Source organism: Lytechinus variegatus, chromosome 1, assembly GCF_018143015.1.
Source record: "Lytechinus variegatus isolate NC3 chromosome 1, Lvar_3.0, whole genome shotgun sequence".
In the NCBI taxonomy this organism is placed as follows: Eukaryota; Metazoa; Echinodermata; class Echinoidea; order Temnopleuroida; family Toxopneustidae; genus Lytechinus; species Lytechinus variegatus.
In genome coordinates, this window is record NC_054740.1 from 50895565 (window position 1) to 51017719 (window position 122155).

General features: G+C 37.0%; 3 protein-coding genes across 6 annotated transcripts in view; all 3 read right to left on the reverse strand.

The window, feature by feature from the left end:
* LOC121415947 (phosphatidate phosphatase LPIN3-like) overlaps positions 1–23386 on the reverse strand; it is a 40751-nt gene extending 17365 nt beyond the window's left edge. The window contains exons 1-6 of one of the 3 annotated variants that reach the window (XM_041609367.1): positions 23272–23386; positions 7715–7958; positions 5017–5109; positions 3571–4352; positions 2797–2929; positions 1061–1120 (exon numbers count right to left, since the gene is read on the reverse strand). In XM_041609367.1, coding sequence (XP_041465301.1) covers positions 1061–1120; positions 2797–2929; positions 3571–4352; positions 5017–5109; positions 7715–7894 — 1248 coding nt within the window. In that variant the 5' untranslated portion in view covers positions 7895–7958; positions 23272–23386. Of the gene's footprint in view, positions 1–1060; positions 1121–2796; positions 2930–3570; positions 4353–5016; positions 5110–7714; positions 7959–13581; positions 14150–23271 lie in introns of those variants that run through there. The other 2 variants (XM_041609359.1, XM_041609374.1) reach the window with 2 other exon arrangements.
* Positions 23387–30196: 6810 nt separating this feature from the next.
* Positions 30197–50562, reverse strand: LOC121415977. 2 transcript variants are annotated; one of them, XM_041609392.1, is made up of 2 exons: positions 50258–50562; positions 30197–31773 (listed from the first exon to the last, which is right to left on the reverse strand). In XM_041609392.1, the coding sequence occupies exon 2, from the start codon at positions 31623–31625 to the stop codon at positions 30732–30734; it is 894 nt and encodes a 297-aa protein (XP_041465326.1). In that variant the 5' UTR covers positions 31626–31773; positions 50258–50562; the 3' UTR covers positions 30197–30731. The 2 variants fall into 2 exon arrangements, with proteins under 2 accessions (XP_041465326.1, XP_041465335.1); XM_041609401.1 differs by lacking the exon at positions 50258–50562 and adding an exon at positions 33102–33294.
* Positions 50563–57813: 7251 nt separating this feature from the next.
* Positions 57814–121438, reverse strand: LOC121415989 (transcription factor HIVEP3-like). The gene is made up of 3 exons (XM_041609413.1): positions 120719–121438; positions 100556–100612; positions 57814–73921 (listed from the first exon to the last, which is right to left on the reverse strand). Exon 3 carries the CDS (start codon positions 73824–73826, stop codon positions 66732–66734), a length of 7095 nt encoding a protein of 2364 aa, XP_041465347.1. The 5' UTR covers positions 73827–73921; positions 100556–100612; positions 120719–121438; the 3' UTR covers positions 57814–66731.
* Positions 121439–122155: the final 717 nt, after the last annotated feature.

Sequence of the window (122155 nt, forward strand, 5' to 3'; positions counted from 1 at the left end):
TAAAACATGCAAGGCTACTGCTTAATAGTCAGACAGGCAATGAATAATCTTTTTGTTGTCAAAAAGAAAAGAACAATGAACAATTGTGGAATACTCTGACATTCATTGACCAACGAATCAAACCTTTGAAAAACAATTAGATTTTATCAAGACAATTCATATTTTTCTGATATTGAAAATAAACAACATAAACTACGACTAGTTGAATAAAAGAAACAAGGCAACACCTAAACTACGAAAGTACCTTTTGCAACTGAATATGGGGGAATTATGCAATATGCATGACTGTGCAACACTTGCTTTCTATATACAATGCACATTTATAGGGTTGTAGCATACAGATGGACATGGAATGGGTAACTCAATGTCAAAGACTTTAATCAAAACCAGATTATTTAATAAAAGAACAGTTTCATAGAAAGAAAATTCAATACAGCAAGCATCATGTCAACAAGTCTAACTGAAATAACAAACATTTCAAAGTAAAGATAATAATCACATAACGTTCATGCAAACAACCATTGCTGGCAAAAGAAAATTTAAAAAAAATGATAACAATGAAAAAGGGAAAAAGAAAGGAAATGAAATGCAGTCTGACTTGAGACCGAAACAAAGGTCTTGATTTCAGAAAGCAATAAAAATATAACTCACAATGAGAAAAACATGTCCCGCAGTCTAATGGGCCATAAAAAAATATTAATTATGTTAGGATGTATTTCCTCATCTTCTTATTTCTTTCTCCATCTCCTTTTCCTTCCTTCAATTGTTTTTTTTTATAATTCTTTAATTCTTCTTTGTTTACTCCTTCTACCTTCATTCCTTTCTTGTTTCTTTCTTTTATTCCTTCCCTTCTCTATCTCCTCTCATTTTATAATAAGTACATGTATCTTTATGACAAATTAAACTTCATATAATCAGATACATGAAGTTTAAAAAGATTTTCTTCAAAACAAAATTTCCATCAATGTAAATTAATAAACACAAAGCAAGATAAACTCCACAAGCAGCAAGCAGGAACGTAGCAAGCAAGCAAACCACCAAGGCTGAATGAATGATGTACCTTAGAGATGGATTCGACCGCAGATATCTGAATACGAACGGTGGGCTGAGAGACCGTTCGCTATAGGATATTACACACATGATCAGGTTAAAATGAGTATATATGATGGTTATGCAGTATGAGAGAAAGAATGCCATGCATAAATGGTGGTGACTGTTAGGCATTTGTGCAAATCAACCTTCCACTCCCCTGTATCCATAGAACATACATGTACCTAATACTTTACAATATTAAGGAATTATACTCTGCCTCAATTGAATTGGAAATTAGTTGAAGGATATGTTCTAGGAATCATGTTGCAGGGAAAAATTACACTAAAGGCTTTGGTGAGGTTTCCCCAGAAACGCTCAATAGCCCAAGAAAATAAAAAGAGAGTCCCCGAAAAATTCCTGTTCACTGCAATGTTAAAGCTTATCGTATGTTGAAGATTCAGGCAGTAGGTTGTAAAACAAAGCCTCCCGAAAATGATTTTTTTTTTTACATGATTTGTGATTTTCACCAAGTAATGAGTTCTCAACAAATGAGCTACAGATATTTCGGTAGCTTATAAAATAACAATTGTCAGTGAAAGTCACTGGGACTATTTTTTTTCCATGAAATGCTCCCAAGGCATTCTAGATTAAGATTGAAATGCATTTGTATCATCCAGTATATATGTTTTTTTTCTTCATCTGTGTTTTATTTTTCTCTTTCCACATTAAGTTCATCAAAATAAATAAATTAACCAAATAACTATTTAATAGAAATTGTGTCTGTCATACAGGGGAAAAACTTAGTTTTAAAAAGGGTTTCATCAACTTTTGTTACCTGACAAGTCGTCAGATCTAAATACTTTCCTTGGTTTTGATTGGCTAAAGAGCAGGTGTATGACTGTTGCTATGGTAACTGTCAGACAGTGACAACTTGTCAGTGCTAAAAGCTTTCATGTAACAAGCAGTCCCCTGACTGCTCACAATTCTATCATTAAGTCACTGCCATAGTGCAAAATGTATTGAAGCCAGATGGGTATTAGAAGCATGAAATGAGGATTTTTAACAAATGTTGAGAGCGATTATTGTATGAATTTCCAACTCCACTCCTATTAAACATATCTCTTTTTTTAACAGTCACATCCACAAATATGATTTTAAAAAAGGCAGAAATTACACAATGCCTTTATGCCTTTAGTTTAGATTTGTCCAATTCATCAGAACACACTGCCCTATTTGAGCATTGTCAAAGAGTATCCAAGAGCCTGTAACACAAAACTTAGCAATGATCGTACATTTTTCTACGATCAATTCCATTGACTACAATGTACAATCAATCTTGAAAATCAAGTGTACGATTAATAGCTAACCTTTGTGTTACGGGCCCAGGGGAAGATTAGGGCAAGGGGGCATTTCACAGGGAATTAAAAAAAATGTTACCCATACATCACTTTCCCCATGTTCATAACCTATTACCATAATTTCCCATCAACAACGCTAATTCTAAAAAACATATCATAAAACAAATAGTAACTTTCACTGACTATTTGTTACAAACTACTGAAATCCTTGCATACGATTGGCTCAAGGAAAAATAGTCAGTGAAACTGAAAATTTACTAATTGCTTCTTGGAATGCTTCCCTGATGAAGTGCCGACTTTTCCCATTTATTCATGTTATTTAAAGTAGAGCAATTAGAATTTAGATCAAAGATGGGTGAGGAGACAGAGAATGTGAGGGTGGGGGCTAGCGAGGGTGTTTATTTACCTCTGGCAGTTCTCCCCAGTTCCACTCAAACTTGTCCACTCCGGCTGCCTTGTTGGCTTGCCTGAGGTTTGACTGCCGTAGATGATCGGCTTCTGTGTCGCTCTTTGGTGTGGATGGACGGGTGGCCTGGGGGCTGTGTGACACAGGGAACAGTAAAAAAAAATGTAAATTCTTGCTATCGGCAATAACCAAAAGTTATTGCATGAAGTGCATGGCGTAAATTTGCCATTTACTTTTGTGAAATGAAGAAGAATATCTACTTTCTTTGTTCAGTGATTTATATGACCAAACAACTTCCTGTATGCTTGTACTGTAGTTACAGCTAGTCTAGTTGCATCCACTATCGCAACCATTCTTAATCTCCACTTAAATACATTTCAAGGAGGAACATTGTAAAACCTGCTACTTGTGTTATCCCTCTCGTTGTATACTATTTTTACCTTCAAGCTAGTAGAAGTTACTGGGTCACACCAGTACACAACATTAGCTACATCCAGGAACTTTTGGTTATTGTGGACAGCAAGGATTGGAAAATCAAACAGGCTTCATAACGCATTACACAAAGAGATCTAACGATATTGAAAGACAGGCAGTTACAGGAGAAAAAATAGAAATACCAAAAACGCCAAACATGAAGGGAATTTCAGCTCGTCATCGTGATCTGAAAATTTACACAGGTATAATTTGCCATCATGTACTTGCATAGAATTGCTTTGTATTACCTTTCTTTCTCAAAGGAAGTGAATTCAAAATGATACTATTAAAAACACAAACCTGACGATTGGTGTGTAGTCTCCGTCAGAGAAGACATGGAAAGGTCTTTGAGTTGGGGTAGTGAGATTGTTCCAATCCTCACGAGATACAAATTCATCAGCCACCAAGCTGACGGGACGATCTACCTGATGGTCGTCATTTTCATCACCCTCGACATCATCGATGGGAAAGATGCCTTCCAACTCTTCATCGGAATGCTGCGAAGATGACGTGCTGGATTCTGACATTGTAGCCACTCTCCTGACGTTACTGTTTTGCGGCGGAGTCTTCTCGCTCTTGCCGCCCTTCCCGCTTTTCCTCCGCCGCCTTTTTGCACGGATCCTGCTCCTTGAGTTGTTCGCTTTGGTTTCAGTTTCTATTGCAATGCTCTCCGTCGTGTGAGGGCTTGACCCAGCACCGAGTCTTTGTTCAACTTTGGACGACACATCCTCCTCCTGGCTCGAACCTGCTTCCACATCCTGAAGGGTCTTCAAGGAGTTCTTTGTCTTTGTCAGCTTCTTCTCTTTTGCTTTTATACCCGACCCTGACGCTTCGAGGCTGATATCAGCAAGTTTTTCTCCCACTGAGTGCATGTCCACCTCTTTACCAAGAGGCTGGGAACTGCTTCCCCGCAGACTGGCTGAGCTCATGGTCTTAATGGTCGGCTCTGATTCACGACTGCTCTCTGTCTCGGAGCGGGAGTGGCGGGATGGTCTCTGGATGTGAAGCTCTTTCATACCCTCTTCAAAGAGGTTCTCTGAGGTGGGGATAGGGGAGGTTGCAAGGTGTTCAGGGACAGTATCCTGCAGGATAAACAATACAAGAACAATATTCATTAAAATAATTTTCCATATAAATAAATTTCCATTATTCAAAGAAAGAAATATCAGAACACTATATCATCCTTATTGACCTTTGAAAAAGGATTATTTCAAAGGATTTTAATAGTGAAAACAGGAAACCAAATGTTTCAACCTCACTTAATCTCAAGTGCTTTCGCTTCATTATCAGACTTTATCAGAAGATGGATAGTCATTGGCAACAAGGAAATAACACCCATTTTGTAACTTTTATGAAAAGATTAAAGTTGTTCAATACTCTGCAGCACTGCAAATATCTATGCCATTTCCTCTGTCTGCGGGGTGACTACGTCTTGTCATATGACAAAACAAAACTAGTTTAGAAATTACCAATTGGTATGTGGTTTAGGTGACCTAAACTGTAAAGCCTGATATCCTTGCTCTTCTTCACCTCAATCGCTTCAGCAAGGCTACATCAATGATGATGACTTCATCGGTTTCATAAATTCAAGAAAATTCTGCAATGACCACTTCATCTAATATCAAGCTGTCCATTTTAGTACAAAACACATCGGTAACTATTATAAAACCTTTTACCGGTACTTCTTTTGCCTCCATTTTCACCATTTACTACAACTTATTCAAGGAAAACATATTGTAGACATACCTCTTCCTCCATTTCTTCCACAAAGAAAGCTTCACCACTTTCTCCGAGCTTCATGTAAAGATCCACAGGCTCCCCATTGATTTGAATATCAACCTGTAAGTTGAGTAACAAAATAAAGAAAAGAGATTGATTGAAGAATGACACAGGGCTGCCATAGAATAATTCTGCAGAAAATTGCTAATCATTTTAAGGGTTTTTACAATTTTTTTCAGCATATCATGCAATCTATATTTGTACTGGGTTTTAATCTTCTAATGAATGGCAACATTTGCAGTAAACTGACCTTGTGGCATTAAAGTGGAAGGTTTATATTGTGTATAAATTCATATGTAATGACGGAATAAAGATTACCCTTCCTGCAAGAGTCACAAGGGCATAATATCAAATTGATTTTCACCTCTGGCACAAAGTAGTTGCTAGCGGGTCATTCATATTAGTTTGGAATGTCATCCTCTACAGTATGTACCGTATACAGTAGTACCACTGACAATATACATGTATACAGTGTACAGTGTACAAGGACTGCATACAGATTACTTTTCTGCATACACATTACACTTTAACACATGTACCAATTCATGAACTATTGAAGTGCTGAACAGCATGTGTGTGGATATTAAAATGATCTATTAAATCCTTGTATCGTGTTACTTACTTCCTGACTTCATCCCCATTAGAAGGAGATGCCACATCCTATCTCTCCTAATTGATTTCACTCTCATGTAATTACCAGATAACGTTTGAATTTAGTATGTGTTTATAATTACATTTAGAAACTCTATCTCCTCATGATAACCACAAACTTTCAATTTCCAGAGAGCAAAATGTTTCTAAAAAGTTAAATTTACATTACAAATTGCAGACAATAACAAAACATGTATATGCAATATTCATCAGATTTCCTGAGACTATGTAAGCTACTAATTTTTTGGTTATCTAATAATAGTATGATGTAGGGCACACTACACGTACCGGTATAATGAAATGCTTAAAAGATTATATACATAATCATGTTACACTACAGATAGAATATACAAATTTTGAAATAATTTCTTTAATAGTATTTCATCACAATGTGCTTTGCACTATTATGACTGCAGCACTAAAATTTGCCACACAAAATGAACTTTAGAAACCTTTTACATTGGAGTGTACATGTACATAAATCTATTAAATTTCAAATATTTTCTTTATCAATCCAAATGGCTGCCACAATAAAAATTTATGATTTAAATCATTTCCTGACTCCCTGTACTTGTACTATGGTCTCATTAACTTTACTGCAATTGACAGTCACGTTGCCAGTTTGGTTTCTTGTACACAAAATACATATGGTGTCCTTGAAACACAAAACATCCTTCTATCTATGTTTGTGGATTTTGTTGATAAATTATTGGGGCAAATGTTGAGATAAGGAGATGCTGACGTTACTATATTGGTGTGGATTTTGCTAATCTGCTATCTGATTTTAGAACAAAAATAAATTAGAAAAAATAGCCGATGTACAAGATTTCATGCATTTACTTGTTAAAGATAACCTATTAATTTGTTTCTGTAAAGTAGATCTAGCAACTATCAACAAAACAGAAATCACAATAGTTGAACACAGCAGATTAAACACACATGCATGGACTGAATCATCACATCAGAATCCTACCAAATGTAGTAACTTGGGGGGAAGTATGGTATCATGAATTCCTGATTATTTTTCAATGCAAAAAAGTACCAGTTTTTCATACTCCAACCTCAATGCCAAAATTACCAGTTTTTCACACTCCAACTTCCAAAATCAGTTCCCTCATCCACGATAATGGCCTTCAAAACCATCACATATGGAATTGATGCCCTTCCAATTTTTGCAGACTCTAGTGTAAGACTACACTAGCATGCCCTTTTAGCCAGTGGACTTGTGCCCTGTGGCCGTCCGGTACATGTGTCCCATTGGAAAGTACTTTAAGGTCAAGTCCACCCCAGAAAAATGTTGATTTGAATAAATATAGAGAAAAATCAAATTAGCATAACACTAAAAATTTGATCAAAATTGGATGAAAACAAGAAAGTTCTGACATTTTAAAGTTTCGCTTATTTTTCACTAAACAGTTTAATATGCACAACTCAGTGACATGCAAACAAGACAGTCAATGATGTCTCTCACTATTTTTTTTTTTTCATTTTTTTACAGATTTGACAAAAATGGCCAACTTGACTGCAATGCTAATTCCACATGTTCAGGGAGGAATAAATCATTGCTTCAATTGACAATGAGAAAATTAGAATATTTCGAATTTCATATGAAAATACAAAAGAAATGATGAGTGGATGACATCATCAGGCTCCTCATTTACATACTGAACAGGATATGCATATAACTATTTTGTGAAATCAAGCGAAACTTTAAAATGTCATAAAGTTCTTTCTAATCTTACATCCGATTTTGATGACATTTTCAGTGTTATGTTTGTTGGGATTTCTCTTTTTAATCAAATCAACTTTTTTATTGGGGTGGACTTGTCCTTTAATATTGATACCATTTTTAATGGCCACAAAATGGCCTTGCCCCTGTTACTTCTTAATTTTTAAAGCCATGTTACTTATATACAACATAAATAACAATAAGTTAAGTCAATTTAATTTCTGACTTTAAACCTAAAGTCATCATATACTGCACATTCTGTGCTCATTAGTTGAAAATACTTACAATTTTCTCTCTGCTCCGAAGGACGCCCATCTTGCCGAAGCGGACGTGGAATGGAGAACAGACAAGAGAACCATCGGGTTGCTTCACCACGATGACATCGATGGCACCAGTCAGCGTAGCAGGGTTAATCTCGCTGTAGAAGGTTTTCACCCCTGATATCAGGCGACCCACGTAATTCATGCTGGTCAATTTACAGCTGGCTACAGTCCTCTCATCCTACTAGATGTCAATGGCACGTTATAATCTGGTAAAATAGGGAAATGGAATACAGAATTGATCAGAATTGAAAGAACTTTTTTTTTAAATGATTCCTGAAGCATATTAGAGAGAAGTCAGCAATGTAAATATTCCTGAACTGTTTAGCGTTGAACGTTAATTGATGCTAATCGATTCCGACAGTGGTAATTAGATTCTTTGAATAACCTTGTGACTTTGTTGTAAATCTCTCCTCATACAAGTTTCTGTGGGGAATCCCCTCCTTATAATATGGCAACTAACATCTACAAGAAGTTTGCACAATGGATACACCAACTAATGAAAGATCAGCTGCTTACATGTAGGATATGAAGGAAGGAAATGCATGGGAGTTGTTTTGGTTACAGGTTTACAGTGTACATTATACAACAGCATGTACATGTACCATCCTGTGTTGCAATCAATCACATCTGTACACACATCTGTACCGATATACAGTGATCATGTGGCCACGCATGTGACAATGAATCACAGAAAATTATTATCTTGAAGACTTTAATACATGTACTGTATAGTGTGTATCTTGATTCTCTTAACGGATTTCTATAACGTTTCATCACATTAACAATCCAGCAAATAATTTTTACAAAATCAATGTCAATATCAACATAGGTCTAGTTGTCAGGCCGGGATAGAATGGCTTGAATTCCAAGTTTCCTAAGGCAACAAGAAATATTTGTCACAAAATTATTCAAATGATACATCCTGAACAGACCAGTCCTCTGGTGACTGATGAATACAGCAGGAATTGTGAATAGGCAGAGAGGGAGGGAAGAACAAGACCAACAAAGTCAAAGAATACTAAGGAGAAAATTAAATTTTGAATGATTTTTTTCTATTTCTAGCAATTATCACTACTTGAAATTACCAGAAAATCAAATGGCTTACATGTAGGCCTTTGTAATGTAGATAAGGCACAGAATAGAATTATCATTATGAGATATCAAAAGTATTTGATCTATACGTATACATCTACCTTGAAATGAGACACTGGCTACTATACTGACTTTCATGATCCTTTACATTTATACTTCATACAGTATTTTCAAACAAGTACCACTCCATAGAAATAATAAGCAGAACTTTCCTGCACATGAGCATTTTCTACTTTTTTTTTTCTTTGCTCACATTTGCCTCATAGTAACAAACAATATGAAAAAACATGCTCAAGTGAAGCGAAGACAATCTGTCAAATTAAAGGCAAAATACTCTTAAAGCTTACCCAACACTCTACACTTATGGATCCTTCTGGATACTATTAAAATGAATGAATAAAAGTCAGGCACCAGAGCACTGAATACTACGCAATACGACAACAAACCACATGAACTTGCTCTTCTATTATATGTACAATTACATTAGGGTAATGAAGTGATGTGCTGAGCAACTCAAGCCTCCGGTTTGCTTCAGTGCACCACTTTGCGTTTTTTAAATGCTTTTTCTATCTCCCTCCCTCTCTTTCTCTCTCTCTTCACCACTATCTTCCTATCTCTTTGGCATCGGTCCAATATCCTTCCCATGTACACAAACCCACCCACGTATTTGAATTCCCTGTGTTATTATCTACATCACATGCCCAACCCGCTTGACATTTTTTTTCTAAACTGCTGGATGGGTTCCAACTCCATGCATTATGTATGTCAACCGTTCCAAAGGAGATGACACTACTATGGAATGCCACTTGTCAATAATGCCACGGACACTAATTATTGATTTCAGGTAACATACATTACAGTTGATCTACATTCAATGGCGCAAAGAGCTGTACATGTCAAGGATGGAAGTAATGACATAATCTAGGACTACATGTACATGTACAAATTCAATTGTAATCTGATGGATTCTACACAAACTTTCATGTACATGTACACCTATTTCCATGTATTATTTCATGAGTCATGTGACCAGGGGCCCGTAACACAAATATTAGCAATGATTGTAGAAAAATATTTCTATGATTGATTCAATTGACTACTATGTACAATCTTCTTCTTCCAGTCTGGTACAGTCCGCCACTGATGTATTATCGTACCTTTCACAATCAATTGTGAAAATCAAGCGTAAGATTAATTGCTAACCTTTGTGTCACAGGACTGGACTGGACCCAGACATTTTCATAGAGGCGTAAGATTCTGTTGTCCTACTGTTCACACAATTTTACATTTTTGCGCTTAAAAAATAAAACCAACTTTTTCAAAAAGGAATCAAACAAAACGCAATTTTTTTTAATAACCTAGATTCCTTTTGCAAATCAAAATGTGAATTAACTGCAGGTATTCACTTATTTATTTACATTATCATTTTTGTAATTTTAATTTCCTTCATCATTCTTTCGGTTGCATGCACTTTATCTTATTCTTTTTGTCCAGAAGTAGAGGACTCACAATTAGGTCACAGTCATGACCCCTTCTACATGTACATGTAGGTAGCCTATTGGAGGATACTTGGTACTGCTCAATGTGCCCTAGCCAGGCTGTCCAGATGATACTTTCATTCAAAGTGGGAGGTTATTCAATCATGCCATACATGTACCTGTAGTGTCCTCTGATAAAATGTTATGTTTTTACTATGTGTACCGGTATGAAGAAACCAAAAAACACCAAACAAGGCAAAAGCAATTTTTTGTCTCGCCCACGTATAAAAATTACCAGAAATATCGTGATTCGCGAGGGCATGCAACAGAATTTTATCAAAACTTCATTGTAATATGACTGGGATGGAATAACACTTGCCTTAAGAGCCTTTAACTTTAATGTTGACCTGAAAATGACCTTTGACCTTATCGTGTGACCTCCGACTGCAGCATAACATGCAGGTCCCCCAAGTCCATCTACCATCCAAGTTTGGTTGAAAAGCACCTACGGTTGCGGAGTTAGGTAAGGTTGACCTGAAAATGACCTTTGACCTTATCGTGTGACCTCCGACTGCAGCATAACATGCAGGTCCCCCAAGTCCATCTACCATCCAAGTTTGGGTGAAAAGTGACCTACGGTTGCGGAGTTAGGTGTCATATTAAAGAGAGTCTTGCATGTAAACTTTAACGTTCACCTGAAAATGACCTTTGACCTTACCATGTGACCTCCAACTGCAGCATAACATGCAGGTCCCCCAAGTCCATCTACCATCCAAGTTTGGTTGAAAAGCACCTTACGGTTGTGGAGTTATGTGTCATTAGATTTGTGACGGACGGACGACATTTGGATCCCCAAGTCTCGCCTTCACCTCTGGTGGGCGAGACAACAAAATGCTATAGATTTAAAAGTATAAAGCATAAATATTTCTGCTGAATTAATGCTTAAAACCCCAATTAACAACAATAAGAATTGAAAAGCATATTTCAGTACAAAATAGTGATTTGACAATTGTACAGTTTTCCTGCTCCTAAAAAATGCTTGCCATGGGACATATTTGACGTAGACCAAGATTGCTGATAGAAAAAAAAATTCCACGGGTAAAATCCAACTTGTGTTTCCCGAACTCCTTTATGAGTATGACTATGACCCCTGTTACATCTGAGAGATTCCCTACCTCGGGCCGGCCCGGGGCCTACCTCGGGTCGGAAAGAAATCAGATGTAAACATCCCAAACCTACCTCGGGCCACCTTTTAGCGAACCTACCCGAGACCACATCCAGAGGTAGTCTCGGGTAGGTATCGGGCCGGCCCCGGTCCACCGATTGGTAGATGTAAACGCACACAAGCTTTCGAACCTATCTCGGTCCGTTCGCCAGCTTTCAAATTACGTCATATAGTGCGTGCTATCCCCTCCCCAGCCCCGTCGTTCTTCGAATGTTTTTGCGGCATGCGACATGTGAATTGTGATTGATAAAGTCTTTGATTTGAGTGAAAAGAAGCATTTCAAACGTATCCTTTTCAAGTCGATCATATCTTCCACGACTGCTGGGATCATCAGCATTCTTTCAGAATCTCGGGTAACTTCAATTAGCGCGCGCGAATTATTCGGAGATAGATCGAGAGCGCCTTTTAAAGGTGTCAGCAATCGGATGCCGCTCGAAACAGTACAGATAGGGTGATAGGGGAGGGAATGAACACTGTGATGTAAACAGACCACATTTCGGACTCGGTCCGTTCGCGAAGCTAATCCACCAATAATCCAGTCAAGGTTGCAAGTGGACTCGGTCGGGTCTCGGGTAGGACACTTTCAGATGTAACAGGGGTCTATGACCCTCAATAGTTTGGGACTCCAAAACAAATTTTGGTAGTCCCACATGTAGACTTCAATGGTGTTGCCATGAAAATCTACATACATGTATGGGACTACAATATTTACTGAGTTCAAATTCAAATCAGAGTCGGGAAAGAGGTGAATATTCTTCATTTTTCTGATAGTTTTCAACTAAATCAAAATAATTTAAAGGAATCATGGAAAATAGATGGCCATTTCATGGATTTAAAAATGTAAATGTGAAATTTTAGCAAATTTTTTTTTTCTTTTTTTAGGAGCATGATTTTTTGCTCTCCTTATTTTTTGGGGGGGAGCGCGGTAGGAGCGCCAGCGCGATCGCGCTCCTCAAAAATGAAGGTCTGGTTTGGGCAAACTTTGGGGTATTATAATAAGACATCAAAAAAATAATATTTGGCCTGTTTAGAGTGTAATTTCAATTACCAAAATCGATCATAGCACACAGCATATATCTGATATTTGGCAAATTGCGTCAAATACGGTAGGCCCTACATGTATTTGGGGAAAAGGCATGCTTCCACCACTTCCGTTAAGTTCACTAATTTTTCATTTAATATTTTCTGACATTACCGTAGTCAACATTCAGGTCTATACAACAATAATAAGAGTACATATGATTGTAACATGATTTTAAAAATTGTATTTTGGGTTTTTGTCCAAAAAAATATATATATTTGTGTAGATCTTCAAATCTCTGATTTGTTTCACACTGTCAAAAATACCTGGTATTTTCTGATCATAGTAGATCTAGATCAGGGTAAATTTCCTGATCAGCACAATCAGAGAATACCGGGACAGTATTCTTGAACTGTTTGAGGATGAAACAAAAGCCACAGTTGGCCTTATGTTAAAGGTTTGGATGCATTGACGTAACGTAGTACCTCGAGTTCACTCATTCAATGAACAAGGTTATGATATAACCTCATTCTCAGATACATCTCCATGTGTGGCAAAATAAAGGGTGGTAATTTTGACTTATTTTCTCTTTTTCTATCCAGGACAAATGCTTGATTTTTTTACACTGTGTTAGTTTCCAATACAGCTATTCATCACATAACTTGGCTCTTAATAGATTTGATTCTTTAAATTATTTTTTCTTTATTAAAAATAGAGATTGAAAAATGAAAATTTTCTTTGCCATATTACTTTCCACCAATAGAGGGCGTACACAAAAATATGCCCAAAATTCAAGTTTTTGAGTGCTCTGGTGAATACAAAAATTATTCCCAAGTTACTAATGAAAAAAAAAATTGCAACTGTATGGAGATTAGTAATTTTGGTCACAAAAGTGATATTTTAATGATTTTTTTAGAGTGTGTGCTATGTACAGCATTGGAATACCATAGTCCTACCTGTAGATTCCCCACAGGCAGGATGGTTGCAGTGAACAAGTGCTCGAGTTGACTTACCGACAAAAATATAGATCGAGGCCGAGAGCTATAGATCTGAATTTACACTGAATCTCCTTGTAAGCTGTAGAGGTATGCTATGTATTTCTCACAAATCCAAGCAGATCTAGTAGTAGATGTATTTCAACATCAATTCGCAACTGCAAGAGCACAAAACAGCCCAGCTTCAATTCCAAACTCATCTAGAATAAGATCTAGCTTTCTACCAAGAACTTAAGAAGACCAAGAGGCAGAATCAAAGAATATTATCTACAAATCACATACAGGCAGATTCTACTTCAATATTTACAGCAAATTTATCAAAGGAAAAAGTTCTGCAAGAATAGATAGCGTTGGTTATCCGAGTACAGGTAGTACGAAACAAGTTGTATTGTGAACTTGTTCCTGCTCATTACACAGTATATAAAGCCCAACAAGTTCAATATGCATGAATATGGCATCACACAACCACATCAGCTGATCTTACACACGTACCTAGTCTCTGTCAAAGCCTTCTCTTTTTCAAACAAACCAATGCTGCATCAAATTGTTAGAATTTATCAATTGTCAAAATAACACACCAGGTACATCATTTAGAAAGATGTTTTCTTGTGATACTTAATTATACATGTTGCCCCAAAAAAGAAGTACAGCAAGCCAATGTTATACATGTACAAAACTACTTTTCAATTTGGGTTTATCTATGAGACTAGGCCCCTCTCCGCATCAACACACCATGCCAATATCATGTGATGAGATGGACTGGTTCATTTGATGAACAGGGGTTTACAGAAAGGATTTAGTCAATTGATGCATATCTGCTTTCTTGTGTTGTTGTTGTTTTTGTATTCTTGTGAATGATAATAATAACAGCAATCAAAATGCACCAAGCCCTGATATAGTACAAATTTTCTGATCAGGGTTAATTGGGAAGAATGACCATGATCATATTCATAAAAGGTAAATAAATTATTATAATCTAATCTTGCATGCCTTATCTGAAGTTCAAGAAAGGGTAAATGCATGATATCAGGTATTTGAGAACAGAAAGCAATAAAACTGATAAGGAAATTACATGTGTCCAGTTAAACATTCAGGCCTGTACCAGTGTGTAACCACCTCAAATATTGACTGTATCCTGGCAGAAACTGCAGACACCTAATTCACGTATAAATACAAATAGACATTTTGGAAAAAACTCATTGACGAGCATCAGTCATCTATCATCAACTATCATCATTTGTATAATGGATAATTAATATATATCCATGGTAATACTGTGTCAAAGTTGTCATGTGACAATGTTTTGATGTTAACCAGCTTTCCATGCGATTAAATGCCTATATTAAGTGAAGTCTATTATTAAAGGTCAAGTCCACCTCAGAAAAATGTTGATTTGAATCAAGAGAGAAAAATCAGACAAGCACAATGCTGAAAATTTTATCAAAATCGGATGAGACAGGATAAGACAGTTATGACATTTCAAAGTTTTGCTTATTTAAAAAAAAATAGATATATGAATGAGCCAGTTACATCCAAATGAGAGAGTTGATGATGTCACTCACTTATTTCTTTTGTTTTTTATTGTTTGAATTATACAATATTTCAATTTTTAGTAATTTGACGATTAGGACCTCCTTGCCTGAAGCACAAAATGTTAAAATAATGGAATTATAGGGTCGACTACGGTAAGTAACGGTGTATTAACCGCACCCGTGTATTAACCGCACCCCCAACTTTGGACAAAAAAAAAAAAATTCTTCTCACATTTACATGCATATTTGAAGTACAAAGAAACAAAATCTAAGTTTTTAAAATTCAAAGTATCCAAAGAGATTACCGGTACGCGGAATCTGCTGTTCTTGATCAATTCATCTACAAATGTTAGAAAGAAAGAACGGTCCCGACAATATTGGCAATTTACACACTCACTCACCTCACAGTCACAGTTTACACACACACAGCACTGCCATTACCGTACATTGCAAACTACGATACAGTACCAGTCATGCCAGTGCATCTTATCAAATTATGATCTGTCTTTCCCAGCGTAGGAGGAACAAACATTCACATTTCTTGCATCGTAACCTCACAATCACTTTCAGAAATTTGATGTCTTAGCATGAATTTTGGATACGGGATTATAGGAAGGTTCAAGAAACAAAGAAATTGACATTTTTTCCAGTTGTTTTTTAAGGCTTCGTGCTGTCTCTCTCGTGCATGGTTTACATGGTATCTTCTGAAAAGCAAACAGGAAGGAAAAAAAACAAGCTGGCGCGAAATGGGACTTTGAATAGCGCCAGCTTAAGTCGCACTATAACCACATTACAACGCAATCTCTAAGCTCATTCAACTCTCGCTCACAAAATATTACCGAGTGTGCTTCGCGTTTCTTTCAAATTAGCCAGGGAACTTCGCTACTTTGAATCGAGAATAAAGTCAAAATTAGTGTCATGAAGGTGGGTGCGTTTGTTATGGACAACATTTAATTAAGATCGTAATTCGCTTCCCATTACCCGCGGCTCATACCCCTCTAAACGACATTGCCTGGGCGGCTACGCCCGGCCACTCGATGTGTTGTGAACTGGCAGACATCGTACATGTACGGGAGGGGTTACGGCGGGCTGGCTCAGACCCGTCACCGTGTATAAACCGCACCCCCGACTTTTGCTTCTATCCCGCCGAGAAAAAGGTGCGGTTAATACACCGTTACTTACGGTATACTGCCAAGATGCCTATTGCATTCAAGGCATGGCAATGATGGACATGTTCACCAGTAGGCCTACTGTCTGGAAATTTGATTTCACAGATCTCAAATACATTGAACACTACTAGGATGGACCAGATAAAAAAAAAATGTGTACAATCTCTACACACGAAGTTATGATCAGATAATTAATGTACATGCTCAGCATCTGTATTTAATCATGTATTTGGAAACGAAAACAATGTCCTCCAAATGCAAACAGGAACAATAGCTGCATGTATTTAGGCCTAATGCTTGATTGTCTTTTATCTTGTGATTTTCTTTTATCATTGAAAGTGATTTTTTCATACATATTTAGTGTCTCGGGGTAACACAGTGAACTTCTTTTTTTTAATGTGCTCCAATTTTTAAATGAATAAATAAGCCCTATCCAACTCAGAAATAGTCCACACACTTTAGAAATAATACTAATAGCCAACTTTTATATGGCGCTTTACCCAAAACGGCTCAAAGGGTAATACAGCATATTATTACCCCAGTCATTGGATTCATTTCAATCCCGCATGAAAAGTGCACAATTTCCTTACCTGGGGAACATTCTTTGCATTCATCACATCCTTATTAGGGCATTATCTACAAAATGTCTTAAAACACAAAAATTAATTGTATGCCTTTGTCGGAAACTTTATATTTCCCATCTCATTTTCAAACTCAAAGTAAATACAGTACCTATCAACCCTAATGGTGTGCAGAGCCCTTGGCTTAAGAGTGACGTCCAAATATTAGATAACTTCAAAGATCTTCTCTCTCCCTCAAAAAATCAATAATTATCTCAACGCGGGAAATGGGATTATGAAACTGGGTGATCAGCCTGACCCTGGAGGGAAATGGCCCCTACACACAAACAAAGGGAAATCATCCCATCAATACAAAGCTATTAACAAAAGACTGACATAACCTCCTTTAGCAAGACCAGGTCTAGACTAGATCACACAGCCCTTCAACATGTACACAGATCAATATCCTTCACTTTGTGATTGTTCTTGGTTTGGTAGGTAGGTCCATGATTTGGGATGGTGACAATGGCAATCTTTCAGAATAGCTTTCGATTATAACTTTCAATGTTTTAACATTTATTCTTGTAATTACAGACAAATAACACTGTCAAAGACTCGAGGGCCTGGGCCTCAATGTACACAAACCTGCATTAAAATAACCTGAAAATTCTTCAATTGATGAATAATGGTCTCAAGATTACAGACTACTCAAACCAATACACTGCAAGTTTTCATTGTATGTAATATTATGTAATAATCCAATGAGTCAAATGTTACCATTTTGTATGCATACAACATCTTCTTTTCCAGGATGTACATGGTATGATCTTATTTTAAAGTCATACATGTAATAAAGGACTATAGCACAGCAACAAATATCATATAACTAGAACATTTCCCATGGGCACAACCTGTTCCCTAGCCGCCGCCGCCCCCCCCCCCCCCCATTTCTTATGAATGAAAAAAATAATTGTTTATTGAAATGAAATAAATTATTTTTCTGGTGTTTGTAATGCATAGCAATTAGTATGGTATTATTGATATCAGCTCTGTATTTTTGAATGAAATGTACATCCTACACTGTGAATTCAGCAAACAGTAACTCTTATATTTTTTACTATAGATTTGTGTTTCCATGAAGGCTTATACATGTAGTTTGCAATTTTATTCATTTTTTCATTGAATGCAAATCCCTAAATGCTATTAATTGCCCATAAAACTTTGAAATACAATTTCTCTTTATTTCTGACTAATTTGCTCAGGAACTTATGGTCATAATATTGAATACATTTTAGAGCCCTTGAATAATGATAACAAGTTTTTGTTTTTGTTTTTGTATTACACCCCTTTATATCAGTCTGTCCTTTACCCCCAAAATATTTTTTTAAATACAAGAAATTGCATCTGGCCTAAATATTCATTCTGAATGAAATACATTGTAGATTCAAAGTCAAAATTGGAGTAATGAGAATTACATGTACAGTAACAATGAGATTTCAAAGCTTTTGCTTTTTCCCCCTTTTTTTCTTTGAAGAAATATTTTATTCTTTTATTTGTAAAAAAAACTGTCACTTCCTCATACATGTACATGTAGATATGAAGAATATTTTCAGTATTGAGTTGACAGACTGGCTGTAGATCTGCTGGTGAATTTTCACAGGGTGATTAGCATGCTTCATTAGATTCCTGTAGTGAATAGAATGACAATGCTATTGTAAAAAGCTTGACACAAAAGATACTCCATGCCTTTGATGTGTTTGTTATGGAGGTGTGTCTCCAGCTCCAGAGATTAGAGTGGGCCCATATTGATTGACCAATCAGAGGCCAGCATTTGGTCGCAGCCCACACTTTGACCTCCTTTTATCACCAGCTTACTATGATCACATGTACACACAGAGGAATCACACGTGAAGAACACATTTTCCTACACTGGGAAAGGGGTGTGTGTGTGTATGGTGTTTATGCTGTATGATCATGGTCAGATAGAATTGGGAATGACTGAGTGAATGAATGGACAAACCGGGAGGAACAAGTGGTGCTTGTTATTGGAAACATAAGGTATTTGATGGTTTGATGTCAGGTGACTTTAGACAATTTTGCTCAAAATAAAGTGTTTGATAGTGGAAGAGGTGGTGCTTTGAGTATTCAAACGTCAAGTCATGATGATTACAGCAGAAACATGCAAAACATTAATAAAAATGGAATATGAAATAAGGGAGATATTACAGACCGTTTGAATTTCTGCTTATTTCACAAACATGAATGGACATCCTAGCCTTGGTTGGTATGCGAATGAGGGAGCAAATGAAATTACCCACTCACTCTTCTTTTACATTCAATCATACAAAATATTGAAACATTTTAATTTTCTCCTTATTATTTATAATTTCAATGATTGCAATAATCTATAAAATTCAATTCAAATTTCAATGCAAGTGTACATGTACATGTACCTGATCACCTGTCCACTCTTGCCTCTGTCTCTTCCTGTTATGCATCACAAAACAAGTTGTTTTTTGTACTCTTTCAGATTATGCAACTGCTTTTTAACATGTAATTGTGTACTTTCAAAATGTTTTTGTTTTTCAGCTCAGTTTCTCTGTCTCCTTCATTCTATTTCTATCTTCTCCCAGATTTCTCTCCTCACTGTGCCTACTTTGTGCTTTGATTTCTCTCTCTACCCTTCTCTTTCTAATTTTTTTTGCACTCCTTTTTTTCTCTTACAGTTTACTTTCATTTCCCTTCTATTTTCATTTCATCTGCTACTCACTTCTCTAGCTCTGTCCTTAATGGGTATTTATTTAGTTTTGTACATATACTGCCAGTTGAGGGCACATTTCAATGACAATGTGTAATCTAATAATCTATTTTAAACAAAGTTACTGAAATTTTGAAATGCCATTGTTGCAACCTACTCTATTGTGGTTCAACAAATTGGTTCAGGGATTCACATCCCAACAAAGTCAATTTTTACTAAAAAAAGGAATAAAATTTCACAGAAATGTAAGGTAAAATAAGAAAAAAATCTTGAGCTATTTTTTATAAACAGTTATGAATATGCAATGTGCCAGACTGGATGAATCAAACATGCATACATGTATTACTGAAAATTTCAGCAAAATCTAGTAATAGTAGTGTAAAGAAAGGTATGAAATTAAAAAAAAAATTTGCTAACCGGGGGTATTCAAAATACAATTTACATGCACGCACAACATGAGTGAAATGTGCGAGTCGAGGTTGTCACAAACTATTGATTTAATTTTTGCAGATTTGACAATACTACATGTACATGTACCTTACATGCAATTGAATCACAATAGGTTGTAACAGCAGCAAACACACACATTGTCATGAATCCAAACTTGTTTCTGATTATAATGCAACAAAATAAAAGCATTTCATATTTCAAAAGGAATAGAGTTGGTAACATTGTTTCCAAAATTTGCATAACGATAGGATGCTGTTTTGTGAAAATTAAGTGTAACTTTTATGTGAACTCATTACTTATTTGTTGTCTTAAAGTGTAAGCCTACAGTAAATCTAATTTTGATCAAATTTTCAAATTTATTTTTTTTTATGTGTATGTTTTCTTTTAAGATACAATTTATGTTACATGAGAAGCAAGATCGCATCTACTTCCCACTACTCATATACTCATCGCTACAAGGACTTTTTATTTAACTCATTTACTCTTCTCCTTCAAGTTATTGATTAATCAGTTACATCTGATGTACATGTAGACCTAGTTTATTTAAGGAAAAAATTACCACTCTCATCTTCTTGCCTTTCAATTTTCATCTCTTTCTCTCCACCATACAACAGTCCATTTCAGGAATATTAACCACCTGATGAATGTAAACTTCTGCCACAATATCTGTACCATCATGCAAATCTTCAATCAAATATTGAGTTTAAACAACCTAAAATTAGGTCCAAGTACCAACAATCATCAAAATGCTATCTGTTATTCCTGTCTAGATAGATCTACATGGTCAGGGACCTAGTCTAGACATTATGCAGACTTAAAAAGTTAGATTCTATGGTAGTGAATCGTATTACCAACACTTTCCATGAATTCAATCATATCAGACACAACATTCTCATGAAATTCTCCAAACTTTCACCATAAATACACTAATACATACAAAAAAAAATAATCCGGAAATGGTTTTTCTTTTTTTACAATATCAGCTTCCAATCAGACCCCTCTTCGCATGTGAAATATTTCGGTCAAAATGGTCACTTGAAAATGGTACGGTATTGTATACAACCAAACATGTGTTTTCTAGTATGAGAGAAATTGAGACAAAAAAAAAATCACTGATGAGCTATTTTTACAATATGAGAATGCTACTGATTAGAACTCTCCATAATACAGTATCTACAGTGTATAGTACTTTTTTTATTTATTAAAACATCTTTATACAGGATAACATGTTCAGATAAAATACAGTTTTTCAACACAGTCCTGTTACATGTATATTGAAAATATCAAACAACAATAATAATGCATACAAACTTAATTAAGTTAAATTACTGGGTATGCTTAATTTACAATAAAAGATGCACAAAAAAAAGAGCAGTCCAAGGTAAGATAGAGATAAGTGTGGTTATTAAAGCATATGGCAGAAGTAGACAGAGGAAAGAAATAGTGTGGTATGGTATGTCACTGACACAGCTCCTATAGGAATTAGCCTGGAGGCGTCTGGGGAGCATTTTTAAAATCTTAGACTGCAGCTCTCGGTCAAAAAATATCATTTAGCATGCTAAATGATATTTTTTGACCGAAACAAATTATCCGATGGAAGTATTTTTAAAATCTTAGACTGCAGCTCTACACGCGTGTGGTATCTTGGTATCGATAACAAAAGATTCTAAAATGGCGACGTAAACAGACTGGGTAAGTTAACGCTCGTGCTCTGTTTTTTAATATTTAGTAGGCCCCTACTATTTATTTAATAAATATAAGGAAAATTCATTATTAACAGGGGGTTAATATGGTTTGGGCCCATTTACGTTAATTTGGGCTCCAAACGTAACGGACAATTGTTGATTTAGATCTAGCCATACTTAGACCGCGACCAAGGGAATCTCATCCCTACAGTATACACAGAGATAATGGGATCCACTACCACTACCAGGCATCATCATGATCATTGGGGAGTAAGCCCACGAACTACGAAGTAAATGTTTTTTACTCCCCAGACGCCTCCAGGCTAATAGTAGGACTAGGATCTAGTGTGCCAAAAATTATTATTTTTTTTTTAGTTTTGGCTTCAAATAGAGTCCCCTCAGCCAGGCCTCACCTCAGACCAAAATCAAAAATGATAAATTGATGGGGTTCAATTTTTTAGACCCCTCTTTCTCTTTGTGGGGGGTCCTTTCTGGCGCCATATTGGCCTGTACAAAGGCAAAGCTCAATAGGAAGGAAGACCTGGGGTGGTATTCTCTAACTTTGTCATAACTTTTGTCATAAATTTTGTCATTTCTCTCCGAGATGTGACACCGCTATGATTGTCACAAATCGGTATTCTGAACATTGTCTTTTCCCTGTCATATCTCTCAAAGTTCCCACCCATCTTTTCGGAAACAAACCAATCAAAATCATTGTTAGTTCCCAGTTGGAGCCCTTCTAGCCAATAGGAAAGCCCCGTGGCAGGTAGGGCGTATCCCCAAAACAGTTGCTGGCATCGCGCAACTACGCGTATATTGATGCGCTTAATTACAAAGAGAGACAGGGAGATGTGAAGAATTTTAAAGGAGAAGTAGAAAAGTAAGGAAAACAGAGAAAAGGAGGAGGAATAAATATGTAGGGTCTAACTAATTGTAGCATGAAAAAAATAATATTGAAAATTGTCATGGAAGATGAGTGAAACTAATACCACAAGCTAATCTAAATTATATAATTATTTGCTTGACATTCAGTCGGCAGGGTATCGGGATATTTGGTACTAAAAGATATGACAAAATTTATGACTGCTACCCCCCTGTCATAACTTTTGTCATATCTTTTGCTTGTATAAAAGGATTACGCGCATTTAAAGCCGCGTATTTTTGCTGCGCGCTAAAGAGAAGAGACAAAATTTATGACAATTTTTGTGACAAAACTAGTTAAGACATCCACCAGAATACCGACTTTGTCATATCTCTGAGATAAGATAAAATATAGAGAAAAGACAATGTTCAGAATACTGCCCCTGGCTTCGTTGAGAGTAAGCTTACGTTAGTAAATGATTTTTACTCTCTAGAACTAGAAGCAGAACCAGCCTCCTGGCCTGGCTACCCATGCTAGAGAATCGCACGGGCTACACTCGGGTACCGGTACGCCTGAGGCCGTGAGCGACGGCGGAGAGTTTGACTCTTGATTTGATCGGAATCGCGAGAGCTCCCTCGGCCTCCAAAACAGGAAAAACAAATCATAATCCGATTTTCTATTGGAACACTCACCTAGAAAATATCGGCAATCTGAACAATCTTTTGATACTTGAGATGTGATGACAGCTAATCAAAGGTTAATGTAAATCGTCGAAAAGAACGAATGGCAGCTTGAAAATCGTTGTCCGTGTTTTGGGGTAATTGTACTGTGGCCTCTGGCGCGCGCTGGCCGGCGCTGGCCGCGCGCGGCGCGCGGGCGGCGTCTTACGCAGCGCCAGCTACGTCGATGTACACGCGCGAAAAAAAGGTAACAGAGCCATAATCGGATATGAGGGGGCGGATCATATTAATTTTCCTAGCATTTTTGTTTTAAAAAAATACAAGCTAACAAAAAGACCCCAATCCAGAATAGCGGTGATTTATATAACCAAAAATTTTAAAGTACGACATTTCTACAGACTATTTTTATGGCTCTGAGATGGGGGGGGGGGGCGTGGGCCGGATGATATGCCCCCCCCCCCCTTGGATCCGCCACTGGTTTTGGCTATATGCCTGAAATAATTTTTAGGCCTATGTTGTTAACTGATGTTAATGTTGACTCTGAACAGACTTTGATCACTCCCGTAACTAACACCACTAGACCCGACCCTGCCAAAAGAAACTAGGCGATGTTAAGATTTCAGTGCTAATATGTCTTTTTAATTATTTTTATTCATAATTTAAATTCCCGTCTTGTTGGAATTGACGTTGACCCATTTTAGCACTCACTATATTCAGCCCAGCTCAAGCAAATACCAACATTTTTTTTAGATTTATTCATTATATCAGTTACTTCTGAAAAATCAAATGAACTCTGACTTTTTTCAGACTGATAAAATCTGTATTCGACGCCTCCACCACAAAGCTATAAAGGCATGTATCCATTGACAGTGGCATATCGGGTACAAAATTTATGTCACCCACACATTTTTAAAGAATACAATATTTATTTTCTTGGGGGACAGGAAACAAAGGCATTGAACTATTATCAAATAAGTGGCGCTGCATGTAGAGTATAATGATTAATTACATTTTAAGAGCTAAAAATAGTTTTACTATTTCATATTTCCTCATCTTTTTTGTGACATCGGCCCCTTCATTTGCAGACAACTCATATTGTATGTGCATTTATGATATTAAGGGATTAATTTAGAAAGGGTATATGGGTTTGGAGTCCCATAAAATCTGAAACTAAACAAGAATTTAGATAAAGTTGCTTATGAAATAAAGGTCTTAAGAAATAACAAGTGACTCTGTGAATGGAGATCTTGAAAACTGACACCTAAAATGGGACATTTTAGGAACGAGGTGAAATTTTTTTGTAAATCAGTAAAAAAAAAATAATTATGAAAAGGGAGTCATTATGGAAAGTACCTATACTGTCATAACGTGAGTGCCCCTCCCCCCTCCTCCCACCCCCAACCCCGAGGGGGTGACAAGGATCTCTTGATTTTTATGGCTCAATACAGTGAACATACTGCAGTATTCTGATAATTCAATCTATATTACCTGCCAGAGAAATATAGATCTATGGTTTAAACCAAGTCTATTAACTATAATTTTGTAACACTTCTATATGGAATAATGGTTTCATAATACATTTTTAATATTTCTGACGAGAGTGTGAAACGATTTGCCTGTTGACATACACTGACGGTACAATAAAAAAACATTTTATTTATCTATTTGTTTTAATGACATTGGATTTTTCTTTCATTCATGACATATGCAGGAACTGCTCGCATATGACGTCACAAATTAAAACAAATAGAATTGTAATAAAGTTTGTAATCTTTGATGGATTTTCCTTGAACCTTCATTAATATTTTTATTTTTTTCTGGCTATTTTTATAACAAATTTTCGTTAGGGTGAACCCGGGGGGTGAACATCCCCTCAAAAAAGCTCTGATTCATATTTGGTAACAATCGGTCAAACAATCACAAATAAGGGGGGGTGGGAATGTGCGTCCTATACATAAAATCTTTTTCATCACCAGGGGCTTTAAAATCTTAAAAAAAAATCATCTACAGTTCCCATAGAAACATACTAAAAATATACATCTCTATATTGTCAAAATCTAGCAACAGTCGTCATCAACTAATGGCAACACTTAGTACGATAGAGGGCACTCTTTCGAAAAGGATAAGGTGGTCCATTCAATGAAGCCGAATTTTCTACTCGTTTTCATGGGAGCATTTCTGCAACATCATTTTTCATTCGACAAATTATCAGATCACACAGCTTTCCTTGATTTTGATTGGTTGAGAAGCCTTGCTACTATGATTATTATCGGATTAAGAAGGACTTGTCGGATGAATTTTCTGACAAGTCCTTTCACGAAACGTTTACCTCGATTTCGTTATAGCTATTCTTGCCCGGTATTCTTGTAATCTGATGGCAGTGTGGATTTTGGAGACCAAACCCTCTGCTTCAAGATTTTACCATGTCAATTCCAAGTTAATACCTTTGCCGACGACGTCCTACTTACGAAAGCGACTGGCGCGTATAATCTGGAGAGATTGAAGAGCGCCATCATATTCAACAACATCACATCAGACACCAACACCACCATCACAACCATCATCATCACCACCACCACCATGCACCAACAACATCATAGGCGGATCCGGGGGGAGACAAGGCCCCCCCCCCCCCTTATTGGTGACGCAAAAAAAAACAAGGAGGAAAAAGAAGGGGAACAGTAGAAGAAACGAAAGGACAGTAGAAAAAAGTGCCCAGAATGTCCTCTTTTAAGGTGGCAATATCTAAAATTTTCAGCTCGCACTTCGCGCTCGCAATATTTGATTGATCGTCTTCATGGGTAACTGCAAACAGTCCTTATCCTTATTAACATTTCAGCGCGCGCTTCGCGCTCCCAGTAATTATTAAGTTACGTACATACGCATCTTGTTCATGATCATACACATTGTTCAGAACGTTCAATGTTTAATTTTCAGGACAAAATACATGAAATTTCAAAAAGATTTTAGCTTGCGCTTCGCGCTCTCATTATTTAATTGGGGCTTATGTAAAATTGCATTGTTTATAAGAATAAAGATAAGAAGTACTAGTGCTTGTCACGACTTTAGAAAACCAACAAAAATCAGCTTTAGACGGTTGATCAGGGAAAATGTGGATGAAAGTATTTTTCAGCCCCCCCCCCCCTCCCCTATTGACGAAAGCTGGATCGGTCTCTGCAACATCATTACCACCACTACCATCACCATCAACACCAACATCATCATCATCACCACCCCACCAACACCACTACCACCACCATGACCACTATCATCACCACACACCGCATCTACAGCTGCATCACTATAATTATATTATATGATTTCCCTATATTTTCTTTAATATCATGATTATTGCATTGTCATTTTGCATCCTCATAAACGACTGTACAAACAATGATTTGTCAATATACAAAGCTTTTATTTTTTCATCAATATCTATTTAGACATTTCGTTAAACTTTCCAATTTAATAGATACACAAGCATCGTTATATCTTTACTCACAATATCTTTGACAATATCATGTAAAATTCACATCAACGCGCGAAACGTGCTGAAGATAAATATTGTATAAGCGTCTCTTTGTATTTGTTACCATGGTAATGAGACATAATTTCCATCAGCATGATCACACGATTGCATATTAATTTGCTTAAACAACGATTCAAGTGTCAGGCGTGTACTTGTCATGATTTATAGGCCTATATGAGTAAGGCATTGCTTCAGAGCATGCGCAGCGATTTCCCGAGGTTTTTTTTTTTGGGGGGGGGGGTCACGGCGGGGGGTGAGAGGGTGAAAAGACCGTCTATCATAGGACCCTGTACTATATTCGTAATTTGAGGAGACACATAATGCTACCCCCTCCCCCTCCCAGGAAAAAAAATCAGAGTATTCATAACCTCTACATGACTATTGCCTTACCATGCACGATATCTTCGATATACTTTATCAAGTTTGGTTCCCGGGTTTAAAATAAAATATTTAAAAAAATCAAAAGACGTCGTATAGACATTAATCATCTTTAAAATTAGATGGAAACCCGAAAAAAATCCTTTTGGACAGAACTTGAAAGTTCTAATAAAATTGTTATCTTTTAACTGTCTGTTCACTGTTTTGAATTTTAAATGTTCGATTCTTCATTTTGAGAAATGATATCATGGATTTATTGTATGTGATTTGGATAAATCTATATTCCCCACTTACATTTGTTTTTGTTTTGTTTCGTTCGTTGTTTTTGCTCATATAATAATATCGATTTTTTTTAAAATCATTATTGATTTGGCCGGGTGAACGTGATCCACATAGGATTTGTGACAAACTAAGAATTGCATGCATCCACAGTACAATTTATTTTTCATGAATGAATATGGGTGGAAGAATGCAATATCCACAATATTACACATACATCACCCAGATATAAACACAACATCCATTACAAACACAAGGATTCATTTAATTAGCTATAAATGCAGAGGCGTCGATCCTGGGGGGGGGGGGGCGATCGCCACACCAATGAAAATATTGGGGGCAAACATATTTTTTTGCCCCCCAATAATTCCGCATGTACAAAAAATAGAATAAGATTGTAATGTTACACAGAAATCAGCAAGCAAGATCGAGATACATAACTCATTCTTTATCGCGCTCGCATCATTTCTGTAGCAAAAGCCCATACTTTTCATGATTAAATAGGTGAATAGAATGTCCCGTTTTCAGTTGTAAACCCCAAAAGAACTCCCGCTTTAATTTGCAATAATCTTTTGTTGGATCTTATTTCATTTATCTTGTTCTTTATTAAAAACGTCCATTAAACGCAATTTTTTTCAGATCGAAATATCAAAGTTTTCAGCTCCCGCTTCGGGCTCGCATCTATTGTTTTTTTTTAGATACCCATCTTAATCATTGGTACCAAAAATGCGTAGAATATCAAGCTTTCAGGTCTCCGCTCGCTCTAGGCAGTCGCATTATCTGTGTAGTGAGATATGTATCCTCCTCATGAGTTACTACAAACAGTCCTAAATAGGCAGCTTTTTCCTGTTATCAGGTCAGTATATCAAAAAAAATTTCAGCTCGCGCTTCGCGCTCGCATTCATTTGTTTTTGAGATATGTATATATATATGTGTGTGTGTGTGTGGGTGTGTGTGTGAGGGTGTGTGTGTGTTTGTTTTGCCTTCGGAAAGTTGATTCATGACTTTGCCCCCCCCCCCCAATCTGAAAAATGGATCGACGCCCCTGTATAAATGATACATAAACTGACATCGTCCCTCTTGTAAAATGACACTCAAACTACCTAGATTTATTGAATAATGAATTCAAAATGACTAGTTATGCAAAGTTTTACCAAAGATAAACAAAATCTTAAGCTACATATAACTATCATTCGCATTTTATAATCCACACTTCGAAAGTATTTTTTAACACATTCAATCAATTTCCACATCCACCTCGTTTAACTGCAGTTTGGAAGAGTAATTCACTTTCCTTTATAAAGATTAGGATAAATCAATAAGCGTTTTATATATATCATGTAAAATAGTCATATCTACATTATCTACAAAATATACAAAATCGCATGAAGTAAGTGTAACGCCTCTAGCCGTCTCGCCTGCATAACACAATCCAGTACAGCATCAGTTTTGGGCTTTGAAAGCAACCAAGATGAAAAAAAAACATTTGGTTAAAAATTCTTTCACCTGAAATGACATTTGACCTTGATCATGAAACCTGAAACTCATGCAAAAATAATCAGTAATAGCTAATTATCCATATGTCCATTTATATGAAATAGATCTTGGTTAGGATTTCAGTTGGGATCTTTCGCAATCCTCACGGACGCTAAAATTATGGTCCCCTAACACAAAAGTTAACGCTTAATCTTACACTTGATTTTTAAGATTGATTGTACATTATAGTCAATAGAATCATACGTAGAAAACTGCTCTACAATCAATGCTAAGCTTTGTGTTACAGGGGGGTTACAGGCCCTACAGATCTGCTTTTCGTGTGCAAAATCCTTTCCCGCGACACCCGCACCATACATGCATGTATATTACGACTGATGACTGGAGATATTCGAAATGCAGGACCTAAAATAGGATTATGACTTGGATACGAAAGTGGTTTTTCTAACAAATCGAGTACATATTGAGTGAGGAAAAACTTACTGAATGAAGGCTTAGATATAGATCATTACAGTCCATCGAATCGATATTTAATGTGGATTATTGGTGGATCACTGGCAATTAATTTCATGGGTCACATGAACCTCTCCAGCCGAACATTTCACATGCGTTGATATGTACGGGATATGTACACAGCATATGCAATACGTTTGAACTCACGGGTTTCTTTTGTTTACTCCTTCTACACAAACGATATACCTCTAGCACACGATGTAATGGGCATTATGTTTTACTTTCCCCAGAAATGGGGGGTTAGATTCAAATTCCGGGGGGACCACTTCCATTGATGAGTGGATACCAGGCACGACCATGGGGTTTCGAAAAGTACCCTAAACAAGGGAAGCAATTCTTTTCCAGATTATGAAAATGCATCTCTTAACAAGTATTTGGCTTGTGAAACCCTTCAAGTATTGGATATATTTCCCCCTTTTCAGCATTTTAAACATCGTTTTGACACCCTAATTGCGTTACATAGGCCTATACGTAACGTACTTGCCCACTCTGTCCCCTTTTACGCGTGGTCGCCCCTGGTATCCACTAATCAATGGAAGTGGGGCCCCCGGGCGGCCTCTCGAGCCAAATGTGGCTTTGGGAAGTCGTCCTCAATCGGATATATCGCTGTTACCATAGTAGCAAACAGAATTTTGCACACGAAACGCATATTAAATGTTCCGTCGCAGATGCGAAACGAAAAAAAAGTCTCATGTCACACAATTTGCATTGCAGGACATAGTTTTACGACCATGATGACGGGCCCAAAAAGTCCCTTCCAAAATCAACTACCATCGTAAATAAGCGTGCGCGTCCTCAAACGAAAGGTCGGGAATGTTGGCGTTGACGACGCCGCGACAGGAGTGAAAGCAGCACCGATAGTCTCGCTCTGATGATAAATATGCAGGCGAGATAGACAATGAAATTGAAAACACGGGACTTGTGATAACAATAATCGAACATGGTGGCTCAGTGGTAGAGCGCCCGCATCGTGAACAGGAAATCGTGGGTTCAATTCCCGGCCGGCCGAGTCATCAAAGACTTCAGAAACTGGCCCTCCGCCTTCTTGTCGCAAGCTCGAAGTTTTAGAATGGAGAATGGCAATAATAATGTGCAGGGCCCGCTGGAAGATCAGCTAATAGCTGAACTGGCTACCTTGGCTAAATAAGAATCATAATTATAAATGGCCAATAAAAATGAAAGCCAATCCTATAGCATACTTTTTTTCGTACGGGTATACGAGTTAGTACAAAGTCCCCCTGCTAAGCATTCAGAAAGGCTATGTAGTTGAGATTCATTTTCAAAACGGCGCCTCTGCCAAACCAGGTCTCTGCTTGATTCGCCTCCTGCAAAAGCTCCTACTTCTAAAGATAGTCCTCTGTAGCAAAAGAAGTGTGCTGTAGGCATTCTGTAGTCTCTGACTGTGGTCATCCAACTGGCCTTTCAAATCACACACCAATTTTCTCAGTCGATCTTTCCTTTGAATGATTACTTTCCCGCGAATTTTGACCTTCTCTCGCACTCTGATTTCTTCTTCTTCCTGCGCCAGGCGAATTTTCTCGTCCACCGCCTCCTTTTCAGCCCTCAAACGTTTTACTTTTTGTTCCAGGCTCTCTCGAATCTGGCCAAGTGTTCGCCGGGAGCTGGTTGTAGAAATCACCCCAACGGTGGCCATTCCGCAGTCACTGATGCTACTGCAGCTGCTGCTACAAGCGCCCATCAAAATGTCATCCTTATCGTTGCCCTGGGGCTCCGAGTCGGAAGCAGCTCCAACAAAATCATCCTCGTCGATACCAGCAAACCTATGACATAACATATCTACTTCATTCCCTCCAATTCGTCTCCGTAAATCAAATTCTGTTGTTGGATGGCCGCCGGCGATTCCGTCGCCTCCATCCGGACGCAGCGCACGTCTTTCTAGGTCGCCAGTTGAGCGTTCGCACAACGAACGTGCGTGACTCCGGTCGTCTACTGAAGATGTGGAAAAAGGGGAGTTCGCATTGACCTCAGGTAGAGAAAAAGCATCGCCGTCGTTGCAGCGAATTTTCTGCAAAGTGAATTCGCTCTGTGATGTCGTCTGCGCGTTGCTGCCCCTCGACATATCTGTTCCATTATACGGCTCGAGCTCTGCCACAGCGAGAATATCCTCGTCTCTCCCTACGTGCTTGTTATCCATGAAATGTCTAATTCGCATCGTTTCTCTCTTGACCAGGTGATCTCCAAAAAACCAGCGACGTCATGTGAACTTTGTGAAGAATGAATTATGGGTCCTCGAGTCCAGCACTTGTGAGAAATATCTCTTCTGACTCAGTGCTCAGCGGGCGATGGTCGGCCGTCGAAACCTGTGAAAATCAATGAAAGAGAATGTCATGAATGATTCAGGCGTGCATCATTCAATCCATTTAGATCATAGCATAAGAGGACCAACCAGGCATTATATTGAATATGGAGATTGCGCCACCAGTGCAGTCATAATTATTAGGATTTGTTTTCACCATAAGGCCTCAGCACTTTGCACAATTTGGGGGATATTAGAAAATATAAATTTCGTGAGATATTTTCATCGTATTATACCACAATAGGTTAATTTTGTCACGAAATGTTTATAATCAATTACAACACTGATTATTTTTTTATTCTCAAACTGTAATGTATTTCAAACGCAGTTATAAAGGTCCTGCAAAAACTTGATGATTAAGGAAGATGAATAGATAATATGAATTGATTTGATTTGAAGAACAATTTATTTCATCTAGTTGATTACTTAATTTCACAATCTAAATTGTAAGCAAAACGTCAATATACTGTTGTTGTATTTTACAATGTTAAGCCGCCAATGACTTAAAATTTCTTCTATTGTAATTTTTTCTAATTTGTTTTGCTTTCCTAATTTGTAAAGGAATTTGAATTACATGACTTGGCAGTATTACAGAATGAAAAGATCCTCTCTCCCTCTCTCCCAGACCTCTTTCTTTCTCTCTTATATTCGTCTTATCTTTCGTTTTTCACCTTCTCCCCCCCCCCCCTATGTTAAAAATCCCTATAAGCTGTTGACCCCCCCCCCCCACTTTAGCACCACCCCAGCAAATTTATTGAAAATGTAGACACCTTTGATCACTGCTGCAATGTCTGGTTTATTAGCCATTCTGCATACGGACATGTCTTCTCCCATCCACATATATTCATTTTACAATAATTATTGTAGGAAGTACAATGTTGATATAAAGTATGGAATGTTTCGTATCAAGAAGTTGGATAATGAAGAAATGGCTTGCCATACTTCAAAATACCCTGGATAAAACATCAAAATGTGACAGCTCTTAGCTGTGTGAATCCTTAATTTGAAGACAGTCGTCTGAACAGAATGAATATAGAAGGTCCCTGCCATTACCATGAGTACAGAAAGCCCCTGTTGCTGAAACATTGTGTGTGTGGGGGTGTGTGTGTGTGTAATTGAGTTTTTTTTTAGACGTGCATCAATCAGATACGATTATTTACGTCTTTAACATCACCATCCGAAAGACGACGAGACCGGGGCTCGAACCTCGAACCTCTGCCTGAATGTAACTTCCCACGCATAGCTTCAATTGCAGGCGCACGCCACAACGCCAATTTTTTATATCATTGTTAGCAAGTTTATTTGTGCTAGTCTTGTGTGAATAAGACTCACTTGTTGATTAAAGTTTCATTCGAGGTCTGTGCCTGCAGACTAGCTCATTTAGGCCTAAGAATATGCCTTGTACCCCATAGCACCTGCCAGTTCACCTATCATATCACTCAGAGAAATCTCCATGAGGGAATTCATAATCGTAATCTGAGATGGAGAGAGAGATAACTTCAGAAAGGAGAAGATGTGGAGATTGGGGGAGGGCTTGAAGCGAGTGGGGTGGGAGAGAGATAGAGGAAGGGGTAAGATGAGAAGTAGAGGAGGGGGTGGGATGAGAAGTAGAGGAGGGGTGGCAAAAGGAGAGATATATTGTTAAAAGTTAATTTACAGTTTCTCCCTGTTCCGAAATAATGACGAGAGAGAAAGAGAATGAGAGAGATGGGAAGAAGAAGAAAAAAATAGGAGGAGGAAGAAGGAGGAGGAGAAGAAGAAACGAAGAAGAAAAAGAAGGAGGAGGAGGAGAAGAAGAAGTAAAGAAGAAGCATGATTATAATACGCCAAAATATTATGACTAGTAAGAATGTAAATTCTACATTAAATGCGTAATATATTCCCAGTACCCTCCCCTTTTTGGTACACAAACAACTCGTATCATAAATCATACATGATTTGGAAAAGGATGTACATTATAATTCCTGAGGATATACATACAAGGCATGCATGGAGTTATCATCAATAATTTAAAAGAAATATGGGAAAGAGTGATGGCTTCCGTAATAATGATACTGCGCTATTTTATATGACTGCTTTCCCGTGTATCGGGAGGCATCATTTCTAGCCTGGCTCAAATAACATTGCATTTTGTTTCTTAAAACAAGCCTACATGATTTCTTGTACAACCATAGGACTGTTCCATGTTTACGATTTAGAAATTATGTAAAATCCTTATTTTGATCACTGTGCTCTATCTAAAATCAGAAGTAGTATAGGTCAACTGGAGCATTTTTTAAATACAAATTTCTGTAGAACATTGTTGATTGAATTTTCACATATATTCTTCAAAGGTGAAGGTAATTCGTTTATTTTATCTAACAAGATGCAAATGACATGAGCTCAATCGCATCTGATCACTTTATTGGCACTTCGTATTTAATTCTCTGGGGGCCAATTATTATCTTATTCCTGTCTCTCTGTAATCTAATTTAGAGGGGAACTTTTCAGTATAGTAACATTCAATAATATTAAGATGCTGATGTTCTCTCTTTTTTAGTCAATAAAGTCAATAAAAGAGATTTTGAATATATTCACAATTGAGACAGCTTGAGCAAAACTTCATATTATTGAGACGTAAAATAATGAATTTCATTTCATATAGAGGAAAATGTTGCAGTAATAACAGGCATATTGTACATTGCAATAAGGGGGACGGGGAAAGCGGCAAGAGAAAAAGAATAAAATCCGTGTAACTCTATGATATTCTAATTTTGTAATAAGCTAAACAAAAATGACATAACCCGTAGATCGTCAATTGACAGAAAAGAAACCATTATCGTGTTATTATCTTTATCTTAAAAGCGTCATTTTTGTACATCACAATTTTTTTTATTATAATGGTAAGCCTTTTCTCCTGCAGATTAGTTGCTAGAATGTACGCAGACGTCATAGTCGTGATAATCACAATAGCAAATACAATGTGATTGATATACGTCGAATATCGATATCATTGTGATCTTCGTCGTCTTGCAGGATGAGTTGGTGATTATCAAACAGAATAAAGCATATACCGATTCAACGTGACTCTCAGATTCTAAGGTTGCACCCAGTCTGATGTCATATTTGATTTATTTTCTATTTAATTTGTCATATTTTCTATTTAATTTGTCGATTTGTCATAACCGGGAATGGTGGCTCAGCGGTAGAGCGCCCGCCTCATGAACGGGAGGTCGTGGGTTCGATCCTCGGCCGAGTCATACCAAAGACTTATAAAAATGGGACCTTCTGCCTTCTTGCTAGGCGCTCAGCATTTAGATCGGAGAAGGGTAATAATAACATGTTATGTTATGCAGGGCCCGCTGGTAGAGCAGTTTCCTAACTGAAGTGGCTACCCTGGGTAAATAAAACGTTATTATTATTATTATTATAATTATTATTATTATTATATCACGTGATCAACAGTGATACACTCTCAATTCAACCGATTAAGACTTAATCAAAGTGAAAAAAATGCATTTTATGGGGCCCCGTCTTACTTACAAAGAGATTCTATTGATCCGATCAACCACAACTATGGAGAGCTAGCAACGTCAACATCTGAAATGCATGATTTTAAAACATTTTCTAGATATGCTCTTTATTCATATACATTCATTGCTTTCTTGAAAAGTGAGGGTGCTCCATTATGTTTACTAAGGACATTGCGCAAATTTCTTGTTGAAAAAGAATATGACACTGATGGATTTCCATACATTTGAGGTTTATCGAATCAATCGTAACTCTTCGTAAGACGAGGCCTGGGAATGTCTTGATATGGCCAATGATCCTAACAATTGAAATTACCGTAAAAGTGAAGAGTCTAAATGGATATCGAACAATTACTTGCCTCTCATTTAACCATTCTTTTACTTAACAAGCCCCTATTCATTAACTTATCTTGCTTATTAACCAATGTAACTTTAGTTCACCCCTCACTCAGTGACGTAATGAGATTTTGGAGGGGACAAGATAAGGCGCATCGGGAAATATTCATAAAAAGTTGCGAGCGAGCAAAAATTTCGACATTTTTATGAAAATAATCAAATTTTGTGATGAATTCTGACATAATAATAATTAGTAATATCATATTTCACCCTTCTCTCTTTCCTTTTCTTTTTTTTCGGGGGGGGGGGGCAAGCGCCCAACCCCACCCCATGTACGCCACTGACATGACTGACCTTAGTTCCAGTTTACCGCTTTTTATGTATTATCATGATTGACATTAAACTCTAAATCCGTATAGTTACTTTTCCGCTATTGCCTTTAGTGAACGGGAAAGTAATAAATATCTAATCTCAAATTTTAACCGATTGATAGCTATACTGTATACTCGATATGCGGTTGTTGTTTATGTAGCGTGCATGGTTCTCGATTATTTTCATTGCAGAAGTGCATTTGAATCTTCCTTCAAGAGTACTGACGTGTAAATGGGGCGGGGCACGACCAAGAAAAGGAAGGGAAAAGGGAGGGAAAGTGACTGAAATATCGTATCATTTTGTAAAAACTAAATTCTGTCAAAAATCAGGTTTTTTATTCAAAAGGTCATATTCTTTGCTCATTACTCTACTGTCCAAGAGTGGAACTTCACCAACCATAAATAAAATGACGTGTTTGGGAAAAAGAATGTTATATAAAAACTGGATTATCTTCTTCTTCCTCGCCTTCATCATGCCTTTTAAAAATACAATTTGAGCTAACTTTATTCTGGATGAAAAGTGAATATTAAGAACTTTAGTTTTAAAACTCCAAACAGAATTTACCATTAGTATCACCAAGACTTGCGTTTTCGTATCTCTCTCTAAAAACAAGGCAAAAGCGATTTTATGTCTCGCCCACGTATGAAAATCACCATAAATATTGTGATTTGCGAGGCGGAGGCACGCAACAGAATTGTATTGAAACTTCATTGTGAAATGATTGGGATGGAATAACACTTGTTATAAAAGCCTTGCACGTAAACTTTAATGTTGACCCGAAGATGACCTTTGACATTACCATGTGACCTCCAACTGCAGCATATCATGCAGGTCGCCTAAGTACATCTGCCATCCAAGTTTTTGTTGAAAAGTAACTTCCGGTTGCAGAGTCAGGTGTCATAAGAGTCTTGCATGTAAAATTTAACGTTGACCTGAAAATGACCTTTGATCTTACCATGTGACCTCCGATTGCAGCCTAACATGCAGGTCCCCCAATCCATCTACCATCCAAGTTTAGTTGAAAAGTGACTTAAGGTTGCGGAGTTGGGTGTCAAAAGAGAGTTTTGCATGTAAACTTTAACTTTGACCTGAAAATGACCTTTGACCGTACCATGTGACCTCCGACTGCAGCATAAGATGCAGGTCCCCTAAGTCCATTTACCATCCAAGTTTGGTTGAAAAGCATCAAACGGTTGTAGAGTTATGTGTCATTAGATATGTGACGGACGGACGACAGACGGACGGACGGACGACATTTGGATCCCTAAGTCTTGCCTTCACCTCCGATGGGCGAGACAAAAATAATGTCCAATGTACATTTAAATAATAATAATATTACGTTTTTATAGCACGTAATACATCGTAACTAAGCGCTTTATCGGATCCTGGCATGCCCGCATACATTGTATGCATCATCTCCTCTCCCTGGGGAGCATTCCAACAAGAGTTCCAAGACTCGTATGCTTTTGCATCCTACCGGGTACCCATTTAACACCTGCGTGGAGAGTTTTGCAAATTGTGGATTGACGCATTGCCAAAGGACCGCTATAGACCATTGGGGGATTCGAACACACGACCATCTGATTACAAGGCGAGAGTCAGAACCGCTACACAACGACGTTTCCACAATATTTCTTTCTCGTTCTGCAATGAAGGAAATCCATCATAACTTGCAATGTATTCCATACATGTCTCTGACAAGTACACACTCGCAACAAGAACTGTTCATTTGATGAGATTCAGAAAATCTCTTCTTACAAATTTCTAAATGTTTCAGTCTGCCGCAACAATTCATCATCCATGTCATCGAGATACATTTTACTTTGAAAAGAAAATCACCAAATATTCATTCGTACTGAGGGCAAATCCATATCCATTCGTCAACATCTATCTTTTCAAATTCAAAATTCATTTATTTCCACATCTATAAACACGAGGTATACAGTGCATTGAGAATCATATAAAAATATAATCCAAGATAGCGGCGTTTTAATAAAGAGATAGATGGACTCTCCTCTTGTACACATGCAGTCTCTGCATATTATATCAATCTCCCTCTCCGAATTTTTTTTTCAAAAGTGACATCTTGAATGAAAACAAGTATGTCTATGACATTCGAATCTGAAAGTCAATGCACTAACTTGTAAATAGAAATGAATAACACATTGGCATTAATCTCGTAAAAGAAAGGTGAGGTAAACTTCACAATATCTTTATAAAATATTGTACATCAGGACTGTAAAATGTGTTGTTTAATTTTCGAAATCATATAAAACATAAAATGACTTACACAATATCTTACAGAACAACAATAAAAAATAATATGATGCGGTTGGATAGCCCATATCAGAGCTAATTAGCATAATAACTATGTTCTAATTCCATGGGGTCCAATATTATGCTGCATAATTCTGTAAAATCTGAATGAGATTTGACAATCTATCATCGTTACATACAATAGAATCATAGATAATGAAATATGAAACTAAACAAATAGAAAATAATCAAACAAGCATACCCGGCAAGCATAATGCTGTGTTATCAAGTGTTTTCAACGATAAGGCAATGTTAGGGACGCCCCATAGATGCACTACAGGGGGTAGGGGTCATCGCCCCTATTCTCAGTGAAAAGGGGAAAGAAATGGACAAGAAAAAAGGATGGCAATTGGAATCAAAGAACAAATGGTATCAAAGTAGAGGTGTGAGTCATCTAACTTTAAGTGATCCATATTATTAGTATTCAATTTACATGATCGAGTTATTTTTTTAAACAATTATGTTTCTTTGATCATTTTTTTTAATTCGAATTAATATGTTGTGAGTGTGCATTTTAACTTTAATGTGTAGGCCGACACCATTCATTTCTTTAGTTTACGTATAATTAAGTGGTGACACACTGCTTTCTGTTGGAAAAACATAATGCAAGATAGAGATAGGGTGTTCATATGTGAAGTTGGCATAATACATATATATCAAATGAAATGATATAGAATAATCATTGCAAATATCCTCATTACTTAGCTCAATCATTTCTATGCATTCCGTTTTCATTAAATATACACGAATTCGGTGGTATTGTTTATTCAGCAAAGCAATTGGTATGCTTGGGAATGGGGAATGAACTCATTTCACTTTGAGAATGATTTTAGCCTCCCGTAAAAGCCGCGAGTGGGAAATAATGACGACAAAAGCACTCGAAAATGTCAACCATTGGAAAGGTTAATATACTACAATTAACAGTGTCGATTCTGCTGATAAAGCGTATGGAAAGACCACTGCAATAATAATATCCGTTATTTTTCCAAACAATATATTATCAAACTTTCGTTCAAAATATCAACACGATTTGTAGACATGCATGGAATGGAAAGTGTATATGAAGTCATTCCTATTATTTTGCGGATGTAAGGAAAAATAAATTTAAACAAGATTGATAAATTTACCTAGCAGAACACGGCGACATTCACAAAAGACATTGGTGTCAAGACAAGAAGCACGCACAAAAGAGTGATATTTTATTGAAGAAAGTCACGCCCGGCTGCAGCAGAAGTTTGACGTAAATTGTGACGTTTTCGTCCTGCCTATACCATGAAAACTACCATTAAAGGATTAAGCTGTTATTAAACGATGATAGAACAATATACACGAGGGTCTACAGAAATTAATGCGATAGTATCCAAATGTATTAATGATTTTGGCTGTTCTCAGATTGTAGTTCTATTTTAGAACATGATGTCTGCTAAAATGCATGCCCCCCCCCCAGAAAATACATAGACTACGTCATTTCAGAATAATGACAATCTAATATCAAATTTTTGTTTGAGATTCATGTTTTGATTTTCCTTTATTTTGGTCCAAAGATTTTGCAGTATGTTATTGTTTCTAATTCGACATCCAGCAAAATCTATCATAGACTTTTAAATCATTATATCACAATGAATAAAAGAAAACATTTTTTACTAGCTTAATGTTGGCATTCCATTGAACCTACGAAACAGTATGGTAAAAACAACAACACTTGTTACCCAAAAATATCGTGCCCAATATTGTTGGTAAAATTATATTACCATCTGTTTGTGTTTGTCTCGATAAAAAAATCTGAAAGTTGTTTTTTGTCATTGTATTATCGTTTGACTAAGTTGATCAAAAATTGGTCACAAATTCTGATCCACGCTTGTTTTTTCAGTTTATACGAAATGTTTCGCAAAATACCGACGTTAGGAAAAAAATGAGGGGGGGTTGTGTACGAAAATATTGCACAACTAACCAATGCTATTAAGTTATCATCAAGACTAACGGACGATATTCAGGATTGACATTAAGCCCCCCCCCGGAAAAACTCGTTAATGAATGAATGAATTATTTAATTAAATCAACGAATGAATGAATCAAACAATCGATAAATCAATCATAAAATCAATCAAACATTCATTCAATCATCCAATTTAAACAAAAATAAATGAAATAATCTAAAAAAAAAATAAATAAAAAAATATAAGACGACAAGAACGCACTTGTAGAAATATAAATTTTGGTTGGTTCTTTTTAGGACCAACACATACCCTAAAATGAAAACACCACACTATCTTATCCTTAGTAAATGACACCGGTTACACTGGCTAAAATTGGTTAGATAAAAGACCTTCATATTCATGGATTGTAATTTGTTGGGAATAAGATAATTTTATTTGCATGATGCTTCATGAAATACGACTTTCATCGTTTACATTTAAAATAGCTGTGCCATCAGTGAAGTGAAAATTTAATTCTGGATGCAAATCATTATATCTTTGGGCATTAGGTTGACCCAATATCATTTTATTGTTGTCATCGACGATATTCTACTCCGACAATATAATGAACCCTATCTTGAAGCGATAACATTTTCGAGCGTACTTTTGCATACTAGTCATTAAATGATAGAAATTAAATTACTTTTCAATATCGGCTCTAATTGAAGGATTTTCGCCATTGATCAAATTAATTTTACTGGATATATCGTTATATCGCTGGTGATCGCTCGGAGTATTATGTCCATTTGACAGACATCTAGCAAATTCATGTTTTAATCAATCGCTATCACCCCCCCCCCCCCCCCCCTCCCTCACCGCCTCCACCTCTGTCTATCTCTCCCTCCCCTCCCTCTTTCTCTCACTATTTTTATCGCTTCTTTTATTTCTCCTTCTCTCCTTCTTTTTCTTATTACAGTATTATCTGTTTAAAAAATGTCTCCTATTCAGCTCTCCCTCTCTCTCTCTCACACACACACGCAAACACAACAACACACTCCTACTTTCATTTAATAATTTCTCTTTTTCTCTCTCCCTCTCTCTGTTAATACTTTCATGAACATCCTCATAATTGAATTCATTATGGCCACTATGCTACGGCGCCTTGAAGAGATGCGGAACCCATTTTAGCCATTTAATTATAAAACCATAATCATGAAAATGCTTAAAGTGCACCTGAGCAAAAGAGCGCCATTTCGATTTCCCGTTGACTTTTCGCCGCAGGTTGCATTTATTTGGAACTTTAAATTGAATTGAATTGAATTGAATTTATTTTCATACTTCACACGATAACAAAATAATAACATAATACAAGAAATACATTTGGTTACATAGAAAAATACAAAGATAATGGCAGTAAATAAAGTGAAATATGAAGGAACCTGCATGAAAAGCAGAGCTTGTAGTGTCTGCAGGTTTAATTATGAAGTTCGTAAGGAGATCGGACACTAAAGAATAATTAGTCTACAAAGGAAAAGCCAAACATTAGCAATAATATAAATATCTCGCACATGGAATAATACGATCGCAGAAAAAGAAATAAAAGAAATTAATAGGAAGGTGAAGACTATAGTGTGTGCACAAATAGTCAGAAATGACACACTGTATTAATATTATCATCATTATATAAGAAATGCATAAATCGCGGTTTAGATATTAAACGGCCCTCTGACAGCAGTGGCGTATATAGAGCCAAAAAATGAGGGGGCAGAACATGGCGTATGTGGGAACATTAACGAAATGTCATGACCGAGCAAAAAAGGCTCTTTTTAAATGGAAATCTAGTTTTGTGATAGATTTTGAATACTAGTATAATATTCAACAAATTATATATATTTCACCCTGCCCCTCCCTTTTAAATACCTTTCTCCTATCTCTATTTTTCTCGGTCTTAGAACGGAGGGGGGGGGCGATAGAACCAGCTCCCTACCCACACTGTTCGCTTGTCATACATTGTGATATTGTTCTTAACTATTGTACCATCCCCCTTCTATACTGCTCTTCTCTAAGATGTCATGTACAAAGATTGTACTATATATCAGTGTAGAGATGGCAGAAGATTGATGATGATGATGATGGTGATGATGGTGGTGGTGATGATGAGGATGATGATGATGATGGTGATGATGGTGGTGGTGATGATGAGGATGATGATGATGGTGGTGATGATGATGGTGGTGGTGATGACGATGGTGATGATGACGATGATGATGATGATGATGATGGTGATGATGATGATGATGATGATGATGATGATGATGATGATGACAATTATGACGGTTGTGGTGATGGTGATCATGATGGTGATGATGGTTAGGATGATAGTGTTGATAACAGAGACAAGCAACAACAATAATAAACACCTTGATGAAAATTCATGATTTGCAGGGATATGTGACATGCATGTTGTTTCTGTCAAAATGGCAGATGAAAAAGAGAATTTGCAATTACGGGCCTGAAGTCTATTGAGCTTTGAAACCAAATAGTCGTATAAGCTCCAAAGATTTATAAGAGATATAAAAGGTAATCAAGTCACGCACAGCACACTATGAGTCACTTTTACTTGACCTTTTTGTAAGGTAACTGGTAAATACCGCTTCTTGAAATTCTAAGAAGGTCCCTGCAGGTATAATGTAATATAATTTGAAGAAATAAAGTATATTGCGTCATATTCCGAAATGCATTGGCATACTGAATAGAGATAATAATGATTCACAGTTTGAGAAGGGCCTAGCAAGGGGTATTCAGATGCCATTTGAGAGATCATCGCGATTGAGCATAAATACATGAATAGATAGCTTGATCAATGAAAATTATCAAATGCACCACTCTATTTTTTAGTGTTCAGAATCCTGAATCTACCACTGCCGCACATGTTTCAAGCTCATTTAATCTTAAAACAGTTAGAACAAAGCAAATTATTAGAAAAAAATGAAAAAGAAATATACCATGAAAAGAATAAATTATTTTGTATGTTGAGCAGAACAGAAGGAAGTATACTGAAAATTGTTTTCTTTTTCTTTCTCACTCTCTTTTTTAAAATGCCTCATTCTAAAAACAATGCTGAGGAAATGATGATAAAGATGTTATAACGTGATCGTGACTGTCATCAATTATTAATCATGGGGATCGATGTGAGAGGGGGCGGGGATACTCCAACATGAAAAAAAAACCCGGATTATTATTCTTTGAAAGAAAATTTGTTAGTTCTAATCCCCCAATTGTTTTCATCGACATTTCTTTAAGTTACAATAAATATATATTTGAAGGCTCGGGATACCATAGCGCTACATGGCTGTTCTTATGTTCACATAAAAAGGCAAACAACATCAGTGAGCACAGGCAAACCTTGGCTCTCTGACATGACTTTATTATCAATCAATTTTCTGGGAAAGCGCAATGGAATGCACATTCACGCATCGTCATGTCGGTTACTACGAGCAACGATTTAGAAGATGATCATTTCAGAATTTTGGGGCAATGACTGTTTAGAGAGGATGAATATGAGTGGATCAAAGGGGAAGTTTACCCTGACACAAAGTTTGTTGTAAAAATAGCAGAAAAGTAGTGAAAAATTTTGCCGAAGATTTGAAAAATCTGTCAAAGAATAACAAATAAGAGGAGCAGGCGTGGTGTATATATATATATGCTGCAGGCAATCAATACGAACATATTTTTCTTAAATTTTGATAATTTGATTTGTGACGTCATGTGCGAGCATCTTTTCTTCTTATTATTTATTATTATAATAATAAGAAGAAAAGATGCTCGCATATGACGTCACAAATCAAATTATCAAAATTTAAAAAAATATGTTCGTATTGCTTGCCTGCAGCATATATATTTCTACATAATATGGTAAAAAAATCAACGAAATGTCATTTTATATTTTCTATTTCACACCCGTTCCTAAAAAAAAAATCATTACGAACTATTTAAAAAAAATGAAATATATGCACTTTATATTGCATAACATATGGGGCAGCTGCTCGTTTATGACGTCACAAATCCAAAACTGAAACTTCTAATAACTTTCCTCAACCCTTTACCAATATTTGTTATTATTTTTTTCTGCTATATTTACACCTTTAAGAGAAGGGGGAGTGGAAGAGGAAGAGAGAGAGAGAGAGAGGGAAAGAGCAGATAAAGAGAGAAAGAGACAGAAATCAAATGAGGATAAGATAGGTTACAAGAGCCGGGGTGCTTCAGCCCACCCACTTTTTCAATAAACGGGTACTAAGTCGTAAAAAATGAGCATCGGCGTGTCTTTTTAGCATGGTCAGCCCCCTCCCACACACTTTGAAAAACGAGCTCTGTGGTATAGAGGGAGAGAGAGGGGGAGGGAGAAGGGGTGAATGTGGGAATGGAAAAGAAAGCAATGTAATAGGGGGACGTGATGCCGAAGTGCATAAATAGGATGGAGAAAGAAAGAAAGGCAGAAAATTTGAAGGATGAATAAATAGAGAGGAGAGGAAACGGGGAAATAGTGGACGATTAAAAAACGTAGAATACGAAATAGATTGCTTGTGAGGATGCCATGCCGTAAACAACATTGAACAGAACCAGGATAACAACCATGCCGCGCACTGTATAGGAAAAAAAGAAAAATCAATACTGGCGTGTTCAGGAGCACTTTGCGAAGTGGGTTTCCCAATGCAGGAACATAATATAACTGACTTAAAGTTTGCTTTTGGTATTCTCTTTCTTGACTGAGAAGACAAAAAACATGCAGAAATTTAGGCCTACAGTTGTACTGGCGACTAGCTATAAACAATAACTTTTCGAAGTATTACATGTTTTTAGAACGGTTACGAGAGCCTTTCCTTGTAAATTTAGCATTTGCGGGAGAGGGGGGAGGGGGCGGTGGTAGCAAAATCATGCCTTGAACCTTGAAGAAGTACCCTCCCAAAAAGTATACACGCTGTCCTGGAGAGGGTTGTGCTGTGTCAGGTGCTGCCAGTGCTTCAGGTGATGTGATGATCCTGTGGTGGTATTCTTGGTGCACTATATACAGTGTACTAGCCCCAAGCACACTGCCCCAAGCTCCCTCCCCATGTGACGCCCCCCTGTATTGTGATTTCAAACCTCACATCACACCCTGGCGCCCCCCCCCCCATCTTTTTCCTCCGGAAGCAGAATCCGTTTTTGGGAGGGGGGCTGAGTGATAGATTGCCAATCCCCAGTAATCATTAAACTAATTATCACCTTCGACCTATATGCAGCTTGGTAATATACATCATGTCCCAAATTGTGCGTATTGAGAGTGTGTTGGAGAAATGCAATGAATGACGTTACGTAATCGAGTGATGAAATTATAGTTTCATAAATATAGGTCCATCTCTTATGCATGATACACGTTACAGTCGCACAAAATGAATCCGTCTCAAAACTGTCACTCGCTATTTTATGGTTGGCTTGAGGTCTATCTGGCAGATGTGACTGTTTCATGCTGTGTGTGAGGGTGTGTGTTTGTTTGTGTGTGTGTGGTTTGAATAGGATGATGCGTTCAAAAAACTCTGCAAGCGAACAAAGTGAGCAAGCCAAAAATCAACAATTTACAATTAATTGAGTGTTATATAGAGTTGGTGTGTAGAATACTCGAATGCGTTGTCAATCAAGAAAATTCAACCCAATGCTTGTGGCAATCTAATACGATGATTGATGATGAGGGGTAAGATTTAACCAAAAAAAAGTTTTTTATGGGGGTGGGGGTACACGCACTAGACGTCAGTGTTGTGATAAAGCCAGGCCTATAATAAAGGCATGGCAGACGACATATCCGCATAAGAATCATATAAAGATACAAAGGGAATATTGGCTTAATCATAATGACCATCATCATCAATTCAAAATAGAATGATCATGCTTTATTACTTTTACACATTTGGTTTTGCAATTTGTCATTTGCATGATTGCTTTCGTATTTCCAATCCATGCCATTGCTTAACTCTTTAAGATAATGAACGTTGTCTAAAATTATTTCCACCGCTTATTCGATTTTATGATCGAAGAAAAATATGTTGAATTACAGAAATTGAGCATCATTTTAATGAGAAATAATTTATAAAACTAAATTGATTTATATAATTCTATCATTCTCTTTACGATTATGATGAAATGGAATGTTTATTTATAGAAACGCGAATTATTTTAACAAATAAAACAATGACACAAACAAGACTAAAAATAAGCTTATAACCATGCATGACTCGAGGTTTTCTTTGAAAATCATTTAAACAAAATAGTGGTTGTTTTTGCACTGCCGTGATTTTAAATGTCACACAATCTACCACTGCTTTTATCGAGAGGTACAGGGAACGAATTTCATTTTATTTTAATGAGATTTTGTCCCTCGGTAGTAAACATTCTACCTGTCCTGTATATACAAATCAGCCACAAGCCGAATAGATCTCTTTGAAAGCACCCGAAGACATGCTCTAGTAGAATTATTGTCCGAGAACATGGAGAAGATCTTCCGGACAATCTTACTCCCATTTTAGAGGGTTGGGAAAGTGACAGTGCACACTTTTGCAAACAGCCATTCAAATCGTGTATTTCTATTAATATATGAGTTGTATCAGGGCATGATAGATGAGCCTGGCCCGAAAATTGACAATTGATATATATATATATATATATATGTATATATATATATATATATATATATACACACACACACACATAATGCTGCGAGCAAGCAATAAGAATAAGCAATAAGAACATATTTGATAATTGTTTTACTTTTTTAATACAAATATCTAATTTGTGATCTTAATTTTCTTTTTTTTCTGTCTTCTGTTGTTCTTGGCCCCGAAACTTATATAAAAAAAAGCCTCCCATCCCCCGTTCCAGCATCTGTACACCACTAAGAACGTTATTTCATTTCTTCCCCCTTCAATATTTTCGGGGGGGGGGCGGCACTGAGTCCCCTAACACTTAAATAACAGCAAACCACAGTCCCGGTCCACTTGTAATCCCACCACCATCCTTATCCTTCCGCTGCGCACCTCACTCATTTAAAATGCATCCATTGTTTATACATGAAAGTCCAAATAGATGCCGCGGTTTATACCTGTTCACGGTTTACGTATGTGGGGGAACAACTATCCTCTCCTGCAAAATAGAAAGAAAACAAGAACAGAAAATATCCAGACGACGGGACAAGCCGACAGCATTTTGCTTTCCAATCAATCTCCCTTGATGGTTGAGCAATATAATGAATGCCCCACTGTTTCCTTTGCTTGTTTGATTTTGCAATGCTCACATACAGCAGTATGTAATAATAATTTTTTTTTAAATAGTCAGATAATCACTTACAATTTGAAATCTAGCACAATGAAAATCTCATTTCCGAGTCTCTGTGAACGTTCTTACATAAACATTTATTCGACAATTCTATTCGTAAAAAGGGAATATTGGATATCAAAGTTGGCATTGTTTTGGGAATATTGTTTACGGTTCATATTCATTGTACCGATTTGAAAATTAATATAACTGCACACAATAGTGGCGTAAAGAAACGAACTTCTTGAGGGGCCGGCCAAACATGACTTTGTATATGAGGCAAATGCTACGAACGAGAAAAGCGAGCGAACACAAACATGGTGACCTCTTCAGTACAAAATGCACCCTAATTTTGTGACAGAATTTAACGTAGTATTTAAAAATATATACCACATTTCACCCAAATTTTTTTCCTTCTTTGGGGGGTAATGAGAATGTTGGGGTCCATTTGAGCCTTCATCTCCCCATCTGCCGTGGTACACGGTGTCTAAACCATTGGTTAAAGGGATGGTCCGGGCTGAAAGGATTTATAGCTTAATAAATAGAGTAGAATTCACAAAGCAAAATGCCGAAAATTTCATCAGAATCGGATAACAAATAACAAAGTTATTGAATTTTAAAGATTAGCAATATTTTGTGAAAACAGTCGTCATGAATATTCATAAGGTGGGCTGATGATGTCACATCCCCACTTGTTCTTTTATATTTTATCATATGAAATTAGGTTTATTCCAATTTTTTCATCCAAGAACTAGAAAAATTGGATTGACAACAAACTTAGTGCATTAGATATTTATTGCTGCAACTTATTTCATTATAAGGGAGACATATTATTCACACAAGTATGAAATAATGAAAAATATATTATTTTATGTAATAACATAAGAAAACGGAAAGTGGAGATATGACATCATCAGCCCACCTAATGAATATTCATTACGACTGTTTTCACAAAATATTGCTAAAATTTAAACTGCAATAACTTTATTATGTGTTATCCGATTATGAGGACATTTTGCTCAGTGAATTCTACTCTATGTATTAAGATATAAATATTTTCAGCCCGGACCATCCCTTTAACATATAGATTTCATAACGTGTTTTTAATTTCTCCATCTTTGTTCAATAATGCACAAAGTTTATATTCGGAGAAGTTTTTGATAAGAAATGTAACAGTTGAGGGGGGGGGGTAATAATGACCAACGTATATGTTGCTAAATCAGACAAATTCTTCTTTTCTGTTACATTATTAATGCTGTAAGTCTGCAACACTCTATGTATTACATAGAGTGTCATCGGCATACACGCTTCTGTTTTCATTCACATCTGTGCCCCATATTGTTATCTGAAATTTCCGTAAATACTCATATTCATGCATAATCATATTGAACAGAAATGGAGATAATGTATAGTCCTGACGTACTCAATATAAAAAATATAAAAAGGAGAATATGGCATTGGTATTGATCGTAATATTTTCTGTCAATTTAATATTATAGGAAACACTGGCTTTCTTTGACATTGAATGAGGTTTGATAGCTTTAATTAACCCTTTAATATTTTGGAAACTATTGTTGATTATTATAGACGTAAAAGAGAAAGAACGATCAAAATGACAATGCTGATTTGAGAGCAACAAAAATGTTTCTAACTATGATAAAGCATTTTAGGGCCCTCTTCTTTTCAAATGTTCATCGAAATTAAAGAAACCTCAACCTAATATACATAACACCCTCACTCGCCAAAGGATGTTGTCCCATTTTTGGGTAAATGAACTTTCTTTGATGCTGCATCGTTCGTTCGGAATCCTTCACAAGTGGCCGGTATTTCAGTTTAAAAGGAAGGTGAATCCGATCCACTTTCTCATCAACCCATATATACCATAAATTCAATAGAAATAATATTCTTTAGATGTTATTGTATGAGGGTACATAAAGAGAGCAGGGGTGAATCCAGGATTTTCCAAAAAGGGTTCAGTTTTTTGTTCAGACATCAATCTGACAGTAAAGAGGGGAAAAAGACAGAAAACTGTCTTCACTCTCAAGGGGGGGGGGTGGGTAAGGGCCCGATGTGCCCCTACCTGGATCCGCCAATTAAATTGTTCTAAAATATTTATATATATGAAAAAAGGGGGAAAGATACAAATTGAATAATGGTAGGTGTAGCTAACATCAAACTTTCCCAGAGCTATCCTCCCTATATGCGCAATATATCGTTCACTACAGCAGAGAACATAATTATTTCTGTGAGGAAAAGCCAGACGGGTGCTTTCTTTCCATCCCCAATAACAGACCGACCCCCAGAGGCCTATGTCAACATCTACCAATGATAACGCGTCACATCCGATCTCTCACATTATCTGATGAGACGTGGCTGCATTTGGTAAAAGAATCAGTCCCTTAATGGCACTAAATAACACGACATTCTGGTGTAAGTGAACAGTCGTTATTGTATTCTTGGAGAAGGAAATCAAATGAGCCAAAGCCGCCAAGATCATTAATGCCGTATCAGCTCGTCGTTTTTAACATACTAGTATGTATTACATTACATGGCATATCCGACCGACGACACTCTTCGAACATTACAATCGAAGATATCTGTCTGAAGTCGCAAAACTACACAGCTCAGCCAAGCTCAGACATAAATAAACAAAAATTATTATTCACTCATTATTTTTTTTTCGTACACAACCACTTACCTAAGAAAAGCACTAATTTCCAAGGGATGGTTCTCTGGAAAGGAAACTCCTAAATACTGCAATTGCGGAGAAGACTGGCAGGTGGTTTGAGATGGTGGGTGAAATCGTCTCTCTAATTCTGTACCAAAACAACGGAAAAGTGTATCGGTGTATGCTTTCAGAGGAAGAAGACATAGCTGTCTAAGCAAGCTTTCTACATTCGCGCTAACATGGTATACATAGCAAATGCCACTTGAGCTTGTTGGATAGCAGAATAGAGAGAGGGGAGTAAAAGGCGCGGGAAAATGTATGAGGGTTGTTCATGTACATTGTCTACCAACCAACGCACACGATTCAATACATTCGGCTTCGTAGATGGAAAAAAGGTCATAAGCCGTGGGCAGCGCGCACACGACGGGAGTAGAATAGGGAGGAGAGATGAATTATGATAATGAATGACGTAGAGTGAATCATAAACACGTATTACATTCGCTTATGAGTCCCTGAGGCTGTGGTGTCCTCCGAGAATTAGTCAATAAAATTAGGCGTTTTTTCATCCCCATACCACGCATGTCGGTCTAGCGCTTTTATCTATATTGCCTGCGTGCATGCATGCCCCACCCCTTTTGGTTTCGATGTACCATTATTCGACGTTACCCTTACCTCTTTTCTTCAATCTCCCTCTATCCATATCCACCCGTCTATCCCTCCCCTCTCCCTCTCTCACATAGTTACCCCCCCCCCCACTCTCTTTCTCTATCTTGCTCTATTTCCATTTACCTTCCCACATTATTGCTCCTTTCCCTCCAACGATTATGACGTTTGTCCCAACTGGTGTTGGATGATATAAGTTCAATAACAAATGCAGTTTACCTCATCAAAATATTGTACCCCCCTCCCGTCATGTCCTTCGTCATCCTCTCCATCCGTCAGCCCAAACTTGATCAAAGACGCCGATATAACTCCACATCACTCCACATCAGAAACGAATGAATAAATGAATAAATAAATGAATGATTAAATAAATAAGTAAATGAATGAATAAATAAATAAATAAATAAAAATAAATAAATGAATGAATAAATCACTTGTAACAGGCTTTCCTCTTCGCCCCTGATCCTATGTACCCCTAGGAGCATTATTGAGCCCCGTTGCATTAAACTATTTATAATATCAAATTGGCAATATCAGTTTAAAAGCTACTGAAATCCTTCAATCTCATTGGCTGATAGTGAACCTGTTCTAGATAATGTCATTGTTATTATAACAAGTCTTGATGAAACGAGACCCTAGCAACGCTTGAAGAGATAGTTACAATCAAACGTTACTCCAAATTTAAAGGTATCTAAAGCGTGCATTTGGGACTTTATAAATTGCTGTTAAGCCAGGCAAACATTTCCTAATTTTAATCAATAATGGGTAAAGATGATGATAATGCAGGGGCCGCGGAGGGGGGGGGGCTAGGTGGACTTCAGCCCCCGCCCCACTTTTTTCCAAAGCCGTGTACAAAAAAAATAGTCAATTTTGAATTTGTGAATGTTCAGCCCCCCCCCCCCACCTTCCAAAACCGTTCCATGGCCCCTGTCATGATGTTCATGTTGAAAATAATAATAACAGTATTGATAATAATAATGATGATCAAAATAATAGTAATGATAATAATAATAATGATAAAAAAATAATAATGATGATAATAATAATAATGATGATAATAATGATGATAATGATAATCATTACAGAATTGATAATAATAGTGATGATGATGATAATAATAGTCATAATTATTACTTAAATGATAACAACGAAATTAAATTGATGATACTAAAAACACTAAAAACAACAGTAATGAGAAAAAGTATATAGAAAAAAGATAATAACGATAACAAGAATGGTAAGAATGGTAATGAAGATAAATTTGATAATGATGGTAATTAATCCAGGTTGTTGTCCTTTTATTGCAACATCAGTATGGTTAGGAAATTGGAGAATCCACTTTAATGCCCTTAAATGTCCAGACAGCAATTACACCGCTTCAAAATCATGAAAATCATTTTTATCTACATAGTGCGTTTTTAGGACTCTTCAATCATGTCACCTGTATCCATTCCCTTTCTCTTCATTTTCTTTCCAGGAGTAACCTCGATGCCTACCCTACGTATAAATCCACATCCCTTGGAAGGAAATTTGCAATTTGATGACTGGAGCCGCTTGAGGATCGAGGGCAGTCTATAACAGAATATTGATGTCGCTCAAGCCCGTCTCCTATACCATCAGGCATCGTCAATGTACTTCAAATTGGGGCAAGCATGGCGAGTAAGATATCACTTGGACCCATTTCACGACTTGATAGGTCTCTATACTAGTATCGTATCCCATACATGCCAGATTAATAATATTCCTGATATCGCATGACAATTGCTTATTCTCCTTTCTTCCAAGTTTCTTCTCTCCATTTTTTTATTTTCGAATGGTCGCGCCTTGCCCCTCCCCCCCCGCACAGCAGCCCTAGTCTTAGGTTGAATTAATATGCTTTAAGAGTATACCGACCTGTGGAATGAAAATTAGTTCAGTTTTGAGTTTACAATGTCGAAACAAATCAACAGTAATGAATGAAACTTTTATTTCAAATTAATTTCCTGAGGGGATTGGTACAGAATGATAAGCAATGCTTTTTGGATGCTGATCAAACAGACTGCCTCTTCTATTGAATATTTTCTATAACTCAGTGTGTCATCACAAGTTACAGTTATTTCATATATTAATATTATGCTCTAATTACTTCTATCCTCATTAGCACCGGATGGCACGATAATGATGCACTGAGATTGATTTTTGGAAAACTCTTTTTGAGTCTTTTGTGATCAATCTTGAATTGGGATTGATTTCAAGTTACTAGTATTACAAAAGAGTAAAGATTTAAATCAGTTATATTTTTAGATTAATATCAACCCCTTCCTTGAGCGAAAAGATATTTTAGGCCTATTTTTAATGAGTTCAATCTTGAATTGTGATAGATTTCTACCCATCACAGCTGTTTATATATATATATAGATAAGAAATAAAAATCTTTATTAAGAATGATTCCCAAGTAAGAATCTTAGGTAGGAGAAAAAAAAATCATAGAATGTCCATTAAAATGAACAAAATCAAGAGATTATAAAAAACAATCCCGAAATAATAAAAAGAGTAAAATTACGACCATTTAACAATGTGTATATTAGATGCTTAGAATGCCTTTATATCATTCTTCTATTCCCCATGAACTTATGCATGTAATGTAATGAACGTGGAGAAAAACCATTCAAATGCGCTGTACCCAACGAAAGAGGGAGCAGTGTAATAATCAAGCGTTTGCGATATTGATCGCTTCATCACTCGGGCTTCATCATGATCAAAGTGAGCAGGAGTCCACATTGAGGTATATATTCAACACATAAAAACGCAAAAACAATTAAAAACTATTAATGGATAAAGGTTGGGGGTGACCCGGAATATACCACGGGGCTGTATTTTAAAATGTTGACAAGCCCCTCCCCCGGAATAATTATCATTTCTCACGGGTAACATTTTGCCCGGCCAAAATTTTCGCCATCAGTGGGGGGGGGGACTAATATAATATTATAGAAATCGCTTTAAAAAAAATATTTATGAGAAGGAACCATGGGCAAAATTATGTACTTTTCATTCCAATGCATGAAGTCGGAAAGGGGAAAAATAAATTAAATACATAATGGGTGCCGGCATATATTATTATCCTTTTTTAACAACTTTTTGAACAGTTTAAACAGTTTTTTTTTAGTTTAAACAATAATTGTTAGAGTGAGGGGTTTGAATAACGTGCTTAAAATTTTGAACATCGTTGTACAGTGTAAGAAAATACTCAGTGGTTTGTGCCCCACTTGTGAAATTATAGAAGTGAGGATGGTGAAAATAGGACCGTGTCTTGAAGTGAAAAGCTGGGTGGGGCTTGTCAAATCTCTCCCCAAAGGTAGGGGAACAGCTAGGGCTGGAAAATTTGACATGCAAAAAAAATCATAATAAGGTTATCACCCCAAATGTCAGGACATTTCGAGTTAACCATGTGTTTTATTTCGATTTTGAATTATGTATTTCTTTCCATCGTAAAAGACCTAAAATAGTAGGGGGACATTTGATATTGTGTCCCCCTACTATGTTGGGTAGTGGTTACGCGTCCCCCTGGGATTTCCGCCCATGGCCCCATCTTACAAAGAGCTGCGATTGATCCGATCAATCACAACTATGGACAGCTAGCAACGTCAACATCTAAAATGAAAATTTTTTCAGGTCAATATATTTTTTTTATTAGAAAATTATGATATACAGTGTATATTCATTCACTTCTCATTCTTTTGAAGATTCAGTGTGATTCCTTTTGTTTACTAAGGAGATTGTGCAAATTTCCCGGAGAAAAAATGACACTGATTACGCGAACTTCCATAAAGTTACGATTGATTGGATCAATCGTAACTCTCTTTTTTGTATACCTTTTTGATATACGACTCTAATTTTGTGATAGATCATTTCGACTGACCTGTAATATTCAAAAAATAATATGTTTCACCCTTCATCTTTCCTTTTCTCTTTTTTTCCTTTGTCGTGAATATTTAGAAGGCTCCATGGACATTAAGCCACGCCCCCCCCCCCATCTGTACGCCAGTGGAAGAAAGCACAACACCGATATCCTTGAATTTATTGAAAACTTTCCTTCATCATAACGTGTTTTGCGTTATCGCATCATCCATATCCAGGTTCCTCCGAAACCTGCCGCAACAATAAGAAAACGAGAAATTCACCATTTATTTCCACCGTTATCAAATGAAGCCAGTCAGAAGTCGCAAACAATACAGAAATGGGGAGAAAAATTGACACCAGATTGTCGCTCGGAAAATTAGACCAGATTTGATAAATGGGCTTTACTTTGTTACTCATTATGATAGCATCAAACTTGGGAAGTTTCACTTTCACACACGTCGTGAGATGCGATGGAAGAAAAGTTTCGATCGATTATTTTTCCTTTTTTAAATCCCAAATGCAGCCTCCCCCCTGAAAGATCATATGACCCTCATAAGAGTATTTGAAATGCTAACCTTGCATAAAATTCATTTGAACGAAAATCAAAGGTTCCGGTTTTTATATTTCATCAGGATGGGAAATTAACAATTTCGAGCGAAACTATTAATGGACTTTTGACAAAATGATTTCCATTCAGATTCGTATATCAGAAAACATCCAAAAGACATGGAATACTTTTGATCATCATGATAATAATCACTATAATCATCATCATCCTGATCATTATCACCATTATCATCAACATCATCACCATTGTTGTCATATCCTTAGTATTGTGATCAACATAGCAATCATCGTTGCCATCATCATCGTCATCATCATCAACATCATCATCCTCGTCATAATCACTCCCATCGTTATATCATCATACTCATCCTAATCATTATCCTCATCCTCCTCATCATAATCACTACCACCATTGTCATATCGTTAATATTATCAACATCGCAATCATTCCATCATCATCATCATTATCATCATCATCATCATTCCATCATCATCATCATCATCATTATCATCATCATCATCATCACCACCATCATCATCATCATCATCATCTCCACAGCTCAAGTCAAAAATCGATTGCAATTGTCCAAATATATTCATAACGGGGAGCTGTTTCAAAAATATTTACAATTTTTATGATAAATCTTTAAAAAAAACAGTGACTTTGGTTTATTGCTGAGCCATGTTACCATGGTAGTTACCCTAATTGTAGCATTTTATGAAACAAGCCCCTGAGCAATGCCCCCCCCCCCTTTTTATCAGAGCACTAGCATTCCCTTTACCCTGATTCCTTATCCAAGGTATCACTACATATATTATCTGACTTATATGTATCACTTTTTAAACTTGATGCAACAAAAATTGCATTTAGGAATTTAGCTGGCCCCATAGTTGAAAAAGACAACGTAAGGGAGTAAGATAGGTGTTAATACCATTGGTCATATTTGACATTTTCTAGTTATATTAAAGGACAAGTCCACCCCAACCAAAAGTGGATTTGAATAAAAAGAGAAAAATCCTACAAGCACAACACTGAAAATTTCATCAAAATCGGATGGAAAATAAGTTATGACATTTTTAATTTTCACTTAATTTCACAAAATAGGTATAATATTCACATCCTGGTCGGTATGCAAATGAGGGAACTGATGACATCACACACTCACTATTTCTTTTGTATTTTATTATATATTATGAAATATTCTAATTTTCTCCTCATTGTCCTGTGAAACAAAGTTTTATTTTGCCCTGAACATGTTGAATTACTTTTATTTAACATTTTATGGCTCAGTCAAGTTGGTATTTATTACAAATCTGTAAAAATTAAAATATTGTATGATTCAAACAATAAAAAACAAAACAAATAGTGAGTGAGGGACATCATTGATTCTCTATTTTGCATGTGACTAAATTGTGCATATAACTATTTTGTGAAAAATAAGCGAAACTTTAAAATGTCATAACTTTCTTATTTTACATCCGATTTTGATGAAATTTTCAGCATTGTGCTTGTCTGATTTTTCTCTATGGATTCACATCAACTTTTTTCTGAGGTGGACTTGACCTTTAAAGAGAACACTGTCATTTCTGATGAGCACAGAGTAAATGGCTGGATGAAAGGATAAGCTAATTGACTTTTGTTAGTCCTATTTGATTATTTTCTAGTCGCATTTGACTGGCATATGACTAGACATTGTACCCAGTGGACTCGTCATCCTGAAAGTAGCATGTTTTTGGATTGAAGAATATGCTTGAAACAGACAAGTTCAGCTATGGTGCAACTGATGAGGGTTTGTTGATAAATTGTCAGGGGAACTACAAAATACATTCTTTAAGGTTTCAGATTAAAATGAAAACAGTTTAACAGAATACAAAGCATTTACGTAGACATTACCAATGTGAATATTGATTTGACTTGGGACTATATATGATTTACACAAAATGTAACTAGATAGCATCTCCCTAAACATAATTGTGATTCTCAATACAATTGTTGATGGCATTTAAGTGTATTGATCTTTGGCAATGTCATTTCACTTGTTCCCGGGTTTTGTTTCATAAAGTTATGCACAACTTTTCACACAACTTCATGTACAATAAAAAACTGTTGATTATCCCCATGTGATAGAGTTGAAATCTGATCCTTTCAGATAAAAACAACTGTGATCTACAAGCATCTAAAAGCAAATTTAATATTCTTAAATATTCAATTATCATATTTACAAGATAATTGATATTCAGTTTAACTTTCATGGAGCAAAATTTGGTAGAACATGTTACCAGTAGTAAGTAAATGAGCGTAACTTTCAATTTCAAACTAAGTTACTCTCCAAACATTGGCGTGTTTTTTTGGCTGAGTGCTCAATAATAAAGGGTCAACAGAATAAAAATTGGCTAATAAGAATTTAAGATGGACTAGATGTGGACAAAAATAGAATAAACAAATGCAAGAGATTAAATATAGATTTCTGATAGACTTATACACAAAAAAGTATTTAATGTAATGAAAGTCAATAGTCTGGGCATATAGAATATGTACATTTACAATAACATAATGTAATTTTAAAAGATCTACATACAAACATTTATAAAACAGCTATACATTGGAGTATACATTCATCTTTATTTGATTATGAAATTGTACTTTAGCGTTACCAAAGCGGTCATAATGCTATAGTCTTTGGTTCAGCATTTTCAAAGCACAATTTCTAATTTACCTTGCGCATCTTATATTGGCATAGTTTCTATTACCTACAAAAACATCAATGATCAAAAACACTTTTAGAAAGTACTGGAAACCCAAATTTGAGAAAAGAAACAGTAAAATATGAAATAATATTAATGACAAAATGAGTTAAATCAGTTAAGAAAAACAAATCTGACATAACATTACATTTATCCAAAGTCAAACAACCACTCCCATGCACTTTTTGAATAGTCATATGCACATGTACATTATGAAAAAGTGACACAAAGAAATAAATATTTCAGACTGGAATGAAGCCTACCATAAAATGAGCTCATTGGCAATGTAAAAAATGCTTAATAGTCTTACAAATATAATGATATATAGTACATGGCCAATACGTTAAATAGAAAGAACACATTCTGGCTAACAAAATGAAACACAAATTTACATTCTAATATATAATGGAATGATTTTGAAAAAAAAATATGTTTATAAAGAAGATATGCCAGAAATATTTAGTTTTAATCTGATATAAAACTGACAGATCTGGCATTTAATTCACAATATCTCTTTTTTCAATGCATTTTTCAAATCTTTTACTAATGTCAATAATAAAATTCCTTGACTGATGATTTTGATTTTTTGTCTAAGAATAATAATTAATTCAGGTCCAGTAATGAATGATTATTGAAATCAACATTAAATTTATTTAAATTTCTACTTTTTGCTGCTCAAAATTAGACTAGTAGGATCACTCTTAAACAAATTTTTTTGACAAAATAAAACAAGAAAATGCTTAAATAACTATATACCTTTGCACCAAATATCTAACAATATATTTCCACAAGTAAGGTGGAAGTTAAATCCAATTGAGGAAATATTTTGGAGGAAATCAACCAAGTCAAAAGTATATCTAATGAGTATTATAGTTTTAATTTTGACTTTTTGTTTTGGTTCAAAATAAATAAAACCAGATTTGTTAAAATATCTGAATTTGTATCTATGTGAATAAAATTCTTGAATTTCTTCAGACAATTAAAACCAAGGAAATATGGAGCAAATACACAAATAAAAAGCATATGAAAGATGAACAAAAACACAAAAAACAAAGTTGGAGTTAAATTATCATCAAACTTCATGATTGATTTTCAAATCTTATTTTGATTCAGATATGAGTAAAAACAAAATTGAGTGAAGAGAAAAAAAAATTGTCAAATACCCTTTGTTCCAAATAGGACTGAACAGGGGTCATATACAGGTTCCATTTTGGACAGTCCTTCATGATATCTTAGTGTTAAAACTGACAAAGTTTATGAAACAACTAAAATAAGAAATGATAACTTCAACTTGAAAATACCCATTTCATGAGTGAAAAATATTTCCTTCAAGCAAGTTTTATACAAAAGATGTCAATCTTTAAGGGGGAAAAAACAGTTAAATATTGTTAACTTCCCAGATGGAATATAAAAAGCCAAGAATAAGACATTGATCAAAATTTGATGGATGAGAAACTGAAATGTTTCCTTCATTAAAAAAAAAATCAACTTTCATAACCTGTACATTTGAAACTCCACCTTTTCACCTTGTGCGCATAATGCCATGTAAAAAATAGCACAGAACTCATTCTTAGAATATGAAAAGTATCAAATACCTGCCTATTTCTTTGTCATACTTTCACGCATATGTATTTTCATTATCATTCCTGCAATACAAGGAAATCATTTCAAATATCATTCACATATCAAATCAATCACATTCATAGTACATTTTCAAGAGTAAGTTGAGTTGCTTTCAACAGCACAGGCTCAATGTCGTTTCTATGGTATACAACTGTACACTTTTAAACACAATATAGATTTTTACATCCATTTCAAAACCACGTTTGCCTCCTAGTAATCAAAACAATTTGCAAAACAACTATGTATACAACAGCAAGAAATAAAAATAGAAATTATCTGACAAACAAAATGATTTTTCTAAATGTTAGAAATAAAAATTCAATATATTCATGAATATTTAACAAAACTGATATTCAAATTTGAGAGCCTAAAATTATCAAATATCTTACGAAAGCGACTAATTTCAATTATATATTACATAACCTTGTGATTCACAATAGGTGATATCATAAGCTGTATGAACTGTTAAAATCCAAGTGCACGTGGCCTTTCATAGAAGTATTTGTCTTCAGTAAACAAATATTAAAAACATACCTAGAACTTTCCAATAACAAAACATATTAAAAAAAAAAACCTTTTGAAAAAATTGATTACGACAAGTTATTAATTTTGTCACCAAATTGATTGCTAGCATTAGAACATATTTTCAACCAATTAATCCAACCATTCACTCTCACTAATACCATTGTTAAAGCAGATTAAACTTTTCTACAAATTGATAGGTTACCAAAATATTTTTGAAACGATTCTATATCATAATCATTATAAATCAAGATTATAGTTCTATATCCAAGAATGACAATAAAATTTGTTGGTATCCATTTGCAATATCAAACCTTTAGTTGGTATGCTCATATACATGCAAACATGTATTTTAAATACATTTTTGCAATATATTTTTTATATATATATATTTTCCTCTTTTTGTGCTCTCCAGATGTTTTGTTGTTGTTTTGATTAAGGCAGATGTGAATATAAGGATAACATATGAAGCATTGTCAGATTGTTACTATTGTCAACATCAGAAAAGGCAATAATATACTAATACCATCCATCATTTGGGGCATTAGTACAAATTATACGCACCAGTTATCTTAAGAATAGTTATTACATTTCTGAGGCATGATTCAAACATTTTCAAAATTTACATGTGTGGGTGATTATTTAATGATTCTGAATTATTGATCATTCTGAATCCCAAGCAAAATGATATGTATGCTATAGTGATGTGGATCCACAGAATTTGATTAACCATCCCCACCTAAAAACAATGGCCAGTCAATAGAACTATATGCAGTCATTAGTACCAGTTATAACCCCCTTTGCATGTTAGATAAAAATAAATGACTGGTCATGTGATAGATTTCAGCCAATCACTTGATAAGGATCCATATCACTTTCATAGATTCAAACAATCATCTCCATATAAAGAGTTTAATGATATAAATACCAACACTGCATCACAAGTAAGCAAAGTGTTCTTCCAACTTGCATAATAGGAAAAGGGAAAGAGGGACAAAATAGGGAGATTCATAACAAAATTGGATTAACAGCACATCAAAAATATCTTCGCTAGTTCTTGGAGAATATAGACTGAAATGGCAGGAATTAAAGACCTGTTACATTATTGAATATCAAACAATTTTGAATGATTAGACATAACAGAATCAGGCACTGATCACTGCCAACAAGCTGGTTAGGGGATACCTCTCCTATGCACTAAACCTGGACCTTAAGATTTCACCAGAGATTCTAGACTGATAACGCATCGTATGACCCTGGATCTAGTTGGCAAACGAAATATTGAAGAAGAAATTGAGAGATAGGAGCCCCAAGACATCCTGCATAACAAACTATTCATGTAAATATAGAAATGGACAAGTCACAAACATGCAGGTTTCTCTATTGAAGGAGTAGATAAGGATCCATGGTTTCTGCTCGAGTAGAATCAATGCAAGAGAAACTTTCACTTTACTAGAGAGAGAGAGAGAGAGAGAGGGATAAAGATACAGAGAAGTGAGATAGAAGAGAATATAAAATTGAAAGACTTAACTGATTTTTAGTGATTGGTTTTTAGCCATAATGCAGATTCTGGATTCATTATTTTCATAATTTAATTTTCAATTTCTTCATTATTATTATTTATTTAAAATTCAAGGCAAATAAGTTGGAGAAAATAGCAATTGGTGCATTGCTTCAGAGAGCAGATTGCTTGTTAGGGGCAGACATCATACTGATTCATGACAAAACATATCACTGTTAAAGTCAAATATCAGATAAAAAATCACCCATTTATTGCAAGAAATAAACCCAAATAAAAAAATATGACCACACAACACTTTTTGTGAAACCATGTTGCATGTTAACCACGTAACAAGTATATGATCTTAGAATATTTCTGCAAGGTATGAAAAATGAACATGGATATCCAAAGCAACATTCTCCAACAACATCTACCCTTTTTATCAGCCTCAAAATAGATGTTACAGTTCCTTTGCCTGCCCACGCTATTTCCTCCCTTCGCTTACAGACCAATTTTCTTTGCCCCTCTGGAGAATGAGGCAATTACAGTTTCCCCCAAGTAGAAGAAAAAGAAATTTGCTTTGCAGTGAAAATTGTCATTCTATTTCAAGACCTCACAACAAATTGGCATCTTTCTCATCCAAGAAGGAAAATCAAATGATAGTTTGGATTATTTTTTTTCTTGGCAGAAAGGAATGTCAGATTTTTTTTTGTATTTTTTTTTTTTTTTTTACATACAGCTTTTTCCCCGATCATTTTGTGATTTTATTTGGTGTTAGAGAGAGGTTGAGTAAACTGATGAATGCAGTACAAGGGAGTAGGGAATGAAAAATCCATTCAAAATAAAAAGATGAAGAGAGAACAGAAATCCACGATCGGAACAGGTCTTGCAGTGAAAAACAAAGAATGCCACACACATTCAACTATTTCTCAATAAAAATATCCCACCAATTAATGATGCTGCTCTGTTCCTTCTTTAACCAAACAATAATTTTTCCACTCTCAGCAAAAATGAAGGAGGAAACCCAATCAAACTCCCCCCAAAACAAAGCTTGAATTCCTTGCCTTTGCAGCTCGAAAATGACATCCCGCAATCACTAATTTTCATCACTGTCTCACAGATTTGAGGTGAGATTAGGGCAAACAAGAGGTTTCGTATAGGAAGATGATCACCGCAAGCTACGACATTCACGTGAGAGAAGGGGAAGGGAAACAGGGCTGGATAATATACAAAGATATAGGGAAAGGGAGAGAGAGAGACACACAGACAAAGAGAGAAATATGTGCGAGTTGGAAGGTTTACCTGTACATGCGTACCTACATGTAAAATCAAACATTAAATTTCTGTAAAGTTTTTATGATTTCTACCAAAGTTTTCTTTGCAAAACACCAAGAAAAAGCAATAACAGCTGCCACAAAAAAAAATCTATCATTAGTGAGGATGGTTGCCTCTTACATTACACAAATTTACCTAGTAAGTGACTGCAAATCATACCCTTTTGCAAAACATTCACCGATATATCCACCCTAACAAACACAAAAACAGTGTTAATTCTTGGTCTGTTCTCACTGCTGCATAGACTGACAATACTTTGCTGAGGAGGTGGTGCCTAGCCCCTATCTTTTGTGCGTACCATGAATATGCCCTTGTTGCTTAAATATTGGTGGCCGTCTGTCTGCTATTAATACCAGATAGCCAGGAGTATAGAAATCATTCTAATTCTCCAGAAAAAAAGGAAAAAGCCAAGCTACGGATCAGGTTGCACTGGCCAAATACGCATGCACAAGAATGTATCACATGGCCTGGTGTTGGAGAAACATTTGCCAATAATGCAAAAATGTACATTTGGGTTTTTTATCAACTTCAGTGACAGGGGCTAAGCACCAGAACCATACAATCTCTGACTACAAAAAACCAGTAATATCCACACACCTTTTACAAATCTCTAATTCTTTGCCATAAAGCCTTCTAATTTGTGCAAAAATAGCTTCATCTGACTGACATATAAATTTGACATCTGATCACATACAACAACATCTAATAAAGTTCCCAATACTGTTTTGCAACCCTACTTAGGCCAATCCACTATTTCGGTAGGTCAAAAGTATTTCTTTTTTCCATTTACATATCTGTATATATGTTTATATGTATATATATCTATGTATATTTATATATATATATTTCTATTTCTCTTTCTAAACACAGTCTAAGGCAACAAATTTTTGTGAGCTAGTTACTTTTTGTTGTAGATTTTAAGTGACTATGCAAAACTACACACTGTATAAAAATATTTTTTAAGATCATATAGCAAGTCTCATCTTGTTTTCTTCAAATTTGTATCATAATAAAAACTTGTAACAGTAAACTACCCTGTCAGGTTCTCTTCATATCTAAAATGTCCACGTCAAAGCCATAACGATATATTTGTCTGCAAACATAATGCTACATTTTACACCAAGCGGATACTTCATAAAGCAGTCCGCAAGCGACATAACAAACGACTGGTGATCCTTTCTTGTGGTAAATGAATATAAATTTTCACTGGTGTTCATTTAGCTACTGAGACAGGATCACCAGTCATTTGTAAAGTTGCTTGTAACGTACAAACAGCTATCAAACACCATCCTGAATATCGACTATGGTATATGACATTTTCTTAATATCATCAATGGTGAACTGGATGAGGATTCTTAAGACAACTTTCATAAACAATACTTTACCTTAAGTAAGACAAATTTGCAGAGAATTTTTTTTTCTTGGTACATTACCTCAAGTTTCCTTTGAATTTCTAAGTGTGTTATCATAGGTCTCAATGCTGAGAACTAATATTAGACTTTACAATTGAAATTTAAAATGGGTAGAGTGGGTTAATTCAATTTTACAGAACTGCAATGGTTAGCCCTACACAACATCAATAATATAAGAATCCTTCCTTTAATACATCGTTATGTTGTTACACCATTATTATTTCATTTATGTAGCACTCAGAAATATGGTGCATGGCAGTGCCAGTCCGCAGACAGATAATTCTACCGATTTCAAATTAAACAGGTTTTACTTAAATCCATACCACTTTCAGCCCGTTTCCGATATCTATAAGTTGATAGCGAAGAAAATGGTACAAAATGATGAGTGGAAGGGCATTTTGAATTGTGGTTATCAGGAATCAGGCTAAAAATTGTTGAAACCTGGAAATAATTTTCAATTAGCGAGAAGATATTGTCAACCTTACTGGAAGTTTGAGCATTGCTTTGTGTTGTCTCAATGAACAAATAAGATGTCATATATCACGATATATATTTGAGTTGGCGTAAGTAGTATAAAGCAGAACATCCCTAACACCCAGTTTTACCTGCATCACTAAAACAAGATATATCTGATTCAATGTATGTCTGCTAGTAAGTACTTCTGCCCGTGTTATATTAATAGTGTGGAATATACATCGTAATGTACATCCGCCCATGAAAGAAACCTAGCAGGTTAGTCACTGGTTCTTTAACATATATACACTAACACCAAATTTAGAGTAAACACACATATAATCCACTTCATTATTATTTCTATACATGAATACTTGGCAATGACGTAGTAATGCTTTCTATTTTTACACAGAATTTTAAGTAGTGTTGTAGTGGATTACACAGCAGCATTGTGTATTTTTTCTAATATTCTACGCCATGGAAAAAAAGGATTTAAAAAAAGTACTACACTTTTCTATTAAATTGTTTCAGTATTATATATCAAATGATTATTGCTATCACACTATTGGTTAGCCTCTACCTACACTGAACACCAGTTAAAATCAAGCTGCATAGAGTGTATTCTGCATGGATTTTGTTAGAACCTTGGAACGTCAGGAAATACTATCAACATATCCAATTGTGGGATAGAAAGGAAAAGAGAGAAAAAAATTCACAATTTGGCACATGACAACGATGTGGTCAATACAATATTTTGTCAATGTCACTGCATGCATTGTGAAAGGTAGCCTTGTCAATATACACGAACCGAATGATGAGAATTAATGTTGGCACACACCTATGAATGTAAGATTAAGACCAACCACCTTCTACAACAATAGAAAGAGTTTCTTATTCTGGCAAACCATCTGAAAAAAGTATTTGGCAATAGAAATAAAAAAACATATATATTCAAAGAGTGTGTTCCTTTGCAATGTCGGTTTTCAGTCAAAGTAATTATATCACAGGAAAGAACTTCAATGTATTTTAAATGAGAATGAAAAATTTATTGGTATAATTGTAGTAAATACCACAACTGCCAAATCATTCTGAATGTCAGAAAATTCAACATTTCTAATCTTCAAGGAAAATCATTTTCACAAAGAAACACTGACCTGACAATCAAAGCAGAATATAACAAACTAATTGTGTCCACATTCATACTAGTTGATCCATTTAAAAATACCTCAATTGGTACAGCAAGGTATGCATGAATAAAGTAAGAAAATTTGATTTCCCTGGTTTGTTATCTTGAAGCACTTTGTCTGACTTTGTAATGCTGTTCTCCTTGTCTTAAAACGGTCGAAAATCTGCAAACCTGATCTGCGACCACTGTCATTGCAATTTCATGATTTCTGAGTCCACTTTGCGTACATTCTTTTGAAATAGTTATATGTTCTTGTGATGATAATGAAATACTTTTCCACTGTTATGCAGACGATCCAATGAACTTCGTAACACAACACAAATCCATGCAATGTCCATAGCAAATAAATTGAGGGCTTGATGATGATGAGGAGCACAATTCAAGTATTCCAAAAATGTTCTTTCCAATTCAAATGATGACAAAGATATCCACAACATATTCAATTGAGACGCTCACAAAATGGCACTCCATAGCAGTAAATTCTACAAAGAAGTAAAAGGATTTAGCTTTTCACAACACTTCCACATGAAATAAAAGATGTCCTTGTAGCAGAAAAAAAGCAGTAGAGGTAAGTTTTATCCCAGCAGTATTACGAGTAAGTTGAGAGGGGGGCAAATCTCATGATTTTCCCTCTTCTGCTTCACTGGCACTATCTGTTTTTTCTGAGGATGCCGGGCTGCCAGGTGCCTTTGGCTCACTTGGAGATAACATCAAACCATCATCTCCATCTGGGTGATTATGCAGAAGGTCCTGTTTGTGGGCTGGGAGCTTCCCTTGCCGTTCTAGTGTCATCAGGTGTCCTTTGGACCTAAGGTGCTTGGCCAGATGTCCAGGGATCCGGAAAGCAATGGCACACTCTTTGCACTTAAATGGCCTGGGATTGGAATCTGAACCTGTTGTAGTAGCCAACTCTACACCCTCCACTCGCAAGAAGTGTTCCTCTGAGCGTTCGTGCTTAGACAAGATGTACTTCGAGGGAAAAGAGAGAGAACAGTCATGACAGGTAAAAGTTCCTTCTGTGGTGTGTATTCTGGCATGTATGCGCAGCTGGCTGGGCTTGTTGAATGCCTCTCCACACTGGGCACAGCGATGGTGACCATAGTTTCCTGTGGGCGACATTGCTAGCCTGTCCTCTGCTTTCAATCTATGCTCTTCTCCATGGTGTTCAAACGGCTGCTTATCCTTCAGATGACTCTCAGAGGAACCCGATGATGTTGGAGACATCAAGTCAGCATGATCTCCTTCACTTGCAATGGGGGAGGAAGCTTTCTCTTTTTCTGAATGGTAGTTGACTTTAGTCATGCCTGAACTTGATGGCAGGTGCATTGGTAAGATCGTTGGAGGTAACTGAAACATCTTAGAAGGGAGCATTGGGGACACTAACCGATGGAGTGGTCCAGGAGAAAATGGCTTCAGATGAGTTGTTGGTGATGGTACAGAATTGTTCATTGATGGAGATGGAGGAAGGAAAGGGGATATAAATCTCTGGAGTGGAGTCTTATCATCAGGTGCAGACCAGGTAGGAGGTTTCGCTAGGAGCAGCTGCTTGATGGCATTTCCAGAGGCTTCCATTGTTGTCCTCTGGAAGGAGCTTGCTGAAGGTATGCTTGAGGTAAAATCGGATACTGGTTTTCCATTTTTACTACTGCTTCCTTCTCCCTCATCATCTGATACAGGCTCAATGACAGGAGGAGCGGTTTCTGGCATAATCTCGAACTTGGAGCTTGGTGAGTAAAAACGCATCCTTGAGTCAGATTGTTCATGCCTTCTAATCAGGTTCTCATGTGGTTTAACTGGAACAGAATCTGTTATAGCTAAATGATCTTCATCCATTCTTGAAGATCTTGCTGACAGTGTTGTGACAACTTCATCTTGATTATTTGTTACTCTAACTAAACTTGAGGATTCAACTGGTATTCTGTTCCAGACACTTCTGTCACTTTCAAGAGTTCTGCTGGCTATAACATCATCTGGCCGTTTAATATCTCTATCGGGAACATTTGCTACAGAACCATCCTTAGTAGTATGGTCACACATTGATGAGCAACTCTCTGTTGAAGAGGAACGGACAGTGATTGAGGCATTCCCAGTGGCAAGTCGATAGTGGTTGGTAGATGGAGCAAACGATTCCAAAGCAATAATATGTCCATACTTGTCCAGTACAGGAGGAGGCTGGGATTTTCTGGATGAACTTTTGTAACCAAAACCTGCCTTCAGAGTTGGAAGCTGAGATAGGCTCTGAGATTTTGTGAGTGGTGGGTGACCCCTGTCTTGCCCGACATGGGCCCGCTGTCTATTGGTGAGATGTTGGGAAAGCTTGCAAACAACCTCTGACCTTGTGAGCTTGGAGGCATGCATTAGGTCATCCTTAGCATCTGCAAGATCTTGTGGCTTCAAAATTTCACTGTATGATCTCTTGAGCTTGCCAGGATGGTAGACTGCATCACCTTCAGCACTGCCATCTTGGTGTTCTTGGGGTAGATCATCAACCTCCATCTCTTCATTCATTCCATCATCCATCTCTTCCTCTTCAGAATCCTCATCTGCCGAGTCTGTATCTTCATTATCATCAGCATCAGAATACTGATGGTCATCGCCATCCTCATACACGCTTGAGTCGATGCCATGCTCATGTTCCAAGTCAGAAGGATTAATCCCATTCTCCAAGCATTTCTTTGTATGAGCTTTTGATTTCATATGCTTTGTGAGATTGCCTTTTGTTTTGAATGCAAAACTGCATACACTACACTGAAATGGTCTCACATCAGTATGGGTACGGATGTGTTTCTTCAGCATACTGGGTTTCTTGCATCTGATTCCACACTCCTGGCAGACATACTTCCCTCTGCCACGTCCTCTGACATAGACATATTCTTCATTGGACTTGAAGCCTCCTTCAAAAATGGGTATTCGCTTTGGCTCCTTCCCCTTTACATGTTTCTCAATGGTGACCTCACTATCATGGGAAGATGATGGGGTTTCTGCATCCCCTGGAGTTTCTGTTGGAGTCTGAATGGGTTTACCACTTGCTTGCTTTTGAAGTTCCTCACTGACAGCCTTGATCTTTTCTAGGGACATATTCCAGGCCGAGGAGTGAGTCAGGATACCGCCACCAGATGGACTAATGCTGGAGACAACATCTTTGATGTTTTCTTTGTTCATACCTGAGTTGTACAGCCCGAGTTGTTCTCTCCAAGAGACTCCAAGAGGATTCTTTGTGTTACCACCTGGTCTCCAGTTTGAATACATGGAAATTTTCACATTCGATCCCTGCATCACATACATAGGTTGGCTACATCTTGAGGTGCAATCGGTGACCTGGGCAACCCCTTTCATTCTGGATGAGATATTGGCATACAAGAAAGTTGGTGCCAGGGCAGGTCCACTCCCTGCCTTATTTACTTTGACACTGCTAAACCAATCAGCCAAGTCCTTTCCAAGTTTCTTGGGTGTTTTCCGTGAGCCTTGCTGCATAACTGGAGTAGATGCTTTTCTTTGTTGCATACTTGGAGTAACAGCCTTCCCTTGCTGTAAAACTGGAGTGAGAACTTTCAAAACTTGATCAGCAATTGAATTATCTCCTTTGGTAGGGATGTCAGGTAATGATGGCTTTGATGGCTCCTGGCCAGTCAGGTTGGTGGAACTGCCTGATGGCACTATCTCATCTGTTTTCTCACAGATATCTAGTCCATTGGATACCTCATCTTTGAAAAGCTCAAATGAAGCATCTCTTTTTCCCGAGGGTGTTTTTCCTTGAGGACTTAAGTTATCGCTTGGGGTCAAAGGAGACTTTTCTGATCTTGGTGAGGAGCTTGACGGAAAACTTGGAGCATGCGATGAAGAAGGAGATGGCATGATGAAATATTTAGACTGTGGTTTACCTTCAGCAGTAGGTGTAGCTATAGGCCCAACAATCATTCCTTCATCTGATGTTGTAAGAACGCTCTTGATGCTTCCACCTGCATTATGGAAGGCATGGGCAACAAGCCGCCCCAGTTCTCTGGCAGCATCTACTGGTGTACTTGGTGTTTTAGCCTTTAGTGGTGACTGGGACATCCTCATAACAGATTCTGCAATAGACAATGCTTCAGGTGAAAGCAACACCCTTGGATCAATCTTTGGGGATGGTTTCACTCCATCAGGAGTAGAAGCACCTTTGACTGCTGCTGTTAAAGGTTGTTGTAGATCAAGACTAAGCCTATGCCTAGCGGCTGCTCCAGCTCCAAATTTCATAGGTGACTTTGGAAATTTTTTACCACCTTCAGTTGGTGTGTAGGCAGGTGATCTGGCAGCAATATCAACCCTTGGGATTTTAGCTGACATGGGTGATCCCATGGACTGAATTTTTGCTGTCAAGTCCAAGGCATGAGTTTGTTCACCAGGAGTTCTCTTTGTAGGAACAGATCTTCCAGGACTCATGTTCAATCCTGGAATAGCTGGAAGATTCCTGCGTTTCTGAAGACTAGCTCTGGCACTGGTGTCGTCGAGAGCCAAGGTGAAGCTTTTCTTTTTCCTGGCAAGAGCTTCATTTACAGGCATTTGTTCCACATTCTGCAATTCTTTTGCTAGGTCACTTTTGTCCTGCAATGATGAAGGTGCACTGGGAATCATTGGGCTGGCGAGACTCAAAGTCTTGGGTGTGAGAGGTGAACGAGGTGGAGCAACCTTGAGTAAACCCTCAGGATGAGGTGAATGAGGGACAGAAGGGCTGGCAAGTTGAAGGTCAATCCTCATATTTCCAGGAGGGGCTTGATATGAGCTCCTCATTTCTTTTGCCCACTGTGTGAGGCCAGCAGGCGAGTCTCTCTTCCCATCTCCCTTTTCTGGCACAAAAGAAGTCATCTGTTGTCCTGGCAATGATGGGAACTGGGTAGGTGTATGAGGGGTTGTGGGAGTGTGTTGAATGACAGATACCCCAGGAAAATTTGCTTCCACAGACTTTGCCGCAGGTTTTGGTGAATAGGGAGACCGAAGGGGGGTTGAGGTACCCTTCGGTAAAGAAGCATGAATCCATGGTAGTTGGGAAGCAGCTTGGTTCGCATCCGGACCAGGAAATGGTGGAGAAAACATTGGCAGCATGGAATGACTGGGTGCAGCATTAAAAAGGGGCAAACCTTTTGTAACTTCTTCTTTAATGGTTGGATGCTCATGGTGCTTCCGTGCCTTTTTCCTTGAGTGATGCGATTCATGAGACCCAGAAGCATCACTCTCCGATTTGCACTTCTTACGTTTGTGAGCAGACTTTCCAGATTCAGTGTGATGATGTTTACTTTTTCCACTCTCCTTTATAAATTGGTGACTTTGAGATGTTGCAGGTAAATGTTCAGTAGGTAAGTGCTGCATCATGGCTGCATGGGGATACATGATTGGCATTGGATATCTCATGCCACCTGGTAAAGCATCTTTCAGCATCCATGGTGCAAGATGCATCTGGGCTGGAGACCAAAGGGGTGAGTACTGTTGACGATCCATGGGCAAACTCTGGCCTAGCATGCTAGCAGGTGTCGCTTGCTGAGTACGTTTGTGCTCAAGCAGTATATTCCTAATTATATTACCATCCCCTGGCACTGCCTGCTGAAGAGTAACTGGCGAGGAAGTTGGCAGCTTATGGCCTGTATTGATGCCTGCTTCCGCTGCCTTGTAAGTGAGCCCGTGCCTCGACTGACCCGTGTGCAGATGTGCGCTGTACTGGCTGCTCATAAGGGTCTGTGCTTCCCGCTGTCTATCTTGATTTCCTCTAACTTCCTGCTTGCTGTCTAAATTAGTTTGCTCAGCCAACTCTGACCTTCTCTTTGTTTCCATGGTGATACTACTCTCTGCTACAGTCTTTGAGTCATTACGCACATCTAATGCGCCGCTGGCAGGTAGCTGGGGTGGGGTGCTTGTCATGCTTTCCCGATAAGAAAAACTAGGTCTTCTTGGTTTCACAGATTCCAAATCAGAATCATCTACTATAGCCTCATTTTGGGAGATGAGTTTTTGAATATGCTGCTGCAACTTGATTTGAGTGGAGGGAGAGTTTAGTGTTGGTCGTGATTTTTCTCCTCTTTCTTTTTCTGAATCCTTGCTTTCCTGCACAAACCTAGACTGCTCTTTAATTACTTCTTCTGACAAACCCGGAATTCCTTCCACTGGGATTTGAAAGTGGTAATGACCCCCTGATCTTACAATGTTGAAGTTCTTCAGTGGGATCATTATTTGATCTGTTGAGTTGCTCTCTGATTTAGGTGATGGTGCCTCTGATCTTTCCTGACTTGTAGAAGTTTCAGAAGGCCTGGACGATGGATTTTCATCATTCAGCTGGTTTTTAGGCCTTGACATATTAGATTCATAGTCCCTCAGATAAGACCCTTGCAAACTATCTTTTGGTTGCCTTTCCCTTGTGCCATTCAAAATGTCTGTTGAAAGTTGCGACAGCATGTGAAGGTCCCGAGAGCTACGGTTTCCAAGATGAGGTGAATTGGATATGGTCTCCCACATTCTATTCCCAGTTTGACTGGCAATAGGGGAAGCCTGGGCCTTACTTGATGGTACAAAAGGAGGATGGCTATCTGGTACTGAGGTCCGGCCTCCATTCATAAGGGCTTGAACACTTGTCATGTTCATGCTTTTCTCTTGATCAGCTGTTAATGAGGTACTCTGCGCACGATTCTCCGCAAGATTTTCGTGTTGTTCTTTTCCAATATCCTTCCCCTCTTCGTCTGTATCTGTCTCTTCTGACCCGCTCTCGTGATCAGAGTCAAATGGCTTCAAATCTGGACTCACCCCTGAAGAGCCTGCTTTAGCTGCATGTGCATGAGATTTGCAATGTTTATAGAGGTTGCTTTTGGTCTTGAATGAGATTCCACAAGGTGTGCAGGGATAGGGGCGTTCCCCGGTGTGGGACCGGATATGCTTCTTCAGAACACTAGGTTTAGAGCATCTGCGGCCACAATAATCGCACATATGCTTTCCTTCCTTCGGACTCGGGTGACTCTCTGAATCTCCTCTTTCCTTTCGATGAGGCACAAGTTTAAAGTGTCCAAAGTCAGCCTCTTTGCTTTGATTTATATGTTTCTTTTGATGAATCCTTATACGATCAGCCTGAACCATCTGCGCATTGTTTGCAAACTGCATCAAATGCGATACAGCAAGATTGCTCTTCAACAATTCATTATCCTGCTTTGCTACCGCTGGCGGGGTATGGGGGGTTATGACGGGCTCCTTAGATGTGGAAACATTTTGTTGATGCTGCTCCGTGCCAAAACTGTTCATGCTCGTAAATTCTTTCCCGGTAATCTCCAGCAGGGCTTCTAGAGCCTGCTGCTTCAAGGCACCCTCCTCTCCGCTGTCCGAGTTGCGCAGTACTGATACATTGGTGTCCGACTTCTGACTCCCTGAAGAAGAGTGCCTCTGGCGCTTCTTCGGGCTAGTCGTCACACTCTCTTTGGCAGCTTTGCTAGGTGAAACTGAACATTGATCTTGTATGGCCTTTGACATACGCGCCCTTCGCTCCTTTATGATGTCATACTTGTCCTTGTAAACCACATCTGGAACCGGTTCTTTCACAATGTTCCCACCAAGGTTTTCTCCAATGTCCTTGAATTCTTGTTTCAGAACGAGTTCTTGAACCTGCAAGGGACCAAGGGTTTCGGGCGTGAGCTTGTTCCGCTTGTCTTTCTGGGCTTTGGCCTCTCTCATTTGGCGTACCCTGTCTGTGATCTTTACTTTCATGGCACTCTTGTACTTCGATTTGTTCTTTCCATGATGCCGTCTGCCCGGGTGTCTCTTGTCTTCTTTGGTACTCTGGGATGGATTTGAGATGACATCTGTAGTGAGACAAAAACAAAAGATAGATAATATGTTAAGTATACATCCAAAACATATTGCAATATGTTCACAATTTTGATATGATTACACAAAATACATGTACATAATATGAATTAAGATATACATACATTTATTATAATAAAAGTGAATTGTGCACCTCAATGGAAGTAAAAAAAAAATTAAAAAAAGTGTAAGAATCAAGTACCATAGCTGAATTTATTTTCTGTATCATTCAGGAAATTCAGTTAAGTCTTGTGGTACTGAAACAATCTAAAAAAAAAACAATGCTAATGATATCATTGGGTATAAAGTATCACAGAAGTTGAGAAGAAGGGGGGGGGGTGGGAGTGTCCAATTGGAAGAGTAAGTTCCATCCAATATGTGGTAGTAAGCACCAGGCCTGGTAAGCACTTATAACCACACCAATTACAAGTGTTATAATAATAAGGAAATAATGTATTATCCTGGTCTACTTTAAAATAATTGACATAAAATTCTTAATTATGAAATCCAAATTTAGTCAGTTTATAAAAAATACACTTCATGGGTGTTTCAATTCTTGCAACTTTTTGAAATTTCTCCTACATTAAAGCAATTCTCACATTCATGTTTATGGCACAGGAGAGGCTGAAAGCAAAATATGTTAATCAATCCTCACATATTAAATTTTCATTCAACCATGATAACCAAGGATATTCAAATTCCACAAATTGGTGCTTATTAAAAGCTCCCAATCTGCAAGGTTTTCACACTTTACCTCTACATTTACACTTGGTCGGGTAGGCATTTTAGAATGTGATACTAGTACAATGGGGGGGGGGGGGGTACAGGTCTGCACTTGAAAATTCATTGATGTGTTCACAGAGAAAGTCCCTTTCCAACTACAGCTTAACTCTCCAAAAACCACCAACTACCACAGGTCCACATGTGGTTAGAAATGAAAGTCAATTGTAATTCCCAGATAACCCTACAGATCCCTGATATAGGAATAAGCATAATGGTTTCTAAAAAGAAATAATACCCATGAAACAACTAGACAAATCTTGATTAATCCTAATAAGTAATCTCATAACACAAAGAGAATGGTAGCCTGTGGTGGAATATACATGTAGAATCTATTAAGTAGAATTCTTCATCTTGTAATCATACATGGGTAAAGAAGTGTCTGGATCAGATATATGGTTGGTATACAAATTATAGAAAATTCATTGAATATAACCATGGGATGGATAACTAACAATTCCCTGATTTGACAATAAAACTAAGATATTCTAATCATTATCTGTAATCAATTTACTATTACCAAAAAGAGAAAGTAAGGTGGTACTCTGTCATGTGACTAATGAGAGTCAGACTCTGAGATATCGTGAAACAGCTTTAAACTAATACCCCTTTCATAAACCCAATTAAAATGAATTAGGCGGCTAATAGCAGCATAATTTGGTCATAAAATTGGAGGAGGACAAGAGTTATCCGCATTACTCTGATGCTGCTATTATCCGCATAATAGCGGCATCGGGATAAGATTTTGAGTTTATGAACGCACTTCCAAATAATGCGGATAATTGCCATGGTGCGGTCACAAGGTCACCCTTTTCCAACACAACCGCATCGGAGGGGGCGTGTCCAGTTGTCATGGCGATTATCCGCCTTTTTCAGGACGGGCGCTCGTAAAAATAATGCGGCTTATTTTCGGAGTTTATGAACGCAATTTTTATTGAATTATCCGCATTACTCTTAGGCGGCTAATTGGAGGATAGGTTTATGAAAAGGGTATTAGGCCTCATGAAGTTACGCATGGCGTGCATAGATCTATATAGTACTTTTGTGTATCTGAACACAGCATTAAACTTAGCTGAGTTTAGGGTCCACCCAGTCTTGTCACACTCCTTCATTTGTGACATACAGTGAAACATGTCTATAAGGACAATCCAAAGGAGACGAGAAATGTGGTGTATTAGGGACAGGTTCATTGAATACATATTTCAATGGGAAAAACCTATTCATAGGAAACCATATGTGCGGTCTTCATAGACAGGTCACAGGTGGTCATTCTATAAAGTTTCTATACAGCATCAAGCGAAAGCACATTTGGCTGTGTTCGCAATTTTAATCGATTAAGCTACAGTTACATGGGAACACACCAAGTTTTTTTCTCTCTCTTCTTATTTTGTCCTCCTGAAGGAGTGTGCAGTAGACAATACAGGAAACCAAGGAAAACATGATGACAAGCAAAAGGGGGAAACAATCTATTTACAACATGTCCGTGAGTCACAAATACATAGTCGTCAAGACACGCAGCAGTAGATCCTCTCCCACACATACATCGAATACTCAAAGTCTCAAACCTCCTTGATAAAAAAAAAACTTAGATCAATATCAAATAAATAGGATAAGATCTTTCTTACACCTAATAACAAAAGTACAAAACCAAAAGCATATATAGGTCTATTGAATAAATCTTGAAGAAAGTATTTCCTAGTATATCATTACACATGAAGCCTATCAAACAAGCAAGGAAAGGTCAAATATCTTCAAGAAAATGTTTCCCTAGTATTTCCCAAATTATCATTAGACATGAAAACCTAATAATGAAAGAAGAGGCAAATATAATCAAAACAAAATATAACAATATTACTTAAGTTTCATCCTTTGACAACTTTTTTCTCTTCAAAAAAACTTGGTAGATTTTGACGGAAAATGAGAAGATGGGGCAAGGAGGAGATGGGATGAGGGAGGGAGAAGAAATGAAAATAGCAAATCCTCACTAACATTTGGTCGTTTTCAAAGTATATGGTCATGGTACATGTACTTCTCAGCCTAAAGTCCAAAAACCTTTAAAAAATTGATAAATAAAACTAATGGTTGTTCCATGCTGATACGAAAGATGGAGATATGAGCAGAAAATATGAAGACAAAATGGAAGGATAAATTAGAAGTATGCTGAATGGAAATTATAAATAACACCACAAAAACATTCCAGAGTTCAGAGAATATTTCTTCTAGCAGCCAAGGTTAAGTTTATACTTCCTGAATTCCTGCATTGCCATGGAAACAGCCCTCTTCGGGTCACCTCTTTTTTCAAGGCTGAATTCTGAAAAGTACACTCTTTATGAGTCTGTCTGTCTGTGTCTCCATTGCTGACATCTTTCCCATATTTTTCAGCTAACACTCCGCAAATGTTCGGGTTCGAAATTGAGACATCAAGTCATATCCGACTTGTGAAGGATGTTTCATTTTTCATTAATATCCCTCGATAATGTTGGCATTTACTTGCTCCAATTCTACACGAACAGCATCTGGGACCATTTCACAAAATTCAATCATTGGCAAGGTTCAAGCAATGAATATGATCAAAACTAGCAAGAGAGTCTAACTGAGAAAATGGTATGTAATTGCCTAGTGCTCAACAAATTTGTCATTAATTGTGGTTACTGAAACCTGACCCGAGCATATTATTCATTGTGCAGTTGACTTTTTATATTTTATGCTCTCCTGCAAACAGTGTTTGCAAAATCAAAATACAAAGAATGAAGTAAGACTACATTCATCTCATAAGACTGTAGCAAGCCAGTAGCTACAATACCATGCAGGATGATTGTACAAATGGTTTTGGCCATTTTTTTTTCTATCGATAATCATTGGATATCCTTTCTTATTAACACTATATGTATTTTGGTGGATGCAATAGGACAGTAGGACACAATATCGTAATCAGTAAATTCCAAATGTAAGGTTTCTAAATTTATTCTGATTTACAGTTGAGGACAAATCCCTGAATCCAGATCAAGTGCCTCACTGCAAAAATTACATTTCAAGTAAGCTGCATTATTCTGCTTATAAATCATAGTCTTCAAATAAGTTGTTTACTTCAAAAGAGAGACATACAGAGACTACCGGCCTACATGACTTATCCCCCTTAATTGATTGATCAATCACACGCCTTATAATGAGAAACTTGTCTTGACATTTTCTCACTGAATTACTTCCATGGGTTTCCTGTGATAACCCCCACTCCCCTCTCCCACCCCACTCACTCTCTGCTCACTTATACCGTGTTTACACATTGACTCGGCTCGGGGGTTGAACACGAGAGCCGTGCTCAACACGGCAATTTTATGCTGTGTAAACGCGATCAGAGTGATCCGCGAGCCGTGCCGAACACGGCTTTATCGATCCTACAAAATCGAAAGTTTCAACCCGCGACCCGAGTCAGACTCGGCAATTTTTTCGTGTGTAAACAGAAAGCCGTGTCGAACTCTCTAGACCTAGGTCACTGCACGCGCTTTCACTTTTGGCATTGTTGTTGTTCGCACGGACAAGATTCGATTCCGGCGGTGAATTTCCGCCTTTAATTTGCGACGTCATAATTCTTCTTCTTCCATTCGAGATCCGCGAGCCGTGTTGAACTCGCCTTTTCATATGTACGTATGAACGCAATCTCTGATCCCTTCTTCGCAGTCTTCAACCCGGCTCGCGGATTCAACACGCGAGCCGAGTCAATGTGTAAACACGGTATATGAAACTGTGCCAATACTTTTTCTCCCCATCCCCATGAGATGTTCCTACATATTCCAAGATCTCATTCTGTTTCCTAAGTTGTCAACATGCCGAGTGAAAAAGCATGCATAAAGCCAAGTATCAAAGTTATGATTCCCTGCCATTTTCATCGCCCCATCTTGCCAAATACATCGACTGCCCCCCCCCCCCCCCCCCCCCCGTCTACGTGTTCAGCATAAGAGGGTTTTTTAAGATCTTGAGTGCATAGGCTTATGTTTCTCTTGTCTCTACTCTACATTATTCTATTTCGAATAAAATGTTATTGTGGGCAAATTAAAAGCTTCTTTTTTTTTGGTAAACAATTCATGGTGGCTGAAAACATTTTATCACATCAGCATGTTAAAAATATGTCTGCCAATACAGTAAATGGACATAGGGGGCTATTTTTTAAAAAGTGGAATATTATGGGATTGATCAATGTCACATTAGGAAAGGAAACTATTATTGTAACTTTCTCTTATATGCATTTTTGCAAAATCTTCAATTATTTTTTTTTTTTTAATTTCTGCCTTTAAAAAGCATTTTGAGGTCAGGGCCAGTTAACAATTCCCCCTGTAAGGATACCCATAAGACACACCTGTAGAAAGCCTCAATGAGAGCGTTTAAATGAAGAAAATGGGAAGAAAATTAATCGCACTCAGAATATCTAATTATATCAGGATGACCATCCAGGGGGGTGACACAGCAAGAACTTGGTCATAACTTGGCCTCTTGGCCTTGTTTATATATATTCAAGGGGATGATACTCAAAACAGGCAATGAAGAATCTCCCTGGTGCAAGTTGTGCACATTACAAGCACAAAGATATTGGGCATGCCACAATCTGTCATAGAAATTTGGTGAAGCCAAAGCACCTATCGCAACGGCACACATGCGGGTGGTACATATGTATGAACCTGTGATTGGCTCACCAGAAAGCTAGAAAGCTTTTACAAAGACATAAAGGAATGCTCATGAGCTTCGGAATGAAATTATGACGAGTCAAATACCACCTGTAATTTCCTTCAGCAAGAAACTGATCCACAATGTGATGCACTCAACCCAGGTGAGGTAAATGGGTACCGGTAGGAAGTAATTCCTTAAGAAGCTGTTTGCGCTCTGAACGCCTAGCTTAGCCAGGTAAATTTAGGAGCGCCTTGTGCACCTAACAAGGTGGATATGTGCGCAATATGAATACCCTATATTTTCATATTATATTATATTACCCAAGTTGTTGTGTGCACGGACAATCAATATTAAACAGCCATTTGGAAACAATTAACCAGCGATGTTTTTTCAAGTTTGAGCACACATGTTAGGCAATATCATAAAAAAAGAAAATAGAAGATGAATGAATTTATTTTAGTGCAATCAAAGACAAAAGAGAAGGCTTCAGCATTTTAAAGTTTCTGGACACCCGAACCCCTACACTAAAATGTAAATCTGTTCTTCCAAAAAGATAATTGCTATATTTTAGATCACATTATGATTTACTTTAATATAAGAATGGTTATGGTAAGGAAAATTACGGAGCCCAAGCTGTCACATATCTCTAAGACAAATGGAAACTAGTGTAATACATTGGAAGGGAATTACAAGTCAACAGTGCACTCTATGGAACTACATGCATTAATCATCAAAACGGCAGCAATGCTGACGAGTTTGTGGGTCCATATACCCTAGTCTAACTGCCACGTCATACGTCTCTATCTTCCTCCGACAGCTCTGGCTTTACAGTGACGACTTTATATGAGTAGTTCCTGACATTCAGATCGCCACTAATTGCATCAGTTGACAGCCCTGAATAATTGCTGCCAAATTATTAAAATGCAGTGCTGACTATGAGCTCAGAATATAAAATTCACCACATAATGCGTGTACATTATCCACGCACTGTATTAAATAGAATGTTTAGATTCAGAATGACAAGTGACGATACAACAACTTTAATAACTTTGAAATATGTTATGAGGCTTCAACATCTCATTGAAAAAATCTATTAAAATAGATTGGATACAGGGACTATGGAAGGAAGAAAGAGAGGGGGGGGGGGGGGTTGCGGAGAGTGAGGAGAGATGGAGGGGGGGAAGAGAGAAGGGGTTGAAAATTCCATGTATGACAAAAAAACAACAGCCATAGAGTGCTAGATGGATTTATGAAATCAAATCTACTTCGTAATCCTAAGGCCATAATAAAAAGAGGAAATTGAACTGCATTCTTTTATTTTTTCCAACTAAGAAATAATAACCACAAATTCAGACATCGACGCGATAAATTGCCCATTGAGGATTAAAACTAAGCGCGGCTAAAGATTTAAGAAAATCCTCAGAATGCATCTTCATAGAGACAGGATATTCTAAATTTGCTAGAGATGAAAAAAGAGAGATATGCATTAAGTCCTTGCAAGAAGCAGATGAGTAATATCTACAAACAAAATTGAAGTAAATGAAATAACAATCTTATATTCAGTTAAAGACAACTAAAGATTAAATACATTTGTTTTGAATTAATCCTTCAGAAACTGTCGTTGTGATCCAATTATATTAATAAATAACTGTGTCTTCTCTGATGCAAGATAATCTGCAGTCAATGGCAAATTTATTTTAGCGTTTCTGTTGTTGCCGCTTCCTTCATGTTAGATGTTGCTTTGTGAGGAAAGTTCTAAATGCAGCTCCTTTTGTCAGCTTCTTTTGTCTAGAAACTGAAAAGGAAAATGTTTGGAGGTTCTTGAATTTTCTGAAAGTGTGGCAACATTTTAAACAGAGAGATTCAGATAACTGTTGATAACAAGTGATTTCAGACAATGACAGAATCCCTTTTCAAACTTTAAGTTTTTCATTCTTACCCATAATCAAATGAGAACCACATCAGTGACATTAAAGAGGAAAGGGGGGGGGGGGCATTTTGTTCTAGGAAAAATTTGACAAGCAAAAAAAAAGCTCTTCACTTGCATGTATGCATGACCAATTCCCTTCTTTTTAAATAAAATTTTTGCTTCTCAAAAGGGGGGGGGGGCACAGCCCTGATGTGCCCCAAACTGGATCCACCACTGTGTGAAGTCTACTAATATGCTTTTCACGCTGCATTTACTTAACCCCATACTATCCTTAACCCCATACTTTTTTTGGTATCACACTGTCTTTCTTAACCCCATACTATTGTTTTAATAGCCGGGGTTAATGCCTTAACCCAAGACTATCGGGAAGTTTACCCTGATGAAAAGTTCAATAAAACATATTGGTAAAGGTTTGAGGAAAATCCAGTAAAGATTATTAGAAAGTTTCTAGAATCCTAATTTTGCGATTTGTGCAACATCTACAGACAATCAGTTATCCCACTTGTTAAGTAAAATATAAATGCATAAATTTCAATTTTAAATGGTTCATGATGACGACTTGTTTCGGGAGCAGGTGGAAATAATTTGTTGAAGATATACTTAAAGTACAATTATACCCATTTTCATTTTTTTGGGGGGGGATGACATTTCACTGATTGTTTAAACTAGCGATGCATAATTAGCTGCCCACATGTGACGTCACAAATGAAATAATTGAAATTCTTATGACTTTTAAAATGTTTGATGGATTTTCCTCAAACCTTCGCCAATACATTTTAATTACTTTTTGCTATATTTGCAATAAACCTTTGGTCACGGTGAACTTCCCCTTTAAAAGACACCTTTGTAAGACTCACAAATAGTACGTAGTAATCACCATATTTTGTATTCCTGCACATCAATGGCATAATGAGCCTGAAATTTTGAGGGGACCTCTTCTTGAGGAAGTTGTGAGATGCATCTCTCTTGCAACAGAGACATTAAGGGGAAACACCCAGACACCATAAAGAACTGCATTTTTATTGTCAATTTCCATAGAAATCTATTCTGTCTCTCTGGAACTCTGATTCTTATCACCAGAGAAAGACACACAAAAATCTTGATCTTTGATATTAACGAATTGCGATTGCTCTCAGAAGAATGCATCCAAGTCAAAGGAATTTCCTGACCCCTTCAAACCGAGCTCTCGATGACATCATCAATGACGTCGACGATGATATCCAATGCCTAAATATGGCAAAGATCAGCATGGTTATGATGGGGGGCAGGAAACATAGAGTGCGTATGCTGAAGCCCCTTTATTTCCTTCTGCCAGGAACAATGAACTCTGAGGCACTTTGGGGCAACTCACAAATCAATAGTTATCTTAATAGCAAGAGATGATTGCTAGTCCATCCACATAATAATGATCTAATCATCCAAATCATTTTGATATTGATCCAAAAGAGATTTAGAATTTGATTATTATAGAAAAAAATGAATATCTCTGGGTGTAATCATACAAAATGATGTATTTAGTAATGAAATTTGACCTAAAAATTCAAATAAAAAGGGGGCATTTATGTCTTTAAATAAACTTCATAAAAAAACAGAAGTTACTCTCTTCATGGACCTACTACAGAAGTAGGTGAAGTACTGCAATTCCAAAGTTGATTTATGAATAAGGAGGAAGAATTCACTGATTTAAAAACAAATATTTACTTTCACAAAGGTTTTCCTGAGTTACTTGAAGTATAATGGAAACACTGCCAATTTACTAGTCAATGCCAAGTCTGTACATATACCCTCATTGGCAAATTTGGAGTTTAATTGCCTATAATTTCGTTCTGACCCTTACTAATTGTCGTGGATTACAAAGCAGGATTTTGTCATTATCGCAAGTGCCACACATTTCTCGTTCTTTTTTTTTATAGAAAACTACCAGGGTCCCTGTGAAATCTCACACCAAAGGATATGACATTTCTTACACCTGTTGCAGCAGTGGCCAGGGATTGACCGTTCCACTGACCATGTACTGACCAACGGCTTCATTAAGGTTATTCCTTCGTAATAAGGTGTAATGAAGACAGGAATTGATGATGGATGTGATACCAAACACAAGATAAGACAGATAACAAATCTAATTAGGAAGCTGTTCTGGCGATGGACTTCCTTGAAGATGGTACAAGGGAACATCCAAGAACAGGTTGTCCTCTACACATCTCTTTCTTGAAGACACATGGATCCAGCCTCAAGAAAAAAAACTTCAAAGGCTAGGGGCGATTTCGCCCCCAAAATGGTCAAAAGATCTCTGGTCTAAACAAAAATGATTAAATCCCATCCACAATTCACCAATTGTAAACTGCGCATATGGCCATACATGTGCTGTATCTGAAATTCAATAAAGTGGTTTATAAGTCAGTGTTAACCTATTCATCACAGAGTAAAAACCAATATGACCGCTTCAACAATTCCACTATTAAAGCCTCCTTTAAAAAGTCTGAAATGGTAAGGGAACTGGGTTGAAACCCCTAGCAGGTCAAAGGGCATGCAACATTGCACCCTTGAAGCTGGAGTTTTTGCCATATTTACACATGATTAAACTGAAGTGAAAAGTTAGTGACACTCTGAGACAATTTCAAAACTAATATATCAATTATGCATGAATTATGGCAAGTTCCCCCAAGTCTGCGCAGTCCCCCTTGTCTGCGCATACGCTTATCTACACGATTCTAGTAAAAGAAGATATGCGACGACCACAGACTTTATACATGCAATAAGATATTCATTAAAAAATCTGACTCAAAATGATAAATTTTGGGCATTTCATGTGAAGTCCTCAAAATGCAGCCTTTTTCATCAAAATTCCTGAATTGCGTGCAAAGTGAATGGGTGCACAGACTTGGGGTACCAATTTTTGTTCAATCTGAAAATGACCACCAGGTTTTTTCCAAGAAAATCATATATTTCTTTAAAAATTTTATAAGATATTTGGTACACTTTAATACTAATAATATAAGGATTAAGGAACATTATCAACTGAAATATTTTTGGGAAATAAAATGATATTCATATCAAATCTTATCTCGAATCGTTAGGTGCGCAGACTTGGGGACCACCATAATACCAGAAACAAAATTCTAGAGGATCCATGATAAGTAAAAAAATTAACCTCACTTTACAAACAAAAAAGTCTCCTAGAAAGAGAGAAAAGAAATAATAATTTTCTGGTTGAGAGAAAACTAAGTTTTTCAGCTTCATAGATCATGGTATTGGAATAGACCATATAATGAAGATCAGCTCATTACAGGTATCGCAGTCTACTTTCTAGGTGACTTTTTCTTTTTGAAAAAAGAGAAAATATTCTCTACATAAAAATATGCCATATAACCTGACAGCCTGACACAGCGGAACAGCTTATTATCAATGCTTGAAGCAGCTTCCAGAAAATTTAATGAGTTTCCTGACTACAGAATCAGGGACATCTATTTATTGCTAGTATGATGTTTAGGATGCACATGAGATTACATGATTCCAAGCAAGATGCTGTCAATGTTTCTACAATCCCACCTGATAAGGAAATATGCAGTAAACATTGCCAAAGTGAGGATCATAATCTATATACTACAGTACTTTCAGTAGAATATTTCAACAGCATCAATGTTGGCCACCTGCCCACGATGAGCCTGTTCATCTACCTTTGATTTTGCAATGTCTATATATACTAATTTGTTTGAAAAATATATTAGGTCTAATAAAAAAAATGTATTAAGAGGCATAGCCGGTCTTCTTTGATTGTTAAATACTATAAACTTCAATTATTATAATCACCAATCCTTTAAAATAAATATTAATTTCACTTTGCATTGTAGCATGTAGTCTAAGCCCCACCTGCCAAAACTTTCATGTTACCCCCCCCCCTCTATACCACCAAGGAGTTAATGCTTTAATTGGATTAGCGATTCCATTCATTGTTTTTGGATTCGTTGCTATAGTTGCCGAGCATTGGAATGAATTGCCTATTTCTCAACTAATATGCAAGTGCTGCAAAACAGGTAGCCACTAATTAGCACCCTATTTCTCAGATCGTGCAACTCTCACGTTCAGTGATGGCGTTCAAGTGCATTCCTCGGCGGTATACCATTCCTTCAATCAAGTCAAGCCTCGACAGCTTTAGAAGTCTGTCATCGAAATACAATGTTATAAGATAAGAAATTTTGATTTCTCTTTCTTTTTTGTTTCATTTACTTTGAACTTTTATATTCAGAATGATTTCATTAGGAAAAAGAAACTTATGAAAATCTAAATGTGAATTTGATGTCATGGATCATATTCTTGTAAATTTGTCTGAGCTACATTGTATTTTACTATGGGTGTTTTCAAAAGGCAGTGCTGCACAAGCCTGAGTTGGCTCAATCTCGAGATTATAGCCCGATTGGTCATCTTCGCCATTAATCTCGAGATTCAAGAAACCCCGTCTCCACCATCGCAAGAAGAGCGATTCCTGCTCGAGCGAGGCATCGATGCATTATGGTCTGACGCCGTGAATGAATAATCCTGAGTGCGTCTGCACCTGCGAATTAGCGGGGTAATTTGTAAGATAGCGCACTTGCCGCACTATTTTGCAAATATAATAAATCCCAAGTTGACTTGGGATTGCAACCTAGAGATTAATTCTACGAACTAGCGCGATAATTGCGTCTCCATTGCAAATAATCTTAGATCAGGATAATTTGCCAGATCAGAAATAGCGCCTTAATTTGAAAACTTGGGCTGGTGCAGATGGCCCTAATGTCAAGTTTCAAATTTAAAAAGCAATTACGAAACACAGAACACAAACACTTTCAGCAATGCACTGTTCACTCAGTGTTGAAAATATAAAGCTGTTTTATATGTTGATTGTCTTCAACTTTCCTGCTTTCGTTAGTGCAGCTTTATTGCACAGTTTGACCCATCACAAGAAAGGTCAGTTCTCTGGCACCCGTTTGTGTAGGCTTCCACTGCGTTTCAAATCTCAATCATGTTCGCTGAAGGTCATAAAATCTCAAATCAATATCAAGACATCTTAGGTAGGAAAAAATTACCTGCTATCATATGGTGGCCCTGAAGGGACATCGCATATAGACCAAATCGCGAATATTCACGACGAAATTGGCGACGAAATTCACGACGTCGTGAATAATTCGCGATGAAATTGGCGACGAAATTCACGATGTCGCGAATTTCGTCAATATTCAGATTGGCGACGTTGTGAATTTCGTGGCCAATTTCGTCGTGAATATTCGCGATTTGGTCTATATGCGATGTCCCTTCAGGGCCACCATACTATCATGCTAGCTAAATATAACCAGTACTCCGATTACTATGTTGAATGACAGAATCTCACAAGTGCAGTCTAACACTTTGCAAACATGGTTATTTATCTGCATTTTAAAATGGTGATTATCTTTTTTGAAGTGTACAGGTATTAAGAACTCAAAAAATTTAAATTCTGATCAGAAAATTATGTCTTTTGAGTGAATACTATTTATAACAATTCAACATGTGATTGAGATTTAAGAGTCCAGTGAAAAACCTTGATGAAGTTTTATAAGAAACAGTATGAGAAAGGGGTCGCTTATTCTAAAGGGTCACTTGAAGTACAGAAATAATATGGCAACAGGTTCTATCAATTATAATAACCATAAAAAAATGACCTCGGGCCTTTCCCTTACCAGGCTAAATGAGCATGAAGAACGATTGAGGAAGAAAATAAGTTGCATCCCCTATGGATATAACTCTCAAACTAAAATGCTTATAAAGTTTGTTGAGGATAGGACTTGGCAGGAAAAGACTAAACAGGCATATTCTATTTAATAAGTCATCACCATCATGATTGTCATCATCATCATCATTATTATAATCATCACCATATTCCTCCACCTAATCATCACTATTTTTTTATGCTATTATCTTCATTCTTATCATCATCATCATCACCCTCATTATCACCAACATCATCATCATTATCATCACCATCATCATTATCACAACCCCATTCTTTTCATCATCACAATCCCCATCCTCCTCATCATCATCATCATCATTACCATTACCATTATCATCATCACCATCATAATCATCACCATTATCATCATTGTCATAATCATCATCATCTCTATCACAATCATATTATTATTATTCTACCTCATCATCATCACCATTATTGTCATTATCAATTTAATGATCTTCAGTGATATCATCATCATCATCATCATCACCATCATCATCATCACAATCATCAACAACATCATCATCAACATCATCAACAATATCATCATAATCATCATCATAATCCTCATCCTCTTCCTCACTTGGCCTGTTGGCCTCAAAGTACAGTGCATTAAATAAAGCAAAAGAAATGGATAAAATATATTTCTCCTTCCTTATTTAATTAATAGAGGGCTTAGTTTTAGAATTATTTATTAATACAGAAAATCATCTCCTTCAAATATTACCTCACTCACAATATCTGGAACTTCAAACTTTTGACACGAAAGGAGAAAACAAAATTGTTCCATGAACCACGATCCCAATCACCCTCATGTGAGCAGAGTTTAGGAGAGGACAAAACCCCCCAAATCAAATAGGGTAATAGATGACCCATCTTTCACTCCCCCCTGACCAATTTCCCCCCTCCTTCATCAATGCGGAAGAAAAGATTACCCTCTCTGGCTACCTAGGCATAATTCAATTTGCTGCCGGACAGCGCTGGTAATACGCCTGCTACGCCAAGACGTAAAACATCAAATAATCGCTAAATTAGTGCTGCATAACTGTTTGGTGTTGAGTCACATAACGCAGTGGCTCGTCTCGATTTCTGTCCGGGATTATCCGGTCCCTCCCACTCGAAGCAGCTATCCCCATGAGTGATGGGCACCAAGCTTAGGAAACACACACAATTGGATGAAGGCTTGCGCTGTCCCAGTGGTCAATAACCTGCGGTTGCTTCCATCAGGTGAATTCACAGAACTTCAGTCCATATCAGACTTTTGAAAAGCTTTAATTTACAGAAATGTCAATATTAATCCGTATAATCTTGGAAGTGGCATACATGTGGTTTGTCTTAAAATGTATTTTTCACCATAAAGATCAATATTTCTCACCCTTCTTGAGCCATTCTTTGCAAAGAGAAAGGGGTGTGTTAAAAGGGGAAGGGGCGAGTTTGGTTCGAGCAAGGGATTAATTTAAGGAAAATGCAAGACGTAAAAGGGAGCAGTGAAAGGGAGAGAAAAAGACAAAAGGAAGATGAGACAAGAAAGGGGTCAAGAAGATGATAAGACACAGAGGAAGAAGAAGAATAGAAGAGAAAAGGGACGAGATGAAGAAAAGGGAGAAGAGAGAAGAAATGGATAAAGAAGCAAGAAAATAATTATACATAATTGGTGAATTGGTTCAATTGAAAGAAAAAATAATTTGATGCATCACACCTCGAATACAAATCTTTCACAAAGTTCAGAATCATTTCATATAGAAGTTCAGATTCATAAGATAATTGAATTGACAAGCATCAAAAATGCCCAAAAGGGTAAACTAAAATAATTTGGCTGACATTAAAGTAGAGTAGCACCCCCTGGTGATCCCCAAAGAATCACAATCCCTAAGTAGAAACCTGAACCAATTAAAAAGAGATTAAACTGACATTCGTCCTCCCTCTGCTTTTCCTTTAGATTTGACATTAACCTATCATCACAGGTAATGTCAGACAATGATATTCCTCTCCAAGGGGGGAATCACCAGGGCCCTGGAACACAAAGGTTAGCGGTTAATCGCCAATTTGAAAGAACAATTCAGACTGGTTCCTAGTCGGTCTAATGAGCAAACTGCGCATTCCATGATGATTTTGATGTCATTTCATTTTAGCGCTTGCCTTAACTTTATGTTATGGGGGCCACCAGATCATCATCACCCAGAGGACAGTATCTTCTTGAGGGGACCAGTTGTTCTGGAACCAAGAGAGCAGGAAGGATGTTGATATGATAGTGAGGGGAAGTGTGACCATAATAAGGAGAGCCTGAGCACCATGTCCGGATCAGTCCTGCTCTTTGGGCCTATCTTTTCATAACTATCAAAAAGGGATTTAATTCAAGTCTTTCCATAGACCTGCTAGAAGGTAATTAGTCTTTGGTTCTTTTAGGCTCAACAATCATGGTACATGTACAGTGTAGCATTTTGAGGAAGCCCTACAGTCTGTACTTTTTCAACCATTACATAAAAATGACTGACAGACTACACACACGCAAGCTGTCAAGAGAGCATTTTTTCATATCGTCTTGGTCACCTGTGTATAAATACATTAATATTCATTGCTCACTACTTGGCAAGAAATTTACGAAAATAAAGTGGTCATGAAGGATGGCTCCTGATTGGTTTATATTGGTAGTAAATAAGAATCTTGATGCAAATGGCCACTACGTTTGTGTGGCTTAAGCAGTTTCGCAGCTTGAGAGTGTACCGGTAGTCTTTCCGCAGACTAATTGAATATTTCATTTTCATGGCAGACTTTTCTCATTAGATTTTCCTTGACCCGAAGCTGATATAATATGATGCCCAATCAACAGCTTTGAATAAAATGATATATGTGGAAAGTGAGTGACATATTTCATTCACGTTTTAAGGTGAATTGAGCCCATTTTTTGAACTTGAACAATGACGTTAAATGTGTGTACTTCGCCAGTGTACCGTGTCCATATATAAGACCGTGTGTTTTATGACATCTTCACACAATGCCTGTGGACAAGGCATTATATCTTTGTAATGACTTTGGTGATAAATGCTATGCAATGCAGGTTTAAATCCTGAGCCACTATAAAGCAGACCAGACAGGTAAACCACTGGACCTGACCGCCACGTCTACATGTACCTGGTTAGCTTAATAGCAGAAATGCTTCAACTCCTTGAAGTACCGGTAGTCCGGTACCACCACCTACTACCTTACTCAACTTACGACTCATGTGAGTCTGCATGCGAAGACTACTTGACATAAGCATGCCAGCATAGCAGCACCTTGACAATGTGTCATTATGTTGCTAATTTTGGCTAATCACTGCTATTAACTGTCTGCCTGTTGTGAGGGAATGGGTTTCTTGTCTCGCAAAGCAAGAGGAAATGAGCATCGACTTTCGGTCAGGCCTATACAATTATGAATGAGAAAGAAGCAGAGAAACTATAAAGACCCTGTTCTCATCTACTTTCTTGGAACTGGTTTGAACTGGTTTCCCTTAAACCAGTATAGAAGATCACTTCGCTTGCATTCTCATCACTATCTCCCGAACTGGTTTCCTGAACCACTTCACGCAGAGCACCCTCGTTGCCATCAACTGGGTCACATGTTTCATGCAAAATTGAAACATGGACCCTACATAGGGCCAATGACATAACCAACAGGAAGGGAGGTATTCTACAAATAGTGTGTACTGAGGAGCACACCTAAAATGCACACTCTCATACATCCATGCAAAGAGTTCTTCCGAAAGGACACTTGTGTCTTCACATACATGCTTAAACCAGTTTAACCAGGCAATGCAATCTTGAAAACCACATCACGATGTGGTTTTCCAAACCGGTGGGTGTTTCATAAAGCTGTTGGTATGTTACAAGCATCTATACAATCGACTGGTGAACCTATCTTGTGGTACTTATAGAGACCATATTTTCATGATTGGTGTTGATAAAGCTCCAAAGAAAGGATCATCAGTCATTTGTTAAGTCACAATTACTTGACAGCTTAATACTGGTAATCAGCATTATGAAACACCCACCTGGTTTGGACGGCTACTTAAAATCGCTTCCAAGACCGTTCCTATTGATAAGGCCTACACATTAAACTGGTTTTAAGGCCCTTTCACAATTGACTCCCGATCAGTTTACAACCACCTGCAACAGCTTTTTCTTGGTGTTGCACGATCGATCTCTTGGTGTCTTACGAGAGCTCGCACTTGTTGTAGAAGATCGCATGAACTCGAGAGGGTCGTGACTGGTCGCATCTGAACTTTGAACATGTTCAAAATCCAAACGCGATCCACTTTGATAGATTTACTCGCATCAGATCATACCATCGGTCGGGCGATCATCTTGTGAGTGTTGTTCAATGTTGTACGACTTGATGCGAGAGGTGGAACACCCGAGTAGTCGCATTTAGTTGACTGGAGGTCGCACAACACTTGCACATGTGCTAGCAACCTATAGAGACCAGTCTTGCGACTGGGTGCGATAATATATAGGCCATAAGACAGTTGCAAGGCTGGTTGCAACATGGCTTACAATATTGCACTACTGTTGCATTTGCATACGTATGCGACCGTTCCTCTGTGTTAATACAAAACAGGAGTTAAGAATGACAATGAGCTTCAGATCGTTTTCGGTCTTCATTGGAAAACATAGATGTTGTCGTTCGTCTTCAAATGTGCCCTCACAGGATGATGAGGTTGCTGCATCTTCAGCTACAACTACAACGCTTGAGAGAAAGGCATGGTATCCAGTTGCTCATTGCAGATTGGCTGATAGCCGATTGGAAGCCACTAGCTATGGCTGCAATATTACATTGCTCTGGAATCGTATTGGTCTATACCTCACATCAATCACACGAACACTCGCATCGGTTTCATTCAAACGTACGAGCAATTGCATTGCCTCATGTCGACTCTCACAACTATGCAATCAGTCGTGCAACTATTGAGATTGATTCAAAACCAATTGCAATCACTCATGCAACATTCGCATGTGATCAAACGACCACTCGCATGAGCATATTTGTATGCGACTTCCTTGTGCATGGGGTTTACTGGTTGCTTTTATTGTACGACAGCTGTTGCATTTGTGAAAACCTCTGTTCAATCTTATGAGATCAATAGCGATTGATGCGTGTTGCAGCCTGTCACATGACCAAAAAGTCACAAGTGGTCGCAAGTCAATAGTGAAAGGGGCTTTCACTAGATAATTGTATAGACTTATGATGAGAATGGTGTCAAATTGGCAAATTCTGGACAACTACATGAAGGGACCACTGCTGGCCCAAAATAAAATGAGATTTGGGTGGGCCACAAAATTTGCATTTGATCGTAAGCTTCATTAGATTTATCATTATGACCAATCAAGCATACAAATCAAATTCACTGTAATCATCAAACATTGTATCCATGTTGTTTGTCATGGTTGTCATGAATTCACCCAGTGGACAGTTTTGAACATTTAATGCAGTGGGAGTGTTGGTCCTTTAGCTCTGTTTTTTTTTTGGGGGGGGGGGTATTCTTTATCCTCATGTTAGATCCCAAATTTAAAATAACAAGTGGCATTTGTTTGATCAAATCAGTTTTATTCAGAAATTGCTTTTGTGTTGATCTTTTGGTAAAATTCTAAGTCAAATTTTAAAACTTAGACATGTGTGTATTGTTCACACTTCACACTACAAATAACATCTCGTTGGCAGAAACAATCCAATTTCAGTTCGTACAATTACAATGTGTGATCCATGCACATTCTATGCAGTCAGCTGCCTGCCCGTAGAAATGACCAGACCATTGCATACTGCAGTCTGCCTTGAATGTGACAGCTGATTGGCTGAATGGTCACCAGCTAACATGATGGCAGGGAAGTCAGAAGTTTTCCCTGGTGATTGGAATATGAAATCATGACTCATATGGATATTTTCTTTCATGGAATTTAGACAATACAAGACAAAACCACTATCAATTCCTTTTTTTATACTACTCATCACAAACTGATGAGTAGTACAAAGTCCTGCATACTATTTAAGGCCGTGTTTATGCTTCCACTTTTCAGGCCAGAATCAGCGTTTCCAAACGTGATTAGTCCAAAACACGGTTGCGTCCATGCTTACTTTCATTTAAACGCTGTTTCAAAACGCCGATCGTAAACTCACAAAAAGGTGCGTTTGTAAACGTCGTTTGACCTGACTCGGGCTTTCTGGGGAAGTATAAACAGAACCACGATCGTAAACGTGTTTAAATGACGTCATTTGGTACATGCTTCCGGTGAGATGAAAATCCGCGGGCAAATACAGTCGTATTGCTCCAAGTTATCTCTACGTAATAACAACAATCGGAAAAAAAAACTTTCGAAAAAGGCGCGCCCGATTTGACCTCGCTTTACGATGCGAAGCCAGCTGGAGATCATGATTTGCTCTGAAAGTTAAGCATAAACAGCACTCCCAGAACCACGTTTACGATCGGCGTTTTGAATCGACGTTTGATATCGCTGATTCTGTCCTCGCAATGGAAGCATAAACACACCCTAACATGGAAAATTCTTCCTGGGAACCCCAGTGTGTCTAATTATAAACTACAAGAAACTGTAAGTGCAGTCATTCCATTCAGTAAATTGCATTTATACAGAGAGAGTTCAGTGTTAACAAACTGTTTACAATAATAAAATTAAGGAGAAAAAAAGAGGACACCACTTATTATTACTACATAATCAACAAAAAACAGATTACTCTACATGTATGTCACTCGGTAAAAAAAAAAACTTGATAAACTGTTACTAGTGTTGGATATTTGAATAAAACAAAATGATATTTTGGGGGTTACAAATGCAACATGGCACAGATTTGAAGTAAACATTAAATAATCAATCAGCACTTGACTGGATCTCAGCTAAAATATGTTTAAGTTTATCCCACTCCCACACACATTTTCTTGATGCATATTGAGGATAGACTCAAATCAATCAGTTCACACAGGAAAGACAATGAAATCAAATGAGATAACCATAAAGACGTCACCATTGATTATTTCCTCTACCGATGAACGAGGAGTGAGGCCTCCACCAACTTCACAATCTCACTTTCATATCAACGGGTTTGTGCATGCATGGAGCCGATCAATGGATTTGGATCCATTGAGAATATGGCTACACACAGCATAGGGGACAAAGGGGAGTTTCCCCGCTCCCTTTGAAATTTTGAAATCTTTTCACAAATTTTCACAAATTCACCAAAAGCATGCACAAAATCCTTCAATTTCACTTTAGAAAATGCATAAATGCTCCCAAAAGACAGGCTTGGTCGCCCAACTCCCTCGCTTTTTGATTTTAAAGAAAATTAATTATGCATCTTGCCCCTCCCCGAAGTGTATGTTTATAAGAAAGCATGTTCACAAATAATAAATTAGGTCCTTCCCAAAGGACCTAGCTATGGAGATCTTTTCATGGTGACGAGACATATGCTCCTGCAACATTTACTCTGGTCTTTAATAATATCTCTGAGGGCAAAGGGTTAGAGTTAGGATTGTGTTATAGAATTTTTGGTTCAGAATAATGTGAAGAAAAAAATTAGGATTTATTTAGTTCTGGAGATTTGGTCTAAGGTTCGGGTTACTGTAACATGCAGATTTTACATCGGAGCAATCGTCGCTGGCTGGAGCAAATGTCATGGAACCATTTTAATTCCTTACCAAAAAATAGAGGGCACTGTATTGGTTTAAGAGCTGTGGGCAGTTGTAGAAACAGTTGCAGTCAAATGCAATTCCAATAATCAAACGCAACTTGATTTTTTTACTCCTGATTTGTGGCAAGGTTTGGATAGAAGAAACCTTACAAAAAAATTAAAAATGAGAAGTTTTAAACACCCCTTACACACTTGACAATGGAAAGAGTTGTTTACACCAGGATATTCTGAAGTAAACACACAATCTTGAAATATGTAAAATCAACATGACATGTACCCGGATACATGAGGGAAATGTTGACATTTCAAAAGCATTTGAAAAATAATTGATAATTAGCAGGAAATAAATAAGGTATCAATGATTTCTGAAACTATACAAAAATCAAAGTAGTGTTCGAGAATTTCTGTAACTTATACATAGCACTGTAAGTGTTTTATATCTTATCTCTATCTTAAATTTCAATTTGATTCATTTATTAATTTCATAAGATACAAGGCAATCATGAAATAATGTGGTCAGGGATTACAATAAAAGCCATTGGCTTGCAAAACAACAATCTCAAATAGCTTGCAGATTTGAAGAATTCTCTGTCTTGTATGCAAGCAAATCTTTCTCAAAGATCAAGACTGACTTGAGTGACTAGAGAAAAATCAAACAAGTATAATACTATTGAAGCATTTTAATAACATGTTCAAATTTTAATACTCTCACAAAACAGTTTTACGCAAGAAAAAAATGTAGACAAAAGAAAGAACTTATTTGCTTTCTATTTTTTCATTGAAAATAGTTACTTTTTGTCTAGTTCATAAGAAATATTAAAGAGTAACCATGTATCCCCGAATATCCTGTGCATGTTTTAGGTCACATGACCAAGATAAAAAAAATTCAAAGGTCGTTTAAGGTCAATGAGGTTTGGCCGTGTTGGGGGGTATTTGTGAATTGGCTTCAGAACTTAGAAAGTTTATGCATCTACACATGTATTTCATGAAACATAGATATAAGGGTAATCAAGTATGAATTATTGTTTTGCACACATTTGCACACTTTTAATAGGTCACATGATCATAGTCAAAGGTCATGTTGGGTCGATGGACATAGTGTTTTAATATCATACGAGTGTTTTCTTTTGTGAATAATTATTCAATAGCTGTTTTCAAAGTCAGCATGTAGCTATATGAAATCGCATTTAATGCAGGCGAGACAGCCAGCTCTGGCATTCCACTTGTTTATGGTTGTAATATGCGTTCAGAGTTCCGACAACATGCAATGATAGCAAGTTACATAGACCCCTGTTACATCTGAGATATTCCCTACCTCGGGCTGGCCCGGGGCCTACCTCGGGTCGGAAAGAAATCAGATGTAAACTTCCCAAACCTACCTCGGGCCACCTTTTAGCGAACCTACCCGAGACCACATCCAGAGGTAGTCTCAGGTAGGTATCGGGCCAGCCCCGGTCTACCAATTCGTAGATGTAACGCACACAAGCTTTCGAACCTATCTCGGTCCGTTCGCCAGCTGTCAAATTACATCATAGCGCGCGCTATCCCCATCCCCAGACCCGTAATTCTTCGAATGTTTTGCGGCATGCGACATGTGAATTGTGATTGATAAAGTCTTTGATATGAGTGGAAAGAAGGAAGCATTTTAAACGTATCCTTTTCAAGTCGATCATATCTTCAACGACTGCTGGGATCAGGGAATACACACTAATATTCTTCATAATGTATTTGAGGGTCTGTACTTTTCTGGGTTTTAAATATCTAGAAGTAACAACTAACGTACGCTATCTGATCGTAACCAAATGGCGAGCTAGCAGCCGACGAGTGTAACAAAATGTAAACAACTTCAACTAGTGCGCGCAAATTATTCAGAGCCTAGATCGAGAGCACCCTTTGGTGTCAGCAATCGGATACCGCTCGAAACCGTACCGATAGGGGAGGGAATGAATGAAAAAAGACATAACTGGAATTAAGGGCAAGTGGAGAAACAAGAAAGGATACGGACAGAGCTGTGACAGGGGTGGACTGCGATGACCAAGAAGAAATATCAAGGAGGTTGTCGAACTTGTGCTTGTAGATACTTATCACAAATTCCCGACAACTACCGGTATTTGACTATCAATTATATAACCAAGACCTGATGCATAGATTGATAGTGATTGTAATTACATTGAAGATTTAATACAAGGAGATCATACTACACAAATACAAAACAAGTGGTCTTGTTACGCTTTGTTTGTCTTTAACCAATACCATATTTCTGACTAGAGTACTGTGTGCCATACAGCCACTAGGCACAGCATCCTTCCATAATTATGCATGCACATAAACTAACTCTATACTACAGTCTCCAACTACATCTCCTGTCTGTCTATATGTCTGTCCGTCCATAATGTAGATCTCATTTGTTACTTCCTCAGTTCTACAAGTCTCTGTCTCTTCCCCATCTTTCTCCAAGTACTTCTCCCTCTCATCCAACTATTTCTCAATAGTGGATGGTGTTTCACACAAATTTTCAAGTGTGACTAAAAATCTCATCACCAAGTTGGTGTGATCAAATCATCATGCTCAGAGGATATAGCTACAATGTTGTTATCAATGCATTTTACTTAATCATAACTTAATTCAAGTCACTTAATTTTGCCACTTATCTTTTGTAAAATACTCCCAGACTACCTCCTTTATACATATGAATTCCCTGCTTTCCATGCTTACTGTTCTTGGGCCGTGCAACTACATCTCTTGGTGTATTCAAATGGACTCAATCACCATATACCCAAAAAATGACGAGAACATGTCAAACCATAAACCACTTCCATGATGTCAAACCAATGCATAACCAACTCAATGCTGTCAAAGCCTGACAATACATTTTAATATGCCTGAAAATACATTTTAATATGCATGACTTAAAATTCACTCAACTCTTTATAGGTGGTTTCAGGCCCCATCGAAGTTCATTAGTTCCAGGTATTTTCTGACCAGGAATTTTACCTCGATGTATATGTGAAAGCAAATTATGCTGAATCTCCCTGAAAGAAAATACCCACTAAATAGTAGGTACTTGTCAAAATTACGAGAACTTTCGCGGGGATTTTTCCAAGGTCACAGGTATTTTGGCAGTGTGAAAGCAAATTACGGGAACTTTTAGCTCAGCGGGTAGGTGGGCGCGGGCGCCGTGGGTGGTGCAGAGCTAGTGATTTTGAATCTCACACCTTGCTTATCAGACCATACTGCACATGCTCATAACTTCAGGAACTTATCCCGAAGGGTATGTTTCAGAGCGGTGTGAATGCAGGAATAATTCATGGTTATTTTTCAGCCTAAAAAGTTCTCGTAATTTAACAGGGATTCTTATGATCAAGGCGGTTTGAAACCACCTATTGTGAAACACCCCCAGACAACCTCACATTTGCCGCTGTCCACTCTGTGGCTGTGTTCTTGGGATGTGCAACTTCTTCTGTTTCTCGACTCCCGTCCACTCTAATTCTGTTACCAGTCTATTCTTTTTTTTAGTCAGTCTCTCTGTCGCACACCATCTCAGCCTGTCTGTCTCTTCTGCAACTTGCAAGGTTATTGCTTTTTTTTCATCTCCAATCAAAGACAGTGATATCGACAATGAGGATGTGCAAAGCCTTTTTCATGCAGATTCATACAATGACAATCATCTGCTGCATTACTCTCCCATTACCTTTCATTATGAGTTGAAAAGTCAGAATAGATGAGAAATTGGGAATGAAAGAATGATTTTTTTTCTCAATTTTAAACTGATCAACTTTACTATCAAAATTCCGTAGGCCTATGGTGTCAATACAGCACACTGGGATACCTTGAGCTGAGAAGACAAGCAGCTATCTGCTCAATATACAATAGAAAACACTTGACAATATGTGTTGATAAGACAGATGTATTGAAAATTCTCCACACAAAAAATGCTACTATCAAGCAACACTGACATTTCAGGATTAAGAGAAACCTTCTCTGACTTTCATAAATTTGCCATCTCTAAACAGTTTTCCCTACACGTTACATACATTTGTTGAGTCATTTTTTAATTTGTTTCATTCCATCTTCTTTTAATTCATTAAATAAATCACAAGAGACTAGAGCATTTCATTCTTCTCAAGGAAGTATAGCCTGATTACTTTTATTAGGAACAAAGCGTTCAAGGACAATTCCCCAGGGGAACAACTTCCACACTCCACAGTAATATGAAAATTGTTTTGGAAGAATTTGTCTTTGGATGTGATATCTGGGGAGACATGTACTCTAGAGAGATTCCAACTTGGGAACCGTTTCATAAAGAGTTACAACTATGGTAACTTTGGCATACCATGAACAGGGCTCAGCAGCCAATTGCAATAAGGGTTTCCAAGATATTACAATAATGGCATAGTGAACAAAGTCACAAGTCCTTAAGAAATATGGTCCAGGTGACATGTGTTGTACAAAAATATTTATTGTGAAATATTGTCTAAAGGGGGATTGTCCTCCTGGGGAAGTTGACCTGTTATACTACCAAAGTAATCTGGGAAAACTGGGAATCATTGCAGTGTAACTCTTGCATTTTACTACAAGGCTTCCCGCACTCATGGGCATAAAGGTATCCTTTTATCACGAAAGGATGTGGCTTTGTGTGACCCTACGTAACCTCCAACAAACTCCTGAAGTCTACATTTAGACTGATTTTTATCTCAAGGATGACTGCAATTTCCAAGCTGTGGCCTACTCCGCTTCACAAGACCGTAACATCACAACCTTTGACGCAAAATGCCACAAATGTTGCAAGCTTTGAAAATAAGATTGTCAAGAAGGATAAATTTCCTGAGGGTTATCTGCCATGTCAGTTCAAATCAGAGGGGTGACTGGGTAAATGGTTAAATCTAGGTATAATCCATGATCAATAGGATGAAAATGCAGTCTCTAAAGTCCTAAGACAGTCTTATCGATTGTCTTAGGACTGTATGCAACTGCAGCATTAACATCCTTTGGCAAGGCATTGATCAACAATTGCCACTCTCAACCCAGGTGAGATAAGGTACTCATAATGAAGGAGAACGATAACATCAGCAGATACGTATTTAAGCAAGGGTTACATTTTTAAGCACCAGAAGGAAAATCAAATCTGAAGGACCTGTTGGTTAAATATACCAGAACCAACTTTAATAGTCCAGAGAGTTATAATTCAAATAGGTTTAAAAAAAATGATACAATCAGTCCTCGTTTGATGGTCAATTATGTTTATGAGTCCATTCAAAATTCAAGAAAAAATGAATTAACAGAATGAAATCAAACTAGGTTTACAATCAAATTGAAATGAAATCTGATTTTAAAATAGCAAATCCATATCCATGATACAGTATGGTATTCTGAAATCCTGCCTGATCATGGATTCATCATATATATCCATATTATTTTGCAACACAAACGTACCACACATTGGGCTGAATGAGCAAATGATGCCAAATGAATTTTATTTAAAGACAGCTTTTTTTATTTTATATGGATTTTGTTTTAAAGAATCTCCTTTGTATGAAGTTATCATATGTCTAGTAATGTTCATCTGACACATCCATGGGAATTGTACTTGTAGTGAATATTTTCAGACACATCAGAGCAGAATGATGAATAGACGAATTGAATAACATACATGTACATGTAAGTTTCAAACATTTACTTTATTGATATATATTTTCATCTAATTCAACCTACATTGTTAACTAGTGTTTTACTTGTCTGATTTTAATCTGTTCTTTCAAGTCAACTTGATTTTGGGATGGAACTCCCTTTATTCCTCAATTTGAACAATTACCGAAAATAAGATATAACACCCACCTTGTTGATGCGTATCTATAGTCTCATCTTGTCTCAGAATAGAAACTTCCTCTTGCTCTGTAAAGAAAGAAAAGTGGGAAATAAAGGAAGAGAAAATGTAAATATATAGAAAATTTAGGCCTACCGGGGGCCACCTCATAATGTATATGTTACATATATACAAGAAAAAGTCTGCTTCGGAATATAAGAAATAAATAATCAAAATTTACTTATTAAAATGCCGTAGATATAAAATCATAGATTTTTTAAGGAGAGAAGCTCTCAAAAAATTAAAGTCATACTCTTCGTCAGTGCCCATGATGTGACCAAAAGGAAAGAAAATTCAAAATCCTTTTTTTGGGGGGGGGGGCAAATGTAGCCCTGATGAACAATTTTAACCATTATGATGTACTATTTTTCCATGTACTGGTATGAAAACTGATAAGGTACCAATGCCATTCAAACAAACCCTGAACACTCATCTCAAAATGCCACTTTACTCCTCCTTCAAAGACAGATCTCTGACTGACATCTTGGAAAGTGAAAATTAGAGTGCAAATTCACTCTTTTCACAGAATATGCAGCACTTGTAATCTAAACTGAATCACTATACAAAATAACGATCCCTGACGTAACTCTTGTGTGGTTGAAAGAGTGAAGGTTTCCACTAATACTGGATTTGTCAAGAGGGTAATCTAATGCACAATAGGGCCGTCTGCACCATCCCGAGTTTTCAAATTAGCGTGCTATTTCTGATCCGGCAAATTATCCCGATCTGAACAATCTTGAGATTGTTTGCAATGGAGACGCAATTATCGCGCTAGTTCGTAGGATTAATCTCGAGATTGCAATCCCAAGTCAACTTGAGATTATTTGCAAAATAGCACGCTATTTTATGAATTATCACGCTAATTCGTAGGTGCAGACGCAATCGGGATTATTTATCACAGCGTCAGACCATTAATGCATCGATGCCTCGCTCGAGCAGGAATCGCTCTTCTTGCGATGGTGGAGACAGGGTTTCTTGAATCTCTAGATTAATCGCGAAGATGGCCGATCGCGCTAAAATCTCGAGATTAAGCAAACTCGGGATGGTGCAACACCGCCTATTGGTCTCTCTGCATACCATCAAAACATATCTGATATGTATACTTCAGAGCACATCCCTGTTCAGAGGAACTGAGAGTCAATTAACTTGGTGGGAAAAAGAAGGGAAAAAAGTGGGGGGAAAATGACATAAACCTCAGGCAGTACTACTGATATACATGCGCATCAATCAAACATGACTAAATTACAGCGGTTAGATAAAACAAAACAAAGTTTTTCAGCAGGAAGGAAGGAAGTGAGAGTACAGTACATGTAGGGTGGCGATTGGAAGGGTACACCTTTGAATTTAAAGATAATACCAGTTGTGATAATGATCTCAAAATGAGTTCGAACAAAATCCAATAAAATAACCACCCACGTGTTTGTATGTATTCAAATTAAAAAAAATATGTGCCAAATGGCTCTGGGAAAAAAAGGTGTATTGCTGAGAAATGAGAATAACAAGCATGGAATTCCATATAATGTTGCAATTTAGATACACTGTCCCACATATGCCTTTTTTGACTCTTGCAATGATGCTTTATATTGGCCCAGCAAAATAAATAATAAATGGGGGAGGGGTCAAGGGGGAGGGGGGCATTAGCCCCTCAAACTCTTGAAATAGCCAATTTTGGAACACATGGTACAGTACCATACTCACTCTCGGGTACACACCCCCTTTGCAGCCGAACATTTTTCATATGACCTTCATGTTATGATGCCACCATATTGATGGCATTCCAACAAAACAAACTCAGCATGACTTTGTATGGACAAAATAGAACATGGATCTTGGTTCAATATAAATTGTGAAGGCAGACCTATAGAGAAATCTACATTGCAGAAGGTTTAGCCTACATGTACTTGCAAAGGTTGAATACCCCACCCCTACCCCATCCCAAATTTAGAAACATTATGTGTCCACTTTTCAAACATGTACCTAGCTATTATATAGATTTTTCATGAAAGTGTGAATATAAAAGGAATAGGGCTATAGGGCCTACTTTTATTAACACCAAAAATACAACACGTCTTCATAGGAAACAAAATATAGGCCTACATCTCCAGTAAAATTCAGAATGTCTGGTAAATGCACCACAGCTTTTTTTATTCTTCTATTTTCTGCTTTATTGTCATGACTCGTCACCATTTAGCCTATTTATAGTAGTATTGTTAAGAGGCTGCTTTCTAGACACCACTTTGACACTGATTTGAACTCTACTGAGGTCCTAAGGTCATGTGAGGGGATTCTGTATTTGAGCCCATGGCTAGATTCAATGCCGACAATGGTGTCTGCTTGAAATACTCCATTCAATGAAATACAGAGAAGAGGAAAAGGTAAAGTATTGATATCACTTATTGCTTTGTCACTGTGATCTAGAACTGCATGAAGAAGATGAACTCAGGAGCAGAGTTTCATCTTTCAGTTTCATAAGCCCAAATTAGGACTTGCCGAGCTGTCAGATTGCACTGTAGAAGTGACAGAACTGGTTAATGGATTTAGGAAGATGTGTGAGATTGAATCATGTCTGTTTTGATAAGGTTTTAGTCAAAGTGATTCAGTTAATACAAATAAAAGTTTAATCAACTCTGAAGCATGTCTACAGACATATCGGTAAACGATGAAGTGTTTTGAAATTGAAACAAGCTTTTATTTTAGCACTATAAAAGTTGGGTAAAATGGTCAGGGTACTTTCTCGGTAGGCAGGCTACATGCGATGTCATAAAGAACTTCAGGAGCACATGAGGGCATACCATGAAAGTTGTGGCACTGACTAAATTGTCAGCTCTGCCAATTTCAATGAAATCCTTGTTTTTTATTGGCTCAGAAGATCAGGCCTCTGACTGCAACACATTTGGTACCTGTACTCGCAGTAGAAGACAAATTGTCAGTACTAAAATCTTTCATGAAATGGTCCCCTGAGCTGAGCCTCATGTTCAGTTCAATATATTCCCTTAAAGGACAAGTTCACCCCCAACAAAAAGTTGATTTGAATTAAAAGAGGAAAATCAAATGAGCAAAACACAGAAAATCTCATCAAAATTGGATGTAAAATAAGAAAGTTATGACATTTTCAAGTTTTGCTTAATAAAACAAAACAGTTTTATGCACATCCTGGTCAGTATACAAATGAGGAGACTGATGACATAATCAACTCACTACTTCTTTTATAATTTATTATATAAAATAGAAGATATTCTAATTTTCTCCTCATTATCAAGTCAAACAACAATTAATTCCTCCCTGAAAATGTGTAATTAGCACTGTTTAATACTATATGGTTCAGTCAAGTTGGTCCTTACTGTAAAAATGAAATATTGTATCATTCAAACAATAAAAAACAAAAGAAATATCGAGTGAATGTCTCATTTGCATATTACTGAATTGTGCTTATCACTGTTTTGTGAAAATAAGCGAAGCTTTAAAATGTCACGACTTTCTTGCATTCTATCTATTCAAATCAGTATTTTTCTGGGGTGGACTTGACCTTTAAGTAAACTGTTATGATCACTGTCACTGCACTATCATGAAAAAATTGTAGGCTTAGATAAATTTACAGGACTTGGAAAAAGAGTAACAGAAAAATTAGGGAGTGTGGCACAAAAGAAAAGTAGAAGAATAAAATAAAACAGAATGAGGGATAAAAAGAGGAGATTTTGAAAGATCTTGGGTGAGGGCATGGAGCAGTTTCAGGACACGTAGCCAACATATCTATCCCCGTATCTTAGGTTTACTCTTCTTATAAACTTGAGGTTGCCCTCGGACCTACAGCGGGGGAGGAAACACGAAAGATAGAAGGTCAGGCAGAGCCCGGTCCATCGACCCGAGCCAAATGACAATTATGGAAACCCCCTCAGAGCAAAATCTCTAAACCACAACACCATCCAATGACGAAGTCCTCGCTGGTACTCCCGATAACGCTCGCTTTCATTTTTAGACATCCCGTTGCTCGGTTCAGCCAGCATCCTCTCTCCCTCTCTCTCTCTGCCAGCTGGCAGGGGGAGTAGATACATAATTTGTTGACATTCACTTTGCCAAGCAAAGGACTCCCCAATGACGAACAGCCCCACCCCACCCCGCCACTCCCAATATATACCCTGACACATATCTACCTAAAGGAAAGGTACACGTAAAGTCATCTGATATTCAGACCCTTTAATAACCACTTTAATTTAGATTTCAAGAATGACTATTAAGATGACTGCCTTTCAGCTTTTTGAAGTAACCTGTTTGAATAAGGATCATAACTCCACTGAACTGTATATATTGTTGCAGGATATATTTAGCAAAAATTCAACCAGGCCTGAGTTTACATTCCTTTCCATCTTTTCCCCCAATATCTTGTCTTTTCTGTTTTTGTTAAAATGTCAACTACTATGTATCCAGTAATGTATTCATAATTATTACTATTTAGTTATTTTTTATGATATCAATGAATAAATCAATGATTGATTATGATTTTTATGATATTAGAGTTAATTAATATTCATGCACGTAGGTCCATTATATAGCAGTTGGAGAAATGCCCATATCTAGATGACTAAATGTGAAATTAAAATTATTTTACAGAATGCTGTGGCCAAATTTATGATCTCATCTATCAAGGCTGCTCCTTTTTTACTGTAAAACTTCAGCCAACATTGTCCTGTACCTGGTGCATAATTGGAAAAGATTACATGTATATTATGCCAAAGCAATGGCATGATTAAACATTTCTCACAGATAGTGCATCAAATATGAATGTGCTTTATAAACATTGTAGGGGTGAAATTGACATATATTTTCTGGGCTTCTAATTTTATAGCTTACCAGCCAAACTTCAGTACTTTAGTTTAGACCCTCGAGGAATTTCAGCGACTCTTATTAGATTTTCTGGGGTTCTAACAGTGTTGGCAATCACCATGTAGGTGTTACACTTATTTTTTGTGTGTGTCAACTCAAAGGATTTGGGAAATTCATAACATATTGGCTTTGTAGGAACTAGGAACATCACCTTTAAAATTGCACTTTTCCAATTGTTTAATGCTTGCATTTCATATTTCGTACACTTGGTGGTTTCAGACTGCCTCAAAGTTCATTATTTCCAGGTATTTTGGAAATGTGAAAGCAAATCACGCATAATCTCTCTGAAAAAAAATACCTGCCAAAATAATACTTGTCAAAATTACGAGAACTTTCGCAGGGATTTTTCCAAGGTCGCAGGTACTTTGGCAATGTGAAAGCAAATTACAGGAACTTTTAGCACAGCGTGTAGGAGGGCGGGGGAGCTGTGGGTGGCTGCTGATCAAGCGATTTTGAATCTCACGCTTTGCTTGCTTATCAGACCATACTGCACATGCTCGTAACTTCAGGAACTTATCCCGAATGATATGTTTCGGGGTGGTGTGAATTGTGGGAATAATTAACGGGTAATTACTTGCCTGAAAAAATTATTGTAAATTTAATGGGGATTCTTGTGATCGGGGCGGTTAGAAACAAAAATTGCTAGAATACAACATCTATGGGTAAACCATGTTTCAAGGATAAAGAAAAAAACTCATAATGTAACTGAATACATATAAGTTGTAATAAAATCACGGTCTGGTTTTCGCTTTATCTCACCCATATGCATTGGTCAGAGGGCAAACCCCTGAGTTTCCTGACAATGTTTTCCTGTTCTGGAAATGATTTATGCAGTCCAACCTTGAGAATTTCATGTACTCAAAATCAAAAAGAAAAAAAAAGAGAAAGGAAATCTAACTTTAATACCATACAATACCTTGAAGAACTACTTTTTAACAGTTCAGACAAACTTTGATTTCCAGGTCCATGGGCCAGTGAACATTGGTGATTATTTCTTTTTTATTCTTATTTTATTTTGGGGGCATTATTGCATCATGGTTCACTTCCACTGCACATCTAATCACAGATAGGTTGGGAGTATAAAAACATATGTAGGTAATGACCATCTATGTATTAGTTTTATGGCATTACCAAGAAAATATAGGCGGTTTCAAACCGCCTCGATCACAAGAATCCGTTAAATTATGAGAACTTTTTAAGGCTAAAAAATACCCGTTAATTATTCCTGCATTCACACTGCCCCGAAACACATCCTTCGGGATAAGTTCCCGAAGTAACGAGCATGCGCAGTGTGGTCTGATAAGCAGGCAAGGCGGGAGATTCAAAATCACTAGCCCAGCAGCCACCCACGCCGCCGCGCCCAACGACACGCTGGGATAAAAGTTCCCGTAATTTGCTTTCACATCGCCAAAATACCTGCGACCTTGGAAAAATCCCCACGAAAGTTCTCGTAATTTCGCCAAGTACCTACTATTTAGCGTGTATTTTCTTTCGGGGATATTACGCGTAGTTTGCTTTCACATTACCAAAATACCTGGTATTTTCTGATCGGGGTAAATTTCCCGATCAGAGAATACCTGGAACTGGCGAACTTCGAGGCGGTCTGAAACCACCTTATGATCCAGAGAATTTCTACCTCAACAAAGTGAAGGCACAAGAACCCCAAGAAGGCCTAATATGTAGGCCTGTATCCAGGACCAGGCACTGCTGGAATCCATGGTGAAAATTCCATTTTACAATTATAGCGAACATACTGAGGCAGTTACTTACAAGTCTTATGGTTAATGTTGGGAGCTGCAATGAATTATGCATGGACCTACTACACATGTAATGAGAGAAAATAGGTGGTTTCAGACCGCCTCGAAGTTCGTCAGTTCCAGGTACAGTATTTTCTGATCGGGAAATTTACCCCGATCAGAAAATATCAGGTAATATTTGTGAAAGCAAATTACGCATTATCTCCCCAAAAGAAAATACCCACTAAATACATGTAGTAGGTAGGCCTACTTTTCAAACTTATAAGAACTTTCGCAGGGATTTTTCCAAGGTCGCAGGTATTTTGGGAATGTGAGAGCAATTTACGGGAACTTTTAGCCGGGGGGGGGGGTATTCGACCAAAAAAGTACATGTAGTAGGTATGTGCTACGGGCGAGACAAAAAACGGGGGCCTTGGAGCTGGCTTATTGTAAAAAGGAGGGTCCTCGAAACGGCCTTTGGAACTACAAATGTTTGTGAAAACGGGGATCCTTGGAACAGGTCGCCTGTGTGTGAGTGTATACATCCCTATGGAACATGCATGCAGCTAGCCCGAGGGCACGGGCGCCAGTTGCGCTAGCGCAGAGGCGATGGTCGAACAGCGCTCTACAGCCACTTTTCACCAAAATTAAAAATGCGGCCAGAATGGCGTAACGGAAAATATGCAGAGCTTTGGAGCGAATATTTTTCTTCTTTTTTCTCGATAAGAAAATGCTATTCTTTGGAGAGGCTTTTTTTGTTCTTTTCCTCAATAAGACAAAAATTCTATGACTTGGAACGGAAATTTGAGTGTAAATATTGGGGTCCCCTCTGCAGCACATACCCACTATGCATTATATACTGAGTGCCCCCCCCCCCCCCCCCCCCCCCGGGCTTGTAGCCCAGTGTGTGTAGTTGGGAGCGGGCACCTTGGGTGGCTGCTGAGCTAGTGATTTTAAATCTCGCGCCTCGCTTGCTTATCACACCATACTGCGCATGCTCGTACAAAGGGTATGTTTCGGGGTGGTGTGAATGCAGGAATAATTATTACGTAATCTTTAACCTAAAAAAAGTTCTTGTAATTTAACAGGGAATCTTATGATCGAGGCGCTTTGAAACCACATCGGAGGGGGCGTGTGCAGTTGTCATGATGATTATCCACCTTTTTCAGGACGGGAGCTCGTAAAAATAGTGCGGATTATTTTCGGAGTTTGTGAACGCAATTTTTATTGAATTATCTGCATTACTCTTAGGCGGCTAATTGGAGGATGGGTTTATGAAAGGGGTAGGCCTATTATTCATCCTTTGCGTCTTGCATAAAAAAGGGTTAATACCTGAGATGATAATACATACATGAAATAAAAATGTAGGCCTATACTACCACTTGGATTAACAGTTCTTGAAGCTTATACTGTACATGTAATGTAGGATTGGATTTGGAAGTGTTAATTTGCTAATGAATAAGACAAATTGATCCAGCAAGTGTCATCCCTATGGCCAGGTCTTGACGTCTTTTTATCATGACAACAAGCAAACAATAGGCGTACATTGCTATGGATGGCCATTGTATTTCATAATTGCTAAATACACTGGTTGTATTCTATTTGTAGCATGACATGGTCTATTAAACTCTTGCTTAACTTTATATTAGAAGCCACAAATGAACAGTTTGTTAACATTGTATATAACTGCTCTTTCATTGTGTTATAGTAGTGAACTATATTGATTTTCTGACTAGAATTTTACAAATTTGTAATAGGCCCTTAACATTTTGTTGCAAATGTGTGCTATAAACTACATAATATGGATGGCACAGAAAAAAATACACTTGCTGAAATTAAAATTGCTTTGTAACCACAAGATTTGCTGAAACCAATCACATTGCAAATGTTGACACAAATAAGGTGCCAAGACAAATATTCTTCATACGTCAAATATCTCTGAGAAAAACCAACTACAAATGAAATCAATCAGGCAAGGGCGATTCCATCTCTAATTCATAATTTCATTGATTTACATTGTAGGCCTAGAAGCATCTACCTCTGCAAAGACCCCCAAATGGTTCAAATTAAATGCAGATCAGAATAATCCCAATCAGCAATAAAAATTTGCGTTCATGACTTCAGAAATACTGCGAGACTGTCCGCGCATTATTTTTCTCCTCCCAGTGCAACTAAAGCCTGGAGTGAACACACCCATCGGTGCCCTTCCACTCTTCATGTGCAGACAGATCACCCACTGCTCCATTGACACTGATCAAAGCAAATAAAATTCCAAACTTTTTAGACTTTTCTTTTCAGCTGGGAGTTTCAGATTTATGGGTTCTCTTCCAAATACCTGTCTGATGATATACACACATGACCTTTGACCTTTAAAGGTAGTGTTGTTCCAATAATGTGTGTGCACACAAAGTTCAAAGAACCAATTCAAATACTATTCAAATATTCCACAAACAAGTCTGTAATGAATGAATTGGACTTAAAAAAGTATGAATGACTGGTAATAAAATACACTAGACTTCACAAGAAGCGCCTCCGATAATTTTTTTACGAAATATTTGTATTTCCATTAGGCTTCAACAAAGAGACAAACATTAATAATTACATGTACAAAGGCATAATTTTGCCTAATTAATGGTTAAAAAAATCATTATTTATTTCTTATTTATTTGTGTTTTATTATTTTTTCTATTTAATTTCATTATATTTAATTTCCTTATTCATTTTATTTTTTTTTCTTATTTTTTTTTTTATTTTTTTTTGGGGGGGGCTACTTTCACAACTTACTGCCTAAATATGCAACATTACATACTGGTAAGCTTTGACAATGCTATGAATGTGGATTTCCAGAGCTCCCTTTTAAAGTTTCCAGGGCTCTTTTGAGCATTTTAGGGGCTAAATTGCCCCAAGCCGCTAGCCCATGTGTAACTTTTTCCTGCAAGAACAGATTGTCAAGTGTGAACACATCAGAATAGGTTTGATCATGGACCTACATGTAGGTCCATGGTTTGATCAACTGGCTGTCTGCTGTCACAATATTGTGCATGTAAAATGTTAGTGGAACTGGCACCAAAGCCACACTGACAATTCGATTATTTGCTTGGTGGCACAAGGGCATTTGTGTTCCTTGTTGTCTTCAAACTGAGATACTCTATAAAGATAACAATGATTCATGAATATCCAATATCATTTAGAATCATAGGCTATGGTATACATGTACATGGATTAAGAAAGAGTAGACCTAGTTCTACAGTACTTTATCAAAAAGGGCATTTTTCTACAATTCTTGTCTAAATAGGCGGAGCTGCACCATCCCGAGTTTGCTCAATCTCGAGATTTTAGCCCGATCTGCCCTCTACGCGATTAATCTCGAGATTCAAGAAACCCCAATTCCACCATCGCAAGAAGGGCAATTCCTGCTCGAGCGAGGCATCGATGGATAATGGTCTGACGCCGTGAATAAATAATTCTGAGTGCGTCTGCATCTGCGAATTAGCGCGATAATTCGTAAAATAGCATGCTATTTTGCAAATAATCTCAAGTTGACTTGGGATTGCAATCTCGAGATTAATCCTACGAACTAGCGCGATAATTGCGTCTCCATTACAAATAATCTTGAGATGCCGGATCAGAAATAGCGCGCTAATTTGAAAACTCGGGATAGTGCAGACGTTTCCTCCAGTTGAGCATTTCACAACTCATCAATGGGTAAACTAATCCTACAGACATTTGACTACACTAGACATCCCTTCTGCTTTATTGATATGGTAAACAAATTCACCATACCATTCTCTGGAAAACAATAGCATTTTACATGGGAATTGGGTGCCCTTTGTACCTTTGTATGACTAAGGGGCATATTGGATGCATAGAGTAACTGGATTTTACATGGAATTCAGAAGATAGTTAGGCTTATGTTTTCCATTATTGAGTAAAAAAAAAGAAATATTTCATATTCTTGAATGTGTGATTACACCAGCACCCTCCCCCCCCCCAAAAAAAAAAAAGATTGAGCATCAATGTTTTGTGAAAATAATAAGAAAAAAAAGAAAATTCTTAATTCTACTTTTTCAATTGATTCTGATAACACTGCAACAATAACATATGACATTTACATTTTATTAGGACCTTCACCTGTGTGTGCTCAAGATGAAGAAAGGTAGCAGAAAATGGTTAATGCCATGGTATATGTCCTTTCCTTCAAATGCCAGTTTCTTTGTCACCCACAGGGGCGTTTCCCTTCGCCCATGCTATGGTTCTCTGAGGATGAAAGCCAAGTACTGACTGTGAAGAAATATAAAATCAAGTCATAAATCTGTACAGACTTGCTGCGTTCATGAAAGTTTACCTTTTGCAAGTTCAAAAAATGTAGATCTAGATCTATGTTTAAAAATTAATTAATTTCACTATTCATGATGACAATTTGTATGATGAAAATCCAGTTCTCCTTTTGGTTATCTTTTTTTTTTGGGGGGGGTAGGACTGTTGAATGATTCTTACAAGTTACAAGTATTTTCTTATATCCTTCATATGTAAATTTACACCCCAGATAAATGTTGATTTTAATAGAGAAAAATCAAACTTGCATAAAGCTGAAAATTTTATCAAAATCAGATGTAAAATAAGAAAGTTATGACATTCTAAAGTTTCACTTTTTTTCACATAACAGTGATGCACAACTCAGTGTGATGCAAATGAGATAGTAGACGATGTCCCTTGCTCACTATTTTTGTTTTTATTGCTTGAATTACACAATATTTAATTGTTTACACATTTGACAGTTAGGTGCAACTTGACTAAACCATATAGTATCAAACAATGCTAATTCCACATGTTTAGAGAGGAATTACGCATGGTTTCACTTGAGGAAGAAAATGAGGAGAAAATTAGAATATTGAATATAATAAAATACAAAACAAATATTGAGTGGATGACATCATCAGTCTCTTTTGTGCACCACTAAGGATGTGCATATAACTGTTTGTAAAATTATGCGAAACTTTAAAATGTCATAACTTCTTATTTTACATCCGATTTTGATGAAATTTCCAGTGTTATGCTTGTTGGATTTTTCTCTTTTTGTTCAAATCAACTTTTTTGGGGGTGGACTTGTCCTTTATAAAGCAAAAAAAAAATAATGATACTCAGTTCTCATGACCGTAATCGTCATCATATTTGTATTACTCTCATCTTTTCTTTCTAATTTCCCCTAGCTCCGCTATGCCAAGCAAATGCCAATGAAGTTCATGTTTCCTTGTTACAGCATGAAAAAAAAAACTTTCAGATCCGCCTTTTTGCACCTGTTAGGAAACATCAAATTTGCTAGGAATGTGTGTGTTTTATTAAGACTAGGGCAAGCCCTGAAGTCATACAATAGAGCACTGACTGGCAGATTAATCTAAAGGATATACAGTCTAAATTTAGACCATTCTAGGCTAATCAAGCCAGGGCTATCTTTATTTAGGAATTATCTCCCTAGAAAGGATATGAAACTTGCTCTCTGATCTCTATGAATGTACCTATATACACGCAAAGCCATTAATTTTGCTTTCAAGATAGATAATGAAGTAAAAGATATATTGAAATGTTGAGAAGATTGCAAGGGATCATTCACAGGGCACAGGAATTGCAGGTTATGTATCTTTTAGAGTTTAGGTAGAGTAGAATAACTCGCACATATACATGTACATTAGGCCTATCCACATGTAAAAATACAAGAAAAATGTGTATCAGTCAACCCAGGAGAATCTGAAGTTACCCACAAGAAAGGCATGGCAGAAATTTGCACAAATCATGACTGTTCTTTGTGTATTATTATAAATCATAAATATTACACCCACAGACATCCCAGCACTATGATGCAGCTATTATAATTCATGTTTACCCCATACTAATTTGTTGAATATATAGTCTCCTTTTCATTCAAACAGCTCTAAAACAAAATACTACATACAATGTAAATGAACAATTTTTTATAAAAAGAGTACAGGTGCCAATAGCTCACCTTGGGGTTCACCAGGAGCCTGTCATGTACAGTGCAATGATAAAATCTTACATAATGAGAACAGGATTGAGGTCTAGCACATATCCCATGGCACCAACAGGCCCGTTGAACAGTATCTTATTCTCAGCTTTTCTGTGATTTCCGCAAGGCACCATTGTTTTTGTCTGACTTCCGCTGACAAGGTATGTGCCTCCCTTTTTTTGTCTGTAACTCTTCCTCTCGACCTTTCACCTAATATACTGTTTATTCTCTCCCACCCATCGCTCTAAACATCTTCCTCTTTGCTTGTCAGTGAATGCATGGAAGTAGGAGATAAGATCAAAATAAACTCATTCCACCTTCCTATAGCATACAGTTTGGAAAGAATTTCTATTGCCAATTATTCCGTGAGTTTATGTCAAATATAAAGGGCATTGTGGTCTTGTGGTAAGGGCTCGTCTTTCAATCCAAGGGACGTGGGTTCGATTGCCAGCCATGGCATGTTTTCATTCAGCAGGAAACTTATACACTCAACCCAGGTAAGGTACATGTACATGTACATTGTAAATGGGCACCAGCAGTCCTGAATTAATTCCTCAGAAAGCTGTGAGCACCAGAATCGTTACACTTGCTTAGCCAGGGTAATATACATGTATTGACGCCTAACAAGGAGGATACATTCGCTATACAAATCCTATATCATTTATTCATACAAAGATGACCTCACAACTCTGCATTACTCAATTTCCATACAGTATGCACTACAAGTATGTTGTAGGGCCGAGTCAGAACGTTAAATGCCATTCAAACAAGCATACCAGCAGGCCTAAATGTTTTCCTATTTTGACAACCATTTGACCGTATAGAGGGTAGAAAAAAAATCTGTCAGTGTCTAGTTCATGACGCTCACTGCAGAAGCAAAGTTTTGTAAAAAAAAAAACATACTTATGTTTATATGTAAGGCCTGCAACCCTACAGTAACATACATATAAACATACTTATGTTTATATGTAAGGCCTGCAACCCTACATGTACAGTACATGACTGGCTTGTTACCAGCGGAAGCTAACTGTATGACGTGCACTTTAGGTTCTCTGTCCTTTTAAGTTTAACTTCCCCCTCCCTTTGCCATTGAATATGGGCCCCTTTGCTAACCCTGATCAACAACGAAGGGCCCCCTCCATCTGAGCGTTGAAGAACCTCTCTCAGAACGGCGAACCTCCTTTCTTTCACTCAGGTTCATGCATCAATTGCTGCATTGCATCCCAATGATCACTGGAGCATCTTGAATTCACAGGTCAGTGCGATAAATTAGAGCTATTTCTTCCATTCTGCACTGACCGGTCGTCAACCTGCCGGCCAGTTATGACTCATAAGCCGCATTCACACTTTTCAATTTTTTGGAAAACTTAAACCTTTTTCAATTTTTGGAAATCTGAAACCTATGTCAATTTTTGGAAATCTTAAACCTATGTCATCAAAACTATTTCTGATCAACCGCTGTTGTAAGAAAGAAGCAACAAGCCACTCCTACTGCAGACAGTTGTTTTCTACTACACTATCATAGATCTTCTATTAAAACCTGACAAACAAAACATTGAAAATTTGATAAAAAATGGACAAGGAATAATAAACTCATGGCATTCTAAACATTTGCATTATTCTGCTGAAGCAGTTGTATGGATGTCTTCATGAGCAAACTGATGATTTCATATCCCCACTTGTTATTTTGTATTTTATGAAATGAAATTAGGTTTATTCATTTTTTTTCCCTTCAAGAACCAAAAAAAATTGGAATGACAACTTATCTAATGGATTACATATTCATTGCTGCAACTTACATGTACAGTATATCATTATATCATGAGAGACATATATGATTCTCAAATTATTGAAAGATTAAATAATCATGATTTCATGAATATAAGAAAAGGAAAGTGGGGATGTGATATCATCAGCCCATCTAATGAATATTCATGATGATGTGCATGTAACGGTTTTCACAATATATTTCCAAGCTCCTTGATATTTCCAAGGAGCTTCCAACACATAACATCGCTATCAGATTTTGATGAAATTTTCAGCATTTGCTCAGTGAATTTTACTCTATTTACATGTATTTAGATAAAATAACTTCAACCCAAAGCACCCCTTTAAGTATCTCAGCTTTCTTTAATCATGGTAGGGTCCATGCCTTAAAGGTAAATGCTAGTTTTGGTAACGATATCAAAATGAGTTCGTACAGAATCCAATGAAATGACCACCAAAGTGTCTGTTTGTATAAATAAAACGTATGTGCCAAAGGATTCTGGAAGAAATTGTGTAATTGCTGAGAAATCAGCAAATAAGCACAGGACTCGGGTAGAGCGTCAGGCCCGACATTCAAAGCAATAATTATAAACTGTCCCACGTGCGCTTATCTGTGATGGGGATCTTCAGTCTGAACATTTTTCAGCGTAGATTTCACGAATGTAACTGTACCAGATCTAGATCCTCCATGATACATGTATACTGACAATTAAGCCTTGTTTTACAGACTTTTTTGTAAAATCAGTGTTTACTGCAACTACTGAAATTTCTCTTTAATCAAAAATTAAAAACTGTTTGGGTGGACCTACATCCTGTAGAGGTGTTGGTCATTGTAATACAGACCTGGTGAAGGAGTGTGTATAATTTTTGCAGTGAATGGTCTACAGGTGAACTTGAACTGGGGTCTGATGATATGCAGACTAATCTCCCATCTCTGATGATGAGCACAATGGTAGTGAGTCACACCATTAAATTTGGTTAACTCCCAGATAATGATGATTAGACCACAGACAATTGGATGATGACCACTGGTGGTTTGATGGATCAAGTTATGTAATACCCTCATCATCAATCTAACTGTTCATGTGTAGTCTCCAAGCCCAGACTTGGTTAAGATGTTAATCATGGTCTCAATTGCAACTTTGCAAGCAAACTTGACATTCAAATATATGTATAGGCCTGCAAAAAAGTGTTGCATTATACATGTAGGTCCCCCACTCTTCAAAGGGTGATAGTGTAATAATTTAAATCAACACATTTTATCAAAACATAAAGTCAGTATTATAAGACAAATATCCTCACTTTCTTTCAAGCTTAATTTTTTTCACTCAAAGGACAAGTCCATATCAAGTCGCATTTCATAAGTTGGGTATGCAAAAAGGGTGGCGTATGAACAATTTTCTACACGGTGCCATGGATAAATTGTTGCTACATCACAGCATCTTGACCAAATTTATTGAGTAATATCTCATTTTGAAGCTAGAACTATACGCTAAATATATTACTATGAATTAGATCAATACAATATCAGGAACAAAAACTATAGCACATTAAGTATGAAGAAACAGGGGTGGTGGAGCCGGTGGATGCGAAGCCGGTGGATGCGGTAAATGATAAAATATAATTAAACCTAATTAACAACTTACTATAATATGTAATATGACTGATATCCTCATATTTCTGGGCGTTTTAAAGCAGGGAACAACTAAATGTCATAAAAATTTGACAATTTTGAAAATATGCAGCAATGGAATACATGTGTATGTCAGCTCTGATCTGCAACCTTATCAATTAGTAAACCAGACAGATTTGGTTAATTGTCTAATTTGTAATCTTAATTTTTAGTACAAATGTTGTGTATCATTGCAACAAACATTTCTACCCATGATGTTGTCATTTTGCCAAGCATACAAATACAGTGACAGGTATTTTGGGGGCAAAAATGTGAAATTAAATACTGTTAATTAATTAGTATAATTAACATGCATAAAATAATAGATGATTATTCGATTTTTGGTACAGATTTAATCATTGATGTTTCAAGATTATAACTGCAAAATACTAGGGTGATCCAATGTTGCATTAACTTTTGACACCATTTTATGTGCAGCAGGTCCAATTTGAGAAAAACACATTTCAAAATTCACATTTACATTGACATCTATGTAATAATTAGCTGTTAATTAGTCATTTCAATGAAAAGTAACGGTATTCGAGACTTCAAACTTTTTAATTATTTAGAGAATGGTAATAGCTATAACATATCAAAAAATAAGATTTTTGACCATTTTTACCCTGTTCGCGAAATTGGACCACCTTATGACATGCGACCATATCAACGAAAAGTTGATTTGAATAAAAAGAGAAAAATTCAACAAGCATAACACTGAAAATTTCATCAAAATCAGATGTAAAATAAAGAAGTTAAGACATTTTTAAGTTTCACTTAATTTCACAAAACAGTTATATGCACATCCTAGTCGTTATGCAAATGAGGAGAATAATGACGTCATCCACTCACTATTTCTTTTGTATTTTATTATAATATTTCAATTTTCTCCTCATTATCAAGTGAAACGATTAATTCCTCCCTGAACATGTGGAATTACATGTAGCACTGTATAATACTATATGGTTCCGTCAAGTTCGCTCTTATTGTCAAATCTGTAAAAAAATGAATAATTCAAACAATAAAAAAAAAAGAAATAGTAAGTGATGGACATCATTGGCTGTCTCATTTGCATGTCACTGAGTTGCCATATCACTGTTTTGTGAAAAATAAGCGAAACTTGAAAATGTCATAACTTTCTTATTTTACATCCGATTTTGATGAAATTTTCATCATTATACTAGTTTAATAAATATTTCTCTATTCATTAAAATCACCATTTGTATGGGGTGGACTTGTCCTTTAAATTATATTTGTGAACTTGGAATTAATCAAAATGATAATATCTGGGGTTTAATCTGATATACATCTAAAAAGTACACATCATTTATGTACAGGTGGCTTTTTCTCAACTTTCTCTTTCCCCATTTACCATCAAAAGTCTTTGTTCTATTCTATTGTCTGAACTTTGTGAGTACGGTAATCAAAACAAAGTGGTTTGAATAGTGGTTTTTATTACACCCAGTTGTAGAATTACAGATTTTATCTGCTACAACAAGAAGTACTAGAGTAAAGACATGACTTCACGTGAGTCATTCAAGAGTACTTCATATAGGCCTACACATACATCTACATCATGAAGCCTTATGTACTTGACTAAACTGAATTAGGTGCAATCAGGCACAATTTGGAGTAAAATGCATGAACTTTTGATTCTTTTAAAACATATAACATAAAGTAATCGAGGACTCCATTGCATCTTATCTCACTTTCACATGAAGCCTGTATAAAGCATACTCCCCCCCTGGCTAAATGATAAAGCCTTATCTCAGCATCCTCCCAGATCTCTGGGCCTAGGCCTACAATGTATATATTTTTTCCCCTTCCACTACCCCCCCCCCCCCCTCTCCTCCACCATGCCAACAGTTGAACATAATATGAAGTCCTCAGTATTCAACAGAAGATAAAGTTAGCGGTTTTGTAAACATGCAAGAACTGCACACTACAGTGTGAAGAACTAAAACAGGGTGATGTTGATCTTTCTGATCTAGACAACCCCCCCCCCCAAAAAAAAAAAAGCCACTTGCTTCAAATCGAATGAGCAAAGGTTTAGAAAATATGAACAAAAGGAAAACAAACTTGTCCATGGAATTTCTGAATAGTTCTTTACTTTTTCAGCTAGTAATCTTCAGGTGGGTGTTCCTTTCTTTTGGTAAATGGCATACACCATTGATGATGGTTTAGGGTGTAAGAAAGTTTCACTAGTCGTTCTTAAAGTCACTCTTAACTTAGGAACAGCTTTATGAAACACCCACCAGGGATGATTTTAAACCACTTTCATGAGGGTACCTTTTCTTGATCCTTTTTTTTGGGGGGGGGCAGACTTTCACACTTAAGGGAATACTCCAGACTGAAAAATACTAACAAATGAAGTAAAATTTGATGAGAAAAAAAATGCTGGAAATTTCATCAAGCTCTGATTAAAAAAAAATGTTGAATTTTAAAGTTTAATGTAAAAAAAAGTATAAATGAGCACCTTCATTCCCTGTAGGCCTACATGTACATAAATCACTACACTCTGTTATTTGTGAAGACTTTAAAACTGGTCATCAATGAAAAAGACTACATGTAGTCACGTGAAAACAATGGGTTTATAAAAAAGGAAATGACTACCCCAAAAAAAGCAGTTGAGCACTATTAAGAAGAATATAGTTTCAAAAGATAAACATTAGGTTTCAAAAAAGGGCAATAAAACTGACCACACAAAGTGAGTCAAGGAACTTAATAGCAGGCATTTTACATGTACAAACACCTCATTTTGACAGAAAAAGATATAGGCCTGGCAGTATTAAGATAAAAATAAAACAGTTCATTAAATAAACAATATTTCATTGGGTTTTTAACAGCTTTAATACCCTAGATATTAGACTGTATCATATATAGGTTTTTTTTTTTTTAATTACCGGTACTATCATTTGAATATTATATACATGGATCTAATGAGCATACAAAACGAAAATGGACCTTTCTCCCTATTGAAAAACCCTTTCCAATTCAACAATTTTATATTATTTTCTTTCTATGGAGAACCAGCGACGTCAACATCTAATACATGGTCTACTTTCATCTACATATGTACTCTAATACCTCTATCCATCATCATTTCATCTGACAACCATTCGGTCCATTAACCATTTGGTCCAATCATCACTTCATCTAATCACCATTTCGTCAATGACCATTTCGTCTCATAACCAGTTATATCCTATAAATATCCATTTCGTTTTCATTCATTTTGCACAATTCAAAACTTAATCCAATTAGTCCAAAATGGTATAGCCTATGGACTAAATGGCTATTGGACCAACTGGTTATTAGACCAAATGAAAGTAGACCATGACGAACTGATGGTAGAACAAATGATAGTAGATAAGTTGGCAATTGGACGAATTGGAAATATCAAAACCTTTCCTTCTCACTGTAAACTTGGCTGTATGTATGTTTCATTACCCACCACCCCTGCCCCCAACCTAAACCTACCCTCCCCTCCCCTCCCCTCCTTTCATCATCCTACCATTAAATATGCACAATCACCCCTCAACATACTTGTCATGTAGGGCAGACCTCCTGAACAGTGAACACATCCACCCACTTGAATACTTAGGTGCAAAATATGTTTCTGTTTGAAACCATACAAATATCCCACTTTCTATAAAACCCCCTCAGTTCATAAGTTTACAGCAGCAGGTTGGCTCGATGTGTCAGACTCGCCTAAATCTCTAAATGACATTCTTTACGTGATTATCAATAACAGCTGATCCGCATGACCGATTTACAAAGCAATATTATTAGACGCATTGACAATTAGCATAATAATACAGTCTAACATAACAGAGGGAGGCACTCTCCTATCACATTACTAGGTGAAACATTCAGATGGCAAATGCATTGCAGGACATAAAAAAGAGACTTTTTTTAGAAACAAAACATAACTATCGAAACAAACACCACAGAAAGGGCTTTTCAGATTGCGATTTTAGAAATTTAGTATTAAAATTAAAAATATTACATTTATAATATAACTTCCAGCCATTTTGATAATCCTTGATCCATAACATACCTCATTACTTGTGGAAAAGCATCAAAACTTATATTCCTTTCACTCTGAGATCATCCGATCGGCCATAAATAGTTCCACTCTCCGGATTTTCCGCCAGTCTTTTGCTTTGCTACGGACGACGGTGCGGTATATTACATTAGAGTGGGCATTACAATCCACGGAGTTCTCTCGCTCTCCATTCTTTCAGAGCTTAGCAATCACTATGCTATTCCTGTATCCAGGCCACCCTCTTTCTATCTCTCTCATTGAATGTGTGTGTGTGAGGAGTGTGTAGTATGGGGGTTATGAATGTAGTAGACTTCCCATGTCTGTGAGTCTCATTGCAATAATGCTCAATGGGGGTTGCCATTTTTCATTGCACAGCAATACACACACACTCACCCTAGCTTTACTAGGAGTACTCCCTATTTAAGTTTGCATTCTAGCTAGCTATACACAACTGACTCATACTGGAATACTACACACACCAAGACTTATCATCATATTTCCATATAGTCTTTTAAATGCAGACCCAGTTTAGAAGAGGATATAAGATGACTGACAAAATCAGTTATCGTGCATTTACATGTGCATAATTTTCACAGGAAAATCCCAAATTGGTCAACCATGGGTATTTTTACAATTATGTCAATTCCTTACCATAAATCTTGCAAGATTTCAGTCTTTAATCTCCCTAATAAGGCATAAATATGGGCCTATACTAAAGCTCAAAATTGGAAAGTTGGGTTGGTCAATTATTTTTTTAATTGTGCATGGGATGATTAAAGATAAATTCCAGTTCTGGTAACGATCTCAAAATGATTTTTTTACAGAATCCAATATAATGACCACCCATATGTCTGTTTGTATGAATAAAAAATCTGTGCCAAAGGATTCTGGAAGAAATTGTGTAATTGCTGAGAAATAAGCAAAATAAGCGTGGATTCGGTCACTTCCGTCAGGTCTTTATTCCGGCAATAATAATACACTATCCCACGTGTGCCTATTTGTATTGGCGATCTTCAGTGTGAGCGTATTTCAGCTTAGATTTTATGATTTTACAAAGTTCAGTTTATGTAACTGTACCAGATCTAGATCCACAATGATATAGTCATACTTAACCTTGATTTTTACAGACTTTCTCACGGAATTAGTGTTTTACTGCAACTACTGTAATTTAGCTTTAAGTCAATATGCATTCAAGTGTTCATTTATGCAACTACAAATTTGAGAAAATTGTTCCCCAAAGTCTGGCATTTCACACAAATTTGTATTCCTATATTTTGGGTTTACTAAAGAGCTACCCATTCAGTATTTTCTCCATTTTTACTGTTCTTTTACAATTTTTTTTTTTTTTTTGGGGGGGGCTTTTTATTGTCAAAAGCTTCAAAGTTTATGGTTAAATGATAAAAATAGCTGCTAATACAACACCAGTTTCAATATTCCAGATTAGAAAAA

Bases quoted from the DNA above. Each gene is read 5' to 3' on its own strand.
- LOC121415977 (XM_041609392.1), bottom strand. From the start codon at position 31,625: ATGCGAATTAGACATTTCATGGATAACAAGCACGTAGGGAGAGACGAG.
- LOC121415989 (XM_041609413.1), bottom strand. From the start codon at position 73,826: ATGAAAGTAAAGATCACAGACAGGGTACGCCAAATGAGAGAGGCCAAA.